Source organism: Pseudorasbora parva, chromosome 22 (genome assembly GCF_024679245.1).
Source record: "Pseudorasbora parva isolate DD20220531a chromosome 22, ASM2467924v1, whole genome shotgun sequence".
NCBI classification, from domain to species: Eukaryota; Metazoa; Chordata; class Actinopteri; order Cypriniformes; family Gobionidae; genus Pseudorasbora; species Pseudorasbora parva.
The window spans coordinates 11,490,279-11,632,114 of record NC_090193.1 but is presented as its reverse complement, the minus strand read 5'-3'; the positions used below and the strand labels follow the sequence as shown (position 1 = coordinate 11,632,114).

Sequence of the window (141,836 nt, the reverse complement as noted above, 5' to 3'; positions counted from 1 at the left end):
ACATGAGCCACGTCTGAAAGGTAAAGGGGGAGGTGTGGCTGTAATTTATAATAATATTTTCAGTATTACTCAGAAGTCTAGTTTCAAATATAATTCCTTTGAAGTTTTGGTGCTTTATGTAACACTGTGTAGTGTAAATGATAAATCCCTTCTGACATTTGTGTTGGCTACTGTATACAGGCCACCAGGGCACAATACAGACTTTATCAAAGAATTTGCTGGTTTTGTATCGGAGTTAGTATTAGCTGTAGATAAAGTACTAATTGTTGGGGATTTTAATATCCACGTAGACAATGAAAAAGACGCATTGGGATTGGCATTTAGAGACATTCTAAACTCTATTGGAGTTAGACAACACGTATCGGGACCCACTCATCGCCTTAATCATACTTTAGATCTAATAATGTCACATGGAATAAATGTTGATACTGTTAAAATTCTGCAGCAGAGCGATGACATCTCAGATCATTACCTAATATCATGTATACTTAATTTACCTAAGGCTGCAAAGCCATCCCCTCGCTTCAAATATGGCAGGACGATAACCGCTGCGACTAAAGATTGCTTTGTACATAATCTTCCTCATCAGTTCCATCTCCTCAGCATTACAGATAGCCAAGAGGAACTTGATGCTGCAACAGAAACTATTGACTCTCTCCTTACTAGCACTTTAGACATAGTTGCTCCCCGGCGCTTAAAGAAGATTAAAGCAAATAATCCAACGCCGTGGTACAACGAGCACACTCGGGCCCTTAAAACAGCAGCCAGAAAAATGGAGCGCAGCTGTAAGAAAACAAAACTAGAGGTTTTTCGCAATTTGTGGAAAGAGAGCATGATTGCATACAGAAAGGCCATAAAAACTGCTAGATCTGCTTATTTCTCATCTCTTTTAGAAGAAAACAAACACAACCCTAAGTATTTATTCGATACAGTGGCTAAATTATCAAAAAATAAAGCTTCAGCTTCTGATGTTTGTAAACAACACAGCAGTAATGACTTTATGAACTTCTTTACTAGTAAGATTGATAATATTAGGAATAAAATAATAACCATGCAGCCGTCTATTACAGTATCACTTCAGACAGAGCACTGCAGGGTCACTGAGGAAAAATTACACTCATTCACTGCTATAGGAGGAGAAGAACTGGCTAAACTTGTAAAATCATCAAAATCAACAACATGTATGCTTGACCCTATACCGACTAGGCTATTAAAAGAGATACTTCCAGAGGTCATAGATCCTCTGCTTAATATCATTAATTCATCTTTGACATTAGGATATGTACCGAAAACTTTTAAGTTGGCTATAATTAAACCACTTATTAAAAAAACGCAACTTGATCCTAAAGAATTAGTCAATTACAGGCCAATCTCGAATCTACCGTTTCTATCAAAAATACTAGAAAAGGCTGTGTCTTCACAATTATGTTCTTTTTTAGAAAGAAATGGTATATGTGAGGATTTCCAGTCAGGATTTAGACCGTATCATAGCACTGAGACTGCTCTAATTAGAGTTACAAATGATTTACTCTTATCATCTGATCGTGGTTGTATCTCTCTATTAGTGTTACTCGATCTTAGCGCTGCATTTGATACTATCGATCACAATATTCTTCTGAATAGAATCGAAAATTATGTTGGCGTTAGTGGAACTGCTTTGGCATGGTTTAAATCGTACTTATCTGACCGTTATCGGTTTGTAGCAGTAAATGAAGAGATGTCACACCGATCACAAGTTCAGTATGGGGTACCGCAAGGCTCAGTGTTAGGACCGTTGCTTTTCACCCTGTATATGCTACCACTGGGAGGTATCATTAAGAAGCATGGCGTTAGTTTTCATTGTTATGCTGACGATACTCAGCTCTATATTTCCTCACGCCCTGATGAAACCTACCAATTCACAAGATTAACAGAATGCATAGCTGATATAAAAAATTGGATGAATAGTAATTTTCTGCAACTTAATTCAGATAAAACTGAATTTTTAATTATTGGACAGAAAAGCTCCACAAGTAGTAACCGAGAATACTGTCTAACACTTGATGACTGCTCTGTCAAGCCCTCGTCGTCAGTGAGGAACCTGGGTGTGCTCTTTGATACCAATCTTTCATTTGAAAGCCACGTTTCTAGCATCTGTAAAACCGCATTCTATCATCTTAAAAATATATCTAAATTACGGCACATGCTTTCAATGCAAAATGCTGAACAGTTAGTACAAGCGTTCATGAGCTCAAGGCTAGATTATTGTAATGCTCTACTGGGTGGTTGCCCTGCTCGCTTAATAAGCAAACTCCAGCTAGTCCAAAATGCAGCAGCTAGAGTTCTTACTAGAACCAGGAAGTATGATCATATTAGTCCAGTTCTGTCAACACTGCACTGGCTCCCTATTAAACATCGCATACATTTTAAAATCTTGCTTATTACTTACAAAGCACTAAATAGTTTAGCTCCCCGGTACTTAAGCGAGCTCTTAACGCATTATACCCCATCATTGTTACAGGACTTTTTGGTTGTGTCACAGACACGCCAGGCTCCCACACAGACTCACAGCACACGCTCTCACCTGAGTATTGATCATCTACACCTGCAGCACATCATCACCACAATCACCAGGAGCACAAAAGTCACACACACAGTGACTGTCCGGTCTCATGTGCAATAGGTACATTCCCTGCTGAATTCTACTATTCTTACCTTAAGGACTCCCTTGATGATACTTACCCTTCTCCAGCGTCTTCCTCAAGTCTTCAGCGATCTCCTGTGTCCAGTGTGTGTGTTCCGTGTTTTCCAGTAGTCTCCATCATTGATCTCTAAGTGCACCCTGAAAAATCAAACCAAGACCAGTCACCGGCACATCTCCATTCAGTCAAGTTGCATATCTACTGGTTTCTCAATAAACTTGATTCCCTTACCATCTTGTCTCCGTAGCTCTGTACCGTAACAGGTTACTCCTATAAAGGGAAAATCTAGGTCTTTCGAAATAATCATTATTCAAAGTAGCTGAACATTTCGATTTTGAATTAGTTGTAATAAAAAGTTAAGAAAATAAAAATAAAAAGTGTCAGTAACACTTTACGGTAAGGGTACATGAATTATCATGAATTCATGCATTAATTCATGCATGACTTATGCATTACTACATGGACTGAAAAAGAAATGATAACAATCTTTTATTGCGCAACAGTATTATAATATGAAAGACTTCAATATAGAGCAGCACAAAGCACACATGCGCTAATGCTCATCCCATGTGCAGAATGATATGCTCGAAGCAACACGGAGTCATAGCGCACACATGCAGAGGCAACGCTTCACAACAAGCACAAAGGAAAGAGATATTGATGCATACTGTAGTCCTAATATAGCCTATGCAATAGTTTGTAAAGCCTTTTCTGTAAACTATTTTAAGTATAATAACAGGAATATTGAATCATCATCGTGTTGACTGTCATAACGCGACGCCACAGCAAAGGGAGGGAAGAGTTTATGTGAACTTGAATTTATCGACTTTAATATTCATCTGTACCTCACATTAAACTATGAAAAAGCTTACGATAACTGTGTGTAAAGTCTTGAACTTTCATGGACATATCCATGTCATTTCACAATGCCATCATTAATAACACATTATAATTGTTTCAAAGGACAATGTCACCACTTTAGTTGAGGGGCCACAAACATGATGAAGTCATGAGAAGCTAATGCTTAGTTAATGATGACTACTGTATTATAATGTCACCAGAATTCATGTGCTATGTGCTGAGCCTGTGGTCGTTTTGGGGTCTAACCATTTACCTGCAGGCTATTATGAAAAAGACATGAACATGTTTAACTCAGAGATCACAATTAATAAAACACTTTAGTTAATCACATTAATTGATATAATGTTACTGGTCTAGCCTGTGCATAAGGTAACATTGATTTCTGATTGTCTGAATGTGCTCCTCCCGATAAATATAAAACATAATTTAAAGTAGTCTTACATGCATGAATTAGATCAATGTTTGTTTTTTGTTAACACTGAAAACATCATGATCATGTGTAATAAACCATAATGTATGATGATTTCCTCACCTTAGTTAATGTTTTAATTAAGGCATTGTTCATGCATGAAGTCATGAGTCATGAATGAAGGACTTTGAATTCCTGTTAGTTCCTGATGATTCATGAGATATTAATGCATGTAGTAATGCATAAGTCATGCATGAATTAATGCATGAATTCGAGATAAATCATATACCGTTACCGTAAAGTGTTACCAAAATGTCTTTATACTCCTTAGTATTGTAAGGGTGGATCGCCTACAGTGGTTCTGACTGCAGGGTTGCCGAACGACTAAAGAAACGTTATCAGCGTGATGGTAGAAAACGGCTCGGGTTATGTATATAACCCTTGTTCCCTGAGAGGGAACGAGCACTGCGTCGGAACGACGAAATGGGGATGCTCCCTAAGCATCAGCAGCTCTGAAGTCTGAATAGAAACTAGACCAATCCGATTGGCGTGCGTGATGACGTCATTGTGACGGCGTACCCGGAAGTATAAAAGGGGAGCCGGCGCATAATGGCGGCAGTTTTTTGCTCTGAAGCATGCGCTCCAGGCGTGCCGAGGTGTGGCGGCGCGACGCAGTGCTCGTTCCCTCTCAGGGAACAAGGGTTATATACATAACCCGAGCCGTTCCCTTTATCGAGGGAACTTCACACTGCGTCGGAACGACGAAATGGGGATGAGTACCCACTAGGCCACACCGAGGGTAGCGCCTGGCCTAGTGTGAAGCCAGAGACCGGGCACAACTAGGACTGGAGCACCCTAGCGCCATGCGTCGCAGGGAGATCTAGGCTGTAAAATCTGATAAAAGTGTGCGGGGTGGCCCACCCAGCCGCCTCACAGATATCCTGCAAGGGGACCCCAGAAAGGAGGGCCACTGAAGAGGCCATGCCTCTGGTGGAATGAGCCCTCACGGCCAAGGGTGAAGGCAAACTGCGCACCCGATAGGCCATGGTTATTGCCTGGACAATCCAATTACTGATTGTCTGAGTAGAAGCAGGCAACCCTTTCTTAGGTGAACCGAAGCACACTAACAGCTGCTGAGATCTCCTCCATTGTGCAGACTTCTCCAAATAAACTCTAAGTGCCCGAACCAGGCAGAGTAGGTGAAGTCTCCCTTCTTCCGCCGTCACATTAGGCGGAGGATGAAATGCCTGTAGAACCAGTGACCTGACCACCCTTGATGGGACCTTAGGTACCAAAATTAACATTAAAGAGGTGTGTAAACTCGCAAGTACGATGTCAAAAGCTGTATATTTCTCTGGTCCTCTCCCCGCGAAAAGGAGTGATGAAATAGTTAGCAGATTATCATCACTCAATGGCTGGTTGTCTAAGTGGTGTCTGCAAAATAACATAGGGTTCATAGACAATTGGAAAGGTTTTTGGGGCAGACCTGACCTGTTGAAGATGGACGGCATTCATCCCTCCTGGGCTGGTGCTGCTCTTCTCTCTAGTAATTTGGCACATAGTCTTAGAGCTAAACCTTGACTCACTGGGGCCCAGGTCAGGAAGCAGACAAACTGGCTAAACCAACCGTCTGCTAGCTGTCTCACGTCACCAAAGTCAGCTAAATCCCAGCACATAGAGACTCTTTCACCTAGATATTATCACATAGAGACTGTGTCCGTTCCCCGAATTAGTAAATACAAAAAAACATCAAAACCATTCAACAGTAAAAATTTAATTGATGTCCAACAAATAAACAACAGATATAATACGGATGAACAATTGATAAAGCTTGGGTTGCTGAATATTCGATCCCTTTCGCCAAAAACGCTTGTTGTCAATGATATGATTATAGATCATAACTTAGATGTGCTGTGTTTGACAGAAACCTGGCTAAAACCTGATGATTACATTACTTTAAATGAGTGCACCCCCCGAGATTATTGTTACAAACATGAGCCACGTCTGAAAGGTAAAGGGGGAGGTGTGGCTGTAATTTATAATAATATTTTCAGTATTACTCAGAAGTCTAGTTTCAAATATAATTCCTTTGAAGTTTTGGTGCTTTATGTAACACTGTGTAGTGTAAATGATAAATCCCTTCTGACATTTGTGTTGGCTACTGTATACAGGCCACCAGGGCACAATACAGACTTTATCAAAGAATTTGCTGGTTTTGTATCGGAGTTAGTATTAGCTGTAGATAAAGTACTAATTGTTGGGGATTTTAATATCCACGTAGACAATGAAAAAGACGCATTGGGATTGGCATTTAGAGACATTCTAAACTCTATTGGAGTTAGACAACACGTATCGGGACCCACTCATCGCCTTAATCATACTTTAGATCTAATAATGTCACATGGAATAAATGTTGATACTGTTAAAATTCTGCAGCAGAGCGATGACATCTCAGATCATTACCTAATATCATGTATACTTAATTTACCTAAGGCTGCAAAGCCATCCCCTCGCTTCAAATATGGCAGGACGATAACCGCTGCGACTAAAGATTGCTTTGTACATAATCTTCCTCATCAGTTCCATCTCCTCAGCATTACAGATAGCCAAGAGGAACTTGATGCTGCAACAGAAACTATTGACTCTCTCCTTACTAGCACTTTAGACATAGTTGCTCCCCGGCGCTTAAAGAAGATTAAAGCAAATAATCCAACGCCGTGGTACAACGAGCACACTCGGGCCCTTAAAACAGCAGCCAGAAAAATGGAGCGCAGCTGTAAGAAAACAAAACTAGAGGTTTTTCGCAATTTGTGGAAAGAGAGCATGATTGCATACAGAAAGGCCATAAAAACTGCTAGATCTGCTTATTTCTCATCTCTTTTAGAAGAAAACAAACACAACCCTAAGTATTTATTCGATACAGTGGCTAAATTATCAAAAAATAAAGCTTCAGCTTCTGATGTTTGTAAACAACACAGCAGTAATGACTTTATGACCTTCTTTACTAGTAAGATTGATAATATTAGGAATAAAATAATAACCATGCAGCCGTCTATTACAGTATCACTTCAGACAGAGCACTGCAGGGTCACTGAGGAAAAATTACACTCATTCACTGCTATAGGAGGAGAAGAACTGGCTAAACTTGTAAAATCATCAAAATCAACAACATGTATGCTTGACCCTATACCGACTAGGCTATTAAAAGAGATACTTCCAGAGGTCATAGATCCTCTGCTTAATATCATTAATTCATCTTTGACATTAGGATATGTACCGAAAACTTTTAAGTTGGCTATAATTAAACCACTTATTAAAAAAACGCAACTTGATCCTAAAGAATTAGTCAATTACAGGCCAATCTCGAATCTACCGTTTCTATCAAAAATACTAGAAAAGGCTGTGTCTTCACAATTATGTTCTTTTTTAGAAAGAAATGGTATATGTGAGGATTTCCAGTCAGGATTTAGACCGTATCATAGCACTGAGACTGCTCTAATTAGAGTTACAAATGATTTACTCTTATCATCTGATCGTGGTTGTATCTCTCTATTAGTGTTACTCGATCTTAGCGCTGCATTTGATACTATCGATCACAATATTCTTCTGAATAGAATCGAAAATTATGTTGGCGTTAGTGGAACTGCTTTGGCATGGTTTAAATCGTACTTATCTGACCGTTATCGGTTTGTAGCAGTAAATGAAGAGATGTCACACCGATCACAAGTTCAGTATGGGGTACCGCAAGGCTCAGTGTTAGGACCGTTGCTTTTCACCCTGTATATGCTACCACTGGGAGGTATCATTAAGAAGCATGGCGTTAGTTTTCATTGTTATGCTGACGATACTCAGCTCTATATTTCCTCACGCCCTGATGAAACCTACCAATTCACAAGATTAACAGAATGCATAGCTGATATAAAAAATTGGATGAATAGTAATTTTCTGCAACTTAATTCAGATAAAACTGAATTTTTAATTATTGGACAGAAAAGCTCCACAAGTAGTAACCGAGAATACTGTCTAACACTTGATGACTGCTCTGTCAAGCCCTCGTCGTCAGTGAGGAACCTGGGTGTGCTCTTTGATACCAATCTTTCATTTGAAAGCCACGTTTCTAGCATCTGTAAAACCGCATTCTATCATCTTAAAAATATATCTAAATTACGGCACATGCTTTCAATGCAAAATGCTGAACAGTTAGTACAAGCGTTCATGAGCTCAAGGCTAGATTATTGTAATGCTCTACTGGGTGGTTGCCCTGCTCGCTTAATAAGCAAACTCCAGCTAGTCCAAAATGCAGCAGCTAGAGTTCTTACTAGAACCAGGAAGTATGATCATATTAGTCCAGTTCTGTCAACACTGCACTGGCTCCCTATTAAACATCGCATACATTTTAAAATCTTGCTTATTACTTACAAAGCACTAAATAGTTTAGCTCCCCGGTACTTAAGCGAGCTCTTAACGCATTATACCCCATCATTGTTACAGGACTTTTTGGTTGTGTCACAGACACGCCAGGCTCCCACACAGACTCACAGCACACGCTCTCACCTGAGTATTGATCATCTACACCTGCAGCACATCATCACCACAATCACCAGGAGCACAAAAGTCACACACACAGTGACTGTCCGGTCTCATGTGCAATAGGTACATTCCCTGCTGAATTCTACTATTCTTACCTTAAGGACTCCCTTGATGATACTTACCCTTCTCCAGCGTCTTCCTCAAGTCTTCAGCGATCTCCTGTGTCCAGTGTGTGTGTTCCGTGTTTTCCAGTAGTCTCCATCATTGATCTCTAAGTGCACCCTGAAAAATCAAACCAAGACCAGTCACCGGCACATCTCCATTCAGTCAAGTTGCATATCTACTGGTTTCTCAATAAACTTGATTCCCTTACCATCTTGTCTCCGTAGCTCTGTACCGTAACAGGTTACTCCTATAAAGGGAAAATCTAGGTCTTTCGAAATAATCATTATTCAAAGTAGCTGAACATTTCGATTTTGAATTAGTTGTAATAAAAAGTTAAGAAAATAAAAATAAAAAGTGTCAGTAACACTTTACGGTAAGGGTACATGAATTATCATGAATTCATGCATTAATTCATGCATGACTTATGCATTACTACATGGACTGAAAAAGAAATGATAACAATCTTTTATTGCGCAACAGTATTATAATATGAAAGACTTCAATATAGAGCAGCACAAAGCACACATGCGCTAATGCTCATCCCATGTGCAGAATGATATGCTCGAAGCAACACGGAGTCATAGCGCACACATGCAGAGGCAACGCTTCACAACAAGCACAAAGGAAAGAGATATTGATGCATACTGTAGTCCTAATATAGCCTATGCAATAGTTTGTAAAGCCTTTTCTGTAAACTATTTTAAGTATAATAACAGGAATATTGAATCATCATCGTGTTGACTGTCATAACGCGACGCCACAGCAAAGGGAGGGAAGAGTTTATGTGAACTTGAATTTATCGACTTTAATATTCATCTGTACCTCACATTAAACTATGAAAAAGCTTACGATAACTGTGTGTAAAGTCTTGAACTTTCATGGACATATCCATGTCATTTCACAATGCCATCATTAATAACACATTATAATTGTTTCAAAGGACAATGTCACCACTTTAGTTGAGGGGCCACAAACATGATGAAGTCATGAGAAGCTAATGCTTAGTTAATGATGACTACTGTATTATAATGTCACCAGAATTCATGTGCTATGTGCTGAGCCTGTGGTCGTTTTGGGGTCTAACCATTTACCTGCAGGCTATTATGAAAAAGACATGAACATGTTTAACTCAGAGATCACAATTAATAAAACACTTTAGTTAATCACATTAATTGATATAATGTTACTGGTCTAGCCTGTGCATAAGGTAACATTGATTTCTGATTGTCTGAATGTGCTCCTCCCGATAAATATAAAACATAATTTAAAGTAGTCTTACATGCATGAATTAGATCAATGTTTGTTTTTTGTTAACACTGAAAACATCATGATCATGTGTAATAAACCATAATGTATGATGATTTCCTCACCTTAGTTAATGTTTTAATTAAGGCATTGTTCATGCATGAAGTCATGAGTCATGAATGAAGGACTTTGAATTCCTGTTAGTTCCTGATGATTCATGAGATATTAATGCATGTAGTAATGCATAAGTCATGCATGAATTAATGCATGAATTCGAGATAAATCATATACCGTTACCGTAAAGTGTTACCAAAATGTCTTTATACTCCTTAGTATTGTAAGGGTGGATCGCCTACAGTGGTTCTGACTGCAGGGTTGCCGAACGACTAAAGAAATGTTATCAGCGTGATGGTAGAAAACGGCTCGGGTTATGTATATAACCCTTGTTCCCTGAGAGGGAACGAGCACTGCGTCGGAACGACGAAATGGGGATGCTCCCTAAGCATCAGCAGCTCTGAAGTCTGAATAGAAACTAGACCAATCCGATTGGCGTGCGTGATGACGTCATTGTGACGGCGTACCCGGAAGTATAAAAGGGGAGCCGGCGCATAATGGCGGCAGTTTTTTGCTCTGAAGCATGCGCTCCAGGCGTGCCGAGGTGTGGCGGCGCGACGCAGTGCTCGTTCCCTCTCAGGGAACAAGGGTTATATACATAACCCGAGCCGTTCCCTTTATCGAGGGAACTTCACACTGCGTCGGAACGACGAAATGGGGATGAGTACCCACTAGGCCACACCGAGGGTAGCGCCTGGCCTAGTGTGAAGCCAGAGACCGGGCACAACTAGGACTGGAGCACCCTAGCGCCATGCGTCGCAGGGAGATCTAGGCTGTAAAATCTGATAAAAGTGTGCGGGGTGGCCCACCCAGCCGCCTCACAGATATCCTGCAAGGGGACCCCAGAAAGGAGGGCCACTGAAGAGGCCATGCCTCTGGTGGAATGAGCCCTCACGGCCAAGGGTGAAGGCAAACTGCGCACCCGATAGGCCATGGTTATTGCCTGGACAATCCAATTACTGATTGTCTGAGTAGAAGCAGGCAACCCTTTCTTAGGTGAACCGAAGCACACTAACAGCTGCTGAGATCTCCTCCATTGTGCAGACTTCTCCAAATAAACTCTAAGTGCCCGAACCAGGCAGAGTAGGTGAAGTCTCCCTTCTTCCGCCGTCACATTAGGCGGAGGATGAAATGCCTGTAGAACCAGTGACCTGACCACCCTTGATGGGACCTTAGGTACCAAAATTAACATTAAAGAGGTGTGTAAACTCGCAAGTACGATGTCAAAAGCTGTATATTTCTCTGGTCCTCTCCCCGCGAAAAGGAGTGATGAAATAGTTAGCAGATTATCATCACTCAATGGCTGGTTGTCTAAGTGGTGTCTGCAAAATAACATAGGGTTCATAGACAATTGGAAAAGTTTTTGGGGCAGACCTGACCTGTTAAAGATGGACGGCATTCATCCCTCCTGGGCTGGTGCTGCTCTTCTCTCTAGTAATTTGGCACATAGTCTTAGAGCTAAACCTTGACTCACTGGGGCCCAGGTCAGGAAGCAGACAAACTGGCTAAACCAACCGTCTGCTAGCTGTCTCACGTCACCAAAGTCAGCTAAATCCCAGCACATAGAGACTCTTTCACCTAGATATTATCACATAGAGACTGTGTCCGTTCCCCGAATTAGTAAATACAAAAAAACATCAAAACCATTCAACAGTAAAAATTTAATTGATGTCCAACAAATAAACAACAGATATAATACGGATGAACAATTGATAAAGCTTGGGTTGCTGAATATTCGATCCCTTTCGCCAAAAACGCTTGTTGTCAATGATATGATTATAGATCATAACTTAGATGTGCTGTGTTTGACAGAAACCTGGCTAAAACCTGATGATTACATTACTTTAAATGAGTGCACCCCCCGAGATTATTGTTACAAACATGAGCCACGTCTGAAAGGTAAAGGGGGAGGTGTGGCTGTAATTTATAATAATATTTTCAGTATTACTCAGAAGTCTAGTTTCAAATATAATTCCTTTGAAGTTTTGGTGCTTTATGTAACACTGTGTAGTGTAAATGATAAATCCCTTCTGACATTTGTGTTGGCTACTGTATACAGGCCACCAGGGCACAATACAGACTTTATCAAAGAATTTGCTGGTTTTGTATCGGAGTTAGTATTAGCTGTAGATAAAGTACTAATTGTTGGGGATTTTAATATCCACGTAGACAATGAAAAAGACGCATTGGGATTGGCATTTAGAGACATTCTAAACTCTATTGGAGTTAGACAACACGTATCGGGACCCACTCATCGCCTTAATCATACTTTAGATCTAATAATGTCACATGGAATAAATGTTGATACTGTTAAAATTCTGCAGCAGAGCGATGACATCTCAGATCATTACCTAATATCATGTATACTTAATTTACCTAAGGCTGCAAAGCCATCCCCTCGCTTCAAATATGGCAGGACGATAACCGCTGCGACTAAAGATTGCTTTGTACATAATCTTCCTCATCAGTTCCATCTCCTCAGCATTACAGATAGCCAAGAGGAACTTGATGCTGCAACAGAAACTATTGACTCTCTCCTTACTAGCACTTTAGACATAGTTGCTCCCCGGCGCTTAAAGAAGATTAAAGCAAATAATCCAACGCCGTGGTACAACGAGCACACTCGGGCCCTTAAAACAGCAGCCAGAAAAATGGAGCGCAGCTGTAAGAAAACAAAACTAGAGGTTTTTCGCAATTTGTGGAAAGAGAGCATGATTGCATACAGAAAGGCCATAAAAACTGCTAGATCTGCTTATTTCTCATCTCTTTTAGAAGAAAACAAACACAACCCTAAGTATTTATTCGATACAGTGGCTAAATTATCAAAAAATAAAGCTTCAGCTTCTGATGTTTGTAAACAACACAGCAGTAATGACTTTATGAACTTCTTTACTAGTAAGATTGATAATATTAGGAATAAAATAATAACCATGCAGCCGTCTATTACAGTATCACTTCAGACAGAGCACTGCAGGGTCACTGAGGAAAAATTACACTCATTCACTGCTATAGGAGGAGAAGAACTGGCTAAACTTGTAAAATCATCAAAATCAACAACATGTATGCTTGACCCTATACCGACTAGGCTATTAAAAGAGATACTTCCAGAGGTCATAGATCCTCTGCTTAATATCATTAATTCATCTTTGACATTAGGATATGTACCGAAAACTTTTAAGTTGGCTATAATTAAACCACTTATTAAAAAAACGCAACTTGATCCTAAAGAATTAGTCAATTACAGGCCAATCTCGAATCTACCGTTTCTATCAAAAATACTAGAAAAGGCTGTGTCTTCACAATTATGTTCTTTTTTAGAAAGAAATGGTATATGTGAGGATTTCCAGTCAGGATTTAGACCGTATCATAGCACTGAGACTGCTCTAATTAGAGTTACAAATGATTTACTCTTATCATCTGATCGTGGTTGTATCTCTCTATTAGTGTTACTCGATCTTAGCGCTGCATTTGATACTATCGATCACAATATTCTTCTGAATAGAATCGAAAATTATGTTGGCGTTAGTGGAACTGCTTTGGCATGGTTTAAATCGTACTTATCTGACCGTTATCGGTTTGTAGCAGTAAATGAAGAGATGTCACACCGATCACAAGTTCAGTATGGGGTACCGCAAGGCTCAGTGTTAGGACCGTTGCTTTTCACCCTGTATATGCTACCACTGGGAGGTATCATTAAGAAGCATGGCGTTAGTTTTCATTGTTATGCTGACGATACTCAGCTCTATATTTCCTCACGCCCTGATGAAACCTACCAATTCACAAGATTAACAGAATGCATAGCTGATATAAAAAATTGGATGAATAGTAATTTTCTGCAACTTAATTCAGATAAAACTGAATTTTTAATTATTGGACAGAAAAGCTCCACAAGTAGTAACCGAGAATACTGTCTAACACTTGATGACTGCTCTGTCAAGCCCTCGTCGTCAGTGAGGAACCTGGGTGTGCTCTTTGATACCAATCTTTCATTTGAAAGCCACGTTTCTAGCATCTGTAAAACCGCATTCTATCATCTTAAAAATATATCTAAATTACGGCACATGCTTTCAATGCAAAATGCTGAACAGTTAGTACAAGCGTTCATGAGCTCAAGGCTAGATTATTGTAATGCTCTACTGGGTGGTTGCCCTGCTCGCTTAATAAGCAAACTCCAGCTAGTCCAAAATGCAGCAGCTAGAGTTCTTACTAGAACCAGGAAGTATGATCATATTAGTCCAGTTCTGTCAACACTGCACTGGCTCCCTATTAAACATCGCATACATTTTAAAATCTTGCTTATTACTTACAAAGCACTAAATAGTTTAGCTCCCCGGTACTTAAGCGAGCTCTTAACGCATTATACCCCATCACGTCGATTGCGGTCTCAAAACTCTGGCCAGTTGATAATACCTAGAATATCTAAATCAACTGCAGGCGGTCGATCATTTTCCTATTTAGCTCCTAAATTGTGGAATAGTCTTCCTAGCATTGTTCGGGAAGCAGACACACTCTGTCAGTTTAAATCTAGACTAAAAACACATCTCTTTACTATGGCATACACATAGAACATTTTTAACTTTCATTATTCAATTCAATTGACTGATTGTTAGGCTGCATTAATTAGGTCAGCCGGAACCGGGAACACTTCCCATAACACCTGATGTACTCGTTACATCATAAAAAGAGTGACATCTACGCTAATGTTAGTCTCTCTGTTTATCCCGAGGTTTATCCCGGATCTGGGCCCTGTCCGGATCGGATGGTGGACCTGCCTGGACATGACCAACGCATCCTGGAGTGTCTGCTGAGCCGTGTCAAATGGTGTCTCCTCCGAATTTGCCTCACTGGCACGACATGCTCAAAACCCGTCTTCGGCGCAATAATTCCGATCTTTCATGTATTCATACTCTTGTGTAATTGACGCCCCATCCTAAATAAATCTGTCTCTTCCGTGATACCCTGAAAATTTTGAATAATCCGATCTAATATGATTTCCGACCTGTAAGGTTGCCAGAATAATAATCTTACACGGTGTGTTAATAGGCCAGAGGAGAACTGGCACCCCGACTGAGTCTGGTTTCTCCCAAGGTTTATTTTTCTCCATCATGCCCCGATGGAGTTTTGGTTCCTTGCCACTGTCGCCTTTGGCTTGGCTTGCTCAGTTGGGGACACTAAAAATATGATTAAAGTTATTCAACTTATTATACAAATAAAATATATGAATTAGGTCTTATTTAATTCTATAAACTATAATACTGATCTGCCAACATTGTCGCTATATGATAAATTAAAATAAGCTGATAACATCACTGTTTTCTCCAGTACAACTGTACAGCCAAATCTAATTTTGTCGCAATATTATCCTGTTTGACACTGTGAAGCTGCTTTGACACAATCGTGATTGTAAAAGCGCTATATAAATAAAGTTGATTGATTGATTGATTGATACGTAACCCGGCCTAGGATGTAAAATAGCCTTTACTCCACCCGGGGCAAACTCCAGGCAAGTTGGCGTTACCGCCAAGGCTTGGAGATCTCCCACTCTCCTAAGAGAGTTAATAGCGAGGAGAAAAGCTTCTTTAAAGGTCAGGTGTTTTGGCTCCGCCAGCTCCAATGGCTCGAAGGGGGCCTCAGCCAAACCTCCGAGAACCACTGCCAAGTCCCAAGTAGGAACTCTGGACTGAGCCACAGGCCTCATCCTCCGAGCCCCACGGAGGAACTGTACAACCAGCTGGTGCCTACCCAAAGGCCCATCACCCAGAGGTGTGTGGAAAGCCGCAATGGCAGCCACGTACACCTTGTGTGTGGACGGGGTCAGACCCGCAGAGAAACGATCTTGGAGGAACTCTAGCACTGAAGCCACCGGGCAGTTAACTGGGTCCACCTCACGTTCCCCGCACCAAGTGGAAAAGACATTCCACTTGAGGCTGTACAGTCTCCTGGTAGATGGAGCCCTGGAGCTGAGTAAGGTCTCTACCACCCCTGCCGACAGGCCAGCCTCTAGGTACCTGGCCCCATCAGGGGCCAGACCCAAAGGTTCCAAATCTCTGGTCGGGGGTGAAATATCGTGCCCGCCGCCTGAGACAGGAGATCCCTCCTCAGAGGAATCTGCCATGGTTGACCTGCCAGCAGAGCTATGATATCTGAGAACCAAACTCGGGTCGGCCAACGGGGCGCCACTAGAAGTAGGCTGACCCCCTGTTGACGAACCCTCTCCAGGACTCCCGGGAGCAGAGCGATCGGGGGAAAGGCGTACAGACGCAGCCTCGGCCACGTCTGCACCATGGCATCCAACCCCAGCGGGGCTGGATGCGTGAGAGAAAACCACAGTGGACAGTGGGACGTCTCGCGAGACGCGAACAGGTCCACTTCCACTGGGCCGAACCTCTCGCATATGGCCTCCACCACCTGCGGGTGGAGCCGCCACTCCCCGAGCCTCAGCCCCTGCCTTGACAGGATGTCTGCTCCCTGATTTTGAACCCCTGGGACATACATTGCCCTGATGGACAACAGTTTCCCTTGGGACCATAGGAGAATCAGATGCGCCAGTCTGCATAGAGGGCGCAATCTCAACCCTCCCTGGTGATTGAGGTACGCTACGACAGCCGTATTGTCTGTCCGTACCAGGACATGTTGGCCGCGGAGGTCCGGGAAAAAGCTCCTGAGAGCTTTGTAGACCGCCATCATCTCCAGGCAGTTGATGTGCCAGGAGGAATGACGGCCCTCCCACGGGCCCCTCGCAAAGCGGCCGTCCATGACCGCGCCCCAACCAGTGAGGGAGGCGTCTGTTGAAACGGATCTCCGGCAACAGGACGCTCCCAACACTGGCCCTTGGGACAGAAACCAAGGTTTCTTCCATATGACTAGGGAACGAAGGCATCTGCGCGTTACCCTGATCATACGGAAGGGATTCCCTCTGGGGGAAAACCCCTTGGTTTTCAGCCACCACTGGAGGGGTCTCATGTGCAGCAGGCCGAACGGTATCACGTTGGACGCTGCCGCCATGTGCCCCAGCACTCTCTGAAAGCGCTTCACAGTGATGCTGTGGTGTAGCCTTATTCCCGAGACCATCGCCCGTACGGTCTCGACTCGCACGGGAGACAATTGTGCCCGCATCGTAGTCGAATCCCATACTATCCCTAGGAACGTAATCCTCTGGGATGGCGTCAACACGCTTTTCTTCGTGTTAAGTCTCAGCCCCAAGCACTTTATATGGGTCAGAACGACATCTCGATGCCGAACTGCCATATCGTACGACTGGGCCAATATGAGCCAGTCGTCGATGTAATTCAATACACGGATGCCCAGAAGCCTCATTGGAGCTAGAGCTGCATCCATGCATTTCGTGAAAGTGCGTGGGGAGAGGGCTAGGCCGAAGGGAAGTACTCGATATTGGTATGCTACGCCCCCGAAAGCGAACCTCAGATACTTCCTGTGACACGGAAGGATGGGGATATGAAAGTATGCGTCCTTCAAATCTATCGTGACGAACCAGTCCTCGGACTGGATCTGACTCACGATGGTGGGGATCGTGAGCATTTTGAATCTGAACCTCCTTAGAGATCGATTCAAATGCCGCAGATCTAGAATTGGACGTAACCCCCCATCATTTTTGGGAACTATAAAGTACCGGCTGTAGAACCCGGACTTCCTTTCCAGCGGAGGAACCTGTTCTATGGCTCCCTTCGCCAGTAAGGTTTTTACTTCTAGTTCCATTACCCGAGCCTGCTCTGGTACCACTGCAGTCCAGTTTAACCCCCTGAATTTCGGAGGAGGGTGACCGAACTGCAGTCTGTAACCTCTCTCTACAGTCTGCAGGACCCAAGTAGAAATACTCGGAAGGCATTTCCATGCGCCGAGATAATCTACTAAGGGAACCAGCTCTCGAGGCTGGCGTCGGGTGTTACATGAGGCTCGTCCCCAACCCCCTGAAGCGGCTGACCGGCAGGGAGAAGCTGGGAATGAGTCTCTATGTGCGGACGCGCGAGCTGTCCCACCGCAGGTCTTTCCAGAGGCGGATGGGACAGCGTGTGTTCGGAGGAAATCGATGTGGCCCGAAGCGTCATAGACGGCGGGATTACCACACTGATTTCCCCAGGGCGCCCCGAAGAGAACAACCTCGGTTGTCTCTTCGTGGGAGGGACCGCCCTTAGAAGCCCTGCCGTGGCTAGGACTTCTTCCCGGCAGCCTTCCGCGCCTGAAGGACGTTCCTTAGATCGCCCTTAGGAGCGGTTGGCTGCTGGTGAGAGCGCCGCTTCTGTTGCCAGGCTCCCGGAGGAGGGGCTCTAGAGGCGACGCTCTCTTTTTGCATCTGCCTTTGCGAGGAGCTGGCAGACGGCTGAGGCTGCCCGCTAGGGCCAGCCTTTCCTGGTTTAGAGCGGCGAGGGAGAAATTGCTGGAAGGCCGCTGACTGCTTCTTCGCCTCCTGGTGTCTGGAGACCACGGCGTTAACCGCGTCCCCAAACAATCCAGAAAGCGAGATCGGGGAGTCAAGGAGAAAAGATCTATCTTTCTCCTTTATCCCCGACAAATTCAGCCAGAGATGTCTCTCCACAGTTACCATTCCAGCTAAGGAGCGGCCAATGGCACGGGCCGTCTCCTTGGTAATGCGGAGAGACAAATCTGCGGCCTTCCGCAGCTCTAAAATGTCCTCCGGAGAGGGACCTTCCCCCTCGTCTAGCTCTTTCAGGAGGTCGGCCTGGTAGGCCTGCAGAATGGAAAGAGTGTGCAGGGAACTACCAGCCCGACCAGCCGCCATATAAGCCTTGCCCACCAAAGCCGAGGTGTCACGACATGGCTTGGTGGGCAGCACCGGAGCTTTCAGGGACGATGCCGATTCGGGCGAAAGATAGCTCGCGAGAGCATCTTCCACCCGCGGCATCGCCCCGTAGCCCACCTCGCGTGCCCCCAGGACATTGGAATAATCCAACACTGGGGGATTGGAAACACGCGAGGAGTAGGGCTTCTTCCACGATCTGCACACCTCAGCGTGCAGATCTGGGAAGAAAGGTAAGCCCCGGCGCGGTGTTTGGACCCGGTGCGAAAGAAACCGGTCGTCCAGCCTGCTGGGTGGCTGGACTTCCTGCGTTTCTTGTGGCCAATCGATCTTTAATTTGGCCACCGCCCGGGTCAACACCTCAACCAGCTCCTCATGGGCGGGTGGATGAAACGTGCAGAGTCCCGCTTCATCCCCCGCCTCGATGCCCGCGCCATCCGGCTCCTCAGAACCGGAGAGAACCAGCATCTGACCCTCCACCCCGGGGGAAGATGCCGCAGAGCGGGCTTCCACACGGGGAGGAAGATCATCAGAACTGTCAGAGGAGGATTGGGAAGGTGCCGCAGCAGGCCCAAAACCCTCTGACAAGTCCCGCTGTGAGCCCCATGATCTGCGACGCCGAGCCGCCTCAGCGACCGCGGGTCCAGAACCACGGGGCTCACGAGGCTGGCCGGTCTCATCGAACACGGCCAGCCGAGAGCGGAGCAGCCTGAGTGTCAGCCGCTCGCAATGCTCACAGGCGGCTCCCTCGAGAGCCGCCCGAGCGTGCTGAGCACCCAGACACTGCACACAAAGCATGTGTGTGTCCGAGCCCGAGATGTAACGAGGGCAAGGATGCACACACTGCTTGTACTCTCTTTCCATCATTCACACTTTTTAAACTAGTCACACACACAAACTCAATCGCAACTGGACAGAACAACAGTAAATAGACAGACAATGTAACAGAGAGCGCCTGCTGAAGAGCAAAGACTGCCGCCATTATTTGCCGGCTCCCCTTTTATACTTCCGGGCACGCCGTCACAATGACGTCATCACGCACGCCAATCGGATTGGTCTAGTTTCTATTCAGACTTCAGAGCCGCTGATGCTTAGGGAGCATCCCCATTTCGTCGCTCCGACGCAGTGTGAAGTTCCCTCGATAAAGGGAACTGTAAATTTCTTGTCTATAACCACCCACTGCAACTTATACCAACGACGGAAATAAGCGCAGTTACAATAGCAAAATATGTGGGAGAGCGTTGCTTTAATGTGACTATGTTGTATTGCAATAGGGAGCACTTCAAAGTGAATACCAAACCAAAACTAGTTAGCAAATCATTTATAATTGAAAGAATTTAATAACAAAATCCGGTTATGGTTACATTTAAAATAGTTACAAAATAGATGAATGAGATGATAAAACTTATACCATTAATCGTACCCAGCATGTATAGAATGTTACCTGAGAGATAGAGAGAGATAAAGAGAGATAGAAAGATAGAAAGAGAGAGAGCAAAGAGAAGAGCCAAAGAAGGCCCTAGAAGAGACAGCCAGAGAAAAAGACAGCGTCAGAGGAAAGAGACCCCCAGAGAAAAAGAGACCCCGAGCAAAAGGATAGACAACTCGAATTACAGAAATTAAAAATCCAAGAGCAAGAATGGGAACAACAGTTTGAAACGTTTAGAAAGCAAAAGGAAATGGATGAAGTGAAATTAACATAAAATTCTGAGCAGTTAAACAAATTGGACAGTATGTTTGGGCATTTATCTCCAGATAAGGGTGAAGAATTAAAGGGGTCATATAATGCCATTTTTAAACTAGTTAATATGATTCTTTAGTGTCTAAATGAAAACTTTGTAATATACTTTAATAAAAAATTCTCATTAGTATTGTAAGAAAACACTCATTTTACCTGGTCAAAAACAGTGCTATTTTCACCAAGCCATTTCAGTGTATATGGCTTTAAATGATGAATGACCGCACCCCTCGGTTCTGTGGGGCAGCACAAGGAGTGTTGCCACTGACAACAGAGGTGAAAGAATGACTACGAGTCTCTGACGGTCTCTGAGGAGATCTGTGCTGTGCAACTCAATTAGAATTACTGAATTTGAACCCGGACCCAGGACAAGACGACATCTGCAACGAAATTTGACATTTAAGGCTAAACAGGATGTTTCTAAATGGTTGGTTAACATAATGTCACTTTGATCTATCTTTATGTACTGTTGCTATGTGCTTTGTGTTTACTGATGTGTATGTTTGTTCTTTGACAGATTGATGTTACACCTAATGCCAATAAAAACTCTTTTTTTCTTTCTGTTAATGTCGGTTTGTCAGTGATGTGTAACGCTATCTATGCATTGTAATAACTGTTACAACACCATTTTTTTTTTTTTTACAGTAACACCGTTATAAACCATCTACATAATTAAGTTTAGTGTTACCACATCCACGTTAACTTTGAAACCAGCGTACACAGTTTGTAATCACAAAATAACCATAACATGTTCATTATAAACGTGGGATTATGTATTATATTGAGAATGTCATACATAGAAAGCATGCCATAATTTAACTTATCCTGTAAACTTTAGCTGCTGTTCACCGTGAAGCGTGGTGCCTGGTGGTACCGATCCTTTATTCAGGAGCAGGTTCTTAGCAAAACCTGTTTCATACTAACCCTCTGTAATAAAATAGTCTGGTGAGAAATGCGGTTCGCGCAGACATAAAAGCATTGACGAAAACAAAACTCAGCAACTCCCTCTTCAGCGGTTCGTATTTAGGAACATCAGAATGACTGCTGTGTTCATTATTAAACCCAAGAATAGAACACCACAATCGCTTAGACGCCATTCTGCTCCAGCGTGGTGGACTTTGGTGACAACAGCTTGAGCTCGCTCAGGGTGGGTCTAAGATGAAACGCTGCTGTCACTCAACAGTCGTGGGAGGGGCATCCGCCCGTGTGACGTCACACGATCGAACGGCTTGATTTGAGACAACACTTGATGGATTTTATCATTATAAGTGTTGTGTACATGCACTGCCAACACATATTTTCATACAATCAGCTTGTAAAAGTGCATGTACCATTATATGACCCCCGTAAGGCGGCTGATTACAGAGTTTTGAGTATTTTTTTCTGATATTCTTTCCTGTACTCATATGATTCAGCTTGATATTGATGTCGATGATTAAAAACCTATTTTACAAATATTTTATCGAGTGTCTCCCAAAACCCTTTTTTTAGCATGCGCAACCAATTAAATCTAATTAAACACAGGTGGAGCAGGCTCAGATAATTAACCCAATTGGAACACAAGAGGAGCACATTAAACTAATCAGTTAATCAATGATAGGAGGTGTATATAGACAGCCGATTTACCTTCCTGTCATTGACAGTTTCTCAGCATTGCCTTTGATTCAACACTTCTCAACTCGAGGCGTGTAAGCTTGGTAACACAGGGCTTGACTCAGTGAGTACTACCATCTTGCTAGTATTTTCAACTAAGGGCAATTTCACACCTGAAAGTCTGCCCCAACGTCCGAACCGAAGTTCACATTTGATTTGATACATTTGGTAAGTGTTTTGGTTTCACATTGCAATCATGCGAGCCGCTAGGCTAGCACACTAAAACATTTTACATGGATACTTGCGTCCTGTAAGTTATATTCATCTATCTGGGCTGCATTTTGACATTGATTGGCTTAACTGACATGCGTCCGATGTCAGCGTGTTGTCATTCGGCGGATAACTTTGACGAGAAACAATGACATAAACAGGAACTGCCTGTAAATGGTCTGAAAGTCACGTTCGTTCTTGAACGAATCTTCTAGGTGACTGAATCACTCATTCGTGTGGTCTATGGTCTCATTTAGTTCACCAAAAAAAAAAAAAAACTAAAAAAAAAAAAAATCCTCCCTCCACAAACAGTGTGGAGCCATTGGCAACGAGCGCATACGCAGCCCCTGACTCTTTCATTTCTGCCAAAGAATGACAAACCTCGAGCCATAGCATTCAAGTATGAGATGTGACGGATCATTTGTTCATTGATTCAACTAATCACATACTCCCTTTACTGTCTGAACAGGAGATCTTAGTAAACGAATTGAACAAACTGGTGCATGATGTCCGTGAAACGAGTGACTTAAATGAAGTGAACCGGTCGTTGAACATACCGATAGCGAAAAGGTGGAGCTCTGCTCGTGTAGGTAGCATATTGCAGCAAAGAGCGAAATATACACCTTACCATTGTAATTAAAACAGTGTAACAACAGACTGATGGTTAATGATTACCTCACAATTGAAGTGAGTCCGTATTATTCTATTTCAATGTTTTAACAGTTTTTTTCTTTTAAATTCAATGACCTCATTACGTTTGAGTCATGTCATGTCATGCATGTCATGCAGAAGATTTTATAGCCTGCACACTACAATGCTCAAGACTGTCTTAAGTTCAGAGCAGTGTGCGGTCAATGAATACCGTGCATTATTGACCCAAAAAGTCATCCCTTCTATCACAAAAACACAAACCGTTCTTGTGAGCAACTCGATAGTACACGAGCAAGACAGTCCAACTAACAAACATATTACAATCCATGTAATATGCATCTTGGAGCCGGTCAGGGAGGCAACCCATCGCGAGACCTGGGTAGAGGAACTTGTTTGGAGAGAGAAAGGGAGGGGGAAGAAGAAGAAGAAGAAGAAGAAGAAGAAGGGGGGAGAGAGAGAGAGAGAGAGAGAGAGAGAGAGAGAGAGAGAGAGAGAGACCGATGATAAGGGCTCGCCGACCCCTTAGCACGCCACCATTTCGTCCTCCACCAGTTTATGCGACTTTATGCGTATACGACTTTTCGCTTTTCATACTCCGGTCTATCGAGGCAGTATACACTGCTAATTTGGCAGTCATTCCTCCCTACGCAACTTTTCATAGCCCAGCTTATCGCAAAAGTATACATGGCTAAAGTAGTGTATACAGCCTAAGTTTATGTGTAGAACTAGAATGAGTGAGGCAGGTGAGTGAAAGGCAGGTAATACTGTGAACTGGATGATACTAGTCTTGTGTACTTGCAGGTTTACTCGGAAAAAGACGAAGGAGACAAGGAACACAGGAGATGCTGGAGACTTAACAGATGTGTTTTATTACCACCTAAACCTACCCCAACCCTAAACCTACCCTTACAATAATGCAAATACAGAAATTAAATGACGCAATATTGATGTGTGCATGTCCAGTGCCAGTAGTTGTATCCCTTTAGTATTTCACTGTAGCGGACGTAGTGTGATGACATCAACGTTTCACAAAATATACGGATTGGCTGTACACATGAAAACGCAAGATTGTCATTTTCAAATTTATCCACTCTGGGACGCAGTTTCAGAAAATATCGGATTCATGCATCCAAAATGCCAGATTCGTGTGGACGAAACGCTCATATGGAACAAAACGTATACGTATAGACCTAAACTCGTCTTCGTGTGGACGGGGCCTGAGTGTGAGCGTGGGGTTTAAGTGCTGGCTGTGATTAGGACCGATGATGTGCAAGTGTGTGTGATCAGAACTCCAGTGATTGAGTGCGCTGGCACTGAGAGGGGGTGAAGCCTGGCATGCTTGTGACAATCATGACGTAATAAAAAAAATGTATGATCACTTTTTCAGTAGTACAAATTAAATGTTTCATTAAAATGTCATTAAATGTCAATATTATGTCAAATTATTTTATAACAGTGCCATGAAAAAAAAAAAAAAAAAAAAAAAAAAAAAAATATATATATATATATATATATATATATATATATATATATATATATATATATATATATATATATTATTTTTTTTAATATATATTTTTTTAGTTACATGTTGAATTTGTCATTAACATGCAATTAAGTGTCAATACTCTGTCAAATTGTTTTATAACTGTCACAAATCAAGCCTCTGTGGCTCCCTCTGATTGCCACCAGAGAGCACTTCAACCCAAATACTAATCCTCACTTCGGACTTCATTACCCACAAATGCTCTGGTCATCAGCCATCATTGTTTACACCAGTAATTATTCTATCACCTCAGCCTATATACAGATCTGGAAAAAATAATAACAAAATCTATGACCTTATTCACTATTGTCTTCTCTTCCGCGTTTGTTTTCAAACCTCAAATAAAGATTCAAACGATCACAAATCAGTGGACTGATTCATGATTCAGATCGCGCGTCAAACTCAAGGGGGGTAATCTAGCACTCAGAAAGCGTTCAACCTATGGGTGGCTCTTGCTTACCAAGCCATCACCTGCTGTTAGCATCCCATTGACTCCCATTCATTTTTTCGGCGTGGGTATATCGTTCCCTGTAGCGTCAAGCTGACGCAGCTCGAGTTCCCTTTCGAAAGTTACGACTGTAACCTTGGTTCCCTGAGAACAGGGAACAAGACGCTGCGTCACTGTGCCATGCCTCGGGGCCTGCCTGCGCACAGTCCCTTCAGACGAATTGGATGCGGTTGTGTTTGCAAGGCGCCCATTTATACTTCCTGGTCGCACGTCGATGACGTCAGAGGCTGTGGCCGGTCAGTAGGACTGATGTGATTGGAAAGCGTTTCAGAAACCGGTCACGCTGGAGGCGTTCCCCATAGCGTCAAGCTGACGCAGCGTCTCGTTCCCTGTTCTCAGGGAACCAAGGTTCCCATTCAGTCGGTCACTCTCGACGCCACGTCGGAGTACCGACGAATAGGAATCTCGCTAGCGAGAGCCAATCTACTTCGAGTGTAACTAAACGAGCCAATGCACATTGGCATGCAATGATTGCACCAGCTGCCCATGCCACGCAGAGCGGGTATAAATGAGGCACAGGTGCTTGCATTAAATTAGCCTTTTGCTTCGGAGCCGAGTGGTGAATGGATCGTCCTGAAATCACTCTCTACAAGCGTGTGTTAACATTATAACGAGTCAAGCTCTTCGGGTGAATCTCTCCTCGTTTGGTGTTGGAGTGACGGCATTGCAGCGGGGTCGAATTTCTCTCTTTCACTTTCGATTGTTTTATTGAGCAAAAACAAAAGGCTGTTCTCACAGCTGGTTTGGTGCGCTGTTTTAGAGCGCTGAAAGGCCGTTTTCACGGCTGGGAATAAGAGACCGCCTTCTATGAGAAAGAGAGCGCGCATGACAGGCTGCACGAATTCCCTGTCTGTGTCGCCGCGACTATCCCCTGTGTGCTTCAGCACCCCAGAGAGCATTTTCCCTAAAAGAGCTACACAGGTAGAGCTTGCGTCTTTTTAAAGATGACAATTTACCTGTGTGTTTCTGGTTGCGGTTGTTCCCTGTCCTCACTGACGGCCACGAGCACTGTTTCACATGTCTGGGCTGCATGCTGAGACTGCGTTCGTGGGTGGTTCATGTTTTCAAATGGGAACATGACCACGTCGGCACGCCGGTCGCGACTCTTCTTTCTACGGGAAGCTTGAGTCCCCTTTGTTGTTGGCCAGCCGCGGCTCGTGTGTAAAAGCACAGCCGCGGGTCTGCTCGACACTCTGGGAGACCGTGGAGATCAGCGAGAGCTGCCGCCGGGGGAAACCCGGGCGGACCTCTCGCTTCTCTGCGTGTCGTGTGCCGTCGAGCGGCTAAGCTGCAGCGCGCGTTGTCACGGCAACCCAGCGCTCGCTCGCCGCTCTATGTGCGCTGTCCCCGGGCCGATTTCCCATTGTAGCGCCCTCCCTGGTGGCCACAGGAGAGGTCTACTTTGGTGTAATGGCTGGGGTGACCTGAGGTGGGTGGGGCTTCTTCGGGGATCCAACCCCCTGGGGCCCCTCCCCCTCAAGCGCACTGCAAGCTGTGCAGCTTCTGGATGGAGTTGCTGGTCCTTCTTAGGGGGGAACCTAGCATTTCATTCAGGGCTCCAGCTGAGGATCAGATGTCAATCGCTACATCGGAGAGAGGGCTGTTGTGCTCTGGAAAGGAAGATGATGCTGAGCCCACTGTAATGGTGTGTGCTTTGCTGAATCAGATTCAGAGTCAATAGCCATGCTTTCCTGGGATCAATCCCAGATGTGCATGTAAAACTTGGCAGTATGGAACTCCAGAGGGGCCAGCACTGCATAAGTTTTTCCTCCCTCACTACCCTCATTGGTGGGGTGGCTGTACGCAGACCACCTCCGCCCTGCATTCTTATGCACGAGGGTAGTTCTGAGTCGGGGTTGAGCTGCGCATGTTGACTAACCGTGATCAGGTCATGGCGCAGGCCCTCGGCCAGACGATGTCCACCTCTGTGGTCCAGAAACGCCCCCTGGCTTGCCTGGCTGAGATGCGAGTGGTCGTCAAAGTACGCTTCACGATGCTTCCATCTCACAAGGTGGCCATTTCGGCGACACTGTTGAGAACTGAGCCCAGCAGTTCTTTGCAGTCGGTAGCGGGCTGAGGAAATCAAGCTTCAGAGCGCCTTATGGGCCGCCCCTCAGTCTGCTTGTCGCCAGAGGCGTCGCCCCCTGCAAAAAAAAAAAAAAAAAAAGGGACCCTCGACACAGTCTGCTCTACTGTGTTCGCTGCAGGAGGACGACGCCACCCGTCTCTACTGCTGTTTAAGCGGTCGGTGAAACATCACCTCTGAGACGGGTGACCTGGAGATGGGCGGGGCTGCTTTTCCCCGGAAGAGGGCCGGGGAATGTTTTGAGTCTAAATTCTGTTCTGCCGCTGGTCACAACCAGTGGTACCCAAACTCTCAAAAAAAAAAAAAAAAAAGCAGTTCCTCTATCTCTGGGTCCTCAGGGGGCTTGGAGAGTTGTGGCTGGTCAAACGCCGGACCACACTCATCCTCCTCCTGTTTCGCCAGCAGGCAGCAGCGGATGACGCAGGGATGCACCACAGCCTCCTCGCGGACCCTCTGCCCTCCGTGGAATCAGGTATGTGTTGCACAGCACATTCACACCTCACTGCGGGCCACCTCCACGAGACAGCCGCCCCAGGCCGGTGCCTGTATTCCACCTCGCTGCCCCATGGTGGGTACGCCGGTGGTCCTGATGTTCCCGCTTGTTCGGTCTCTGCGAGCCTGGTTAGAGCTCCCCAGTCCGTCTCGCTGGCTCATTCAGACCATCAGGCTCGGCTATGCGATTCAGTTCGCCCGGCGTTCCCCCCCCAGGTTCATGGACGTCCGCTTCACTTCGGTGAAAGCTGCAGACGTCCGTGTCCTGCGTGCGGAAATCGCAGTCCTACTGGCGAAGGACGCGATAGAGCCGGTCCCTCCAGCCGATATGAGGACAGGCTTCTACAGCCCGTACTTCATTGTACCCAAGAAAACCGGTGGGTTACGGCCAATCTTGGACCTGCGAGTACTGAATCGGAGCCTTCACAAGCTACCGTTCAAGATGCTCACGCAGAAACGCATTTTCGAGTGCATCCGTCCCCAAGATTGGTTTGCAGCGATCGACCTGAAGGACGTGTACTTTCATGTCTCGTTTCTCCCCCGACACAGGCAATTCCTGCGCTTTGCGTTCGAGGGGCGAGCATATCAGTACAAAGTCCTACCCTTCGGGCTGGCCCTGTCCCCCCGTGTCTTTACGAAGGTCACGGAGAGGGCCCTTGTGCCCATGAGAGAACAGGGCGTTCGCATCCTAAACTTTCTCGACGACTGGCTCATCCTTGCACAGTCCCGGGAGCAGTTGTGCGAACACAGGGACTTGGTGCTCAGACACCTCAGCCAGTTGGGTCTTCAGGTCAACTGGGAAAAGAGCAAACTCGCCCCCGTGCAGAGGATCTCCTTTCTCGGTATGGAGTTGGATTCGGTCAAGCGGACTGCGCGTCTCACGAAGGAGCGCGTCCAGTCAATGCTGAACTGCCTGAACACGTTTCAGGGCAGGAAGGCGGTTCCACTGAAACATTTTCAGAGGCTCCTGGGGCATATGGCGGCTGCGGCGGCAGTAACGCCGCTCGGCCTGCTTCATATGAGACCGCTTCAGCATTGGCTTCACGGCCGAGTCCCGAGATGGACGTGGACACGCGGCATGTATCGGGTGAGCATCACTCCATCCTGCCGCAAAACCTTCAGCCCGTGGTCAGATCCCGGGTTCCTTCGGGCCGGAGTGCCGTTGGAACAGGTATCCAGGCATACTGTGGTCTTCACGGATGCCTCATCCATGGGCTGGGGTGCCACGTACAACGGGCATGCAGTGTCAGGGGTTTGGACGGGCCCGCACCTGCAGTGGCATATCAATTGCCTCGAGTTGCTAGCAGTACATCGTGCACTGAGCCGCCTCAAGGGCCGGTTACGGGGCAAAGATGTACTGGTCCGTACGGACAACACGGCAACCGTTGCGCACATCAACCGTCAAGGTGGTGTACGCTCACGTTGCATGTCGCAACTCGCCCGCCATCTCCTCCTCTGGAGTCAGAAGTGTCTGAGGTCGCTTCGGGCCGTTCATGTCCCTGGGGTGCGCAACCGGGCGGCCGACGAGCTGTCACGAGCTGCGCTTCCGGGAGAATGGCGGCTCCACCCCCAGGTGGTCCGGCTGATCTGGGTTCAGTTCGGGGTGGCACAGGTCGACCTGTTTGCCTCCCCAGAAACGTCCCACTGCCAGTGGTTCTATTCGCTGACCGAGGGCACACTCGGCACGGATGCACTTGCGCACAGCTGGCCCCAGGGCCTATGCAAATATGCATTTTCCCCCAGTGAGCCTACTTGCACAGATATTGTGCAAGGTCGGGGAGGACGAGGAGCAGGTCCTGTTGGTGGCCCCGTATTGGCCCCACCGGACTTCCCAGAACTCATGCTCCTCGCGACAGCCCCTCCTTGGCCGATTCCTCTGAGGGAGGATCTTCTAACTCAGAGACGGGGCACCCTCTGGCACCCGCGTCCAGACCTCTGGAAACTTCATGTCTGGTCCCTGGACGGGACGCGGAGGTTCTAGGTGATTTACCCCAAGAGGGAGTTAACACCATCACTTCGGCTAGAGCACCGTCTACGAGACAGGCCTATGCCTTGAAGTGGAACCTGTTCGTCGATTGGAGTTCTTCCCGCCGAGAAGACCCCCGAAGATGTTCGATCGCGTCAGTGCTTTCCTTCCTGCAGCAAGGGTTGGAGCATAGGCTGTCGCCCTCCACCATCAGTTTGCGTTGCTGCTATTTCTGCCATGTAGAGGTAAGTCGGTGGGGAAGCACGACCTGGTCGTCAGGTTCCTTAGGGGGGCGAGACGGTTAAATCCTCCTCGTCCTCCCTCCATACCCTCTTGGGATCTTGCTCTGGTGCTCCGAGCACTTCAGAATGCCCCATGTGAGCCCTTGCAGTCAGCAGAGTTTAAGATTCTGTCCATGAAGACTTTACTGTTGGCTGCATTGGCCTCCATCTAGAGGGTAGGGGACCTGCAGGCATTTTCGGTCGACGATTCGTGCCTGGAGTTCGGGCCGGGTGACGCCCACGTGGTACTGAGACCCCGGCCTGGCTTTGTGCCCAAGGTTCCCACCACTCCCTTCAGGGACTAGGTGGTGAACCTGCAAGCGCTGCCCCTGGAGGAGGCAGACCCAGCCCTAGCTTTGCTCTGTCCCATCCACTCAGGTACATGGACAGAACTCAAGCTTCAGGACCTCAGTTCAGCTCTTGGTCTGTCACGGAGGCCAGCAGAAGGGAAAGGCTGTCTCCAAGCAGAGGATGGCCCACTGGTTAGTGGATGCCATCACCTTGGCTTACCAAGCACAAGGTGTGCCCTGTCCACTCAGGGTACGAGCACACTCTACTAGATGTGGTGCATCCCCCTGGGCGCTGACACGTGGCGCCTCACTGCCAGACATCTGTAGAGCTGCGGGCTGGGCGACACCCAACACGTTCGTTAGGTTCTATAGCTTACGTGTGGAGCCGGTTTCCTCCTGTGTTCTCACCTCAAACAGGTAGAAGCACTGAGAGGCCCGGCTCCTGTCGGCTTGCTGCGCCTTGGCGCTTACTTTCTCCAGAAGCAAACTCTGTGAGTCCTCCACCGCCCTCGGTGCCGGGCGTGGCGGAGCGTCCGGCATCAGGCCTCCTACCGCTGAATCCTTGAGAACCGGTATTGGCTTGGGCCATGTGAGTGACCCTGCTGGGATCCCACATATTTTTCCATGGTTGCTCCTCTCGGAAGCCCGTGTCTTTCCCTTGGGAGAGCCCTCCTTTTTAGGGATGGGGCCCCCTCACGGCGGCGGGCTACGGCTCAGCTCTGTGTCCACATAACTCCCCTTGGTATGATGTGGTTCCGCAGCGGCCCCCCATTAGGGCACGCTTCCCAGTGTTATCCAATAGTCACTGAGCGGGTCATGCAGAACAGCAGTGATGGACTTCTCTGTGTGAGCCCCGTCTCGTCAGGTAAGAGAGCTCAGGAGGCTCACACAGGGCACTGGAAGGGGGCACAGGCCATGGCGCTTTGGTAGGGATTCCTATTCGTCGGTACTCCGACGTGGCGTCGAGAGTGACCGACTGAATGGGAACGTCTCGGTTACGTATGTAACCCTCATTCCCTGAAGGAGGGAACGGAGACGCCACGTCCCGTCGCCATGTCCTCTGTACCCTGCTGGGGTGCCATTTCACCTACTCGGCTCCTCAGCAAAAGACTAATTTAATGCAAGCACCTGTGCCTCATTTATACCCGCTCTGCGTGGCATGGGCAGCTGGTGCAATCATTGCATGCCAATGTGCATTGGCTCGTTTAGTTACACTCGAAGTAGATTGGCTCTCGCTAGCGAGATTCCTATTCGTCGGTACTCCGACGTGGCGTCTCCGTTCCCTCCTTCAGGGAACGAGGGTTACATACGTAACCGAGACGTTACAGTCGCAACCGGGGACGTTTCATGCATACTGAGCTTTTTACACTGTTAAAGACTTGGATTCCCATCCTAAACACAGACAAAGTTTCAAAAACTACTGTTGGACGTTTGATGAAGTATTTCTGTGTTAAAAATACTCCTTCCGGTTTCTCACAAGTTTCGGAGAGTTTTTTTCGAGTATGGCTCAACTTGACGTTAATAGACCGGAAGGTCCTTGTATGGCCGTTCGGGATCTTCTCCCGGTAGGGTGCGAGCACGCGTGACTAGAGCGAGAGAGGAAATGCACGCCCGTAAACACTCAGGTGCAGATCCAGTCGATCCAGGCGCCACGCTCCACTTTATTCCCATGGGTGACATCAAGCGACTTCAACGCTTCAGCACAGCAATCCGGGAAGGCAGCGCTGCATTTTGACCCGATTTGAACACAGAAATGACGGGAAGCTTCACAACGCTTCAGTCGCGTCGCAAAAGTGGATCTCTACCATTCACTGCTGTCAGGACTTCACCAAATCATACCAAAGAAGTGTGTTTTTGATGGAGCGGACGCAGCGATAAAGGTTCGGTCCTGCTTTGGAAGCAGCTGGTGAGTAAAACTGCTTCAAATGTGTGTGCTGTTGGCTCGTCGCGTGAGTAAACATCAGTAAATGACACGATCGCGTGCTTCGTCATTCAAATGCACTAACGCACTCTATTGTTGTTCTATGTACACTAGTCTGACGTGCAAAACCGTTTTGCTTGCTACTGCTAGGTTTAGTCGCATACAATAGTCCATAAACCGAATCATGTCCTCATACACTGCGAGTAAACACACACAAATATTGACAGGCCACTAAATACAGTACATACCACAGAGACGGACGTCCTGCTGTAGCCGTTTCTCCTGTTCAATTTATTTCAGCCTCCTAATGATTCTGGATCATTATCTGTATTAGCTGAGATCGATAGCGATGGGTTTCTCCACGCTTGAGGACGTCACCACTTTGCGCTCTCGTCATTCTTTAGCTCCGCCCACACGATACGCATCCAGGCGCTCGGTTTTTTCTGGAAAGACTCGGTACAGCCCATATTTCATTTATAAATATAATAAAACTAAAGACTTTTCGGGGATATGAAGGACGCAATACTACTCTATAGGTACTCAAGATTGACATGAGATTGACTGTAACTGAGTGTTTCACCCCCCCCCCCCCCCCCCTTTAAATGTGCTTATGACACTTGGTAGTGATAATGATTGTGTACAGTGAATGACAGAAAAGTGATAGTTTTAAATAATTTTTATTAAGACTGTATATAAAAAAGACTCTATATAGACTGTTTCATAGTGTTGGGGGTGAGTCTATTTGTCCTCTTAGACAGTAGTTCCCCATTTTTGTATTGTTTAAAGCACACGCACATTGGAAGCTATAAACTCAAAATGGTCCGAGATAGGGAAATGCCATTACTCTGTTTTTTTCCCCATTACTCTATATACAAACACCAACACCCTATCCCCTAACAAATCTCTCTGAACTGCTGTACTTATAATGTTTGAGCACAATGCTGTTCACTTGAATCTCTACACTGAATGAATACATTTAACTGTTCCACATTTGGCTGATCTTTTTTTTTTTTTTTTTCAAAGCATAGCTACTGTATATGCGGTTTTGTTCACATGTTCTTGCAGATACCTTGACCAGAGCATAATCGGTTACCTTTCGCCAAGAGACCTACTGTTGGACAATTGCTTTGGCTTTAAAGATAAATGCATTGTTTGTCACAATGTCGAGTTACTGGGGCAAAGGGAGAATAATATTGAAAGGAGTTGAGAGGGACAAACAGGAAATTGCAGCTGCAAACGATGTTCTACTTGGTGTTATTCCTGACTTTGACTAAGTAAATCCTCCTGTTAATGATCATTGAATTGCTACAACAAGCCATGGACAAACAGTAACCCCTGAAGCACAGGAAATAACTGCCAATGAGGTATATGAATCTGGTGAATTTTCCTCAAGCACAGAAGACAGTGAAGAGGACTGCTTAAGGACACAATTGGCAGGATGGGCTATTGACAACATGATCCCCCATGTGGTAAGCTTTTAACCATTTTATCCAAGGATCACCCAACCCTTCCTAAAGACCCGATAATCCTTCTGAAAACTGTGACTTGTGTTAAAACAACAGTACTCTCAGGTGGTGTATACCATCACTCTGGAATTGAAAGTGGAATACTATTGCAGTTGTTAGTCTCCTGAATTGCAGAAGTTGACGTCAGTTTCAATGCAAGTTAATGTTGACCACTTTTCAAAAGCTCAAATGCCATGTTCTGGCCAGTTCTTGGTTTAATTGAGCAATACGTGGGTAATTTCCAGCAAAACAAACTTCCATTTGCCATTAGTCTCATTTATGGGAAGAAGCCAACCAGCCTTCACTTTTTGAATCCTTTTGTAGAAGAGGCACAGCAACTTGAAACGGAATGAGTTCTGTTTGAAGGGAGAGCACTTCCTTTCAAAATATCATCATTCATCTGTGACGCCCCTGAAGGGAGCAGGTAAATGAGTCCGACTTGTGCATTTGTTTTTCCTGCATTTCATCTGTGTAATTTCTTTGTCTGTTTATGGTGGATAACTGACTCTTTCATTTATTATTCCCTGATCTATAATTTTGGCAAAAGTCCAGAGATATTTGGTGCACTTCCAAACAGATTCCAGCATTGAAACGACACACGATAACAAGAAGGGAAAGTAAAAGAGAATATCAAATTCCCAGTAACGACTCCAGGCCTCTTCTGATGAAGAGGAGTCTAGTCTTCCAGATGGACCAGCAATGCTGTCATTTCGACAACCGCTTTTGAGCTTTGAAAACATTGTTCTGAATAACGAGGTTTTAGTGCTGCCCGATGCTCCAGAAGTTGCATCGATTTCAGAAAACCAGGAAAATTTTGAGCCATCTGTAGACATCAGAGTTGTTATGTAATATGTTGCTGTGATGCTTGTTTTGAGATTCTGCCACTAAACTATATCCTTTGTTAGATATAGAATTTCTATTTCCTCTTTCTCAGAACCTGGTTTCTCCCCAGTTATCCAGACTCAACTTCACAGAGTTTGAGTTTAAGTACAAGTAAGTGATGTTTTTTGTCTTGGACACTATTGCTTGTATTTAAGATGAGTTCACAAGTTTGTGTGCCCATATATTCTTAGTGAAAGTGGTAAACAGATTTGGCTTGCTGTCTGCTATAATGGGGCTTGGAGAGGATATTCTACCCGAGCTCCGATTGCCCCCATATAACAGGCAAATTGAATGAATAAAATAATAAATGAATGAGTCATTTATGTAGCGCTTTCATATGTACTACTGTACACCCAAAGCGCTTTACACTCGTGTCAGGGATCTCTCCTCAACCACCACCAATGTGGTGTACAAAATTGTACAAAAGGAGGAGCAGGGGAGGAGGATGGATGCTTCAGGAACTAAAAAGGGGAAGAGGTAAGCTGCTGGTTTTATACCTTGGTATTAATTAAAAGATTAGATGGGCGTACTCCTCCCGAAATTACGTTTATTAACTTCACTTCACGAGTTTGTGTGCCCATATAATCTTAGTGAAAGTGGTAAACAGATATGGCTTGCTGTCTGCTATAGAGGGGCTCGGAGAGGATATTCTACCCGAGCTCCGATTGCCCCGCAAAAACAATGCAGAAATAGACAGCAACAGGGCACTGCAGCAACATTCTCAAACTGGCGGGGCACTGCAGCAGCATCAAGCAAAGCACTGCAGCAGCAGTCTCAAAATTGCGGGGCACTGCAGCAGCAAAGCAAATACTGCAACAGCAGTCTCAATTGGCGGGGCACTGCAGCAACATTCTCAAACTGACGGGGCACTGCAGCAGCATCAAGCAAAGCAGTGCAGCAGCAGTCTCAAAATGGCGGGGCACGGCAGCAACATTCTTAAACTGGTGGGGCACTGCAGCAGCATCAAGCAAAGCACTGCAGCAGCAGTCTCAAAATTGCGGGGCACTGCAGCAACATCTAGCAAAGTACTGCGGCAGCATTCTCAAACTGGCGGGACACTGCAGCAGCCTCCAGCATTCTCGAATTGGTGGGGCACTGCAGCAGCTTCAAGCAAAGCACTGCAGCAGCATTCTCAAACTGGTGGTGAACTGCAGCAGCCTCCAGCATTCTCAAATTGCGGAGCACTGCAGCATCAAATTGCGAAGCACAGCAGCGGTTGCATCAAATGGTGGAGCACTGCATTGGCAGCATCAAATAGGAGAAGCCCTGCAGTGACAGTGTCAAATTGTGGAGCTCTGGAGGGGCAGCATCAAAATGGAGGAGCAGTGCAGCGGCAGCATAAAATTGGAGGAGCATTGCAGCGGCAGTATCGAATTGCAGCTCACTGCAGCATCGAAAAAGGAGGAGCACTGCAGTGGCAGCATTAAATAGGAGGAGCACTGCAGCGGTAGTATTAAATAGGAGGTGCACTTCAGTGGCAGCATTAAACAGGAGGAGCACTGCAACATCAAATTGGTGGAGCACTGCAGCAGCAGCGTCAAATTGCGGAACACTGCAGTGGCAGCGTCAAATTGCGGAGCATGTAGCAGCAGTGTCAAAATGGCGGAGCACTGCAGCGGCAGCATTAAATAGGAGGAGCACTGCAGTGGCAGCATTAAGTAGGAGGAGAACTGCAGTGGCAGTGTAAAAATGGCGGAGCACTGCAGCGGCAGTATCAAAATGGCGGAGCACAGCAGCGGCAGCATTAAATAGGAAGAGCACTGCAGTGGCTGCATTAAATAGGAGGTGCACTGTAGTGGCAGCGTTAAATAGGATGTGCACTGCATCGGCAGCATCAAATTGGTGGAGCACTGCAGCAGCAGCGTTATATTGCGGAGCACTGCAGCGGTTGCGTCAAAATGGCGGAGCACTGCAGTGGCCGCATCAAATTGGAGGAGCACTGCAGCAGCAGCATTAAAAGGGGGGAGCCCTGCAAGTGGCAGCATTAAACTGGAGGAGCACTATAGCGGCAGCATCAAATAGAAGGAGCACTGCAGCGGCAGCATCAAAATAGGAGGAGCACTGCAGCGGCAGCATCAAACTGGAGGAGCACTGCAGCAGCAAAATGAGATATGAGATGAATGAAAAAAAAAATGAAAAAAGAGGGAGAATTTGGGAAAACAAGTTGGTTGTAGGAGTGAAATAGTTTGAAAGCTCTCCAAGTTGTCCAGTAGGATTGCAATGCTGGGTTTGGAACTGTGTCCACCTTCGGGCTAATGCTCTTAATATTTATGCCAAAATCTGGGAAATATAGGAATTAAGATAAAAAGTCCACTCTTCTCCTGAAAAAGTCTGCTGGTTCCTCAGTGGCAAATTTTATAGCATCAAACAACTAACTAAGCTAAACGTATTTAAAACAAACACTTGAAATAAAATCATAGTGATAAAACTGCCTTAAAAGACAGAAAACATCTTGGAAAATATAAAGTGTAATTTGATTGTTTAGTTTAACTCGTATCCATTAGAAACCCCGGAGGGGCGGGGCTTATGAGCTATACTGGGACCAACCCCCTGGGGCGATTGAGGCACGGAGGCTTGGTGGAGACAGGTGATGGATCCATAGTAACGATGTAGTAGGAACTGTAAGAGCAATGCAGTTGAGAAGGAGGCAAGGAACTGTAGAGGACGCAGAAGCTGGATGGAATAAGGTTGGAGAATAGAAAGCTTGGGGAGCAACCCCATGCTTGGATCGGCTCCTATGGCGGCGGAGAAAGGAAAGAGAGGGAGGGGCATGACCATCTGCAGAGGCAGCCTCACGCTTGGGTCTGCTCTGATAATAGAGGCAAAAATTAGTGGGGGTGGGGTGGGGTGGGGCAGGACCGTTTGCCGAAGCAGCCTTACTCTTGGGTCTGCGCTGATAGCAGAGGAGAAATTATAGGGGGTGGGGGGGGGCGTTTGCGGAGGCAGCCTCACGCTTGGGTCTGCACCTTGGGTCTGTGCCTATAGCAGAGAAGAAATTATGGGGGGGGGGGGGGGCTTTGGGCCTGCTCCAAAAGCAGAGGAGAAATGTATTATATAGCTTTTCTTGATTTAACAGAGAATAAAAGCCAGAAAGCACAGAAATATTGAAAGCGTGGAAAGAATAACAGAAGAAGCTATACTTACCTGTGGGAGGAGGAAAGGTAACAGTCACTGTCGAAGAGGCCGCGATAGTGCCGGCTGAATTAAGGGGCGGACGGGGCAGCTGCGGCTGCCTGCTCAAACTGAAACGGACCGTATAGCTTGTGCAGTTGTTTGTGTTGATGTTTGCATGTTGCTGCGAGAACGCTGAATGCGGCGTGAGAGTCAGAGTTTTTGGTTAAAACACACGAGCAGATCGTGAAGATGCGCTTCTGAATTCCTCTGGGTGAAATGGAAAACCCGTGCTGGATAACGCTTGCCTGAGCGTGTTGACGGACCATTTCTCAGCAGCAGGTATGAGGCTTAATGTTACTGCTGAAGAGGATGATGTTGATGATGATGAAGGCCTCGATGCATCACGATGAGGATCGACCGAGCCCCGTGATGATTCTAGATGGAAGAAGAGAGAGGTTTTCTTGAGTGAGGTGTTATGTGGAGCGGAGAGACCAGCGATCAACAGGTGAAATGAGCAGCGCAGCCAGTCAAGCAGAGTTAGGCAGGCCAAATGCTTCAGGAACTAAAAAGGGGAAGAGGTAAGCTGCTGGTTTTATACCTTGGTATTAATTGAAAGATTAGATGGGCGTACTCCTCCCGAAATTACGTTTATTAACTTCACAAATAATTTTATCCATAATCTATTTTTCATTAGGAAACTTGATGGTTTACTCACCAGCATCAGTTTCTGGATGAAAGGTGTCGACAGCTTTTTCCAGAGCTGTAAACCATGTTCACTCTGCCATTCACTGCAAAGTCTTGTTAAGTGCAATTGCAGTGTTAAGTGCAGCTTTCCCATGTTTCTTGTCTCTTAGTTTTGGACACCTGCCTCTTTCTGGACTACTCTCTTGCCCGTGTTTCTTGCCTTGTTGTGGTTGTTTGTTTTGACTGCCTACATGTATTGTGACCTTGCCTGTACTCTGGACTCTGATCAGTGGCTACGATGAGTTGTCCAAAGTTATGTTCTCTGATGAAAGTAAATTTTGCATTTCCTTTGGAAATCAGGGTCCCAGAGTCTGGAGAAGAGAGGAGAGGCAACAGAATTTGGCACCTGCACACAGTTCTAAATGAACCAGTACCTTGTTTAAGAACCATGATATCCCCGTTCTTAATTGGCCTGCAAACTTGCCTGACCTTAATCCCATAGAAAATATATGGGGTATTTTAAAGAGAAAGATGCAATATGCCAGACCGAACAATGCAGAAGAGCTAAAGGCCACTATCAGAGCAATCTGGGCTCTCATAACACCTGAGCAGTGCCACAGACTGATCGACTCCATGCCACACCGCATTGCTGCAGTAATTCAGGCAAAAGGAGCCCCAACTAAGTATTGAGTGCTGTACATACTTTTTATGGTCATACTTTTCAGTTTGCCAAGATTTCAAAAAATCCTTTCTTTGTACTGGTCAATTTTCTGAGTTACTGAATTTGTGATTTTCCTTAGTTGTCAGTTATAATAATAATAATAATAATAATAATATATATATATATATATATATATATATATATATATATATATATATATATATATATATATATATATATATATAACAGTCTGTGTGTAATGAATGAATATGATATTCAAGTTTCACTTTTTGAATGGAATTAGGGAAATATATACACTTTTTGATTATACGCTAATTATATGACCAGTGTGTGTATGTGTGTGTGTGTGTGTGTGTGTGTGTGTGTGTGTGTGTGTGTGTGTGTGTGTATTTTCTTGTTTGTTTTTTTTGTTTTGTTTTTACCCTGTTTACTGTGCTAGGCTAACTGAGACTTGCTACAGACTTCATGCTGTTACCACTTATTGGTCTGATTGCTTCTATTGCTCTTCTCATTTGTAAGCTGCTTTGGATAAAAGCATTTGCTAAATTATTAAATTTAAATGCAACTGATAACTCAATGCACTCACTGTTTTACTCATAGAATCTCTCAACCCCAAATACAGAACAGAGTTTTAAAATTCACCAAAAACAATTCCTTTGCCTGCTAACAATTCAGCTATCGTTTCATCAGAATTATCCGTCTGTCTCATACGTATGTATGGGCACACAGGAGCACATTGGCAAGTGGAACGCATCCTCTTGCGGGCCCAAAAAGTGTCTTCCTTGCTTCTTGCTTTCAGGTTTAAAATGAGCTACACGTCACAGGAGAGCAAATGATGCATTTGTCCACACTTCCTGCCCATGAGGCATGTGCAAATTCGCAAGAAAAGTGGTTCTCAAAATGGAAATACTGCCCTTAAACTGCAGGGAATATGGATTAGTTCAGTCAACTGTGGTGAATCTCAGGCAAAGACAGGCAAGACAAATATATTTATGAGCCTTTGAGGCAGGAGGGGCAGTGCTTTATAAGGACTGGTCTTTGAGTGCTTACTCATCTTGAAACTTCAGTCCCAGAGAAAATCGCAATATACAGTTTAATTTGTTTAGCGTTTCACAACCATCAATTTTATCCTCAAAGATAGTCCAGACTTGTGCCAGCAGACTATTTTTCCATGGCTGTATAATGTAGGCTCACGGCCCGAAGTTAAAAGGATCTAGGTGCAGCTTTATTTGTAAAGGCGAGATAGAGGACATGAACAAAGATGAGTACTGACTTACCAAACCAAACTAGCATAAAGGACAAAACAGTGAAATGTTTTATTTTACTCTTTATTTTTTTATGTTAAACATGCAAGAAACATATTTTGTAAAGGATTTTCCTAAATTAATATTTAAAGTTGCAGGTGAAAGTTGCTTTTAGTTAAAACTGTTCAAACATGACTAGATTAAGCTTTGTCTGTGAAACTGGGGCTTAAGGTGACATGCAAAAATGTTAAAAAAACAAAAACAAAAACAAAAACAGCTGTGGCAACCTGCCTGAATAAAAATGTCACAACTTGATCCAGCCTGAAAAAGGGTGTCTTGACAAAATTGTTCAACCTTCTGGTTAAAATCTACATTCATCATATAGTGTTGCTTAATTGCATTTACTTGTTACCCAGTTGCAAAAAATATGATGACTCTTGAACTGGAGCAAAATACAGAAAAAACGTAATATTGTGAAATATTATTACAAGTTAATAATAATAATAATATTAATATTACAACTGTTTTCTACTTGTTTTGTATGTAATGTATTTCTGTAATGGCATATCTGTATGTTCAATAATATTCATAGCATATTATTATCAATGCTGTAAAAAGCTGCTTAATATTTTGTGGAAACTATTCAATTTTTTTTAAGGATTTTTAAATTAATAGAAATAAAAGAACAGCCCCTCTCTCTCTCTCTCTCTCTCTCTCTCTCTCTCTCTCTCTCTCTCTCTCTCTCTCTCTCTCTCTCTCTCTCGCTCTCTCTCTCTCTCTGTGTGTGTGTGTGTGTGTGTGTGTGTGTGCGCGCAAATTCTTGAACTGCAGGTTTTAACCCTTTTTAACGAAGTGTGTTGCCTTATACAATATTAGCCACAGGAGGGAAGTCGAGAGTAGAAAGTGCTTGATGACTTATTCTGTGCTTACAGTAAACACCATCCCAGTATAGAGCGGAAGTGTTGGAGGCAGAAGGTCCCGTCTTATTGTTTGAGGGCAGAAGGAAAAGCCGCACCCTTGTCTTGCTGTCATGGGTCACACTGGTTCAGAAGTTACTAACAGACCCAGAACACTGTGAGGGATCAGTGTTGCAGTCATCTTTATTTAGTCTATCTATCTATTTTATAGTACTTCAAATAACTAAACTTTCAGAACTTAAAAATGTGTAATTGCGTGATACCTTGTGTGCTATTGTTGAGGTTATTTAACATGCAATAAATATTCTTCTGAGCCTCATCAACTCATGAGCACCGAAATTCTACAATTGACCTTTTCACACAAAAACTTTTTCAAGGAACACACTCTAAAGTGATGCATATAGTGAGAGAAAATTTGTAAAGGAATTTGTTTGCAGCTTTTGTTAATGCAATGATATTGATATTTAAGATTGTTTAAGGGTCCAAATATTTTTTGAGACCGCTGGCATTTTGTGTCCAAGAAAAAATGGGACAGTATTAAGCAATCCTAAAACAAAGGTCAAAGTTTGTCAAAAGTCATCTATGGTTCAGCCAGTCCTCAGTGGGTTTTGTTTCTTATCTTCAAACACACATTTCTTGCAGACGTCTACAACAAAGAGCTCTGTGGTTAAAAATATACCTCCACCCAACTCTGATACCTAGACTCTGTTGATAGAAATTTCAATTCAGTGTAAATGTTTTGGCTGCAAGAAGTGTGAGATGTTTTGTAACCAAATATACGCAATGAAACTTCAATGAGATCATCAAATAAGCAAATATGTGACACTGACCATGTGGATTTCTTTATACTTGCTCTCATTGAAGCACACAGATTGAAACATTCTTAAATCATACTGGATTACATGAATCTTCAGGTTTTGCACCCATGGAGACTATGCCAAAGCATTTAACTCTAGTGGTTCAAAACATTTATACTTCGGAGTGCTTGAATCATCAGTAAATTGTTAGTATTATTGTGTACAGTAGCATTGTGTGCGTGAGGATGAGCTGCGGTGTCCCTCTGTGTTTTTGTGCGTTGACTGAGCCGGACAGGAAGGGTCAGGATTAGAGAAACAGGAAGCTGACATAAGGAAGTATTGTGCGTCACACAGATATTCACTTACTGCTTAAAGACATTCCAGCCTCACCTCCGAAATGGAGTTTTTTCACAGCTCTCCAATGAAACTCTTGCTTTTTGCTGGTAAGTCACTTCTATGATCTAAATACACTTAAAATGTATTAATTAAATACACTTTCTTTATATCCATTGCTCAATTATGCTTTACTTTTTCATGTTGGAAATACACAGAGAATGATATGTATACATCGTCACTAGTTCTTACACTTTTACTATTTTTCAAAATATCTTTATTTTTGACAGTAAGATTCTGTATATTGATCAAATGTGGATGCCTGTAGTGGAGCATGTTGTCACGCTATATAGTATGTTGTCATAATGGGGACCGCAGTTTATTGACAGGTTTGAAAGATTTTTATATATATATATATATATATATATATATATATATATATATATATATATATATTAAAAATAATATTATTATATAAATGTAGTATAGGTTATACATTTGCTTTTCAGCTAAATGTAAACAGTAAAACAATTATGAACACACAAAAAATGTCAGCATTAATGTGACATCATGCCCAATGTCTTAACTTTTTTGATATTTATGAAAATTACCCTTGTACTCCTTACCAATACAGGAATTCCTTAAGCTAATGTCAGTGTGATTTTATTGTGTTCATTTGTTGTGTTCAATTGATTACACAACAGCTGTTGCAGAAATACAACAGTAATGGATTTTTTTTATCTAGATGACAGAATTGTTGAATAAAATAATATTTCAAGAAAGCATCAAACTTGGTGTTTGAAACCAAGATACAAAACCACAGATAATTTGTGTATCGTTTGTGTATTAGGATGTTTTATGGCAAATTTTATAGTTACCCATGTGACAAATAATGTCTCAAACATGTAATTCATGTGCATCCATCTTTGAAAATAATTTTATTTCCATTATATATGTACCTCTTTTTTATAGCTTGGTTTTCAAGTGTGCTGAATCCATGCAGATTTGCTGACAATTGCCAGACCTGTCACCTTAATGCCACCTGCAAGACTATTGATTCCAAAAAGGGCTGCTACTGCAATCATGGGTTCACTGGTGATGGAATCAACAATTGCCAGGGTTTGAGATTTATTTTATTACATTAAAACAAAATGGTAAAGACTGTTTGGCGCTTTCGTTGTAAGGGGAGCAAAGTAACAAATTCAAAATGAAAAGGCTGACTGTACTGTAGTTTATTAATCTTGTAACAAAATATGGTTAACAATATATGGCTTAATATCAGGTACTAACACTACAACTCTACTAACTGTCACGGTTCTGGTTACACAAAGCACATGCACTACTAGGATGATTAAGATAAATAGTCTATCCAAATAGTCTTTATTTAATTCACAGTATATTCCAAAACAAGAGGAATAATGACATTCAAAGTGTAGACACAAAGAATACCCGACAACTAAGGAGTGAAAAGCATGAACTAAAATACTGATGATATTGAGTTGCACCAAGCTGAACAGAACAACACATCAAATTAACAACCATGACAACAAACTAACTCTGGGAAATCATGCAAACTGAAAACAAAGCCCAACCGGTGTGTGAGTGTGACAGTAACATTTAAAGGTGTCATCAATTGGCTTTTTTATGCTGTTGTCTGAGGTCAACTAATGGCATTTGTGCATTTTTTTTTACATTCAAAAACATCATAACTAATAAGTAATAGGCTATTTTCTACTCTTGTTTTGAGGCTCTCTCCTCAATAATATTTCAGATTCAGCCACAGTCTTCCTCCGGGTCCGCACTTTTGTAACGTAATGCTGCTTTGACTGCCGAATAAAGTCCTCTGCGTAACTCGCAAACTTGTGGGCTCAGCTGAAGTGCGCATCGAGGGGGCATAACGGCCGCTATGGGGGTGCTCGCAAGCACCCTTCTGAAACCTAAAATGATGAATGGGACACCCCACCATGGACTTAACAGACACATGCACGCGGCAGCCACTTAAGTCCACATGACCGAAAGTGCATATGAACTGTGCCATTTGGGATTAGGACTATGATAAATGAAAACAATTCTACATTTCTATATGTGAAATAAGAAGCTAATAATATTGAATAGGCATATGTTTTGTGTGTGATTGATTTCCATGCGATTTCAGCAATTTTTATATCAATAATTTACATTTTAAATGCTAAACAGGTGTAGCAATTAGCTCTATATAAAATGCTAAATAAAACATATTTAAACATTCTTGTATGACTGTAATATAAATAAAATTGTGACCGTTAGATAATACAAACACTAGATGTTAATTAAAAAGTGAGTTTTTAGTTAAAATGTAATTTTATTCTTTTAAATTGTGTTATGTTGCTTTATGATAATTGTAGCTCTATTGCACCTGTTGCACCAGAAGCTATAGGGGAATGTGGGGCACAACCTAATGCTTTTTGACTTTCTTAGTTTGTGAAAATCCACTCATGGTTCAGACCGGTTTCACACTGAGCATGTTAGCAGAGTGTAAGCAGCGCATCATTTTTCCGGCAACCCGCTAACAGATTAGAGCATTCATACCGCACACACCAAACACGATCGTTTTGACTCCGAGTATATTTTTGCCTGTGCTGCTCACGCTTAATTATAGCCACAGTGCATTGTTCTTGATCAACTTGACCTGATTAACATTAAATCATGTAGTGAAGGGTTTTGTGTGTTTCAAAAGCACCATATGACATTCAGCACTGTGAAAAAATAAAAAAATAAATGACATGAAAACATGACACTACCAGAAGTTTTTGCCCAAACTTCAAAAGCCTGTTTAAAATATTTAAACTAGAGACATATCTTCACTTTAAGGTTACTTTTATCAATTTAGGTGCAATATTTCTCTAAATAATGCTGATGTGGCAACCAGTAAATACACTTAGTTTTGCCATCCTAGCATGTGTGGAAAGTTTTAAACCATTTGTGTTACAACTAAACCCATGTTAGGTAGTGCATCACACCTATCTATTTTATTACAAGAATTCACATAAAATTCCAAGAATATGCTTTTTTGTTTGTTACACTCAGAGCTGTAAAACCGTAAAACATTTGTTGACTGAGAACATTAGAGCATGAATTGAGCAGTTTTCCTCACCAGACATTAGACAAAAGACTGCAAATGTGTGTTTACATATTTGATTAACATTTGTCAGCCTTCTCTATAAAAACTCCTCTGACATGCTCTTGCTTTGTAGAATGCATCATTTTAGAGATATCCTCAGATTTTAACTTGACCAAACTTGTGGCCTCACTTTTGTTGTGGATACTACATTCACATAATATTTTTATTGTAGAAAATATTACTGTTTTTAATGTTTGAGCCTATATCTCCATATTAAAAAAAAAATAGTCTGAGTAATTCTGAGTCTTGAGCTGTAAATTCTCAAGTGTTGGCTTTCTAAATATATGTTGGTTATGTGTCTGTTCAGAATGACTCTTGAGCAGCAGCCTTTTTAAATTTGGTATGGCATTTATGCCTTACTTGCCAAAATGGAGGTGTCTGGTAAGGGGATTGCTAACCTGTCTTCCAAGACAAAATCTAGCATAGCAGCTTGCTTTCAAGCTTCAAATTCCCAAGTATACCAACTACATAAGACACTTGCAAAAAAGGCTGTGTGAATTTGACATTCAAATGGTCCTGAATTTCAAATTTAATTCTTCTTTAATTCTTTCATTTACTCTCTTTTGAATATTGCCATGTCTTGCTGAAACACTCAGGTAAAACACTTGGATGCATATAAATGCTGCTTCTTATTTATCTGAAAATCTGCTTATCTGACCACTCACAGATGACAACGAGTGTGAGAATGTAACTGGAATATGTGGCTCACATTCCAACTGCACCAACACCATTGGAAATTACTACTGTACCTGCTTGTCTGGATTTAAATCAAACGGAAAGCCAAAGTTTCAAACTAATGATGGAACCAACTGCACAGGTATGAGTGGCTCCAAAGGTTATTTTGGCACTTCATTGAAATGTATGAATGCTGAGAAGAGTATAAATATATAATGAATATGAACTCTTTTTGAAATTTTAGATATTGATGAGTGTGAGGACAATGCTGATAAATGTGGACCCTCTGCTAAATGCCACAACACAAAGGGCTCATTCATCTGTTCATGTCTGAGAGGTTATACGTCCCCAGCAGGGCCCTGGTTCAAGCCTAACAGTGGGATGGACTGCACAGGTGAGACAAGTTACACTCTGCTCTCAGTATAAGTGGAAAATATCACTGTAAACAATTTATTGTCTCCACATGCTTGTTTATTTAAAAACCTTTAACTTTGAATAAAATGTAAAAGGAAAACTTTTGTCTTTCTGTATTTGTATCAGAAAATAAAAAGAAGGACTGCCATCAGGACCACAAATGTATTAAAGAGGCTGTTAATAACACGCTGCAAAAAGTGAGTTACATTATTTACATTAAGTGTTGGATTCACAAAATAATATACCATATTAAAAAAGTATTATTATTATTATTATTATTATTATTATTATTATTATTATTAGGGGCCAAGCACCGAAGGTGCGGAGGCACCTATTGAAATCGTTATTAGGGGCCAAGCACCGAAGGTGCGGAGGCACCTATTGAAACCGTTAGCGTTCCTATTATTATTATTATTCTTCTTCCGCTCACAAGTCTATGGCAGCCCATAGAACCGCTTGCGGGAACATGATGAAATCTGGCACACATATAAAGGACAGGCACAACTGTCAATATAGCAAATTTTGAGTCTCTAACTCAATCCCTCTAGCGCCACCAACAGTCCAAAGTTGCACTCATGTTTATGCTAATAACTCCTGAACTAAAAGGGCTAGAAACAAAATCCAATTTTCTCTGACTCCTTGGCTCAAGCCGATTCGATTGCACCCTATGACGTCGTTTTGCGTCATAAAAATTACCCGCCATTTTTAATTTTCCAAAAAAACTACTTTTTCGAACTCGTCCTAGACGGTTCATCTGATTTGCACGAACATTGAACCAGATCATCTTCAGACCATGGTGACAAAAAGTTATGGAATTCATGTTGATTCTTCAAATCGTTTACGATAAATGTGCGAACAAATTTTACGTAGAGGTTGCAAAAACAACTAAAGGCCATATCTCTGCAACGCTTTATCGTATTCAAACCAAACTTGGCACATGTCATCACAAGCATGACCTGAGGCAACATGCAGTGTTTCAGCACAGTGCACCCTACTGGTCCGGAGATTCAAAAAAGGGCTATTTTGGCTTATAACTTCTAAACCATTTATCCAAAAATCATGAAATGTATCTCCTTAGATACGGGGAGTCATGTCGAGTCAACTGATATCCAAGTTTACTAGGTCTGCCTTTTTGGCTGTCGGCCATTTTGAATTATGTGCTAAAATGCTGTATTTTATGAACGCATGAACGGATTGTTACGAAACTTGGTATGGGTCATCAACACCATGCCCTGAAGTAGCCTGAGAAGTTTCGAAACAGCGCCACCTAGTGGAGAATTTTTTTTCCCAAAAGCTTATATCTTTGGGTGTGGTTGACATATTTGGATGGGAGTAACTTTTTTTGTCTCCTGAATCCTTGCCGAGTCCAACGATACCAGACTTGCCAGGTTTCGGCGTATGGTTTGCGCAGCATTGTAATTTAGTGCTTAAAAAACATTAGCTGATATCTTCAAAACCGCTAGTCCGATCGAGACGAAACCAGCCTCAGAAGTTCGGAAACATAGGTCGATAGCAATACGCTAATACCCAAATGTCAAAATATTCATAGTAAGGGGTAGTAAAATCCAATCAAAGTCAGGTGTCAGTCATTTTTTACGTGTTTTTTCATGTAAATGTTTATAACTCCAAAACAAAATGAGATATTTTCACCAAACTCGACACGTATATGTATGGGCTCATACTGAGGAAAAATTAAAAAAATGGTGGGATTGTGCCTCTTGGTGGCGCTATAATAGAACAAAACATGAAATACCCATTGACTTCAATGCAGTATTAGGGAATAAAATGCTAATGTTACACTTAACGAATGCATTAGCTTATCATTACAAAACTCAGTATGTGTCTTCTGCTCCATGCCCTGAAGGTACTCAAAAAGTTTTCGGGCAGCGCCACCTTGTGGTCAAAAGTTGTAATAAGGTGTACAAAATGCTAATAACTTTTGATTAAATTAGCCTATTGTAATGAGACTGGTCACATTCATTGGCTCCTGCCGAGAACATGGATACCAATTTTGTCCATATTTGGCAAACCTTTCTGCCCTCTATCTTGTTATTGGTCAAAAACATACTTTTTCAAACTCGTCCTAGACCGTTTGTTCAATTTTCACCAAAATTGAATCGTATCGTCTTCAGACCATGTGAACAAATAATTATGGATTTCGTGTTGATAAACAAAAGAGTTGTCATATACCACTGCAACAGAGTTGAGCTATGATGCAAAAATGACTCTTGAGGCTGTATCTCTGCAATGCTTTGACATATTGACACCAAACTTTGCATGTGTCATTTCCACCTCAGTTTGACTACGCCACATCAGTTTCGTAACAGTGCCACCTATTGGTCGAAAATGATAAACCATTAAATCATTATTATTGACTTTATTTAAAATTGTACTGCTTTTTTGCCTAAAATCAACTTAAGTCTTTAATGGCTCATTGTTGCAGTTGGTCTTACACTCCCAGCTAGCTATGCTGGCATGTCTTAGGGTCTTCTTTTCGCTTGGCCCCGACAATTGCTGCTTGCAGCTATATTGTTCCTATTATTATTCTGCTTCTTCTTCTTTTTCCGCCATAGGAGTCTCTGGCAGCCCATAGAACCGTATGGTAAAAAGTTGTGAAATTTGGCACACTCATAGAGGCCAGTCTGAGCTGTCACTATAGCAAATTTGGTGCCTCTAACTCAATCCCTCTAGCGCCACCACCTGTCCAAAGTTTCACTCATATTTATGCTTATAACTTTTGACCCCTAAGGGCTAGAAACAAAATTCTTTTTTCATCGGATTCCTTGGCTCAAGCCGATTCGATTTCACCCTATGATGTCATTTTCCGGTATGCAAATTTTCCCGCCATTTTGAATTTTCTGAAAAACCTACTTTTTCGAACTCCTCCTAGGCCGTTGCTCCGATTTTCACGAAAATTGAAACAGATCATCTTCAGAGCATGTTGACAAAAAGTTATGGAATTCAAGTTGATTCGTCCAATCGTTTTCAATAAACGCACAAACAAATTTTACGTGGAGGTTGCAAAAACACACTAAAGGCTATATCTCCGCAACGCTTTATCGTATTCAAACCAACCTTGGTACATGTCATCACAAGCATGACTTGAAGCAACATGCAGCGTTTCGGCGCAGCGCCACCTACCTGTCCGGAGATACGAAAAATGCCTATTTTGGCTTATAACTTCTGAACCGTTTATCCAAAAATCATAAAATTGGTCTCATTAGATTCAGGGCGTCATGCCGAGTCGACTGATATCCAATTTTACCATGTCGGCCATTTTGGATGTCGGCCATTTTGAATTATGTGCAAAAATGCTGTATTTTATGAACGCATGAACAGATTGTTATGAAACTTGGTATGGGTCATCACCACGATGCCCTGAAGTAGCCTGAGAAGTTTCGAAACAGCGCCACCTAGTGGAGAATTTTTTTTTTCAAACGCTTATAACTTTGGGTGTGGTTGACATATTTTGATGGGAGTGTGTTTTTTGGTCTCCTGAATCCTTGCCGACTCCAACGATACCAGACTTGCCAGGTTTCGGCATATGGTTTGCGCAGAGTTGTAATTTAGTGCTTAAAAAACATTTGCTGATATCTTCGAAACCGCTAGTCCGATCGAGACGAAACCAGCCTCAGAAGTTCGGAAACATAGGTCGATAGCTATACGCTAATGCCCAAATCTCAAAATATTGATAGTAAGGGGTAGTAAAATCCAATCAAAGTCAGGTGTCAGTCATTTTTTACGTGTTTTTTCATATAAATGTCTATAACTCCAAAACAAAATGAAATATTTTCACCAAACTTGACACACATATGTATGGGCTCACTACGAGGACACATAAAAAAATTGGTGGGATTGTGCCTCTTGGTGGCGCTATAATAAAACAAAACATGAAATTCCCATTGACTTCAATGCAGTATTACGGTTTAAAATGCTAATGCTATAATTTAAGAATGCACTAGTGTATCATTACAAAACTCGGTATGTGTCTTCCGCTCTATGTCCCGAACATATTCAAAAAGTTTCGGGGCAGCGCCACCTTGTGGTCAAAAGTTGTAATAAAATGTACAAAAATGCTAATAACTTTTGATTAAATTAGCCTATTGTAATGAGACTGGTCATAATACATTCATTGGCTCATGCCGAGAAGATAGATACCAATTTTGCCATATTTTGCAAACATATCTGTGCTCCATCTTGTTATTTGTTAAAAATCTACTTTTTCAAACTCATCCTAGACCGTTTGTCCGATTTTCACCAAAATTGATCCGTATCGTCTTCAGACCATGCTGACAAATAGTTATGGATTTCGGATTGATAGACAAAACAGTTTTCATATACCACTGCAACAGAGTTGAGCCATGATGCAAAAATTACTCTTGAGGCTGTATCTCTGCAATGCTTTGACATATTGACACCAAACTTTGCATGTGTCATTGTCATCTCAATCTGACTAAACCACATCAGTTTCGTAACAGTGACACCTATTGGTCGAAAGTGATAAACCATTAAACCATTATTATTGACTGTATTTAAAATTTGACTGCTATTTTGCCTAAAATCAACTTAATAGGTCCTTAATGGCTCATTGTTGCAGTTGGCTTGAGACTTCCAGCCATGCTGGCATGTCTTGTCTTCTTCTTTGCGCTTGGCCCCGATAATGGCTGCTTGCAGCTATATTTATTATTATTATTATTATTAATTATTATATCGCTAGCCTTTTGCAATTATATAGCAAATTATAGAGATAAATAATATATAGAAAATGGTTCCTATTTTATATTAAGTGTCTTTAACTACTAAATATTAACATTTAAATTAATTATTTGACACAGTGCACTTATTGTGTATATACACTACAATTCAACCGATTTAGATTGGTAAGTTTTTTTTTTTTTTAAATTTTTTTAATGTTTTTAAAAGAAGTCTCTTGTGCTCACCAATGCTTCATTTGATCAAAAATAAATTTTGAAATATTTGTGTAAAATATTTATTATTATTATTATTATTATTATTATTATTATTATTATTATTATTATTATTATTATTATTATTATTAATGCTGAAAACAGTTAAAAAATAAACTTTGTAACATGATATATTTATGTACTGTCACTTTTAATCAATTTATTGCATCCTTGGTGAATAAAAGTATTAATTTACTTAAATAAAAAGCATACTGACCCCAAACTAATGTTACAAAAGCTTTCTATTTTAGATAAACACCATTCTTTTCAACTTTTAAGCTTTGCCAACACAAAGTTTTCAAATAGAAAATAGTTATTGTACAATATTACTTTTTTGCTGTGTTTTGGATCAGCCTTGGCTAGAAGAAGAGACTTCTGTTAATAGAAAGTTTTTGTTTAATATAACAATGTCCAGAATGTGAGTTCTGTCTTATTTTTTTATAGTTGTATGTGTGTAATAGGTCAGTGCTTGTATACTCAGTGATAACTGGAAGTCTTGTGACTAGAATCCAGTCACGTCTCTCTGATGTGATTTTCCCTTTACCTTGCTGAGAACAGCTCTTGTTCAGGAAACAGCTGTTCTGAAGGTTTTGTCATGACATTTGTGTCATATAACAATAAGGATGGACAGATTATTATAGGAAATGTCATCAATATTTCAGGAATGGGTTGAGACAGAAACATTTTATTTTATTATTGTATTGTAAAGGGCTACATAAAAATATATGTATATATATTGTACTTCACATTCAGGAAATGTATGAATATATTAAAAATAACAAAGACAAACACAGACATGTTTGTCTTTGTAACAATGATGCGAAGCGGAGGGTGGTTGCCTCTAGGTCGTGCATTAAAATCCTTTAATGCATGGCTAGCCATGGATTATCCCTTACGTATAATATCGCATGCATGCACGCACGCACGCACACTAAGATGATAACACCTGTGTCGAGGACCAGCCTGCCACATCACAAACATCCTGGAGGGAAACTTTGGAGGCTTTGGAAGCAGCTCTTAATAGTGTGGGTCCGTAAACCCAAGTGTGAAGGTTAACCAGCTGACTAATATGCAAGTGAGATGGCCTTCTTGTCTGACGTCTGGAAGGGATGTGGACAGAAGGCCTGCAGTATATAGCCTGTAATATAGCCAGGAATATAGCCTGGCCTAGGATGAAGGAAGGCCTTAATCATTCCGGGTGCAAATTCCAATTATGAGGGTAAAACCGAGAGATCTTGAATGTCTCCAATTCTAAGAGAAATGAAATAGCAAGCAGAAAGATAGTTTTAAGTGAGAGAAGCTTCTCAGGAACTTCTTCAATAGGATCAAAGGGCTCCTCCGTTGGCACTCTCATGCGAACAGGTCTCAAACTCCAAGTTCCACGATGGAAACAGAAAACCAGAGGGTGTCTCACCAATGAAACACCACACAAAGGAGTGTGGTTAGCAGCTAAAGCCATCACAAACACCCTTATTTTGGAGGGGATAACCCTGCATATATATATTTTTTTTTCTGCAGGAAATACAGCATGGCACCCACCAGGCAGTTAATTGGCTCCCACGAGTGATTTCCGCACAATGAAGTGAATAATCTTCACTTCAAGGCATAACGTTTGCTCGTGGAGGGAGCTCTAGAGTGGAGGATGGTCTAAACAATCTTGTTTGAGAGACTAACTTATGAGCTGAGCCCCCTTAAAGGCCAAGAGCACAGTTTCCACTATGCTGGGCGGAGGTGAAGAATTCACTCACCTGAGAGAGAAGATCTCTCCTGATCTGAATCTCCAGGAGAGAGCAGAGAGCCTGAGAACCATACTTGGGCCAGCCAGTACAGGGCTACTAATAACAGATGGGCTCTGTCCCGGCAAACTCTCTCCAGAACTCCCGGAAGCAGAGCAACTGGGGCAAAGGCGTAGCGGGGTAGCCTTGGCCACTCATGTACCATGGCATACAGGCATAACGTTTGCTTGTGGAGGGAGCTCTGGAGTTGAGGATGGTCTAAACAATCTTGTTTGAGAGAATTTAACTTATGAGCTGGGCCCCCTTAAAGGCCAAGACCACAGTTTCCACCATACTGTGGACGGAGGTGATGGATTCACTCGCCTGAGAGAGAAGATCTCTCCTGATCTGAATCTCCAGGAGAGAGCAGAGAGCCTGAGAACCATACTTGGGCCAGCCAGTACGGGGCTACTAATAACAGATGGGCTCTGTGCTGGCAAACTCTCTCCAGAACTCCCGGAAGCTCTTGGGTGCGTGTTGTATGTAGGTTGGGGCGGAGCCTGGGATTGGCTCATCACGCACCTGTGGCTGGTCGCCTGTGCCAGCTGCAACTCATCACCTTCAACCTATTTGGTCTCTCTGTTTCTCTCTTGTCTTTGTCAGAGTGTTGTTGGATGTATCCTCTTGTGTCTCCCCGTCGGTTGTTGTTTCCCCTCACCTGGAAACAGTGGATCCCTTTCCGGATTTCCCTCGCCGATCTCCCGAGTCTCTGCTGCTCACAGCCTGCCCCTGCTGCCAAAGGGAATTCTCTCACGGCCCCGTCTTATCCGGATTTCGTCGTCGTTCTGAGTTTTGTCTTTCTGTGACTTTGAGTCAATAAAGACTGAGTTACTTGCTATTGAATCCTGCCTCTGTGATTACGTTACAGACGACTTGCGGCATCAGGCTCTCGATGGTAGCTACGGTGGCTACGGAGAGAGACCCGTGATTGTCTCGAGAGGCTGATCCCTTTAGTAGATTATCTGGTGGCATTGAAAGCCCTTCAAACATGTCTCAGTGGGTCCTGCGAACAGTGCCTGAGGGTACGGAATCCTGTTTGGGTGTCATCCACCCAGGTTAAATGAAAAAGGATGGCAGGTTGCATAGATTCAATATATGTCACTCAAACTGTTCTCCTTAAAGTGGAGAGTGTCTTCACTTTATGGTGTGGAGAATGACAGCTGGACAGCCTGTCCACGATTAAGGCCTACGTGGCAGCCATAGCTGCCTTCCATGCACTGCTAGGTGGAGTATCACTGTAGAAGCACCACTTGGTAACTCGGTTCATCCATGGCACCTTGAATATGAGGCCATGCTGCCCTGGTTAGAGTTAGCTGTAACCAGGGGCGTAGCACCAAATTTTGGGCCCTGGGTACAAACCATCTTGCTGGGCCCCCGTACCATGTATCTGTATGTATAGAAAACTGACTTCTAAGGCCCCTCCCCTGCCTCGGGCCCTGGTTACTCAGTACCCTTTATCCCCCCAGTCCCACGCCCCTGGCTGTAACATTAGAAGAATGTCTCAGGTTAAGCATGTAACCATCTCAGGGAGCCATGGTTAACCTGAGACATTATTCTGGAGCTTCTGGTTGCCCAAAGTGTTTGACAGTAGCATACCAAGCAAGCTTCTGCATCTGCTCAGCCCCAGCCCAAGGCGGAACCATTTATGAAGCAGCGCTTTTACCCAGCTAAGCGCTACCCATTCATTTCCCAAGTGCCAGGGACCCCACCCTGTTCAGTTCTGGGTGTTGGAGGTCCTTTGTTTGTTGTCAGTACAAGCACATAAAAAAACGAGCATTGCTCCTCTTCAAAACTCCCATTGCCCAATGTTTTTTTCTCAAAGGAAAAATATACATTAGCCTACAAGTTACCCCTTTTGTGTGTTTTTGTCTTCACTCCAAAAGCGCTGCTCTTTCAGGTTAGGGAGGAGAGACTGGCCCCAACCCAAGATGTGTAACCTCCACCTATGGCTGCTTGGCAGGAGCCTTCACGTCTTTCCCAGGAGATCATTAACATGATCTCTGAGGGATGGGCTCTTTCTACTAGGCATTTTTTATGGCTGTTGTTCAACCCAGAATATCCAGTGGGTATGGAAAGTATTCAGACCCCCTTAAATGTTTCACTCTTTGTTATTTTGCAGCCATTTGCTAAAATCATTTAAGTTATTTTTTTCTCATTAATGTACACACAGCAACCCATACTGACAGAAAAACACAGAATTGTTGACATTTTTGCAGATTTATTAAAAAATAAAAACTGAAATATCACATGGTCCTAATTATTCAGACCCTTTGCTCAGTATTTAGTAGAAGCACACTTTTGATCTAATAGAGCATTTTTAAAGAGTCTTTTTGGGAATGATGCAACAAGTTTGTTACACCTGGATTTGGGGATCATCTGCCATTTCTCCTTGCAGATCCTCTCCAGTTCTGTCAGGTTGGATGGTAAATGTTGGTGGACAGCCATTTTCAGGTCTCTCTAGAGATGCTTAAATGGGTTTAGGTCAGGGCTCTAGTTGGGCTATTCAAGAACAGTCACAGAGTTGTTGTGAAGCCACTCCTTCATTATTTTAGCTGTAAGCTTAGGGTCATTGTCTTTTTGGAAGGTGAACCTTCAGCCCAGTCTGAGGTCTTGAGCACTCTGGAGAAGGTTTTCGTCCTTTCGTCTAGGAAGAGTTCTGGTCGTCCCAAAGGTCTTTCATTTAAGGATTATGGAGGCCACTGTGCTTTTAGGAACCTTAACTGCGGTAGATTTTTTTGTAAACCTTGGCCATATCTGTGCCTTGCCACAATTATGTCTCTGAGCTCTTCAGGCAGTTCCTTTGACCTCATGATTCTCGTTTGCTCTGACATGCACTGTGAGCTGTAAGGTCTTATAGAGACAGGTGTGTGGCTTTCCTAATCAAGTCCAATCAGTATAATCAAACACAGCTGGACTCAAGTGAAGGTTTAGAACCATCTCAAGGATGATCAGAAGAAATGGGCAGCACCTGAGTTAAATATATGAGTGTCACAGCAAAGGGTCTGAATACTGAATACTAAAATCTGCAAAAATGGCAATAATTCTGTGGTTATACGGGGTCAATATGCGGTGCTGTGTGTACATTAATGAGAAAAAAAAGAACTTAAATTATTTTAGCAAATAGCTGCAATATAACAAAGAGTGAAAAATTTAAGTGGGGTCTAAATACTTTCTGTACCCAGTGTAGACTCTCTATCTTGATACTTTCATTCTTGCAGGAGCTATTGGGCGGAGATGCACCCTGTCCATGCTCAAGGTATATGTGGCAGCTATTGCAGCATACCGTGCTCCTATAACTGGCCAAATGATTGGGAAAAACATATTTGTTATTCAAGTTTCTCAGAGAGGACAGGAGGCTAAATCCACCTCACCCCTCACGTTCCCTTTTTGGGAGAACTCTGTCCAGAGTTCTGAGGGCACTCAGAGGACCTCATTTGAGCCACTCACAATAGCCGACATTTGGCCTATTTCACTAAAGACTGCCCTTCTGCTTGCTTTGGCATCAGTCAAGTAAATTGGCGAATTACAGGCTCTTTCAGTGGATGCACCTTGCCTTGAGTTTTGGCCTAATGACAGTAGGTTGTCCTAAAGTTATTTTCACACCCTTCAGGATGGCATTCCATTCTGCACTAGTAGCACAGTGCTATTGAATTGCGTTACCAATGCAAGTGTACCTTATTAAAAGTAACCTTTCAGTTATATCCATAGATAATGTCCAGCATCGCTTCTAATTCATCCTGAACCACTTTTTTTATGTTCCGGTAAGCGATAAGGCCGGCTTCGAAGGACCACACCCGGCTCCGTCTCAATGTGGTGCTAGATGAGGTCAGTCCAACCAGGCAGGGGCAAGAACCCGTCAGCAAACTCTGCTTATAAACGTTTTAAATCAGTGAGCTGCGAGGTTGAGAGGTGGTCTCCTCCAGAGGCCAGAGCAAGAGAATTAGGCTTTTGGACCGCCTCTGGGCCAAGATCCTCCTCCCCACTCACAACCATCTCTAGCATCACTGACAGAGTGTTTTTAACAGGTTGAGGTGGTAAACTTGACGTGCCCCGTCCCTATCTGATCGTATCACCTCATAGTTGAGATCTCCGACTCGCCACATGACCACAAAGGGTCCTTGCCACTTTGTGTAATTTAGAGCTAGACTTAGGGAGTAATACAATCACTTCATCCCCCGGTGCAAATTGGCGCAGCCTAGTTACCTCTGTTGTAGGGCTGTTTTTGTCTGTCTTGAGCCTGGAGCAAATTCTCCATTGATAGCCGCCCCAAAGTGTGCAGTTTTGCTCTCAGGTCCATGACATACTGAATTTCGTTCTTACTCGCGGAAGGTCCGTCCTCCCAAGCCTCTCTAAGGACATCCAGCACCCCTCGTGGCTGGCGCCCATAGAGCAGCTCAAAGGGGGAAAACCCTGTGGTGGCTTGGGGGACCTCGTGAACAGCAAACAACAGAGGTTCAAGCCATTTATCCCAATTGTTGGCGTCCTCGTGAATGAACTTTCGAATCATGGTTTTTAACGTGCAATTAAAATGTTCCACCAGCCCGTCTTTTTGTGGATGATAGACGCTCGTACGGATCGCCTTCATGGCCAATAATTTGTAAAGTTTGCGGATTATCCATGACATAAATGCCATACCTTGGTCTGTGAGAATCTCTTTCGGGACACCCGGGAGATTAACGAAAACAGCGTGCTTGCCACATTTTCGCTGAAATAGTACGGAGAGGGACTGCTTCGGCCCCACGGAACTGCTCCCAGAGTTTCCGAATCCACCTCGCCCTCCTATTTCCCCTTTTCCCCCAAGAGGAATCCACACATAAGTGCCGTAACAATTTGTTAAACGCTGGCCAATTCGTCCCCAGAATTATTGGATGCCGGAGGTGCGGGTTTACTGCAACCTCAACACTATCCGTTTGTCTGCTAAATCGAATAACCACGGGCACCAACAGATAGTTCACCACTTCCCCGTGTACACACCTCACCTTAACCATGCGGCTTTTATCCCAATGCCTTAGGCGAAATCAGGCTTTGGTGGATGGAGGTCTGGTTACACCCCGAAACCACCAAAGCCTGATAAGTACTCCCCTTGATACTCACAGGTATCTGGTACAGGCCAGCTTGATCAGGGGCAGCTTGCGGCGTGTTAGGGACCCGGACCAGCGTCCCCACGTCCATCATGGGACACTGATCAATGAGTGTCCGGGGTCCCCACAGCGCCAACAAGTCGGCCCAGGTCCCCCCGCTGCCCTAGTGGCTGGTAGTAAGTCAGGGAATTGCCGTGGAAAGAGGGACAGCGATAACGAGGCAGGAAGTGGGTTGGGGTTCCCTCCCCCTCCCCTGGGTGCCGGTCTGGGTGTCGCTGGTGCTTCGGGCAGGCCGCCCATCCTCCACCTCGGCGCTGGTCATGGGAGGGGGAACAGGTTTAGGGAGAGAAGGGGCAGGGAGAGGAAAGGGGAGAGAGAGAGAGAGAGAGAGAGAGAGAGAGAGAGAGAGAGAGAGAGAGAGAGAGAGAGAGAGAGAGAGAGAGAGAAGCCGCTGGAAGAGGCTCGCTGACCCCGTGACATGCCACCATCTGGTCCTCCGCCAACTGGTTGGCCTGGTTCAGCGACATTGGGCGGTGGCACTGGAGCGACGAACACCCAGCACCACGCGATCGATGACTTCTTCGACGTCGATGCCAGTCTCTTGCGGCACGAGTCCCGGAGCTGCTCCACAAATATGAAGCGATGCTGTTCCGGGGTCCGACCGACCCGCTGAAAGATGGCACCCCATACGGAAATGTAATAAATGTGTATATATGAAATATCAATATATGCGATATATGTGATATAAAAGGTAAAAACATATATGAAACATATTAGAAATTGGAACAATTCCATATATTGACATATAAATGTATCCCATATATTATATATGTTTATGTATGTATAATACATATTTTGACATATAGGTCTCATATATGAGATATCCGAATATGCTCATATACAGTAAAAACATAAATGCACATATATGCACAGCATCAGATATTCCATATGTTGACATATATATTTAGTCCACATATTATATATGTTTACATTATATATGTGACAAATCACTATCACTGTCAAATGTCGTAGAGTCTTAAAATATATACTATGTATAAAACAAATGACATTTAAAATATTTATAATGTTACTTATTGTCAGGTGAGGCAAGAGATAAAGGACTCAAGGGTGCAAAGCTTAATGGGCTTTTTATTAGACTTCAAAATAAACAATTGAAACAAACAAACCCCTTCATGCATGTAACTGGCTTGCCTCTTTATACAACCTTTTTATACAACAAGAAAGCCTAAAAAAAAACGGGAATTCACTTTTGCTCAAACTAACTGTAAGATTCTCAATGAGGGAGTGAAAATAATTTGTAGTTATTTAACCACTGAATTAGATAACATAGTAGCAATTAGCACATGGATGGAAATCCAAGACAGTATTGTGAATATCAAAGCTCAACACTATAAGTAAACAAATAAACAGTAAATCAATTCCAAACCCAAAATACTAGTGATACACAAAAATACTAGTGATACACAAACAAAAAACAGTACAAAACAATTCAAAATGCAGTAGAGGGAAAAGGATATATAGTCTGCAATGTAAGTCTCTTATGTGAGTGTTGTAGAAATCCCAGTCCCAGCAGGCAATGAAGATATATAATCCTAAATCCTAGATTAGGCACTGGCACAATCCAACACAGGTAAGAAGTAGGTATCAGTGCACTCAAGCTCCATAAAAGAGTCCTCTGCAAGTTTCTCTGCAAACTTCCAAACACTATGTATTAACATTTTAATGGGTACATCAAAATGTGCATTTGAATAAGATTGTAAAGCATTAGAATGTACAATTCACTTAACTCTTGCGTTCTGCGAGTGAGCGGCGTCTCGTGGTTCCATCCCAAAGAGGCATGAAATCGCTCTCACAGACATTTTCCTGGACCGTTCCCACCTGAACTCAATTCGTGCTGCCGAGTCTGTAGCCATTCTTAAAAAACATCTTAAGACACATCTTTTCCATTTGCACTTGACCAATACAGAATAGCACTTACTGATCACCACAGCAACGACCAAAAGCGCACACTCCTGGATCATATCTACGTCTCTCATCCGGATTTGTGCCTTCAGGCGGGTATGTTACATAGTTATCATAACTATCAGAATCCAGTGTTCTGTATATTGCGTACGTGAGTTTTTGTTGTAGATGGCTATTGCTGCGCGTTTAGCTAGAATACAAAACCAACCCATTGGGCCACTGTATCTGCATTAACGACAACAGCTGGGGCAACAGCCTTAGTCCTAATGGGTTGTTATCATAGCTATCCAGTGTTCGGCACTTTGCATACGTGAGTTTTTGTTGTAGATGTCTGTCTTTAAAAAAAAAAAAAAAATTGTTGTGTATTGTGCTAATTAATTGAGATTTCTTGCAGCTCTTACAGGTTTTTGGCCTTGTCTGTTCCGTTGCTTCTATTACTCTCCCCTTTTTTGTAAGTCGCTTTGGATAAAAGCGTCTGCTAAATGATTAAATGTAAATGTAAATGTAAATGTAAAACACTCAAAACACTTAAAACTCTGTCGTTCAATTTTCACTCGGAATCAGCTTGGTCTCTCCAGCTCTGTAGGCGCATACGCAGTCCCAGTCCAGATCTCTCTCTCTCTACTCTCTCCAGGCCGCGGGTTTATGCAGTCTCTCCACCCCTATTACTCAAATACTTGGTCAGCATTTGCCTTATCAGTGCAGTGTGCCTTTAGAAACCCTCACCTCCATCCAGCTCCTGCTGTATAGATCGGCTCTGGGTAATTATTGTATTCTAGTAATGGGTAGTATGAACGTTATGCAATAAACAATACCTACAAATACAATAAAATTGACCTACGATAGAGATTTTAATTCTATTGCTATTATGTGTGTTGATGATGCAATCTACCCGCAAAATTTAGAGCCACGACCTGCAGCACATCATCGTATTCATCTACAGTAAACACAGCTGAAAGCGAAATGGGGGAGCTGGTGCAACAATCCTCATTTGGATTTAAGCTGTCCGATGAGCAACAGCAAACTATAGTGTTGTAGGCAACAGTTCCGTCTAAGAGAAAAAACACGACTAATCTGTTCTACCACCTCACAGCATTCACTTCAGGAGGTTTACCTTATTGGTATTTTTGTATTATTTATTATCATATTCCTTGTAGAAAAGACGAGAGTCAGGTTTGTTTGATTGATTGAACCTGATTTCTCAAAATAGTGTGTGTGTGTGTGTGTGTGGGTGTGCATTTATCTTGGGTGCCATGACAACAGAGCAAGTTATAGTAATGCTGCCTTCACATGCTTTCTGAATTAATATAAACGCAACCGTTTATCCCATCCCTCGGATTGAACCCTGTCAATGGTGAGTTTCCAGACCAAACATCTTGATGTGGGTCTGGGCTTGTCAAGTTGTCAGGCTAGCACGTGAAGGCAGCATGAGCATGAGTGCCGGCTGGCTTTCCATATATGCAGGGGTGGTAAGTAATCAAGTAAAAATACTTTGATACTTTACTTAAGTATTTTTTTCGGGGATCTGTACTTTACTTGAGTATATTTTTTTTTGCATCTACTTTTACTCTTACTCCACTACAATATTAAAGCCAAAGTGTACTTTTTACTCCAATACATTTCCCCATGCCCGCTCCAAGTATTGAGTATTTATTACACTTGATTTCCAAACCGGTCTGGTCTGTCATGGATGATCCAGTCGGGTATAGACTTGGAAAAGCTGAGAAGTCAGGTTTGCCACACTAACGTTAGCTCAGTGTTTCCCCAACTTTTTTATTTTGCGGCACACTATTTACTATGAAAACATCAGTAACATTTTACAATACAGGTGCACTATTATAATTAATGCCTAACTAAAGCACAGATAATCATGAGTTAATGTATTACAAATGAAGAACTAAACCATTTATTAATGATTAATGCCTCAGCAACTAATGAACATTCTCTATAATTAATAGATTAAGTAATATATGAATTGCTATTAATTAAATATGACATCATTAATTCCCTAATAACAGATTACATTAACTAATAATGTAAATTCATGTATTCAAAGCCATGCATTCTGACTCTCAGTTGTCTGTTTAATTAATCATTAATCATAACAATTGGCAAAATTATAATATAACTTTACTTGTTGAGGCACATGACTATTAACTAATTGTTACGTAATATGTCATTGTGGTTATGGCTTTTGAATTAATTTTGAATTAGTTAATAGTATCTTGCTCCTCATCTGTTTTATGGAGCTAATGTTATGGAACATGTCTATTTTAAGTTTAACCCCTATACTGCCTTAAGGTGCTTCATTGTCTCCTATTAATTGCAAATCTAACAAATTCTTAATTGCAGTATCTAATCTTATCATTTGTTCAATTAAAGCATTGCATATCAGTCCCAAAAGATTTTATTTGCTTATTGATATTTACAGTTAATTTGAATATTTACTTTTTACTTTCGGTACTTGAGTACGTTTTAAATCTGATACTTTTGTACTTTTACTCAAGTGATGTTGGAATGGAGGACTTTCTACTTTTACTGGAGTATTTTTTTATTTAGGTATATATACTTTCACTCGAGTATAACTTTTGAGTACTTTTACCACCTCTGCATATATGGCTCACTGTATCATTATATCATGCTCAGTGTATCATTGCATGATTTTTTTGTCTTTTTTTAAATTAGTTTAAGCTTTTTCTTTGTTAAAGTCTCTGCAGCAAGTGTACTTGAATTGTATTTATCTGCAACATTATGTTGGATAAGTACAATTTTGCATAATAAATGTTCTTCAAACTACAAAAATGTTTATTTCCTTCGTTTGTTTGTTTGTTTATTTATTTATTTATTTATTTATTTATTAGCAGTTTGGCTTTCCTTAGGGTCTATAAAACCTGTTCTCAAATGGTTCTATTATAATTTAAATATTGTGAATTATATTGTCATCGCAAGGTGCAACGTATATCACAATATGGATTTTAGGCCATTCCTTCCCTAATGCTATATTGTACAGGAGTAGCATGTCTTACTTTCTCACAACAGCGCTGTGTATATAGCTACTATTGGCGCTGCAACGTGATCTCATGAAAATACGTGAGTATTTTTACATAAAGTGTGATTCTACTACACGTACATTTACTAACGTTTTCACACACAATAAAACGTACAATACTGACTTATCAACAGCACTAAAATGTACAATATTGACGTATTGACAGCACTAAAATGTAAATTATCGACGTATCTGTTAACGTGTAAGCAGCCAGCCACCGGCTCCCATAAATCGTGGCATTAATATTGTTTATTTTATATCCAATAGTCACACCAATACATGTTTTTACTAAGTTAATCAACCTAATATATAATAACAGAAATATAAAATAACATTTTGCTCTCGTGACATTACTTCAAACTCATTTCGGGTGACTAGATAATGTTTAAAGAAGACTGAATTTTAAAACCGTCAGATGAATAACATTCTTGCCAACCATTTTGTAGTATTTAGCTTGTTGTTTGCTGTGAGACATAAAAAGGCATTTTCTCCTATTCAGCAACTGGCGATCACAATATACACCAAAACACAACATCAATTCACAAAACGCAACACTTTATTCGTTTGCTGTAATCCAAATCGTTAGAATCCATATGTTTGCGAGAAACAAATCTAAAATTGAGCCCGGTGATCTTCATCTCCATTAGTCTTCATCTCCTCTCAGTAGCGCGACGGCAAACATCAAATCTCGCGCTCGTAAATTTAAATTTAAAAAACGCGCCCTCATGAAGCGTTACGACATGATTTACGGCAGTGAAATTCGAACGCTCATTGGCTCTCGCCTGCTTCGTCACAGATTTTGACATGTCGTGTTTCAGTCGATTTCTATTTGAAATGGGAAACGCGCAACTTCACGGAGAGAAGCCGGATTAATATTTCCATTGATTAATAGCTAACATTCTGCTCTGTACCTCATACAAAACTATTAACGTTATATACCACCAGAGAGGACTGTGACTGCAACACATCTTCATTTGAACTACTTTTGGTACCGCTTTTGCAATAAATAAATTATTGTGAGTACACTGGTCTGTCTGTTATGCTTTGATTTATAACAGTACGTTATTTTAATAAATGCTAATGGGTAGGTTTAGGGGTAATTGTAGGATTAGCCGTTCAAAATATTTGTTTTAATGCTATATTGTTACCAAAATCGTCATTTTCCAACGTTTTAGCTTTTATTTTCTTTATATTCTGTATTAAATTGGTAGGTTTAGGTTTGGGGTAGTGTTAAGGGATCGTAGATTAATCAATAAAATGGTCAAAGGGAAATTATATAGATATCTTTATGATATAACAAAACAAAAAAAAAAATGTTTTTACCAGAATAAAGTTTTGTATTCTTAAAAAAAAAATTTCATGATGGATTCGTAAATATTTTACGTTTTTTAGCTGTAAAAATGTAATAATACTACGTTTAAATGTTGCAAATACGTCTATATTTTACATTTTAGCACTTCTCCAAACGTACTAAGACGTACGTTTAGTCTCTTTGAAAGTAACGTATTAATACCTACGTATTAAGGATGAGACCAGGCTGGGCAGTAGCATGCCCCCTACTTTCTTTAGCAGCAGCAGCTGCAGCAACAATAACCTATGCAGCAACAGTAATAAAAGCAGCACCAGCATTGCAGATATATTCCTCCAAGACCAAACATATCAACATTGTCATACCATTACCGTGCTAAACACTCCAATAATTGTCATGACAGAAAACATGATGTTAACATTAGTTAGCCATGTTTAAAATAAAAAAAAACATTATAATAAAAAAAAAAACAATACAAATAAATGTCCTCGTGTGGCCTCTCACACCCTTCCTGATATACTGATGACATTTCCTCAAATCAATCCTGATTGCATTGTGGCAAAAATCACATGACAAAACACAGCTGCTCTTTAGCTTCTTATGTTCAGTCATTAATTGTAATGTAAGTGTGAGAGAATGGCACCCTCTGCTGACAAAGTTGCAGATCTGCAGTCAAAAGTTTTAGAACGGTAAGGTTTTTTAATGTTTTTTTAAAGTCTCTTCTGCTCACCAAGGCTACATTTATGTTATTAGAAATAAAAAATAAAATAAAAAAAAAACTGTAACATTGTGAAATAATATTAAAATATAAAATACTTGTTTTCTATTTGAATATATTTTAAAATATCATATATTCTCTGATGCAAAGCTGTGATGCAAAGCTGAATTTTGAGCATCATTACTCCAGTCTTCAGTGTCACATGATTCTTCAGAAATAATTATAATATGATGAAGAAAAATGTATGATTATTATCAATGTTTTTTTTTTCTTTTTTTTTTTCTTTGATGAATGGAAAGTTTAAAAGAACAGTATGTATCTAAAATAAAAGCTTGTGTAAAATTTTACTAGAATTTAAATGTTTTGGGTCTGTAAGAATTGTATTTTTTTTTTTGGGGGGGGGGGGGGGGGGGCTTAAATAAATGAATTCATTTATTTAGCAGAGATGCATCCAATTTATCAAGTGACAGTGTAGACATTTATAATGTTGCAAAAGCTTTATATTTCCAATAAATGCAGTTCTTTTGAACTTTCTATTCATCAAAGCATCATAAAAAAAATGTACACAACTGTTTCAACATTGATAATAATCATACATTTTCTTGAGCAGTTAATCATTATATTATGATTATTTCTAAAGGATCATGTGACACTGAAGACTGGAGTAATGATGCTCAAAATTTAACTTTGCATCACAGGAATAAATTACATTTTAAAATATATTCAAATAGAAAACAGTTATTTTATATTTTAATAATATTTCACAATATTACATTTTTTATTATTATTATTACATAAATGCAGCCTTAATGAGCATAAGAGACATCTTTAAAGACATAATATATATTACTGTTATAAGATACATATACATACATACATACATACATACATACATACTACCGGTCAAAAGTTAGAACAGTAAGATTTTTTTTATGTTTTTAAAGATGTCCCTTATGCTCTCGTCTCTCGTCTTATGTCTCTTATATATATAATAATTTCTGCTTATTCTCTGATTGGTATCCTTGTTAGAACGTTATAAAATACAAAAGTCTAACCATGCTATAAACAAATTTGTCTGAGGAAGTTTATACAGTTTATACCCAAAATTATTCAGACTCCAGATATATTTTTTTTACTAGTGGGTGCAGGACACTATAGTTCATTTATGTGAGGATAGTAAAATAAAATAAAATCTGACATATTATACCCAAACATTCTTCATACAGTGGACTTCCAGTAAAATGTATACACATTTGGGACGAAAATGACCATGTTTTGCTTAAGTGTTTTTTCTTTTTCATTTACTTATACAACATTTTACACCACAGACTGAACAAAATTAAGCATTGCTTGGTAATTGGTTGTCCTAAATTGGTATTATCTAATTGTGTACTTAAATCTAACAGCTGATTGGTTGATTGTAATCCATTACATAACTTTCTATCAACGGTATCTGACATTATCAAGATGAATTGGTTCTGAAACTCTCTGACACTCAGTTTAATCGTATTTTATTACTATATTTAGGGCGAATAAACGGTGAAAATGTGTGAAATGTTGAAGGTGTCTGAAAACATTTTGGTTTGACTGTACATGTGCAGAAAAATTTTAATGTGCTTTTTATTAAGGCCTTTTATATAAGAATATTGTGTGTATTGTCTGCATTTTCCCTGTAATGTATTGTTTCATTTATGATCTTTAATCGTATATGTTCTTTAAGTGAATATTAAAAACATTTTCTTCTCTCTGGGTTGTAGATGATTAATCTATCAACTCCAGAGCGTCTGAAAGAGATTCGACATCAAACATCAGCTGAACTTTCCCCTCTTCTACTCATATCATACATTGAGGCCATAGCCAGTCATAAAGGCGCTGAAGATGAGGCTGAACATCCTGAGGAACACATCAATGAAACCATCACGGTAATTTATGTACCATTCCACATACAGGACATGATGTAAGAGAGTTACACACCTGTCAGTTTTAATATGACTGAATGGTTGAGAGACTGATTCTTTTGGAAGACTATTTAGGAGCTTGAAAACTTGTGCCAAATTTCTCATTGGGTCCTGTGTTAATAGAAAGGGATGCATATTCCATTTCAATTCTGTACCAAGATTTAATGGGATGTTATCTACATTAGTGGGCCCCGAGGAGCTGGAACAGGAAGTTCAGTCACTCTTGGCAAAGAAGGGAGATGGTCCTCACTGCAGAGCTTGAGATCCAGAATCCAGATCCAGGATCCAGATCCAGATCCAGCTCATCCTACTTTATATACAGTACTTTGCTATTAAACTGCAAAAATGGACCTGCAAATTTCACATACTTTTGAAAGTGCAGTGTTTAGTTGATCCTGGTAAGCGCTCATTGTCACAGTTGTAAACAGGGAGTTTGGTGTCACAGCATTTGTTTACAGTTGGACCGTTAAAGAACGCAAAACACACATCTCCTAGACATCCTGTAGAATTCAAACAACCAGAAGACTTCAAAAGTGTTTCCAGTTAAGTGTGTCATATGCATAAGACGTTCATCCGACAGTCCGTGGGCATGACGTCTGTGGCTGAGACTAGACATACCCTAACCCTAAACCTACCCAACTCTATCTGGATCCAACCCCGTCCCTGGATCTCATGTTCTGCAGTGATGAGCTACTTAAAGGAGGCCATAGAGTGAGTTCCTCCACCCGAGATGTTGAGGTACTTCATAGTTACAAAGAGCATCCCATTATAGATCTGCATCAGTTAAACAGCTAATACAGATGATTCCATCATATCATTACCCAAATCAGACCCAAGGACCTTTTTAAGGATCTAAAGGACACACACTTTTATTACTCCATTGTTCCTCAACACAGTAGGTCCCTCAGGTTTTCTTTATGCATGCATAAATCAGCAGGGGGTCTAAGGTTGCACCCTCTTTGCAAACTGGCAAAATCCTCCTGTGGGCTCGGGGCAAGCTCTCCCTGAGAGCAGCCTAAATCCCTAGGTACCCGAATCAGGGAGCAGATATCCTGTTGAGGCAGGGATTGAGGCCCAGGGAATGTACACTCTACCCAAAGATGGTGGAGTTGACTTTGGTCAGAAGTGGGTCTGTTTGTTCTAAAGAAATCACACTGTCCACTCTGGTTCTCCCTCACACATACAGCTCCTCAGAGGGTATATCTGTATGCTTTTCTAGAGAGTGTTTGCCAGGATGGGCTCAGCCTACTCCTAGCAGCCCCATTAAGGCTGTCCTGAGTTTGGTTTTCGGACCTGATATCTCTCTTGGATGGCTCCTTTGGAGATTCCTGGCATGAAGGGGCACAACCTATCACACCTGGTTGGAAACAGTGAGTTTGGCCTCTGAGAGGAATCAAACCTTAAACTGTGGTCTCTTAGATGAGGTTGTTGAGACCATCCTAAACTCTAGAGCTTTCTCCACAAGGAAACTTTAACGTGCAAAGTCTTCACTTTATGGTTCAGAGAACAGCAGTTGGACGCAGTTAACAGTGGCTTCAGTGCTGGAGTTCCTTCAGGACCGTTTTTCTGCCTGTCTTTCTCCCTCCAAACTTAAAGCCTATGTGTCGGCCATAGCTGCTTTCCACAAACCATTAGGCGATGTGTCTATGAGAAGACATAACTTGATAACCCATTTCTTTCGTGGCACTTTGAGGTTAAGGCCTACAGCCCATGTAAGATTTCCTGGGATTTGGCCATGGTGGTGGAAGATTTGTCTCTGGTACCCTTCAAGCCTCTGGACTCGATTTCAGAGAAGTTACTAACTTGATGGCTTTTCTGTTGGCTATTGCATCCCTTAAAGGGTTAGTTCACCCAAAAATGAAATTTTTGTAATTAATGACTTTTGTTCCACACCCGTAAGACCTCCATTCATCTTCGGAACACAGTTTAAGATATTTTATATTTAGTCTGACAGCGTATCTGTATGCACACTTTACTGTCCATGCCCAGAAAGGGAATAAAAACATCATCAAAGTAGTCCATATGTGACATTAGTAAGTTAGTTAGAATCTCTTGAAGCATCAAAAATACATTTAGATCCTAAAATAACAAAAACTACGACTTTATTCAGCATTGTCTTCTCTTCCGCGTTTGTTTTCAAACCTCAAATAAAGATTGAAAAAAAAGAAAACGGTCATGAATCAGCATATTGATTCATGATTTGGACTGCGTTTCAAACTGCGAAACTGCTGAAATCACGTGACATTAGCTATCCGAATTCTGAATGGATACGCTGATTTATGACCCTTTAAATCTTTATTTGTGGTTTGAAAACAAACATGGAAGAGAAGACTATGCTAAATAAAGTCGTAGTTTTTGTTATTTTTGGACCAAAATGTATTTTCGATGCTTCAAGAGATTCTAACTAACTAACTAACTGAGGTCACATATGGACTACTTTGATGATGTTTTTATTCCCTTTGTGGACATGAACAGTATAGTGTGCATGCAGATACGCTGTCGGACTAAATATAAAGTATCTTAAACTGTGTTCCGTAGATCAATGGAGTCTTACGGGTGTGGAACGGATGAGTCATTATTGACATTTTTGGGTAAACTAACCTGTAGGAAATTGTTCCTGTGTCTTTGTGTGTCTCAGTCTCTGCTCAGCAATCAGTTACAGCTTCAGGATCCTGGGAGAGTGCAAGTCAATGAACCACACGAGTAGAGTCAATATGGTTTATTCAGAATGCAGCTCTCGAAGTACAACAGGAAAACAGTGATATTTATACCATTAATCCACGCCCTAATAGTTGGACGCACCCTACATAGGAAACAGAAAGATAACTCCATATATGTCAATAATATGATAGAAATGAACCAGGAACAGATAGCTCTGCAGTTGATGATAACAGCTGGGTGGGTGTGCGCTCTACATACACACGACAAAACAGGAAACAAACACCAGTTCCCCTTTTATGTTATCAGAAGGACAGTTTGCAGAAAACACATACACAGAATATATATGCACATATAATCTTTCAATCCCCTCTTTTAAGCTGAAAGCTTAACGTTTTGAAATTGGTTCATAGTGATGTGGCGGTGTCATGCTAGAGATCGTAGCATATACTCTATTCATCAAACATTGCATTAAGCATGGCCCAAAGATACACACGACCAATAAAATCAGCAGTATTGGAATCAACATTGTCACAAAGGGTGTTACCCAACCAAACAAAGAATGCATCAGCCCCCAACCCCAATCCTTCTCTTTGGTTTCATCCCCATACAGCTTATGTGCCATCTTTCTCAGCTCTTCCACAGCATGGCCCACGGCTCCTTCAGCTTCATCCTCGGCAGGAACAAAGGTGCAGCACTGATCCCCCACCATGGCACAGACGCCCCCCTTATCAGCCAGGAGCATGTCCAATGCCAGGCGGTTTTGCGTGGTCATCAGGCGCAGGGCACCTAGTTTTCTTCTCACCCCTGTCATACCATCAGTGGTGTCATTGACAAACTTTGCCAGTCGATAGTTTAATATATATTCTAATTTCAATATATTCAAGTAAAAAAGGGTGTTGGGTCCTGGAGCCATTCTGACGATGGTCAACGCAGCGGGCTCTGGGCAGCCATGCATAGTCTCTTCCTCCAGGCCACTCATACAGAAACGTACAGGAATGATCATAAGCAGACTGGTCTAATACGGGCATGGAGATGCTGACAACAGATGACATTATTTGTTGACATACATAACAGGAGTCATTGGTGACATCCCGAGCAGTAGAGTTGGCATATTGCCAAAACAGATTATCAGTCGGCCTTACAGCCAAGGTACAGGTCATACAGACAGTAATTACACTCACATAATACAGCTGCATTCTAAAAATATGCATAATATCAATACAACAATAATAACAATGATAGTAATAATGGTTTCAAAGCAAATAAAATCAAAAGGATATTGGTGCTGATGAGTGTTATGTCATGAGCAGCGCTGCGTGTTCAGCTCCTCTGCTATGCAATAACAGACAGTCAGCCAAGCAAAGAATCGTGGTCAGTCCCAGTCAGTCCAGGTCACGCACCGCCCCAGCCTCTCCGTCCCCTGACGCAGTAGTGGTCTTCTTGGAAACCCTACCTAAGTGGCCCCTTGTTCCAGCCTCTCCGCCCCCTGACGCAGTAGTGGTCTTTTTGGAAAACCCTACCTAAGTGGCTTGTTAAGGTATCGGACAGCTCCAGTACCTAGACAGACATAGTTACTTCTCTACAATTATTGCCATTGCATTTCCATCAATGCACACGTCCTGGGACACCTGTAACACACAATTATAGTTAGCAGTTTGTCCAGGGATTTTCTTCAGTACTGATAGCGTGGATCCACTGTGGAAAAGATTCCGTTAGTGCTGCAGTTCGAGTTACCGCCACGATTTTTGTTGGGGAGCTATATTTTGTAGCTTCAAAAGAATCCCCCATCTTTAAAAATTGTTTGACCATCACCTCGTCCCCAATTTTGAACGAGTGTGTCGGGTCTAACGGCAGTGGTGCAGAACTCGAATGCAGCTTCCTCCAGTTTTCATGGAGGGCCTCACATAATAACTTATATAGCATATTAGAGCAGGGGCACGTCACATCCAACGCCACATCTTTTAAGACCCTTATGGGGTGCCATTCTCATCTCGGCTAGGACAACGGGCAACAATTTTGGCCAGTCACTGTGGCCTACTGTATGCATTGCTTTTCTTAATTTGTCCTTAATGGTTCTGTTGGCCCTGCCCAAAAGCAGGGCCTTTGTCTGAGTCAATGGCGAGTGGTATACCATATCTGGGTATAATTTCCCTCATTAGATGTGTTACAACTGTCTTTGCATCTTCCTTAGCGCACGGGAAAGCCTCAATCCATCTTGAAAACGTATCAATAAATACCAATAAGTATTTATATGGACCTTTTTTAGGTAAATGCGTAAAATCTACTTGCCATTGTTGTAACGGGCTATCCGGTAGCGGTAAAGTCTGATGCTTTGCTACTGGTTTTGTGGTATTATTCATTGCACATGTCACACATCTCCCTAACGTATCTTGTATTCTTGCTTGCTTAATCTTGTATGCATAAGAATTTAGACATATCCTCATATACCCCTCTTTGGCCGCGGTGTGTGACACCATGAAATTCCCAAATGAGGAACTAAGCGCACGAGGCTGGCACACAAACGCGGCCATTATTATCAATAACAACGCCCATCCCGTTCTTAGCACATCCAATTGTGCAATCAGCAATCCACTGCCGGCAATAATTAATCAAACCAAGGAATGCCATTAACTCATGCTTAGTGGCTGTTCGTTTTCGGTCAACAATTATTTTTATTCGCTCTGGTAAAAAGCAGCTTTTGGCCCTTTGAAAGCACATGGCCTAAATAGTTGACTTCTGATAAGCAGAACTACATCTTCTTTTTTGACACCTTCAAACCACAGTCAGCTAGTCACTGCAAAAGGCAGACAGTAGCCTCCCTACAGTCTGCAGCGGTTTCACCATTAACCATGATGTCATCTTCATACTGCAACATGCATGAATTTGTGGGCAATTTAAAATCAGACAAGCAGTCCCTGATTACCTTTGTGAAGACTGCTGGTGAATCAACAAACCCTTGTGTCATTCTTATGTGTTGCCCATAAATGATCAGGTAGCCCAAGGTCGTCTGACATTTGATCCCCTGTTTGTGACATGCAAGCAAAATTATGGGGAACTACAGACCCATGAATTGCCATCAAACAACTATTTTTCTGTTGCATAGCTATTGACAGTTAGCTTAGAGCCAGAGAAACATAAACTTAAACACAGCTTTGACATTAAATCCCTTCCTAAAAGGTTGAAAGGGGACCCTTCCATAAACACAAAACGATGTCTTAATCGAGTGTCAGGGTCATCAGCTCAAAATACTAGAAAAGGAGGAGTTAAGTGACTTTGAAAGGGGACCCCATCAATTCCCACAGAGCTAATGGTTTGTCCAGAGACAGGTCCCTCATAGGTAGACCCCAGCGAGGACATTGTAGCCCCTGTGTCCAAAATGAAGCTATATATGGAGCCATTCACATTCAAATCGACAGTTGGCACGTCACTATTGAGTGGCGAGTCAAAATTGACAGACAATAAAGCTTCGTTGCAGGAGCGGTCGCTGGGGTGCGTGCTCTGTGGGCGGCCCTAGTGATGGTAATATGGGTTGGGCCCCCCTCTTCCTGTATCTTGAGGAGGGGGGGGGGGCGTAAGCAGGCCCAGTACTGCGCTGGGGGCCATATTTGCTATGCCCTGCTTGCTCATATTGCTGAGGACCCGGAAAACCAGGTCCAGCACCATACATGGGCACAGACAGTGTGCTCTTCCCCATTTTTAGGACAGCGCCGGTTTGTTCGTCCGATATGCGCTTCCTGCACTCCCTATACCAATGTCCTGGCTTCTGACAATAATTACATTTACCTGGCTTCCTACCCTTATTCTGGCCCTGCCCCTGATTCTGGGGTCGGACTGCAACACAGACAAAATTTTTCTTGACACCCTGGGTCTGAAACAACCCGTCAGACTCTAACGTTCGAATTTTGGCTGTGGCATCTTTAATTTTCAGCGTACTTCTATCACTGAGGTGATGTTTTATTGTATCCTGATGGGCGGGAGTACAATTAGCCATGAAAGTAGACAAGAACATAGGGTGTTCCTTGTTAACATCTAAATCCAGCCCACCAACATTCATCAACATCGATAAATCGCTTCATGAACTGCGCTGGCGGTTCATCCTTTTCTTGTTTACAATTAGTGACCTGTGATAAGTCACGGTTGGTTCGCTGCCTTTAGATTTAGCAAGTATTTTTTCAACGTTTTCTCCAATTCTGTGATCATTTCGGGCGCCTGATCACGCCACTTGAAGGTAATAAGCGTCTTTTTTGTCTTCCTAGTCTCATCTTTCTCTTCTTCTTTTACTGTCTCTATCTTATCAGTTTCTGGTGCTAACACTGGCACTGCATCTATCAATGCTTCCTCATTGTACGAGTCTCCCAATTTGCACTGTAAAATGAATCTATAATCCGCACCCACTAACTGGCAGTGACGAGAAGTCCTGATCAACATATCTACAAACGGTATAGGTTTCGACGGACTTGGTAGCAGATCGATTATGTCTTTTAGGGCGCTTGGAGATGGAGGCTGAATATCAATTCCCCCCCTTTTCTCCATCCACACGGCCACCACATTCTGCACTTTAGGAGGATCGATGACGAACCCTGAATCAGGTCCTGCATCGTCCACGCATTCGTTATCATCACACTCAGAATTGTCCGAATTGGTCCCTTCACTTGTAGGATACATTTTGGTTATTTCTCTTATTTTTTGTTCTTTTTTGTTTTCGCGAGGTTTCTTCTGAAACCTGGAGGGGTGCAGGCGAAGTTTTCGAAACGCACGCCAAATTAGACGGTGGAACATAAGGTGGATGATTTTCCCGTGGCAAAGTACAATGTTCTGACACGGCAGTCGTGGATTTTTTCTTTTTGAGTTTTTCTGGATTAGGAACAGTTTTTAAGACGGCTCTTGGCACGTATGCCCGAGTTTTGTCTCTCCATACATCAGTCATAATACCACACGTCATATCCTTTCATATAATCATAATCCCAGTTTGGATCACCCTGTTTACCATAAATTAGGTCAAATGCACTACGGAGAAACCCAGGGTCAAATGTTCCTTCCCTAGGATAACTACGCCATTGTGTACCCTCTGTCCAGCCGGCTAAATTATCCAAATATATACTTTAGGAGTTTCACTTGGTTCTGGCTTTGGATATATTTGCCCCATTTTCAAAGATTAACTGGCCAGGCACTGACACACACAGTTCAATCAATCTATGTATTTCTTTATACAAAAGTAGTATAAATTTTTCCCCTAAGTTTCTCGAGATACAACCAGAACAGGTAGTGAATCAAATTCATCTCTTACCTGTCTGGATGAATCACGTCGGGGTCACCAAACACTGTAGGAAATTGTTCCTGTGTCTTTGTGTGTCTCAGTCTCTGCTCAGCAATCAGTTACAGCTTCAGGATCCTGGGAGAGCTGCATTCTGAATAAACCATATTGACTCTACTCGTGTGGTTCATTGACTTGCACTCTCCCAGGATCCTGAAGCTGTAACTGATTGCTGAGCAGAGACTGAGACACACAAAGACACAGGAACAATTTCCTACATAACCCTTTAAGAGGGTAGAAGACTTGCAGGCCCTGTCTTTTGCTTATTCTACCTGTTACAGTCGTAACCTGAGATGTTCTCTGTTTTCTGTATTTTTCTCATAGAATTTGTTTTTTAGTGTAAATAACTTAGTCGAGAAGGATGAAATGGTGGAATGGGACACCTTAAATGAGGATTTGAGGAAGTATTACATCACCACACTCCTTCACGCAGTAGAGATGGAAACACTGGCCCTTTCTGCTGGATACACACATACTACGCAGATGCACGTGAACACCGATGAAGTTGGTGAGATTTTTGTGGATAAAATATAACCCACCACGCTCTAAGAAATAGGGTCTTATGTTAATATGAGGGGATTTTCCGATTTTATTTTTAATGAGTGTTTAAGCCATAATTTAAAATCTGTCTTTCAATGTGTTAAAAATAAATTTTAAACCTTTAAAGGTCCCAGCATTTTTTTTTTTTTTAAATGTATATTTTTATTATTTATTTGTTTGTTTGCTTGTACCTGCTTTTGATGTAAAGGTGCTAATCATTGTGTTTTATGATTTCTAGAAATGAAACTTTACGCATTTGAACCCCACCAAGCACATACGCATTCAGTTTCAACCAACATCCAAGGAAACTCGATTTCATTGAACCCTAATAATGCAAAAAACAGAAGCAATAACGGTTTGTAAACGTTTTTCCTTAAACCTCCTAAAACTGTATAAATGCACTATATGATTTATAATGCATGTCTTTGATCTGTCTCCGCTGTAGGCAGCACATCCATTGTATTTATAATCTATAACAGTATTGGGGATCTTTTGAAGCCAACTGATGACCCTGGTGTGGCCGATTACTCTCGCTATGCGGCAGCAGGTGAAATTATGGTTAATTCACCAGTAATAGCAGCTGCCATCAACAACCCAAAGACATTTGCACTGAACAACGTGACCTTCACTCTCAAACACACACAGGTGCAGTGTGACTGATTGATTCATTGACTTGAAATAGTTATGGCTTTCAATGTAATTTCAATATCCATTGAACAAGTTTTGCTTTTTCATAAAGGAGATAGATCCTGCCCATGATGAGACTAAGTGTGCATTCTGGGAGTATTCCCAGAGCATGATGGGACATTGGGGTTTGGATGGTTGTATACGCACTCATGTGAATTCCACTCATACTTCATGTTCCTGTAATCACCTGACACACTTTGCTATACTCATGTCCTCTGCTCAAGCCAATGTAAGTAAACTAATGCTGCCCCCTACTGGTTTCCTCACAAAATACAGTGGCTCAGTCATTTCTGCCCGATCTGAACCTTTAAAACAATTTTACATTTACATTCAAAGGTTTGGGGTCAGTGTAATGGTTGAAATTCATCCTCGAAAGTCATTTGAAATTGTAATCATATTTCACAATATTACTGTTCTACTCTATTTTAATAAAAATAAATGTAGCCTTGGTGAGCACACTGCAAGAGATTTCTTTCAAAAATATTAAAAACTCTTACCAACCCCAACATTTTGAACGGCAGTGTATAATTATGTTTATGGTTGATTAAGTTAAATAATAATGAAAAATATTTTTTTTATTGGGTAAGACTTAAATATTTCTTCTAAATTTAGTGAAAACATTTATTAGACTGATGTTATCTTTAAATTACACCGTTATCCCCCCCGGTTTCACAGACAAAGCTTAAGCTAGTCCAGGACTAAAATTAATATTTGAGCTGTTTTAAATGAAAGCAGCTTGCAATGACATTTCTTAAAATATATCCGTGCCATTGTTTTGTCTCAAGATGCATACCAGTAAAGACATTTTAAGATTATAAAAGAGAGCTTAAAAAAGATACTTAAATGCCCTAATTGAACTAAGGGTTACACTTCATTTTGATAGTCCACTTTAGACATTCTACTAACTATAAGTAACTTTGCAACTACATGTCAGCTAACTCTCATTAGAGTATTAGTAGACTGTCAGTAGACTGGTAGGTTACGGTTAGGTGTTAGGGTTCGGGTTAGTAGAATAAGTTGAATTGTAGTTGCCAATTTACTTATAGTCAGTAGAATGTCTGTTGGGGGACCGACAAAATAAAGTTTTAGTAAATATAATCAGACAGTCTACAAAAACTCTAATGACAGTTAGCTGACATGTAGTTGCAAAGTTACTTATGGTTAGTAGAATGTCTAAAGTGGACTATCAAAATAAAGTGTTACCGAACTAAGGACTAATCCTAGCTAAATCTAAGCCTTGTCTGTGAAGCCAGGCTGTAAATTTACTATGAAGTTAAATTACTAGAAATACAGTATATAGTTTAGATTGATCTCTTTGTTCAGTCTAGTAGATCGTATTAGTGGTGACTGTCATAATCCTATGCTCCCTCATGCTTGATAGGAATTTGAACAAACATCAGCATGTGATGCATCACATATTGTTTGAGCTACAATGATTTATGATACCTTTAATAATGAATTGAAGTAGGTACCCAAAATATATATAGGAATCTAAAATATCATAGTCACATAGTCACACATAACAATATGTTATAAAACCACAAAAAACACCTTAGCAACATGACACATGTGATCGTTACTCACCTTTTCTTCAGTGTATGCTATTATTATAAATTGTAAATCCAAATGACTCAGCTGTCCATGAATTTGAAATTCAATTAGAGCATAATTCACAATTTGGTTTTACACAATTCTAAATGTGTGTTTTTTTGTTTTGTTTTTTTGCTCTGTTTTATTTAGTTGCTTGCACATTATAATGTTCTGACAAGGATAACACAGCTGGGAATGGTGATCTCCCTAATATGCCTGTCCCTGTGTATCTTCACATTCTGGTTCTTTCGAGACATTCAGAACACCAGAACCACGATCCACAAGAACCTGTGCTGCAGCCTTTTCATGGCCCAGTTCATCTTCCTCATCGGGATTAACAAGATTGCACATAAGGTTTACTCCTTTATTAATATGTCAGAGGGCAACATTATCCCTGTTCGAAGTACTTTACATTAAGTAATGCAATGTAATGTTGATTCATGTTTGTTCATTGTGTATTTCAGTGGTTCTGTTCTGTTATTGCTGGCCTGCTGCACTATTTCTTCTTGGCTGCATTTGCCTGGATGTGTATAGAGGGGATCCATTTGTATCTCATCGTTGTTGGTGTCATCTATAACAAAGGTTTCCTCCATCGAAACTTCTATGTCTTTGGTTATGGGAGCCCTGCAGTGGTCGTCACAATTTCTGCAACACTTGGATATAAATATTATGGCACCAGTACTGTGTAAGTTATTATAATTCAAATGTAGTGGTATTTGTTAAAGAAAGCATCACTATTACTATAAGCAATCCACCTTTTTACATATTATTTTTGTTTACTTTTACGTAATCATAAACACACAGGTTTGTAGCTTAAATAATTACCAGTTATTGAACTTTAATATTATTCTAGTTATACAGTATGATGTACCTCTAGATCCATGTTGCAAAATAAGGTGGATAGGACCAATCCCATTTTCTTCTTCTTCTTCTTCTTCTTCTTCTTCTTCTTCTTCTTCTTCTTCTTCTTCTTCTTCTTCTTCTTCTTCAAAAAACAAACAAACAAACAAACAAACAAATAAACAACAACAATTTATAATAATAATATTTATGCCATTTTATGAATATATTGTTAAGGTGTTGGCTGAGCACTGACAATAACTTCATCTGGAGTTTCATTGGACCAGCCTGTCTGATTATTCTGGTGAGCATCTCCTCTTGTGTTACTCTAACATCCAGTAACAACACTGTAACTTATCAAGCAAAATGTAATTGCTTTAGAGCTGTCAATAAATAAATAAATAAATAAATAAAAAAATAAAAAAACTTTTGATTTGATAACATGAAATTAATTCAATGAAAACACTATTGTGTAAACTGCATTTTATATATATATATATATATATATATATATATATATATATATATATATATATATATATATATATATATATATATATATATATATATATATATAAACGCTTTGAGTTGTATAAATATTACATTGAAGCCAATTATTCCCTCCCAGGTTAATCTGCTGGCATTTGCTGTGATCATCTTTAAGGTGTATCGTCACACTGCAGTAAAGATACCTGAAATCAGTCACTATGAAAATATCAGGTAAAGAAACCTTTCATCATTTGCATATAGTGCGAATAAATGAAAATTATGAAAATGAAAAAAAAAATTATTTTCTGTAATGTGTGTCTTTGTGTCTGCAAGAAACTTTGACTCCATCCTTTATATCCTAATTTTCAGGTATTTAGTAAAATTGTGTTTTCTTCTTAGATAGCTAAATACTAGGGGTGACCCCGAATAGTCGAAGATTCGATGCATCGATATGCAGAGCCTGATTTGACCACCGATCTCACGGTCGAATCTTCACGGGTGTTATGAAATGTGGATCATACCATTTTGGCAATATGGGGGTGCTCAATATTTTAAAGACGTGGCACGGCACGGAGATCCTGTGTGCGACCACTTTAAGGGCACTGACCTTTGCACCGTGAAGCCCTTTAAAATTCGAACACATTCAATGAGTGTACACACACCAGTGCCGGCATTCGGTGCCTGTCCGCGGCCACTCAGAAAGTTGTCTAAAATCCTGCCATTTCAAGGTTTATATTAAATTTATATTATATTTCCCTCAAATCGTCAATGTACATACTGATTTGACCCTGTGCTAAAAGATACACTCATCGTGCAGCTCTTCTGTCAGTCAATTCAAAATTGAGCTTGCACACCAGGTAGTGGTGTGAGATCCAGAGACGCGACGCTTAGCTTCGCGTCCGTTGTCCTTTGCATCCTTCACCCTCTTAGGCACAATCAGCTTAAGAACGTGCATGTAAACGCACTCAAAGTGTTCTTTTCCTCTTTAGGCAGGTATTTTTTTAAGTTTTATTTATCAAAATGTTCTTTTATATATTTGTGTGACGTTCTGTATTTCGATCGCGGCCTTAACACGTTATAAGAAAACAGTTTATGAATGTTTATCCACCACATTACCTTTAATTTAAACCTAAATAAAAAAAAAGCCATTGTCGGTTTGTCTGTCAGTTGACAGGTAGTTTTGGTCGCTTTTTTAAAAGTTGTTGCTGTGTGCAGCATGGAAAGGAAAATAAAAATAGTTTTACCCTCCTGCTGACTAGTCTTGTGCTCCTCCCAACCCATTCACACACACACACACATAGATGATTCGACTATCTGTCGACCATAGAAAGATTCGACAATTCTGATTCAAATGTCTAAATCCTTAGTCGCGGACACCTATACTATATATTATAGTTAATAATCAAACTGCAACCTGAAGAATATCACAAACATTTTTTTAATTTGCTATTCAATTATTATTCCTCAGGTCTTGTGCAAGAGGAGCTATTGCTCTTCTGTTTGTTCTGGGAGTTACCTGGATATTTGGTGTAATGCACATCTTATATGAGACCACCCTGACAGCATATCTCTTTACCTTCGCCAATGTGTTCCAAGGGATGTTCATTTTCATATTCCTTTGCGTTCTATCCAGAAGGGTAAGGTGCACACAATTCTACAGTTCACTTTTTCAGTATGGTGATGTGAGTGTTAACATTCACATAGCACCATCATCAGTGGAAATTTCCCTCAAAAGTGAACATCTCTGGTAACCAATATAACTCGGTTCCCTTAGAAGGGAACGAGACACTGTGCCGCTTTTCCATACTTAATGCATTCTTCTTTCAGACAGTTAGAATCTGATTCCTCTTATGTCAGGTGCCTATTTATAGTCTTGATGATGTGGTTATGCTATGTATCCTGACCTCACCTTTGGCTAATTAAAATTATTTGTTTCCACACATGCTTTATGACTTTCCCTTGGTGGCAACATCATAACATGGTGTCTAATCTCCCTTATCAGGGAACTGGGTTACATACGTACCAGAGATGTGTATTATTTTCTTATTATTCTTATTCAGTATTATTGTTTACAATTTTAGACCTTTAATTGCAAATGTTTTCACTTTTATCATCAGATTCAAGAGGAGTACTACAGATTATTCAAGAATGTTCCGTGCTGTTTTGAATGTCTGCGATAAACTTTATCAAGAGAGATTAACTTCAGCGCCAGTCTACAAATGCTTTTAAATCTAAGCACTATAAAGATGTACTTATGAAAATGTGTGTGAAAATTCCAAAATATTTATTTTTTGAGAGAAATGTATTAAAATGTAATAAAAACTAAAATGTTTCTGAAATCTATTATATATAGAAGTTGTGTAACCAATTGCATTCAGATCTAAAAGTTTTACAGTCAATAGCAAAATATGTCTTTCTTTCTGACAATTGATTTTGTAAGATGATTTTTTTATGTACTGTGTTCTGGACTAATAAAAACATTTTCCTTCTTTTGATGTTTTCATGTCGACCCAAGTGCAGAGTTAATAAAACTGAAACTATATTTAAAATACAGTAACATCAAAGCAAATAGCTAGGGCAAAGAACAGAACAGGACTAGAAAAAACACTTAAAAAGAGCAACACAACCACTAGAGCAAAGGGCAAAATCCACTCCTTCCATTTGACACAAAACAAAATAAAATAGAAAAACACAGAATGTAACCTAGACTAGTTGGGTAGGCAAAGGGGAGCACATGTCAGACACAAAAAAGGTTGCATTCGAAAGATTAGGCAGCTGGCTTTTTGCCCCACTGCCCTATCAGGCAATGACTTTGCAGGCAATGTTTGCTCATGAAACTGATACGGACAGACTTCTGAAGAGCATAATAGCTTAAGCATCTACAACAAAAGAAAGGCAAAATCGGTGATGACCAAGCAGATATGTAATTACTATAATAGTAATATATTGCTAGACATAAAATTAAAGGGTTACATCAGCGATTAGCATATGGCTTTATATCAATAGAAACTGGAGTATATTCAAATGATTGTGCTCATTTTTACCTTTACGTTTACCTCAGGTCTCATCACAAGATCATTCAGCTCATCACGATTGTATGTAATTTGACTCCTGCAGCATCTATGCTGTGTGACACTCCCTCAGCAGCTTAATCATATATTGAACAGACACTTGTCTGTTCTCTAACTGAAATGATTTTATGAAAATGAACGCAGCCGCGGTGGGAAATAGAAAGTGATCCAGTCACAGTGATTCATGCTGCCTTCACGTGCTATCGGAATGATCGTAAATACGAGTTTCCTAGGTAAAAATTGCACATGAACGTCCTCTGATGTCGTGTTTACCACTGGGAAGTTCAGAAAAAAATTTGATACCCAAGTTCTCGAGATGGGCATGGCAAAACCATCAAAAATGCCGGATAGGAGATGAATTTCTGCTGTGGCACGTTTTATTAGGTTTTTTTTCCTGCAACAGTTTCATTGTCTTGTCTTGTCGTTAGTAGTACATATTTACATAAATTAATAATCATTTGAAGCATATTGTGAATTTAAAACACATCGAAAATTGTGTGTAGTTGACCATCATTCCAGAATAGTAAGCAAGCTAACTATCTAGATAGTGTGGTAAATACAATAGGATGTATGGCTCAAAACTATTATAATTTTAGTCTTTAAGCAGCCTTACCTTGTCTATATTATGCCTTTATTGTAAATGTGATTATAAACAATATGCTTTTGTGTTGTGCTGCTAGTGTTTGCCAGTGATTGTATGATTTTATGGGACCAGGAAATGACTGAAATGGTTATAGTGTTAAAATAACATTTTCCCAAGACGCACAATAGTATGAACCTAGCGTCCTCCATTCTTTCCAAAAACAAAGCACCTGAACACAACAAGCTCGTAATCACGACTTCTGAAGTAATATGTAGGAAACATCCGATAGCACATGAAGGCAGCATCAGTAGCGGTGGCTTTGGGAGTGGCCTTGTGGCCAGTGATTCATTCTGGGAAATGTTGTCTTTCATCCCCATGAGACAAAAATACATTTTCTGTCTTTTCTCAGTCTAGAAAGCACCATATATATATATATATATATATATATATATATATATATATATATATATATATATATATATATATATATATATATATATATTTTTTTTTTTTTTTTTACATTTCTAATACATTAATGACCTAGTTTATATACAGATTCATCTTCCCAGCGCTGAAGTACCCCTTTAAAAGTGGAACATTTTGGTCAAAATTAATAAAGTTTACACACAAAAAAAAAACATTTGAGTCAAATGTACAGGATATTGGGACATCATATAGTCACTCACACCCTTCACTCATGCACCTTCACCTGTTCATTTACAATTACCGGAGTTCTTATCACCCGCACCCACACATGATCCTCATCACCATCACATTATATTAAGCCTGCACTCACAACGCTTCACTGTCTGATCTCGTCAATGACCCACAGACCCACCATGCTTACATGAGTTCCTGTTCTTTCGTTTTCTGCTCATGATCTGCCATCCTGGAAACCTGGTTACCTGTTGTACTCACCTTGTCTATGAGTCTAAGTTGAAGATCATCCATTCTCTGCCAGTCCTTCACCTGTTATGTTTACGTGTCTCAGCTCTGTCAATAAACTTTTAATTATATTTTAATTCACCACCAGTTCCCTTCTATTTCATGACAGAAGATCAGATCACAACATGCAGAGCACCGTGAGCATGAGCACGGATCTGCTAGCCAATTAGGTTCATGCCATTCAGCAATCACTTTCACCACCTGCTTCAATTGCTGCCTCTGCCAGTACCATGGCCCGACCAGCGAAATTCACTGGAGAGGTGGAGGATTGCAGTGGGTTTCTCCTTCAATGTGCATTATACTTTGAAATGCAACCTCAACTGTTTCTCGTAGATCGTGCTGGAGTGGCCTTCATGGTCTCCTTGCTTTCCGGACACATGCTACACTGGGCACAGTTGTTGTGGCAATTTAATTCTGCAGTGGCAGGCTAGATGACAACATCGCTCAACTGATGCCAGAGGAATATACCGGCTGGATTCTGGCTCCGTATATTGACCTCGCTCTGTAACTGGTTGGATCTCCCTTAACTGTGGGGGAAGTGGAGGAGGATCCCCATTTTAAAGTTTTTTTTGGGGGGAGGGCTATACAGTCCAAGCTCCAAGGACCACGGAGCTTGGCCCACTGTGGACATCACCATCTGCCAGCACCATTCTGTCCACTGGACCCATCTCATGGGAGAGAGGACTGGTTTCCAGTGTGGCAAATCCACCAATGACATTGGTGCAAACTGCAAGTATCCAAAAGCCTTTGCCAGCAGCTACACACTTAAGCCCGTCTGTCTCCACGCTCGCTAGCTCGTCGGCTGCAGTGTTGCTTGATTCAGTCTAGAGAGGACATCTGTTCCCATCCCTTGTCCAGAGAGGACGTCTGTTCCCATCCCTTGTCCGGAGAGGACGTCTGTTCCCGTCCTGTGTCTGGATGGCACGTCTTTTCCCGTCCCGTGTCTGTTCCAGTCCCATGTCCAGAGAGGACATCTGTTCCCGTCCCGTGTCCAGAGAGGATGTCTGTTCCCGTCCCGTGTCCGGAGAAGACGTCTGTTCATGTCCCGTTTCCAGAGAGGACGTCTGTTCCAGTCCAGAGAGGGCTCCAGCCCCTGACCAGTGTCCTGAAAGAGCTCCAGCCCCTGCCCAGTGTCCAGAGAAGGCTCCAACCCCTGTCCAGAGTCCGGAGAGGACGCCTGTCCCTGTCCAGAGTCTGGAGAGGACACCTGTCCCTGTCCAGTGACCAGAGAAGTCTCCGGAGCTTCCGGCGCCTCCGTGGTCTCCTGAGCTGCCTGCACCATAATGGTCCCATGATCTGCCCATGCTCTATGTCCAGGTCCTCCCATGCACCTTGATCCAGGTCTGCCCACGCTCCAAGTTCCACAGCCAAGTCCACCCATGCTCCAAGTTCCATACCCAAGTCCACCCATGCTCCAAGGTCCCCTGCATGGAACTACCTGGCCCACCATCCCTTCCCCTTTTCTACCTCCACTCAACCGCCCAATGTAACTCTTTGTTTAGACAATTTCTTGTGAGCATCTAAAAGCTGCTCTTAAGTGGGGGCTCTATCATAAATTCCCTGTGTGTTTGTGGACACTTTTTATTCCCTGTGTTGTAGTGCTTTGTAGGTTTTCATGTTAAATAGTTTTCCCAGGTGTTTCCCATTTACCATGTCCCCTTGTTGTCTTCTTAAGCTATCCTACCTTGCATGTATAAATGGTGCTCGTGTTACACTTGTTTTGTTAGTTGTTGTGGATGTTATGTGTGGCTTTTCCATGTTTTATTAAAATATTTATTAGATCCTCTGCCCTGCCTGATCATTTGAACCCGCATTACAGCCTACCCAAATTTTTAGGTGAAAATGGGAGAATGACTATTTCATGTTAATAAACTTCCCAGTTATTAATTTTGTCTCAGAATGTCTACCATAAAGACTCAGTAGGCAGGTGAACATTTAAGTGGTATTTATTCCACAAAGTATAAACAGATGGTTGTAAGCTACATTGAATCGTGTTTAGTTTTATAGATATTTTATTAGGCATAGGCCCAATCCTTAGTCCAAATGAAGGCACGGGCAGACCCTACCAACGATGGATGGACCCTACCAACTGATGGTGGTGGTAAGGAGGATGGACGGAAATGTCAGTGTCATCAATTGCAAACGTGTAACAGAGAATTCTGTGCTTATATACCTCAGGTGTCAAGCACTGATTGGCCAGACCTATTATTATGAATGAATGAAGTCGTATTATATTCTTCCTGGTAGAATTTACACTGGAGCTATCATTTCTAGATAAAAGGCCATGATAGGCCAGGTTTCATAAATGACAATAATCAGTCTTAATGGCTCACTCACATGTTATTGAACAGACACGTTAAGCGTTAAGTTTTTTTATTGTAGTGTCTGTTCTCTAACTGAACTGATTTTATGAAATTAATCTGGTGGGAAAGTGATCCAGTAATCCAGCGGTGGCTTTGGGAGTGGCCTCGTAGGGCAGCGTAGTGAGTGCATTCTGGGTAGTCTTTCATTTCTATGAGACAAATATTTTTTCTGTCTTTTCTCAGTCTAGAAGGCACCAAATAAAAATAAAAATATTTCACATTTCTACTACATTAATGACCCAGTTTAAAAACATTGCTTAATGCTAAATAACTGAAGTAACCCTTTAAGACCATGATATGTGAAGGCCAGTTCCCTTTTGAAAGGGAACTCACACTGCACCCTAGAGCGCTTTGGGGAGTGCCAATGACAGCATATGACATCATCATAGTGTCATCCTCTGTTTATCTTCAGGGACAATTTGTTTGTAACTCTGAATTACTGGTAAGTGACAAATGTTTCAGGAGGTGTGTGGATCTGTGTCCCAGCTTTTTGACACCAGATGCCATACACATATTGTGTGTTTAGTGTCTTGGTGAAGAGCACACACGGGCAGTTCTTTAGCGATTTGCTTGGGTTGACTGTGGGCTTTTCTATTAAAGAAGGTCTGTTCTCATTTTTGTCCTCTTCTCGAGGGAAGAGAAACAGGCCCAGTGGTTCAGGTCCCGTCTGTGCTGAGGAAGAGCAGGTATACGGATTGTGGGTTTTTGCCAGATGAAGCCTGCTGCAGTGTTTGGGAGGGATGTAAACAGGTTTGGACCAGCAGCTGAATGTGCTGGGGAGGATTTGGATACATTGTCTATAGCAGCATCAGATTCTTTGCTCGCTGATGAGCAAGATCGTTATATGCTCTTGGAGGAGGATTCTGCTGGACATACTCAGTCTCAGCACTCTCATAGTGATGGGAGCTCAAGCGTTCAAGGTGCTGGTTCTTCAGTGGCTTTTTCATTGCAATATGCAGTAAAGATGGCCCTTGCTAAGTTGAATTTGGACCTACCTTCTCCGATACTGGGGCCTTCGAACCTCTTGCGTCGTCCGGTTGTTTGACCAGGGGATTTTCTGATATCTGGCTGTCCAGACTTTACTGAGGTTGTTTTCTCAGCATTTTGTTCTGCCACTACTTCCAGACCGGATCGTGTAGCACACACTTTAGCGGCACTGGCTGAAGCCCAGGAAAAAGGGCTCGGTAACATGCCTCCTGTAGAGCCGTGTATTTCTTCTTTAGTGATATCTCCGGATGAGGCCCTTAAGCAGCAGTTACGCTGCCCCAACCCGGAATGCAGATGTACTGATGATTTATTGGTTTGTGTATATAACGCTGTGTCAGGATTGACTTGTGTGGGGAATTTGATGACTTCGGTGATCTTTTACTGGCACTTCATTCGACCTTGTCTACAGAAACACCAGATAATACTGCATTGGAACTGCTTGACGCTACTCTGCAGGCTCAGTCCAAGCTTCCGGAGGTATGTCGCAATAATCTTCATCAGATACCTCTGGTACCTGGTTAGGTCTTCGGCCCTGCTGCTCAAGAGGCTCTTGAGCGCAGGGCACGGGCTGCGGAATCCCAACATATTGGGCGCAGTCTGAGTTATCCGGCACTGGCTGCACAGCGGGTCCCTGTTCGTCATTCCAGTCCACAGCAGCATAGACATGGGTATTCTTACAAGCCACCGCAGCAGGATTATCGGCCTGGGTTGTTGAGAAGGGAACCACCCCGATCTCAGTTCAGGCCACCTGCTCACCCTACATCTACTCACTGGCTGCCCCCCGCCACCGCTATGGGTTCAGGGTCTGTGACGTGACTGTTTTCAACCTCTCAGTTACATCATTGGAGAGGCATTACAGACAACAAGTGGCTTCTCGACACACTCGAGAACGGATATTGTCTTCAGTTCCGTCACAGACCCCCAGTGAGCACCCAGGTTCGTCCAAAGTTGGTCCGGGATCCTTGTCAGGCCCTGACTCTTTCAACAGAGATTCAGAACTTGTTAGACAAGGGTGCAATAGAATTAAAGAATCTGCAATGGAAAAAAAATATTCGCCGGAAGAAAGATGGGAGCTTCAGGTTCATTTTGGACCTCAGGCGCTTAAACAAGTCTCAAGCGTCTTCCTTTCTGCATGTTACGGATTGTAGATGTCCGTCATGCAATCGAACCCGGAATGTAGTTAACCTTGGTGCACCTGAAGGATGCGTATTTTCATGTGCCCATTGCCCCGCACCACAGAAGGTTTCTTCAGTTCACTTTTCAGAGCAGGACGCATCGGTTCAAGATTCTTCGATTTGGCCTCTCTCTGTCTCCCTGGGTATTCACACGCATCATTCAGGTGGCACTGGAACCACTTCAGCGGGAGGGCATGCTGATCCTTCCATATCTGGACGATACGCTGGTGTGCGCCTGCTCACCTCAGCATGCTCACCTCAGAACACCCCGTCTGTTGTCTCATGTCGCTGCTTTAGATATGAAAGTAAATTTTCTGAAAAGTTGCTTAACTCCAAATCAGTCAGTGTGCTTTCTGGGCATGCAGCTGGATTCCAGGGTAATGAGAGCTACCCTCGCAGAAGGCAGGAGGCAGGTGTTACGAGAACCTTGGCAAAGTTCCAAGTCCGTTGCAAGCTGCCATTTATCAGCTTTTTTAAGACTAGCAGGCCTTCTCACAGCGCTGGCATCTGTCATTCAGCTGGGCCTATTGCATCTTCTTCCGTACCAATGCTGGCTAATAGCCAAACATTTGTCACCAGTTCACAATCGATGCACACTGGTTCAAGTCACGACCAGTTGTGCTGCCTCTCTGAGACTTTGGAGGGGGGAAGAATTTCTTCGGAGGGGAGTGCCGATTGGGCAGCCCCCAGCACACAGGGAGGTGTTAACCATGGAGGCCTTTGGCAGCACCGAGGTATGTGGGGCAGGTGGGGCCCACATTTGAGGACTTTTCATATCCATCTTCTGGCGCTGTGGGCTGTATTTTTCACACTAACATATTTCAAGCTGGAACTGTCAGGGAGACACATTCTAGTGAAGACAGACAATACAACAGTTGTATTTTTAATCAATCACAAAGGGGGGATCAGGTCCCTATCATGTCTCCAGTTGGCAAGGAGGCTTCTGTTGTGGGCAGACAAGCACTTCCTTTCAGTCAGAGCAACTCACATTCCGGGTTGCTACAACAGTGTGGCGGATTCCCTCTCCCGTGCAGAACCAAGGCCGGGGGAATGGTGTCTGCACAAAGAAGTTGTTCTGTCAATTTGGAGGAGTTACGGGATGGCAGCCAGAGACCTTTTCACCAGCAGAACAACGAGTCATTGCCCGCTATGGTTTTCTGCGCAGGAGAAAGGAGGCCCATTGGGCCAGGATGCTCTGGCCCACGAATGGCCGGAGGTTCTCCTCTATGCCTTTCCCCCAATTCCGCTCTTTTGGTCCGTCCTATGACGGTTGTAGGAGAGATGTCACAGGCTTATTCTAGTGGCTCCTTGTTGGCCAGCAATAACTTGGTTCAGCCTCTTATCATCTCTAACGGGGCCACCTCAACCCCTGCCACCGTGGAAGGATCTGTTGTCACAGATGAAGGGCGCACTGTGGCATCCTTTTCCGGACAGGCTGAAGCTGTGCGTATGGCCCCTAGGGTTGAGTAGGTGCTCTCTCAATGTTCAGCGGCAGTAAATTATACACTTATGAGTGGTAGAGCACCTTCGACACGTTGCACTTACGCCAGTAAGTGGAAGATGTTTGTCTCTTGGTGCATGGAGCATGCTTTCAACCCAGTTGATTGTCCTATTATTGTGGTGTTGGACTTCCTGCAGTACTTGTTGGATGCTGGACGGGCTCCAGCCACGCTTAAAGTATTTGTGGTTGCCCTGTCAGCTTACCGGGATCTTACGGAACAAGGGTCAATTGGTACAAATAGGCTAGTGGTGGCTTTTCTTAAGGGAGCTGTGCATCTTAAGCCACCAGTAAGGGCAGTGTGTACCCAGTGGGAATTACATGTTGTGTTAAACAGTTTGTGTTCAACACCCTATGAACCTCTGGAGCAGGCAGATATTAGAAGCCTCTCTATAAAGACAGCATTTTTGTTAGCCATAACATCAGCCAGAAGGGTCAGTCAGTTACATGCTCTGTCAGTGAGTCTGCAGTGTCTCAGATAGGGGCCAGAGGGCAATCAGGTTACACGTTGGCCAAACCCAGCATTTCAGCCCAAGGTACTGTCGCCTCAGTTCACAAATCAACCTCTTCGGCTGGCTGCGTTTATATAGGAAGACAAGGCAGCTCTATGTCCAGTCCGTATGTTGAGGCTATATGTTTGGGAAACCGCCTCATGGCGTACCACAGACCAGCTTTTTGTCTGTTTTGGGCCCGTGCATCTTTGTCATAACAAAGGCTTGCTCACTGGTGAGGCCTATCGTTCAGCAGGCCATGAATTACCTGCATCTGTTAAGTGTCATTCAACTCGGGCAGTGGCCACTTCTTGGGCAGCCCTTTGTGGTGTGCCTCTCTCAGAAATATGTGCAGCTGCCACATGGGCATCACCTTGCACGTTCACAAGGTTTTATAGACTTAATGTTTTAGTTCAGCTGAATTGCCAGGGAAGGTTTGAGCTATCCTCGTGACTTGGTTACATTTGTCTTCCACCATGTTTGAACATATCTGGCAGTGTGGAATAAGTGAAATAGAACACTGGTTACTGACGTAACCGTGGTTCTATGAATGGTGGAAGACAGCCCGAGTCTCTGGTCACTCGGATTGAGAATGACAAGAGACCGACCGTGACGTAGTCGGAAGCTGATAGCGCTTCTGACATGTTATCGGGGAAGTCATGTGTGACTGAATAAATACGAGATTCTCGATGCACACGCGAGACGCTACCTTTTCCACAATGTTTGATCGTCTCTGGCGGTCTTGCACCATTCATAGAACCACGGTTATGTCAGAAACAAATTCTGATGGGACGAGAGGAGGAGTTGGGGATGGAGGAGGGTAAATGAGTTCTGGAGAACATGATATTTGCTTATAGTACTGAAGGAGTTTATATATAAGCTGTGAGCTTATATATAAGGTGTGATAGACATTGTATTCCTATAGGTAGAAATGATCAGCTGGCAGTCTGCTGATTTGAGCTTGACTAACGTGACCTGCCAGAACTGATGCTATATGCTTGTTTTTTTATAACACAAGGTACAACATAATGTAAAGAAACAATGCTTCATACAATATCTTTCATGTGGCATCTTATTGTTATGTAAGACCTTTCAGACATATTTGCATTAAACTATCTCATTCACCAGTAGTGCAAATATTAAAAACTGAAGACTACAGTAATCAGCCTCAAATGGCCGTATGTGCTCTTTTAACACCGACATTTAAAGGACAGAAGGATGGATTTTTGCTTTTTGTTAGGCTAGGTGAGATAAATTATATTTATATTGCCATATTGTATGAGTTGTTTTCATTAAATATTCTGTCTAAATGTGAGCAAAAAAAAACATTTTAAAGCAGAACCAGGCAAACCTTGGGTGGGGAGCCGACCACTAAAATGTTGAATGCCTCCTCTATTTTAAAACCCACAAGCCACTAATGTTTAAATTAATATTTGGTGATGATATGTTTCTGTTCTTGTTATTTGTTTAGCAGGTCACATGCTCTCCTAACAGGTTGTGATGACACTGTCTGTGATCACACTGACCTGTCTAACACCTTTGTCCTTTAGTTCTGAGTACTCAAATTATTTCTACAAACCAAACCAGTGTTTCATTCTCATAAACTAGCATTTAAGGAATAATTTTCCATTACATACCATTTTATAATAAATTATAGGTTATATATAGCAATGAACTCAACATACATATGTGCACACTACGAATGTGATGAACAATTTCTACTTTTTATTTTGGAAATAGTCTGATTTTACTTATACAGTTGCACAAACTGCTTGCTGACCAGGAGTTTGGAGTTTACATTATATATATATATATATATATATATATATATATATATATATATATATATATATATATATATATATATATATATATATATATATATATATGTGTGTGTGTGTGTGTGTGTATTTTTGTTTTTGTTTTTTTTTAATACAGGACAAATGTGGTGCCACAGGGTTGCTTTACTGCACCAACTGCATCAGATAAGGGAGTAGGAGGGGAAGACAGCTCCCTGCTATAAAAGATGATGTCCAAGTAACTAATAACACATCTGGACATAATCATGTGGCAGTTGTATCTCTGTCTCCTGGTCGCCATGGCTGGTGAGTACATAAAAAAAAAAAAAAAAAAAAAAAGGTAGATTCAACTGCATGGTGTGCATGGTCATATTAATTATTGCTTACATATTATTTATACATGAGAATTTGACCATATAACATGTGCTTTAATGATTAAAGGAGAATAGTAATGTTTTTTCTTTCCCCTCCATTAGCCAGCGAGACTGTCAATTATGGTATGTAAACTCAATAATGTTCATCATAAACCTACATTGCCTCTTTATTCTAAGATTTACTATAATGATGTATGTATTATTATATGTGATACATATGTCAATTATATCCTTTTAAAAAACAAATTTAGAACTTTGATACATACTTTTTCATTGTTTCTCAATGGGCAACATTTTAGAGCCTTTCTTGGACTCTAAAAAAACGTACGAGTATAAATATGAGGGATTGGTACGAATGGGCCGGGAACTGCCAGACCTGGTCGAGTCAGCGCTGAAGCTGAGATGCACTTTTAAAATCACTGGTGAATCACCACAAACCTTTGTCCTTCAGGTACTAACACTGTTTCTCCAATTCCATCACATATTATTATATTCATAATACAATACCTTTAATAGCCTCATACTATAAAATGTGCTTTTGCTTTCAAGATTTCAAATGTAGACTTTGAAGACTTTAATGGCATCCCTGGGAAAAGTGACTTTAGCCCTTCCCAGAAGCTTACTAAGCGTCTATCTGCTGAGTTCAGCAAGCCAATCGTTTTTGAATTCGCCAAAGGACAAATTACTGACATTCGGACAGCACCTGGGGTCTCAAACACAGCTGTAAATATTGTGAGGGGGATCCTTGGATTTCTACAAGTCACGGTCAAAACCACACAAAGTTTTTACGAACTGGTGGAGGTACAGTATGAAATCAGCATGAAGAGTTCATGTGCAAAAACCTCTAGGTCTGTCTGACATGTTTTCTTTTAAATTAGAGATGATAAGGTAGTACCTTACCTTATCCCGATTCACAACAGTATGCTTGTAATAATGTGTTATAATTTAAGTGGTACTGGTGGATTTCCACTGAAGCATTTTGATGACGGATTGTAATTCAGAAAGGTCCAAATGACAACTGGAGATTCATTTGTAGTCAAAAGCAAAACATTAGACTGTTAAATACATTGAAGACAAAGTATAACAATAATAATAATTTTCACAGTTTGGTGTGATATGAGCTAAGTAATCGATACATTTAAAGGGTTAGTTCATCCAAAAATGTAAATTCTGTCATTAATTACTTACCCTAACGTCGTTCGACACCTGTTAGACCTCTGTTTATCTTCGGAACACAATATTGAACACAATATATAACACAATATAATGAAGATTTTTTTTTTTGTTGAAATCCGATGGCTCAGACAGGCTTTCATTGACACCAATTTAATTGCCTCTCTCAAGACCCATAAAAGGCATTAAAGATATCGTTACGAAGTCCATCTCACTACAGTGGTTCTATAATATTTTTATGAAGCGACGAGAATAGTTTTTGTGTGCAAAAAAAAATAAATAACGACTTATATAGAGATGGGCCGATTTCAAAAAAAGTTTTGAACCATTATGAATCAGTGTATCGATTCATGATTCCGATCACGTGTCAAACTTCCAAACTGCTGAAATCATGTGACATTGGCGTGAATCGTGAATCGATACACTGATTCATAACCATTCAAATCTTTTTTTTGAAATTGGCCCATCACTATATAAGTCGCTATTTATTTATTTATTTATTTATTTATTTATTTATTTATTTATTTATTTATTTATTTATTTATTTATTTATTTGTTTATTTGTTTATTTATTTATTTATTTTTCCGCACAAAAACTATTCTCATCGCTTCATAAAATTATTGTAGAACCACTGTAGTTGAAATGACATTGGTGTCAATGAAAGCCTTTCTGAGCCATCTGATTTCCACAAAAATATCTTCATTTATGTTCCAAAGATGAATGGAGGTCTTACGGGTGTATAACAACATTAGGTTAAGTAATTACTGACAGAATCTTTTTTTTTTTTTGGGGGGGGGGGGGGGGTGAACTAACCCTTTAATCATCGTTGGTAGCATTATTTATTGTAATGCTTTTTTTCTCAGTCAGTCAGAACAAAAGTGGCAGACATGTTGCTTAATTGTTCAGATGATATTTTCTGGTAAAATGTATTATACTTCAAATTCGTAGTATCTGTAAATCTGAAAGTATTTGCTGAACATATACTATACTGTATGTGGAGAATATCATCTCATTTTTGACAGAGGTGGTGTTTAGCGGCTTTTGCATCTGAACTCTTCAAATATTAATAGATAAAAAACAGCCAATAATAAGATAATGACTCTATGGAAAATAACATAAAACTATGATTTTTGTTTGACAATAATTTAGTTGGGAATTCATGGTGTATGTCAGAACAGTTACACTGTTGATGAAGACTCCAACACCAAAGAGTTGATAGTGACCCGAATGGTTGATATCGCCAACTGTCAACAGCCAGCTGCTTTGTACAGCGGTATGGCTCTCGCTCCAGAAGACAAACTCAGCAAGACGGTTTGTGTTTCATTATATTTCAGTTAAAATCTTGAAAAGGAAAAGTCTGAAATTTCCCCCTTGAGCTTATCAAAATGCTGTTCCAACTTACAGAGGGGTGAGAGTGTTGTGTCCACAGTAAAACACACCTACACAGTGAAGTCCACAGCAGATGGCGGTCTGATCACTAAAGCATTTACTCAGGAGCGCCAATATTTCTCTCCATTCAATGTAAAGGGAGGAAACTCTCAAATGTTTGCATTGTAAGTGCTTTAAATAGTTACCAGCTAACAAATTGTTGCACGATTGCTGATTTTGCAAGACATTTGATGTGTTCCTGTTTGCAGACGGGACGTTGAGCTTCTCAAAGTTTCATACACAGTTGACAAAATAGAGGCCGGAGAGGTGCAAAGCAGAGGTAATCTGATGTACGATATAAAGAAGGACCTTAAACCAATTCCTGTTGTGATGATCGACTTGAATGACCCAGTGCCGAAGGTAAACCACCAAGACCATATACTCATAAATATTCAAACATATACAGACATATTTTAATTGTTCTGTACTCCACAGATTTTAGGTTTAATTAAGCGCTTGGCTATAGCTAACATATATCACGTGGACAGCGCTAGCAGTACGGATATTCTTGATCTAATTCAGTTGCTACGTGTGGCAACAATTGAAAATCTAGAGCAGTTATGGAAGCAGGTCTCAGGAAATGATGAGCACAGGTATTTTCTATACACTTGTCTAAATACTATGCAGTCCGATTTGCAGTTAGATTTTCTCCTACTGAATCTTATTTTTTTGGTCTTCAGGAGGTGGTTCCTGGACATGGTTGTGGGGATAACAGATGAGAGGATCCTCAAATTCCTTGAGACCAGATTCAAAGTAGGAGACATTACAGCGAATGAGGCAGGACAGGCACTTGTAGTGGCATTTAACCACTTGTCTGCTGAGTCTGTGTCAGTGGCATTAGCTCAGGTTAGTCAGTGACCTAGTTAAACAGGTTACAATCATTAATGGCATTTTCCTGGCCTTCTGATGTAATGTTCCGCTTTTCAGGAGTTCCTGACAATTCCTTTCAGTAAATCCCCACCTCTCCTGTGGAACACTGTGGTTTTGGCATATGGCTCTCTTCTATACAGATACTGTGTGTATACTGATCCCTGCCCCGTCACTGTGGTGCAGGTACCTGTGGTCTCCCACTTCTGTATTCCAGATGATTCATAAAAAATACCATATTTAATAATCTACTACTTTCATGTATAACTTGTTTCTCTGATATTTACCTTTTTCCTGTCCTTTGTAAACAATGTTGTCCAGCCATTACTGGATATAGCTGTAAGTAGCCTAAACAAAAACTCAGAGGAGGAAATGGTCCTTGCACTAAAGGCCTTGGGAAATGCAGCTCATCCCTCCAGCATCAAGACTCTCCTAAAGTTCCTTCCAGGCTACTCAGCTGGAGCTGGAAAACTTCCAACTAGAGTACAGGGTGCTGCAGTCCAGGCATTCAGACTGCTTGCATTCAGGGACCCTCACAGTGTAAGTACTCAAGTTAAGTCTCTATTTATACAGCCCTTTATACAAGAAATTCTTTCAAAATAGCTTTACAGGTATAAACAGAGAACAGAGAAATAATTATGCAAACAATGTTCAAATTCACCATAAAGCAGCTCTAAAAAGAAAATAGTGTCATTGTTTAACTGAGGTCAGTTCAGTGTTGATGCATTTCCCTTTCGAAGGGAGCCCACACAGCGTACTATAATGCGTTGGGGAATGCAGCTTGTCAGGTGTCTGAAGCAACTATTGAATCACGGCAATCCTACTGACAGGCAACAGCCCATGACATCATCGTTATGTGACCTGGAAGTATATAAGGGCGCTTTGCAAACATGACATTCACCTTTTTCGTCTTCAGGGACTGTTCTGTTTGAAGCGCTACTTGAAGAAGTAACAAACTTATGAAGTACACAGAGAAGGTCAAGTGCTTTCAGAAGTGTGCCAACCTGTTTCCAAAATATTTGACACCAAAGGTCACATACGAGCTGTGCGTTTACTGCCTGGGGTAAGAGCATGCACAGGCAGTTCGTGAGGGAGTGAATTGTGAGCATTTTCCCTTGAGAACACTCCGCTCACGTTTGACTGTCGTCTCGAACAAGGAGGGTTCAGCATACAAAGGTGATTTCAGACAGAGCTTTCCACCATCCCAGCAGCGAATGCTCTTCCGGACTAGCAACAGATGGTGGATGAGGGTGGTGAAAGTTGGTTAAATCCTGAATACTCTCAGCCCCCCTGTCTCATGTATGCAGAGGTGCTGGAGGTTATGGAACGCTTGTGGGCAGACTGCAGTTGTCATAGCAGTGCATTAGGGGAGAGATTGCTCTTTGTTGGCTTGACAGTCAATTTTTCTCAGACCATAATCCTCCAGCTCTGGTGAGCCTTCCATTCCTCTCCGATCTGCATACTGAGATCGAGAAGAAATGGACGAGCCCGTATTCAGCCCATATTCACCAATATCAGCAGGCTAACTTTGCTGATATCAAGGGGATAGGGGAATATGGGTATGTCTTGATGGCATCGATTGACCAAATGTTTGCATCTCGCATCTGGGCAGGCATGGACACTGAGAGCTCCGACCCTGCCATCAAAGTCTCTCAAAATAACATCTTCCTTAAATTACAGGGCATACACGACAGCAGGTCATGCTGGTGCTGTCTTGCACACCATGGTGGTGTTGCAAGCATACCAGGTGGACTTGCTGAAGGATCTCAATGAGGGGTGCATTTGTCCCCTGATGCAGTAGTCAAAATGCTCTGCAGTTTTACATTATTTTACAAGCGTTTTACATTATTTTTCCTGAAAACTTTTTGGCTTTCATACATGTTGAACATTTTGCCTCCTTTCATGTGAGAGTCTTTCTATTGAGCCTCCTCTGTGCCTCAGGCAGATCTATTCTTGCAGGCTGGTCCTCACCAGGCCCACCTCGGTAGCTGGCCTAGGCTATACTAGAGATAGTGGAGGCGTTTTGTTATAGCATTTCTGCCTCTGGCCCTTCGCTTTGTGAATGTAGGCTTCTAGCATCCCTTATGACAGCCTTCTCTCATGGTAAGAGTCGATCGGCCGAGGCCCGCCCCCCTTTCTATATTCTGGGGTGATAAGAGTAATTCAGGCTGGTGCAAAGGCAGAATTTGTTAGCGACCTAAGTTTAGACCTTCAAGAGGCCCTCCCCAGTACAGTGGTCTTTGTGCAGGGTTAGGCTGTATTTTGCTTCAATGCTGGCAAGTATTTACAAGAGCAATATTTTTCATCACCACTCAAAAAATAAAAAGAAGAAAAGCACGTACACATTCGAAATGTGCTGTTATTATGGCAGCAATTATATTATGTTAAAATAATCAACCAGCATTATTTTTACCTCATGTAAATAAGAGGCTGTAATTAACATATTTCTGCTCATTTCCATGTGGTATAAACATGGAACTCAAAATGACATCCTTTATTTTGAGATAAAATACAAGACAGAACAATAGGGCTATTATTGCTTTGAAATTCCAAGAAAGAAACAATGTTTTTAATAATTAACGAAAAACTAACACCGGGCTATTCAAATCTTTCCCTGGAGGGCCAATGTGGTGCAGAGTTTAGCTCCAACCCTGATCAAACATACCCACCTGTGATTTTCTAATGATCTTGAAGACATTGATTTGCAAGTTCAGGTGTGTTTGATTAGGGTTGGAGCTAAACTCTGCACCGCATTGGCCCTCCAGGGTAAGATTTGAATAGCCCTGCACTAACACATGGCTTCACTACTTTCGAGGCAGTGAAATTACATCTAAATTGTTGTCAAGTTTTTGACATTTTCACATATGAGTATTTGAATGTGTGTGAAGTTTAAGATAATTTGCCAACAAAAATAGTTTACCCTAATAGAACAAAGGCAGTTATAAATGACGAAAACCTAAAAAGGTCAAATTGGACAAATATTATTTTAGTCTTAAATGAAGATCCCAAGAGATAAATGTAATTTATGTGAATCCTTTATTAGTCCCATAGAAGGTTACGTTTATCAATCACTTAATGTCAACTTCAATAAAATATGTTCAACAACAATTATCCACATACAGTATAATCTGTTTAACAATATTGATGAAATGCACCAATAATTGAAATGAAACACAAGACTTTTTATTTATTTTACATTAAATGCAACAACAGAATCCAAAAAAGTAATGCAATGTACTTATAGTCTTGATGCTGTGGTAAGGACTTTTTAGCATATAGAGCACATTGCAAGTAGTACAGGGGATACAATATTTAATTTCGGAGCTTTTTTGTTATTTGACATATAAATTGATAAAAAATGTATCAAATTCTGGAAAAACAGGAAACGTCTCAGGTTACGTATGTAACCATGGTTCCCTGAGAGGGAACGAGACGCTGTGTCGAAACACTAGTCGAAACGCTAGGGGAACGCCTCTGCGTGATGCATCATGAAGCACTCGTGAAATCAGTCCAATAACGGGGAGATACGTCATGGGCGGGTGACGTCATCGACCAGAAAGCTATAAAGCACACCCGGACCAAACTTCTGGAAAAAGCCGAACAAAACGATCACAGGCATGCCGGGAGTATGGCATAACGACGCAGCGTCTCGTTCCCTCTCAGGGAACCATGGTTACATACGTAACCTGAGACGTTCCCTATCTCGAGGGAACTTCGAGCTGCGTCGAAACGCTAGGGGAACTCAATACCCACGCCGCCAGAGTCCCAAATGTCTGTATGTGTGCATTCAACCCAGAAACACCCGGGACCCCGGGGTAGAGGCCACGTCTAGATTGTAGAACCTCACAAAAGTGTGTGGAGAGGACCACCCTGCCGCATCACACACCTCTTGAAGTGAAACTCCTGATATGAGAGCCACAGAGGCCGCCATACTCCTAGTCGAGTGGGCACGGACCCTTAGCGGTGAAGGCTGTCCGGCCGACTCGTAAGCAAGTGAGATAGCCTCGACTACCCTCTTACTCAGTGTCTGCTTTGACGCCGGTTTTCCCTTACTCGGGGACCCAAGTCACACGAACCGTGGTTCTGACTTGCGCCACAGGGCGGCTCTGTGGATATAAGCGTCTAGGGCCCTGACCGGACAGAGCAGATTTAGCTTATCTTGGTCTTGATCAAGAAGTGGAGGAGGACAGAAAGCCTGCAGCATCACTGGCCGCGCTATGTTAGTCTGGACCTTAGGCACATACTCTTCCCTTGGGAAAAGGAACACCTTCACCATTCCAGGTGCAAGCGCAGGCCTCAGCCTCATAGCACCACAAAGGAAAAGCGTGACCCAAGGGTATTCCCTAATGATGCATTATCTAATGGAATATGATAAGCAAATATCGCCGACACATACACTTTCAGTGTCAAAGGGGATAACCCTGCGGAGAATTTTTATTTAGGAATAAATTTTAATAGGAACTCAAGTACTGAACCGACCGGCCAGTTAACAGAATCCAAAGCCTGGCTCGTACACCAGGCGACAAAAACTCCATTTGAGTGCGTAAAGTCTCCTTGTGGATGGTGCTCTGGAGTGCAACCTGGTCTCTATCACCTCGGTAGATAGACCCGTGTTCATGAGCTGGGCCCCCTCAGGGGCCAAGCCCACAGTTTCCACAGCTCCAGACGGGGGTGCAGTACTGACCCCCCGGCCTGCGAGAGAAGATCCCTCCTGACTGGGATTTCCCAGGGAGGACCTTCGAGGAGAGACATAATGTCGGCGAGCCATTCTCAGCCCGGCCAGAGCGGGGCTACCAATAAAAGCTGAGCCCTGTCCCGGCGGACTCTCTCCAGCACTCCTGGGAGCAACACCAGAGGGGGAAAGGCGTACAGTCGCAGCCTCGGCCACGTCTGTACCATTGCGTCCAGCCCCAGCAGGGCTGGATGTGTGAGGGAGAAAAATGCTGGACAATGTGTCCACCTGGGCTCGCCTGAAGCAGATCCACAGCTCCTCCACCACCTCGGGGTGGAGTCTCCATTCTCCCAGCACCACTCCCTGCCTCGACAGGGAGTCTGCCGCTACATTCAGGTCCCCCGGGATGTACATCACCCTGAGCGAGAGCATATTGCCTTGTTGTTAGCATGTTAGCATATGATGCGTCATCTTCCACAACCGACGCGATCTCAACCCCTCCTGGTGATTTTTGTATGAGACCACCGAAGTGTTGTCTGACCGAACTAACACATGGTGGCCCCGCAGGTCTGGGAGGAAGTGTTTGAGTGATTGAAACACAGCCATCAGCTCCAGCTTGTTTATGTGCCAGGAGAGCTGACGGCCGCTCCACAGACCTTGGGCCGAGCGGCCACTCATGACCGCTCCCCAGCCAGTTAGGGAGGCATCCGTCGTTAGCGTTACGCGACGAAAAGGAGCCCCCAGAACTGGACCTTGGGACAGGAACCAAGGATCTTTCCACTTCACTAAGGCACGTAGGCAGCGCCGCGTGACCTTGATAAAGCGAAAAGGGTTTCCCCTCGGGGAGAACCCCTTGGTCCTGAGCCACCACTGTAAGGGTCTCATGTACAGCAGGCCAAAAGGTATCACATTGGACGCTGCTGCCATAAGACCCAACACTCTTTGAAAGTGTTTGACAGTGAGTGACTGGCCTAGCTTTATCTGGTTGACGGTATTTAGGATCGTTTTTATCCTGGGCGGAGATAGCCGAGCCGACATCTTTTTTCGTGTCCCAAACTACCCCCAGAAAAGTAATGCTCTGCTAAGGTGCCAACACACTTTTCTTTTCATCCAGCCTTAGCCCCAACACTCTCATGTGGGCTAGAGAGCATATCGATGCTGATCTGCCAGCTGTTTCGACTGCGCTAACACCAGCCAATCGTTGATGTAATTGAGCACGCGGATGCCCTGGAGTCGCAACGGAGCCAGAGCTGCATCCACGCACTTCGTGAAAGTGCGGGTCAATAAAGCTAGACCGAATGGTTGCACTCGATATTGGTACGCTTTTCCCCCAAAAGCGAACCTGCCCCATCCTCCTTTGGAACTATGAAGTACCGGCTGTAAAACCCTGACTCTCTGCAGTGGGGAGGGACCCGTTCTATAGCCTCTTCTCGCAGGAGACTCTGTACCTCTTGTTCCATGACCAGAGCCTGCTCGGGGCTTACTACCGTAGTAGTGACCCCGCTGAACACGGGCGGGTGTAACCCGAATTGAATTCTGTACCCTTTTTCTATTGTACGCAGGACCCATTCTGAGATATTCGGCAGAAGTTTCCACGCTGCCAGAAAATCTACTAAGGGAACCAGCCTCTCGAGGCTGGTCTCTGGATTCTCCTGGGTGGTCAGCACTGTGTCCTGTAATGGATAACCGGCAGGTAGCAAGCGAACTGGCCGCCCAAGGGCCCTCCTGAGAGGGTGCGAACATCCCCACGCCACTACGTTTCCGGGCGGACATGGAGATATGTGTTCGCCGGGGGCCGCCGCGCCCTGAAGCACCAGTGGTGGCAGGGTTGGCAGACCGGCCCCCCTGAAGGCACCGGGAGAAGGCGGGCGCCTCGGCGACCCGCACTTTCCTGGAGGAGACTGCCATTGGAAGTCCTGAGCTTCTGGCGTCAGGACTTCTTAGCCGAGGCCTTCCTAGACATAATGACAGCCCTCAGGTCTGCCCTACTTCGGGAAGGTCTCGGCTGAGCACGTCGCCCAGACCCCCGATCTCTCTGCGGGGGGGCCCGAGCGGCCATGCTCTCTCTTTGTTTTACTCGGTGTAGGTTTGAGAAGGACGTATTCGGCTGAGGCTGCCCCGCCCGACAGCCCCAGAGGGATATTTTTATTTATTTATTTATTTTTTATTTTTTTAAATTTTCCACGCTCATCATCAATATCCCCCAGCAGGTCTGCTTGTTTTATACGCTTGCAGGACAACCACCGTATACAACAGGCGGCTGCCTGACCTGCTGCCGAATATGCCCCACCCACCAAAGCCGAAGTTGTTCTGACCGGCTTGCTGTGGGCAGCTGTGGGGCTCTCCGCGACGATGCTGACTCGGGGGAGAGATAGCTCGCAAGCGTCTCTTCCCCCCAAGACATCGCCGTTTTCCTCTGAATGATAGATGCAGACCCATACTATACGCGATGCCTCGGCAAACTCGCGATCTGAGCCACTAGACTCAACCCCGTAATCTACACGCTGCCTCGGCAAACGCGAGATCCGCGATCGAGTCATAGAATCTATATTGCAGACCCGTGATCTACACGATGCCTCGGCAAACGCGAGATCCGAGCCACTAGATTCAACCCCGTAATCTCAAACATGCTGTCTGCTCGCCATTATATTGTACTTTCTCTTTCTTATTTTATTTATTTATTTTTTGGCGAACTTCTTGACACTCGGCCAGCCAGTCTAAACTTAACCTGGACACAGCGCGAGTTACACCAATAGCTCCTCTTTTTATGAGTGTGTGTGTGTCGTTTTCTTTTGGCATGGGGAGATCATCATCAGCGCTAACAACATCCAGTTCCTCGGAACTGGAGTGCTGCTGCGTTTGTGCCTCAGTGCGAGCGGAAGAAAACCGCAGAGCGTGCTTCCAACTTGCTAACTGAGGCATGAGATCCAGTGGGTAAGGGCAGAGATAGGGGATCACCCGTCTCTAACCCCGCCACTAGATCCAACTGCGATCCCCAGGGCACGAGCCTTTGCTGCGCCTCGGCAACAGCAGGACCCGAGCCCTCAGGACCTCGAGCCAAAGCACTCTCCTCGAAGAGTGCCCGGCGTGATCTTAATATGCGCATTGGGAGTCTCTCGCAATTCTCGCAGCCAACCCCCTGGAGAGCTGACTGGGCATGCTCGAGCCCCAAACACATCACACATAGGTTGTGTGTATCCCCACCCGTGATGTAACATGGGCAGGGAGGAACACAACGGCTATACTGACTTGCCATATTTCTTTTTTGAACACACACAATAAATGGACATACAATTCACACAAAGCGCTTGTGAAGGCACAGAAGCTAATGAATGTTTGGTCCGGGTATGCTTTATAGCTTCCTGGTCGATGACGTCACACGCCCATGACATATCTCCCCGTTATTGGACTGATTTCACGAGTGCTTCATGACGCATCACGCAGAGGCGTTCCCCTAGCATTTCGACTAGCATTTCGACGCAGCTCGAAGTTCCCTCGAGATAGGGAACAGCCTTGTATATAAGCAGACTTTTTTCTAACAACATTCGGATTTGTCAACATATAAAAGATAAAAAGGTTCATATGGAAATAAGGATTTATGAAATGATAGTATATGCCAATGTTATCAATAATTTGGCCCCACTTTATATTAGGTGGCCTTAAAGGGTTAGTTCACCCAAAAATGAAATTTCTTTCATTAATGACTCACCCCAACACCCGTAAGACCTCTGTTCATCCTCGGAACACAGTTTTAGATATTTTAGATTTAGTCCGAGGCATTTCTGTCTTTTGAATTTAAGTGTATGCCCACTTGCTTTCTACATCCAGTAGGTAATGAAAACATCAAAGTAGTCCATATGTGACATTAGTTGGTTGGTTAGACTCTTTTGAAGCGTCGACAATACATTTTGGTCCAAAAATAAAAAAATATAATACTTTATTCAGCTTTGTTTTCTCTTCCGTGTTCCTCAAATAAAGAATCGAACAGTCATGATTCAAGATTCGTATCCCGTGTCAAAATGGCAAACTGCTGAAATCTCGTGACATTGGCGATATGAATCACGAATCAATCTGCTGATTCATGACCATTTGATTCTTTATTTGAGGTTTGAAAACAAATGTATTGTCGATGCTTCAAAAGAGTCTAACTAACCAACTGATGTCACATATGGACTACTTTAATGATGTTTTCATTACCTTCTGGACGTGGGTATTTGTATCAAATTAATAACTAAAATGTTAGTACATAGTAGTTAAGGACACCTAATATAAAGTGGGTCCAATAATTTATTTACTTATATTGCTGTTTTGTTAAATGTGCAGTTTAAAGACTTTTTTATATCCACTTTAACTAGTAGCCTAGCCAGTTACCAGACCTAAACCCAATCAAACATCTCTGGACATACCTGAAAATGGCTTCCCACAGATGGTCCCCATCCAACCTCACATAGCTTAAAGGCCTGGTGAAGTTCCATGAAACATGCCACATTATTCAATGTGTTGACGTGATTTTCCATGAAACGGCTCCAGCTGTTAACAGCTCCTCCCCTTTTTTGAAACAGCCAATAGTGTTTCGTTAATACACAGTTTCAGTTTGACTAGAGCTTTTCTGTTTGGTAAAGCCAGTTTCCTCTAACCGTGTATCACCATAATCTCCCCCATATCGTTTTGAAATACAGCATTCTGTGAAGAATTCAAATGTGTCCAATATGTTTGTTGTCTGCGCCGACTCGCGCATATGATACGTGCTGCACTCTCGTGTCTCTAATCAACGCCTCTGGTCTAGACTATGTGTGTGTGCTGCTGCGGTGGGTGAAACTAACATGAAAACAGACTTCAGTCACCTCAACTGAAAGCGTAGTTACACTGAATCATTTCATATCGCATATATAGTGTGCTATGTGCTGTTCACTATGTAGAAATTAAATTAGTAAATGTGTTAACAACTGACCAATTTCAGCAGTGTAGGGGGCAGGCGTTAGATTCTAGAGAGCATTGGATTGGACAGAAGATTTGATGAGAAGGTGAAGTCTGTGATGATGTCATAAAAATCTGTAATTCATTTTAACGGAAGTGAGGGACTGTATGTTTTGAATGCTTATATCTCCTAAATGCGAATTTGGTCATTTTTTTGGAACACACCAGCTTATTCATAACTTTAAGGCCGACATAGTCATACTAAAAGCTAAAAAACGTAACTTTTGATTTCAGTGGGGCTTTAACTCTTTCCCCAACAATGACAAGATTTTATGTTATTTATGTTAAAATACTTTCCTGCCATTGATGTTTTTTTTGTTTCTTTTTTCAGCAATCCATATTTTGATTTTCCATAGGGGCACTGTTACAAATAGTCTGAAATAGGACTGCATCTCTGGATCAAAAAACAAATTAAGAAGAAAATCTGCATAAATCAGAAGGAGCAGATAGAAGTTGTTTATACATGTTAGCTAATGTAATAACATATAACTCAACATATAACATATAAATCAAAACTGTCTAATGTTAAAAATAACAAAAATTAATCCACAAAGAGGCATACAACTATGCAAGCTGTATTGATGGTTGATGATCACGCACAATGGACCCTTGTGTATGCTTAAAATTGCAACGTTCTCCAATAACATGGACTACTTTCAGCAGATGCAGAACATCTTTCTATTTCTTTTATGTTTGCAGGTACAGAATATTGTCTTGGACCTATTTGTACAGAAGACTCTTCCTGCTGAAATCCGCATGCTGGCCTGCATGGTGTTTCTAGAAACCAAGCCATCCATAGCTCTGGTCTCAGTAATAACAGAAGCTCTCTTAGAGGAGACTGACCTGCAGGTTGCCAGCTTCTCCTACTCACTGCTCAAGGGCATTGCCAAGTCCCGCACCCCTGATAATCAAAACCTGTAAGCAAGCTACATTGACAGCTGTGTTCTCCCCATCTCCTTTCAGAGCATATTAATTGTCCTTATTCTTCTTTACTTGTTCTAAAAAGATCTACTGCCTGTAATATTGCCATGAAGATTCTTACCCGCAAACTTGGCCACCTGAGTTATCGCTACAGCAAAAGCATGCATTTTGACTGGTTCCATGGTGGGTTTACATCTTGTCAATTGTTAGCTTTGTAGTACAGCCTTTTAGTGGTGCTAGGATGGTCTGATGCTGTTTCTTGTCTCCTCAGATGACTTTTTATTTGGGACATCCACTGATGTTTATATGCTGCAAAATGAAAGTCTCATACCCTCACAACTTATGCTAAAGGGAAAAATCCATTTCATTGGGAGAATATTGCAATTTCTTGAGGTAATCGAAACAAAGCTATAATGTTCAGTTTAATTTGATGTATACCATGTTTATATATATATATATATATATATATATATATATATATATATATATATAATATTTAAATTTTTCCAGCTTGGTGTCCATGCAGATGGAATCAAAGATCTGTTTGCAGGAAAAGTCCCTCAACTCACAGATTTTGCAACTATAATGAAAATTGTGAGCATCTTCAGACTTCAGCAATTCAGACGGATTTAATTAATATGCAACTTGGGTCATTATTTTAATTGTTATGCTCTGATCTTTTAAAGCTCTCTGACTGGCAGAACCTACCAAAAGACAGACCTCTACTGACAGCATATGCACGCTTGTTTGGACAGGAGGCTTTTTTAATGGATTTAACCGGAGAATCCATTCAGAGCATCATACAGGTATTTCGCCATCTGCCTTTTTTCACAGGAGAAGGAGACTTATTTTTATTTCTGATTCTTTATTTGTGTAAATTTAATTGAAACATTAAGGTTTATTTTCTGCTCCCCAGTCATTTAGTCCATCTGCAGGGAAGGAGAGTAAACTTTGGGAAAAGATTCTGGATATTCAAAAGGGGACTTCTTGGCACTGGACCAAGCCGCACCTTGTGTATGAAGCTCGATTCATACAGCCAACTTGTTTAGGTCTCCCAGTTGAAATCAGCAAATATTATTCCATAGTAAATGGTGTTACAATGAAAGGTAATATTTTTTTCTTTCTTTCTTTTTTCTTCAATTTATTGACCGTTTCCCATTAAATTTATTTGAAGCTAAATACAAAATTATAACATATTCTATATCTACAGCTAAAGCTGAAATTACTCCTCCTCCCAAGGAACATCTGGGTGAGCTGCTAAGCTCAGACATTTCCCTGCTGACAGAAGGCTTTGTTGGGTAATAATACAAAAATTTCAACTATGATTCTTTAAAGGGTTAGCTAACCCCAAAATGAAAATTCAGTAATTAATTACATACCCGTATGCCATTTCAAACCCGGAAGACCTCCGTTCATCTTCAGAACACAAATGAAGATATTTTGTTGAAATCCGATGGCTCAGAAAGGCCTCAATTGGCAGCAATGTCATTTCCTCTCTAAAAACCCATAAAAGGTACTAAAAAAGTCCATCTCACTACAGTGGTTCTACAATAATTTTATAAAGTGACAATAATTTTTTTTTTTTGTGTGCAAAAAACAACAACTAAATAATGACTTATATAGTGATGACCGATTTCAAAACACTGCTTTCTGAAGCTTCGAAGCTTTATGAATCAGCATATCGATTCATGATTTGGATTGCGTGTCAAACCACCAAACTGCTGAAATCATGTGACTTTGGCAATCCAAACTGCTGATTCAATTCACTGATTCATAACTGATTCAGGAAGCAGTATTTTGTCTCTGCCATCACTATATAAGTCATTATTAAGTTTTTTTTGCACACAAAAACTATTTTTGTCACTTCCTAAATTTATTGTAGAACCACTGTAATAAGATGGACTTTGTAATAACATCTTTAAGTGCCTTTATGGGTCTTGAGAGAGGAAATGTCATTGCTGCCACTGGAGGCCTTTCTGAGCTATTGGATTTCAACAAAAATATCTTATGTTGTGTTCTGAAGATGAACAATGGTTTTACGGGTGTCGAACGGCATGAGGGTAAGTAATTAATGACAGAATTTAAATTTTTGGGTGAACTAACCCTTTAAAGGAGCCCTCAGTAGTTTTTGGTTTATGTTAGGCAGGTTTGAAATTTGACACTGACACCCAGTGGATGCATGTATTCATTTCAATAAATAGCTCTCTTTTGAGGGAACTCACCTTTGTGTCAGTTGTTGATGCTATGGGAACGAGTCCTCATGGAACCTGATGTCTGGGGCACAACAAGAATACCTTAGGTTGACGATGTTGTTGTGTCTGGGGCACAACAACAATACATTAGGCTGAAGCAGTGCAATGATGTCACACACAGTGCCCAAATGTATAAATAAGGTGCCTGCAAACGTGGAGGGGCTATGCAAGCAGGGATATGGGAGCATAGCAGATGCCTCCGTCACCACCATCAAGAAGCCAATAGTTCAGCCTGCTTGCTTTGGGGAATAGAGTGCTAATCTGTGTCCATGAACATTGGAATGGTAAGCTTGCACCACTGCCATGGGCTCCACCAGCCAGACCTGCTACCACATATGCTTTATTTACCAGCCTCTATGTATTCTGGCAAGGATGACCATGTGGAGAGATAACTGGCAAAATTCTCTTCAACCCGATACATCCTCCCGTAATCCTGCTTGCACAGCCCTTCCACGTTTGAATAGAGGGAACTATATCGGTTGAATGTGGGTTTTTCAACTAATCTGACACTTAAGTGTGCAGATCCTGGAGAAAAGGAAGGCTCACCAGAGCTGACCTGACAGGAATTGTTCATCTAGACGATCATGAGTGATTTACTCATTCGGACTTGATCAGTCTAGCCTTATTGATTAGCATGTCATAGTGGGTATAAATGTCCCCATATAATCAGCAACTGCGTTAAGTATAATTCCAGTTTCCCAAGAAAGGAACAAACGCTGCATCCCATTGCCATGCTTCAGGCATGCTTGTGCATCTTCCTTTAGAAAATTTGAATTAAATACGTTTTTTAATTCAAAGGTATACTTTTCATTTTGTGGGTGAACTATTTCTTTATTCTTTATGGTTTCTCTGCCTACAGTGTGACAAAGGATCATTTTGTCTTCCATGGAATCAACACAGATCTTTTCCAGTGTGGTGTTGAGATAAAGAGTAAGATGGTGATTGACCTGCCATGGGCATTTGACTTGAAAATAAACGTGAAAGAGCAAAAGTATGAAATGAACTTGACTCCGAGGAAAACAGTCACTGAGTTAATTTCAGCCACGTAGGTTTCCAGCATTTCTACCCATTGTGATGTGCAATAAAGTGCCACCAAATATCCTAATGATTTCTTACCTTTCATCAAACAGTTCGAATGTGTTTGCTGTTTTGAGAAACATTGAGGATCCATCCTTAATCAAAAGTACTCCCATGATGCCTGAGACAGAGTACTCCAAGCAGGATTTGCCACTGGCCAGAAGAATTTTTCCCACTTCAAGGGATGAAAAGGTACAGCAACCCTTACAACACTAGAACAAAATAGAAATGTTTGGCAATTCACACAATCTAAACAGCTGTTTTGCTCTGCGGCAGACTGAGGACTCTGAGGTTAAATTCAGGCAATGTGCTGAGGCCAAGATTTACGGAACTGATATCTGTATTGAGGCAGAATCCAAACGATCACACTACCTTCATGAATATCCTCTGTATTACTTGCTGGGACATACTCGCTTTTCATTTAAACTAGAACCAGGTATCAGAACCTTAAATTAATTATTTATACAACAACAAAAATAATACTATTTAAGGATTCCTATCAATAACATGTTGCTTTTTTCAAAGCAAAGGGTGCAAAACCCATTGAAAAGATTCAGATTCAGGTCACTGCGAACAGAAAGCACCCTCCAGGAGTCAGTGAACTGATAGATCTCAGCCGCAGAGTATTCAAGGTATGTAGACCATAACCTTAATCATGGCTGAATCATTCCTAGTAGTGAACTCAGAATATATGTGTGACCATTTTGTTTTACATGCTCCCTCTATGTAGGACACCAGAGATGAGATCCCCACCTGTGGAGAACACAATCTATCCAGTTCCTTCCTTGCATATCAGGTGCAATAGAAACATTTGTTAAATCATTGGTTCAAATATAGATATTTAAAAAGGAGAACTTAATCTCCTTAATCCTCCCAAATTCTTAATCATGATTTGTGTTATGTATACTTAAGGAGACAATTGAAGACCAGCTTGATCACGACTACACATACTGTAAATGTGCTGCATGATATACAGTGTGTGGGAAAGCTTTCATTTAGTCCACCCAGATATTTAGGTTTTAAAACTCCTGGTAAATGAATTTAGATTTGATTGATTCCAAAGAATCCAAATAAACTCCTTATTTGTAGTAGAAAAAAATGAGCAGCGGTGATATTGCTGTGCAAAAGTAATGTATCATGAATGTAGGAACAGGATATCTAGATAGTAACTATTAACTTATTTAAGCTCTGCCACTCTCTTCATGCTCTAGGATCTTGATTCCACTCCAGAGCCTGCAATCACAGTAAAAGCACTTGGTCTAAGTCCGCCAGCAAAACCACTGGGCTATGAAGGTGTAGCATTTTATCTGCCAACAGCTCAAAGAGACAACATTGAAATTATAGTCTCCGAAGTTGGTGAACAAGCAAACTGGAAAATGTGTGTCAATACAAACGTAGATAAGAGTCATTCATCAGCAAAGGTAAAGTACTTTTTTTCTGGTGCAACTTATTCTGGTTGGTTTGCATATTGCCTCACTGATTTTTGTCCTGTGTTTTTAGGCCCATCTCAGATGGGGTGCAGAGTGTCAGACATATGATGTATCTATGAGGGTCTCCACAGGGTGCCATCCAGAGTCTAAACCTTCCATATACACCAAAATTAACTGGGGAGCTCTGCCCTCAGTGTTCACAACGATTGGTCAAAGGTACATTTCCTGAAATACCAATGCACAGCTTGAGATTACTATTTGTTATAAGATTTCAAATGTCATGCCTTGTTATCTTTTTTATTTTCACATGAATTTCTCCTCAGAATTCAAGAGTATGTGCCTGGTATATCTTATATTATGGGTTTCTACCAGAAATATGAGAAAAATCCAGAACGCCAGGCAGCTTTCACTGTTGTAGCACCTTCACCACAGTCCTTTGACATGAGAGTGAAAATTCCAGAGGTTGTTGTCATATGAGCACATTTCATATGTTTTCACATGTCTTTTCTATTTAAAATATGTCTTATTGCCTTTCTGCCTCTGTAGGCTGAAAATGTATTATTTGTTTGTCCTCTCTAGCGAACTCTCTACAAAAAGGCAATTCCCTCACCAATCGAACTTGTGGGGTTTGAAGCTGTGAACCTCACCATGTCTACCTAACAGGTTAATTTATAAACTACAGATGAGAAAATGTCTGTTCTTGTGTATTTGTGTAAATTCAGTATCTTAATCTTTTTCATTTAACAGGCTGATGTCAAAGAGCACTTCTGGAAGACCAAAACGAGAACATGGAAAAATGGACATTAGATTACTCATTTGGATATTCAAATATATATGCTAAAATCAATACTTTCGAATTATGCATCAATGCATACATTGTGCCTCAATGTCAATTTGTTACATTAATTCATTATCTTCTGATCAATCATTGTATTCCAGCATAGAGTAGATTATATTTACCTGTAAAGCATCAGCAACATCGCATTTATGTTAAGAATGTCATAGCATTGGATTAGACTGGCAATATATGCAGAATGAATCATACATTGGAAGACAGTATAGCTGGGGGTTTATCGGTTGCTTCCAGGGAAACCTTGGCTAAAGAATGAAGAGGACAGCTTGTGAATAGGTCAAGCAAGTGAGCTATTGCTGTTTAGCAGGCAACTGTTGGTATTGATGATAATGATACAATGAATGCAAACAAACTGTATTAGCTTAGTCAATATTTCAATTAAAGTGCAATTAACATGCTTGTGTAGCAAAAAAAGTTTTACTTACTTAATATTTTGTCAAGTTTTAAGTTTGTGTCATAATACCCAACTCTTGTTGATGTTATAGTCATAGTTATAGTTTTGTTTTTTGTTTTTTATAGTTCAAGTTTAAATATAGACAAGTATAGTTATAGTTTTTTTTTTTTTTTTTTTTTTTTTTTTTTACAGTGTGAGAAATCTTTTCAGGTATACATTATTTTATTTTGTTTTATCCTAATGACTTTTAGTAAGAAAGCAGTCCAAATGAATGCAAGTGGATTCAGAAAGTTTTGTAAACACATTTGGCCAATTCATAATATAAAACATAATTTAAGCATTAAAAATATATGTGCTGTTCAGTTACACAGCTGTTAAACTGAAAGTATGAAGTGAAGCAAACTCTTGTATTAAATATCCACAACACAAAAATCTCAGTTGCGTATGGTAACCTTCATACCCTGAAGGAGGGAACAGAGACCTATGTCAGAGATGATCAATAATATCAAATAGGGATGTGCCTGAAGCCAAATACCTTATTCGAAAAGACATGGATAGTGGCTTCAAAACGAATTACTAATAATGAATAAGTGCTAAATAATGGAAAATATATTAGCTTGACAGCCACTCCAAGTTTGCTGGATAACAGCTGAGCCAAAGGATAGCATGAACTTATACATAAACAACTAAAATCACTACACAATAATGAGTGTATGAAGTCAATGGGTGAATTGAGCACAGATAAAAAAAACATTTTGTCATCTCTAAAATCTGAGATTGGCAAGATTAATATCAACTAAATACTACATCATACACACATTCTACTATTTGATATGTCTATTTTAAATGTTGTAAGATATAATACACAAATTAATGGAATAAGCACAGCATGATCGCAAATTAAATAGACCCGTTGTTTGTCTCTCAGAAACCAAACAAGCTCTTTGTGTTTATTGGTATAATCAACTGAGATCATACACATTTTCTATACTTGATATGTATAAAAAAAAATGTTTAAACCTAGTACGATATAGGCTTCTCTCTCTCTCTCTCTCTCTCTCTCTCTCTCTCTCTCTCTCTCTCTCTCTCTCTCTCTCTCTCTCTCTCTCTCTCTCTCTCTCTCTCTCTCTCTCTAGGAGACAGCATGTAGCCTATTCTTTACAATTTGTTCAAATTTTCATTTGCATGCATAGTAACAGTTGTTTAGCAATTTTCAACCACTGAATCCATGTTCTCTAAACAGCTATTTACACATTCCGACCCCTCTTAATTTAGGTTGTGAATGATAGTCCTGACATGCACAAGGGATTTTTGTTTTACTTTTAGTTTTATTTGAAGTACAAATAAAGTTTTATTTGAATACAGATTCAGATACAAATAATCTTGAGATTATTACAGATACATATATTTGCTCTGCTACATACACCTAATATCATACAGGTTTGAAAATATTCCAGTGTCTGTTACTGCTCCAGACTTACTGCTCCAGATCATGTTGCTTACTTGCTCATACTTAACAAGCACAACGAGCACCAGTTTGGCTTTTCACTGGAACCAGGCTGGAACCAGGAAAAATTGGCAAGAGAAAATATCTGAGTGACTTTGACAAGGGCCATATAGTGAGAGAGTCTTTTTTAAACCTGTCCAGGGGAACCACTGCACATGTTGGAGAACTCCCTCACAAAGCACACCTAATTTAATTCACCAATTCATTAGTCGAAAATTACAAGACTTTAACTGGGCATGTCTGATGAGTGAGACATACAAAATGTGCAGTAGTGGAGTTGAGTTTGAGAAGAAATTAGATAGAAAAGTGGGTTAGAGTATTTGCAAAAGGGCAAGTATTGTGGGGTTTTCCCCGTTTGTACTGGTTAGTACCTACCAAAAGAGGTGCATGGAAGGACAACCAGTAAACCAGTGACAGGTTCATGGGCACCCAATGCTCACTGATGCATACTATATGTGGAAAGTGACGGTTAGCCTGTCTCGATCAAATTGTTGAAAAGTTTAAGGCTGCCTATGAAATAAGGTGTCAGAACACACAGTGCCCCACAGTTTGCTGCTAATGGGGCTGTTCAATGTAGATCGATCAGAGTGCCACTGAATCTGCATTAACAACAACAGTTGGGGCAACAGCCTTAGTCCTAATGGGTTGTTATCATCGCTATCAAAATCCAGTGTTCTGTATTTTGCGTACGTGAGTTTTTGTTGTAGGTGGCTATTGTAGATGGCTATAAAAAAAAAAAAAAATGTGTACTGTGCTAATTAATTGAGACTTCTTACAGATCTTACAGGTTGTTGGCCTTGTTTGTTTCGTTGCTTCTATTGCTCTCCCCTTTTGTGTAAGTTGCTTTGGATAAAAGCGTCTGCTAAATGATTAAATGTAAATGTAAATGTGCCCATGCTACTGACTTTATGTCAGGCTGTGACAAGCAAATAATGGAAACGCCACCCAGAGGAAGTCAAAAGATGTGGGGAAATTATTATGGCATAAAAGTGGACCTCTTCCCTTTACATGAGACAGCATTGGGTCTGGACACCATGGTCCATGTGTGGCCATAACTGTGTCTTTATGCATGTCCAACAAACACTCAAGTCCTGGCAAAGCTCTGTCAGCAATGGTCTTGCCCCTTATTGATGACATCAATCTATGGAGCAAGGCTGCTGAGGCCTCTCGTTAAAGCAACGATCCCTAGTCGGGGCTAGTCGAGACCCCTTTTTGAACCACTGCGTCTGACAAGCATCTGACAACCTTCTGACTCTAGAGATGTTTTTTTTTTTTCTTACGGTCATTACTTTGCTAAAGAGGACTTCACCTACTGTGTCCAGTTTGTGCTCTGCACACTGGGTGAAGGATGATATAACTCTAGCCTATGAGGCAAGTGGTCAAGCTCCGCCTCTGTGAGTTATCTGGGGCTCATTCCACCAGAGGGGTTGCATCCTCCAGGGCTTTGTTAAGAGGTGGTTCTCTCCGCACATTTATTTGTGTTTGTGTTTGTGTGCACTAACTACACAACCTTAAGATGTCCAGACATTGTAATATTGTCATTCTCATAGTGCTAAGTCAGCACATCATTAAGAGTAGCTTTTGATAATGAAGGTCTCTTGTTACTTGACTGTAACCCTTTTCCCTGAAAGCAGGAATGAGATTTAGAGCCTATAACTAGATGTGTAACAGGTGTGCTTTCAGGTCACTTTGCATGAAGAGATGTTCCTGAGCATGACCCCACTGTGGCAATGCAGCGCTGCATCTCGTTCCTGCTTTTTCAGATGCTGAGATGAGATGCTGAGTAGGCTTAATGCTAATGGAAATCATCTTTGTTTGACCGGTTTGCAAAACAAAGATGATTTCCCATAGCATTAAGCCTACTCAGCATCTCATTCCCACTTTTTTTAGGGAACAGGGTAACAGTCAAGTAACCCAAGATCTGAGACTTCACATTTGCTAACCATAGGCCTAGTCTTTTAAATCCCTATCAGCCTCATTTGGCCCCAAAATGCTAACTTCAGATGAATTCACATTTAACTGGAGACTATTTTGCTCCAGCCAGAATTTCACCTCGTCAAGACATAAGACATTAAAAGGACTGAGTTTGCCACCTTCTAGTGGTTCTGTTCTGTCCAGCCGGAGTGTGGTTTGTGGACCTAGAGTCTCTCCTGGACGGCCTCCAATGGGAGATCTCAATCCGGAGAGTTCTTCTATCTAATTATCTATTATTAATGTCTATATTTAATTTCTGACCAGATTTCTGGAAGCTTTGGGTCTGGCCCCTGAGGAGTACCAGCTCATAGATTCTGTTTTTTTGGCCAATGTCACAGACACAATCCTCAACGCTAGAGCTCCTTCTACTAGATAGTTGATGCATTTACATTACATTTACATTTAATCATTTAGCAAACGCTTTTATCCAAAGCGACTTACAAAAAAGGGGGAGAGCAATAGAAGCAACGAAACAAACAAGGCCAACAACCTGTAAGAGCTGTAAGAAGTCTCAACACAGTACACAATTTTTTTTTTTTTTTTTTTTGGACAAACAAACAAAATTTAAATGGATATTTAAGTTATATTCTTTATTGGTCAGGTGCAATTGGAAAAGATGTGTCTTAAGATGTTTTTTTAAAAATGGCTACAGACTCAGCAGCACAAATTGAGATTGGCAGTTCATTCCACCAGGTGGGAACGGTCCAGGAAAATGCCCGTGAGAGTGATTTCATGCCTCTTTGGGATGGAACCACGAGGCGTCGCTCACTCGCAGAAGACAAGCTTCTGGAGGGTGTAAGTCTGAACAAGCGCGTTTAGGTATATTGGTGCAGAGCCAGTGGTTGCTTTGTAGGCGAGAACCAGTGCCTTGAATTTGATGCGAGCAGCCATTGGCAATCAGTGCAGTCTGATGAAGAGAGGCGTGACATGCGCTCTCTTCGGCTCATTAAAGACCACTCTCGCCACTGCATTTTGGATCAGCTGCAAGGGTTTGATAGTGCATGCTGGAAGGCCAGCGAGAAGAGCATCCTGCTGTGCAAAGGCAAAAGGCCGTAACTTTGTTTTTGGTCAAAAATGAGTTATTGACATTTTTGGGACATTCAAGACCTCCTTTATCATGTGGATAAATATCGTTAGTCAATTCTGTTGTTTTTTTTGAGAAAATTATGGATTGTCTTAACAGTAACTTCTGGACATAGTCAAGTCTGGAGAGAACAAGAGCTTGAACCAGGAGTTGTGCAGCCTGTTCTGATAGGAAGGGTCTAATCTTTCTAATGTTGTATAAGGCAAATCTGCAGGACCGGGCTGTTGCAGTAATTTGGTCAGTGAAGTTTAAATGGTCATCAATCACAACTCCAAGGTTCCTGGCTGTCCTGGATGGAGTTATGGTTGATGATCCGAGCTGAATGGAGAAATTTTGATGAAGTGCTGGGTTGGTTGAGACAACAAGTAATTCTGTCTTTGTAAGATTGAGTTGAAGGTGATGGTCTTTCATCCAGTCAGAAATGTCTGTCAGACAGGCAGCGATATGAATACCAACTGTAGGATCATCTGTTTGAAATAAGAAGTAGAGTTGAGTTTCATCAGCATAGCTGGTAGGAGAAGCCGTGTTTCTGAATGAGAGAGCCTAATGATAACATGTAGATGGTGAGGAGAAGTGGTCCAAGCACTGAGCCCTGGGGAACCCCAGTAGCTAGATGATGTAACTTAGACACTTTACCTCTCCATGACACCCTGTAGGACCTACCAGAGAGGTAAGACCTGAACCACTGGAGAGCAGTTCCTGAGATATCCATCTTCTTAAGTGTTGACAGGAGGATCTGGTGATTAACTGTGTCAAAAGCAGCAGACAGATCCAGCAGGATGAGCACTGAGTTTTTGGAAGCTGCTTTTGCCCGTCTCAGTGCCTCAGTTACAGAGAGCAAGGCAGTCTCAGTCGAGTGGCCACTTTTGAAGCCGGATTGGTTGTTGTCCAGGAGGTTGTTCTGTTCAAGAAACATAGAGAGTTGATTGAACACAACTCGCTCAAGTGTCTTTGTAATGAAAGGCAGAAGGGATACCGAAAGGGAGAAGGGTTGGGAAGGGAAAACTACTACTCGCTGTAATTTTTTTCTAAAAGTGCCGGATTCAGAGAGGGTTTATTAAGCAGTGGGGTTAGCCGAGCCTGCTTAAATGCTGTGGGAAAGTTTCCCGTATGAAGAGAAGTGTTGACATTAGCCGCGTTTCCATTACCCTTCAAAATGCGCAAATTGAAATTGCGAATTGAAAATACACCGAATTGAAAGGCAGCAATTTCGCAAAAACTCCCATATATCGCAAAAATTATATTTTCCACTCAATTGTGTCGTAATAACAACTTAAATGTCCCGTTCTTCATGATTCACTTTAGTTAGTGTGAAATGTTGCTGTTAGAGCATAAATAATACCTGTAAAATTATAACACTCAAAGTTCAATGCCAAGCGAGATATTTTATTTAATAGAAGTTCCCTTTTAAAGCGTACAGCGAAGTTTGGACTACACCCCTGCACTTCCTTGCATGAATGACGTCACTAGAACCGTTTGTTGACTAACCCTCCGCCCAAAAGTACACCCAAAATAGGGGGCGTGGTCTTGTTGCTCTCCCACGTGGAGAAGAGCATGCATTCAGCACTTGCATCTCCCCGTTATGGTAAGAGGCGGGAACTTTCTGGGCAAAGTGCGCTAAGCTGCTGTCCAATCACAAAACGGGAAGCGCTGGCCCAATCAGAACTCGTTACGTATTTCTGAAGGAGGGACTTCATAGAACAAGGAAATCATCAGGCCGTTTTTAGGACAGAGAAAACAGCGGTGTACAGATAAGTAAATTGTGTGAAAAATACTGGGTTTTTTTACACACGAAACATATAACTCATGTTATATTGCACACTGTAAACATAATCAAAGCTTCAAAAACACGCAAAGGACGGGACCTTTAACAAGATATAATGTAGTTAAAATGACATATATTTTCTCTTAATAAGGACAGTGGCGTAACTTTAACCTAGTAATGACGGACCCCGGTGCAGCCACAAATAATATAACTAGACTATATATAGTCCTACTATTTAGACATATTCAAGAAATGTATTAAAACAGAAAGAGCTATAAGGTGTGTTCGACATCGGCTGTGGCTGGATGCATGCGATCGGCGAGAGTAGCCGAGTGCAGGCGGGGAGGAGCTGCAAACGGAGACGTGAAGTCGGACACTTTCTGCTTCCCGTGGTGACGCTTGCACTGCGTTTGCAAACTTTATCACAGCTGAAGTTAAATAAATGCAATATTTCTCAAATACACAGATGTTTCAAATGATATTTTCATTCAATACTTTATGTACTGTTTAATAAAGCGTCTATTTGGACAAGATTAATGTTCAACATATAAACATACACTATCAATGAAGTGTTGTCAACGGTTTTTATCAGTTTTAGTTTGATAAACATGATGATATAACATCGCGGCTACACGAAAAGAGGTTTTACTGTTATAAATAAATAATTTTTGAGCATTAGCATAACGTAAGGTTTTAGAATAAACACGAAACGCACGTGTTCGCTGTCATGCAGTGAATCAGCCAATCGTGGATCAGCTGTGTCGTCATCACAGCTCTTGCATCCACCTGCAGTCCCCCTTGAGAACAGGCCAGCTACGCACGTCATTCCAGACGATCTTGGTTTGTTTCTTATTTAATATACAGGCAATTAATTGATAAAAAATCGATTAAAATAAAAATACAATTTATACAAAACTAAATCATTTTTTTTTTAAAAAAATACTTTCTAGAAAATAAAACTCGAAGTGGTCAAAATCATGTGACTCCCAATCTCAAACATATTGCTAATCTTATGTCTTACTCATGCTGCTCACTTTTCATAATCAACATAATTTAAATAATAATATTACAAGCTAATGTTTAGGCCTGATTGTAGCCTATTTAGTTTCGTAGTTAGGCTGTTTTCTTTAACCCACCGCCGATAAAAGCGCCGGCGTTTTCTCATTTTTTCCTTCTTCCTTTAAGACAGCCGAAACAACTCGCAATACTCTGTCATTTTTAGCTATACAGATAAGTTCAAGACATAATTATAAACTATAAACTGTCTACTTTTATTTGTGGACTCAGGGAACTAATAATTTTTCTTGCACTCACTCCAAACGCTGTCTTCATTTAAAAAAAAAAAAAAAAAAAAATAGTTTATTAAATGCCGTTTTTTTCTTTTCCAAAGCATTTCTTAATTCAGTTCATATGTCCAACAAATGAAATGTTTAGCTAAAATAATGAAAGTAGTAAAAAACAAAAATAAAAAAAAATAAAAAAAACATTTGAGTTACCATGCAAATTCAAACATTTCGCTCTTCTCTATTGCGTCAACCTGGCGCGCATAAAAGTCGATCATTCTTTACAGATGATGGTTTGTTTGGAGAGAAGACGAGATAGAATTCTTGATTAAACTAAAAGACAATAGAATTGCAGGAATATTGGATTCTAAACACAGAATTGCCACATTATCAAGAAGACCTTGAAGCAGATCTGACACAAACACACACACACACCTCCGTGCCGCTTAAGTAATAAGGGGCTTTATTTGCCATTAATGCTTGGATAACACACACGTCTCCTTCCAAAAAAAATAATGGCTAGTGGAGTGGATGGGATATACAAACCTACCAAGTAGCATCATTTTAGAATGACATATCGCGAGAGGAAAATAATACGTTTTAGTCGCATAACTGCAGCTATGGAAACGCTGTCATTTCGCAATAGTTTTTTATCGACATTTAAGAAATATCGCAAAAGTTTTTTTGCAAATCTGTAATGGAAACGCAGCTAATGTGAGTGAGTGCAGGAGTGATTGAAGAAGAAATGGCCTGAAGGAGGTGAGTGGGTATAGGATCAAGTGGACAGGTAGTAGGGTGATTGGAAAGGATGAGTTTAGAAATAGCTGCCTCGGAGAGCAGAGAGAAGGATGGAAGCGTGTTCGTGTTAGTTGTTGAGATGTGTGTGTCAGTTTTTGGTGAGGAGTTGCTGGTTGCTGATGAGAGATGTTTTGTTTGTGAAAAATGAAGCAAAGTCATCAGCTGTAAGAGTTGATGAAGGAGGGGGAGGAGGTGGACAAAGAAGAGAGGAGAATGTTTTGAAGAGTGTGCGAGAATCAGAGCAATTATTGATTGTGTTGTGGTAGTATGTTGTTTTAGCAGTGGAGACATTTGTAGAGAAAGAAGAGAAAAGAGACTGATACAAGGTAAGGTCAGTATAGTTTTTAGATTTCCGCCATTTCCTCTCTGCTGCCCTGAGTCAAGAGTGATGTTCACGGAGAACATCAGACAGCCAGGGGGCAGATGGGGTGGGGCGGGCTGGTCTGGATGAAAGGGGGCAAAAACTGTCTAAGGAGGATGTTAGGGTGGATTGTCAGTAGTACTGTTAGTGTCCAGTACTGAGAACTGAGCAGGTGGAGGGAGTGAAGATGAAACCATAGTGGATAGGCAAGAGGAAGACAGTGAGTGTAGATTACGCCGAAAGCTAATCTGTGTACACAGTTAAATTCGTCTGAGTAAAATTTACTCAAATTGAAGAGAATTTTACTCTATACCAGATAACATTTGGTCCCTCTCTAAAAAGAGTATAAGTTACTCTATTGATAGAGCTGTTTTTCCAGAGTTAATTATGCTCAATTTAGTGATAATATTTTACTCTTTCCTGTGATATTTGACTCTATTTAGTGTTTTTTAAAATCAACTCTCGTACTATTTTACTCAGTTCAGAGCCACCAGAAATTGACTCTTCTACATTTTAACTCTTTTCAGAGGAACTTCAAATTTACTCTGCCACAATTTACTTCCCCTCAAGAGTTGTTTATCATCAATTATGAGGGAACAATCAAGAATAACTAACTCTATTCCGAGTTACTCCATTCATGTTTTACCCTTAAAAACCCCAAAATATAAAATAAAAACTTGCTTTTTAGTCTGAAAATAAAACCAACAAACTGTATACTTAAGTCTCACTATTTTATTTGTCATGCACCTGTTTAAACAATCTTACATAAACACTTAATTCACTTATGATCGTAAAAGAAATAATAGATAGAATATCCGATGACTCTTTGGGTCGTGCAGCATCTTCTGGTGATAGGCCAGTGTTAACCTCATCTTTTCCTTTACCACTGCCTCGTCAGCTGTATGCTTCATCAGGGCAATTGCTTCTTGACACTGACATTCATCGTTCAACCAGCTCTCTTCTTTGTAGGGATCCCGGTCAGCAGTTGGCCCACCTGAAAGTGTTTAAGACAATATGAAAACCACATTTGTAGTTCCCTTTCTTTCCAAAGCACAACACATTCATACCAAAACTAGATACATGACATGGGCCTGGGAAAAAGTTTTTATTTTATTTTATTTGCTCTAGAATAGTCTGGCAAAGAGCCCATTCAAACCCATTTCCAATCCGTCGAAATCGCAGCACCAATCCGAAACTTTGGGGCGAGCCTTACATGATGACAACAGCACAGTGACGGTGAAGGAAGCAGATTTTGTACATTACAAAGATCAATGCCGCCACTTGTTCGAATCAGCTATCGCGTCTGTTTTAAGCAATTTAAACTTTTCCTTTTTGTTAACCCGAGCAAAGAACAACACTCGGCTACCAGATGTGGATTAACGTTACACCGGATACTTTGATGAGGAGGATGTAGAGTGTGATAACACCACACAGATGTGCTAACACCACACAGCGGCTCTGGATCTGACCTTTCTGTGCTTTTCCTCACACTAGATCTAGTAAAAATTGTAAAAAAATAACTAGCGTAACTATGCTCAAGTCTGAAAATGTTCTAACACATCTGAAATGACTGAATTTGAATAAAGTTTGTGAGACACAATTTTCTTAAGACTCATCAATATTATATTTTCAAAATATTGCAAATCGCATTCAAATCGCAATACAAAGGCCTCACAAGGGGGGCAAATGCGGTCAGAGCTTGATGTTTTCTGTTCGACTGTCAATCCGAGATGTTTCAGTTGGTCTGAGATGCTGTTAGTTTCCAAATTTTGCAAAAGCGTGGCGTGAGCATGGCGTTTCTGTTGGGTGTCAGCCACAGGGCAGCTGCGTGGTATTTTCTATGCCTTTGCACACCAAGAAGCATGTCTTGCATGGCGCTGCTGCTAGTTCACGTACAGGGAAGGCCTAGTATTCATGTATACTTCAAGTTAAACATAAACATACAGCAAAGACAATGTCGGCAGTATTGACCATACTATGGTATTGACGGCAAAATAGGCTGCAGAATATTTTGTTTTGTATTGATGTGCAATATTTGAAAATAGATAATTAGTATTCTTTATTTAAATCAGTTATCTGCATTTATGTCAAATCCTAAAGACTTTCAAACATCAAAATATAATTTATTAATATGTATTCATGTCAAAATGACAAACATCTTTTCCTATTGTATTTTGCCTGGAAACGCTTCCAACACACTTGTGTCGCGTGAAAAATAGGCGTCGGTTCTAATTCTAGCATGCATGCATTTTCGGCGTGGCTGGAGAGGGCAGTGTGCAAGCTCTAACCTGTTAACATGGGACACAAAATAAAAACATGCCACGCTTGCAGTGTGTTGCCGGCCTTAACATCAAATTTTGTACCTGTTTGTGGTTGCCGTGGGTGTTTCATCCGTCCCCCTGATGCTTCTTTCTGCAGAGAGTGTATTCTCCACGACAAATATCCACTTCCATCTTCTGCACTCTGATAATGCTCCTATGACCACAACAATACACAGACCTGGTAGTTATACATTATACGACTAAGGAAATAAATGCCATATCAATTATAATGCAGATAATCTTTACAAAACACTTGAGAGTCAACAGCTACTTACATAACCAAGCTTGATCCTGGGGTCAGCCAAGTATGGGAATAGGGAGATGATTCCCTTTGGATATTCTTCCTTCAAACGTCGGGAAGGACACACACAAACCAATTACAACCCATAACATCATAAATATAATTTACAAATTACTGTATGAACAACCTACCCATGTTCACTTGTCAAATGTGCTACTAAGATTTTTACCATGTCATGTCTTTTGCAGTCTGACAGACTTTTAGTGCAAGCGTATTTACATTAACAGTAACCTGTACACAGTAGTTCTTAGTAGTTCTCTGAGAGGTATGAAAAAAAATAGCTGATTAGCTATCAAGTTCAACTGAGCGCTGTTAAATCATTAATCATACTTTCTTTTGTTAAATAATACTAGTTTACTATAATGTTAATAATGCATTACTCGTTTGTTCCTGCGCAGAACATAAATGACGTGTGACGGTGGCAGTTTACCACTGCGGTGGTCTAGGGCTGTGCCGGTGAACATGACAACCGAACCACCGGCGGTGGTCGGCCCCAAATTTTTTTTGGTATGTGAATGCTGTTTTACGTGAATATTACACGAATGAAGCACAATGCTTTTTTACATGTTTCCATGGCTGCGAGGTAACATTTAATTGCAAACTTATTATTTATTTTGTGAATAAAGCGTTGTGCTTCACTCGTGTCATTATATCAAGTTAATAAAAATTGGCCGACCACCATCGGTGCTACTCAGCAACCGCGGTGGCGCTCTGGCTGGTGCGGTTCACGTTCACGCTAGACCTCCGCGGTGGTAAAAAACTAAACAAAAAAACCTGCCACCGTCACAGCCCTAGACAGAACAGTATTCTTAAGTGTTACCGAACAGGAATTAATGCACTACAAAACATGAATTATCTTTGTTCACTAGTTTAAGGCATGGCGCATGGCACTCATCCACATCATCAAAATGGCCAACCGTTTACTCTATACAGAGTCAAATACATGTGGTGCACAACTTCAGCATTCGTCACGAATTTGATAGACAGCTAGCAAGTTTCATTGGTGTCATTTTATGTTTGTGTAATCTATATGTTAGTTATTTACTTTTAACGATAACTTTGCATAACTAAATTCTATCTTGAGGCCAGAATGTGATCGCTATACGGCTGTGTTTGCCTCCGCGGCGAAGTACATTAAATTAAGCTTAAAGGCTGGTAAGATGAACATTTCGGTGTAAGATTACCACAAGTGATTAAGTTAGTGATGTTCCCTATTTAAGTTAACGTTAGCTAACAAAACAGTTCGGTCGAGCACCAAGCAACTTCGCATCAACGTTAACTTGAGAATGTTATCTCTGTAATTCAACTTGACAAAATGATCTAAACACAAAACAGAGGCGAATATTATGAAATGAATACTAAGACTTTAAAACTTTACTTACTTTGATATTCAGTAGAAGTGCGCCTTCTCGTCGAAACCCACAGCAGCGATGACCGAGACAAATCGTAATGGCGGATAACAGTTCAATGAAACTTTGCAAGAAGGGGAGGAGTCACCGTTACTCTGTAATTTAGCTCCCACTCTACTGACACATTTTACTCTGTACACTCAAAACCGAGCAAAAACTATATTTGAGGGAAAAAAAAATTAACTCTGGAAAAACTACTCCACCATTTTTCCTGTGTAGGAGTGTGTGTTGTGTCAGGAGTCCGTATGAGGTTAAGAGTGATGAGAAAGTGGTCTGATGTGTGTAATGAAGTAACTAAAGTGTTGTCTGTGGAGCAGTTGCGTGTGTAGAGTGCTCCAGTGCTGGAGTTCCTTCAAGAAAATCTCTCAATGGGGCTTGCTTCATCTGTCTTAAAGGTATGTGGCCGCTATTTCCATCAGCCACGTGCCTTTGAACAGAACCTTCGTTGGAAGGCATACCTTGATGTTTCTGTTCTTGCAGAGTGCCAGACAGCTGAGTCCATTCTGCCCATCGGAAGTTCTCTCCTTGGGCCTAGCATTGGTCCTAGCAGACTTGAGAGAAGCCCCATTTGAGCCATTGGATTCAGTCTCAGAGAAAATGCAGAAAATGACTCTTAAAGTGGCATTGTTATTTGCACTGACATCACTAATTAGAGTAGGGGACCTCCAGGAACTTTCAATTGCCTCATCCTGCTTAGACTTTGCTCCAGGTAATGTTAGAATTCTTTTGCACACCAGACTGCACTCCATTTCTAAAGTGCCTATGCAGGCTTACTTTCCTCTGCCTCATGAGATGCTGGAGCAAGAGAGCCTTTACCTGTCACACTTTGCATATGAGGTAAGGTTATTAACTTTTATATAATAAACAGTGCTGCTTCACCACCTGGGGTCAGGGCCCACTTCACTAAGAGTGTAGCAAAGCTCTTACGAAAGATGCTCCTTTACAGGTTGTTTGTGCTGACTCAGGTTCATCTTCTCCGCTGTGTCATTTTGCCACACCATGGCTATGCCTTTGTATCTTCTTCAGACAAATTGAATCTGTTGAAGTGCACTGCTGCCATCTATTTATGGACGCCGTAATGCACTATGCTACGTCACAACATCCATATGTTAAGCCAATTCAGATTTAGTTTAGACACGTGCTTCATACACCAATTCAGGGGGAAGCTTTCCCATAGTGTCAACGCCATGACGCATCATATTTAACCTGATATGCTTTCAAATAAGCCTGAAGGACTTACTTAGCTGGATCAGGTGTATTTAATTAAAGGTCCACTGAAACTAAAGTTTTTTAGCTTTTAGTATGACTGTGTAAGCCTTAAAGTTATGAATAAGCTGGTATGTTCCAAAACTATGACAAAATTTGCATTTAGGAAATATAAAGCATTCAAAATGTACAGTCTCCCACTTCCGTTAAAACGAATCTCAGATTTTGGTGACATCATCGCAGACTTCACTTTCTCGTCAAATCTTCTGTCCAATCAAAATGCTCTCTAGAATCTAAAGCCTGCCCCCTACACTACCTGAAATCGGTCAGCAATTGTTAAAGGGGGGGTGAAACACTCAGTTTCAGTCAATCTCATGTCAATTTTGAGTTCCTATAGAGTAGTATCGCATCCTTCATATCTCTGAAAAGTCTTTAGTTTTATTATATTTATAAAAGAAATATAGGCTGTACCGAGTCTTTCAAAAAAAAAAAAAAACGAGCGCCTGGAGGCGTATCGTGTGGCCGGAGCTAAAGAATGATGATCGCGCACAAAGCGGTGACGTCCTCAAGCGTGGAGAAGAAAACGCTAAGTCACACCCTCACATCCATCAGACAGTGCCACACCCACTCGTTCCCAATCACCGGCATTCTGATCACCAGTGCACCATCACCAGCCACACTACTTAAGTACTCCTCACCTTCACACTCACCGTCTGGTCTTGCACCGATCCACCCGTGACTACCTGACCCTCTTTGAAGCCTTTACCTGTAACCCTCCTCCTCCTCCTCCTCCTCTTCTTCTTCTTCAACATCATCGTCTCCTCCGTCATCTTCGTCTTCACCATCATCATCGTCTTCACCTTCATCGTCCTTCGTCTGAGTGTCACCACCCATCTAAGTATCACCTGTGTCCGTTACCTCTGATAATAAACTTTGCACTTGCACTAATCCATCTGTCTTTGTGAATTTTTGACACAGATTGTTGTGAATAAATATTAAAAATATATATATATATTGCACTGAATGAATAGTATTTGTAATTCTAGTTGAATTAAATTTAACACAAATATTAAGTATATCTTTAAAATAATGTTTGTCAAATAATCTGTTAGTAAAATACTATTTTGGACAAATGAACTGTGGGAGGTTTAGCCAATTATTTTGGTATTATTTAAATGATATTCAGATATTTTATTTAGATAGTAGTTTAGTTATTTATTATTGCAATATTTACAAAGCCACATCACTGAGTCCTCTTTGCTCACTGAGCAGCTTCTCGTTGCTGATCTGAGGTCAGTGAGTATTGTGTATGTTCAGATGCAGCTGCTCAGATGATTGGATCGCTGAGTCTTTTTTGATGGGAGGAGAGTGCAAACAAGCTCTCATACTGCTCAGGGACTCTCTGAATACATACAAAATGAACACTCTGATGCTGTGTGTGTTTCATGTCATATTCCTCAGAGTTTATGAAATCCAGTGTAAATCTCATCCAAAGCCTTCATGTGGATACCCTCCATCCCAGTGGTGCAGGTCTCTGGAGATTGCCATAGAATGTGGGGTAAGTCTGTTCAAGAGGTTGATTTAAGTCTTGAATTTATTTTATTTTTTTGTATTTTTTATTTTATTTTTTGTGCCAGTTTTTAATGACAAACAATTCTGTAGCCCGATAAAATGTCTGGCCTGTTAATTATTATAATTTTACTTAATATAATGTTGAAGCATCTCTAGGCATAGTAATCTTTTTACTTAAAAATGTATAAAGTGCCTTGAAATACAAAATTATTAATCTGTTTTAACTTCATATGTGTGTTGTTGGTTATTTTAGAATATTGACTTTTATGGCACAGATCTTAAAAACTTGACTTATAAAGAACATGTGTTCAGCATCATTTTCAAAGACTTCTTTGTGCCTGTAAATTACTGTCATGCTTTTGACCACAAACAGCTTCCAATTAAACAGGCCACGAGTTTTCCCTGTTTGCATCATTTGATGAACCTCCTTATCTCTACAATTGTATCTTCCTACTCGGTGTGTTGTCAGAAGTTCATCCTGTAAATAATTAGTCTAATTGTGGCCTTAACAGAATACATACAGGTATATGACAGGCTATGGCCATAAATGGTGACTTTAAAGCAGTTGACATTTTAATTTGGCCCTTATGCATAAAACATTCAACTGTTTCCCACCTTTGCAATCCTACATTTAGTGTAATTACTAAATCAATTTATGATTCATGCAAAATATATATATTTTAATATAATTTAATTATTAATGACCTTTTTATAAACTGACAAGTTTGTGCTATCGCGGGTTTAACTGACAAAATGTATGCCTTGTTATAGCTAGTTTTATGACTATTAGTTATATGTCTCCTAATGTAATCCTAATTATTGCTCGGATCCGATCACGTCTAGTGATGGAAATACACAAACTCTTTTCTCTATCATGAAAGACAGTTTAAAGCCTCCTGATTTGCTACCATCACATGTGCAGTTATGTGATGCCTTCTTGACTTGTTTTAATGCAAAAATATAAAATATTCATCAGTCTCTATTAGTCTCAGAATTAGCCTGTTGTTCATATGTACAGTCACATACTTTAACTCTACTCTTTCTACAGTAGATGCATGTTTCAGTTATTTGGGTATCTAAATCTGTCAATTAGACCCCCTTCCAACTTAACTAGTTAAGTTTGTCTTTCAGTTCTTTTGCCTTATGTTAGTTTGGTAAATCTTTCTTTTCTTAGTTTAGGCATTTGTCCTTATGGCATAGTTAAGAAGCCAGGTGCATATTCAAATAATTTTGATAACTGCTGTCCAATCTCCAATGTTACATTTTTATCTAAAATTGTGGCTCAGGTACAAAATCACCTCTCATTGAACAACCTATATGAACAATTTCAATCAGTTTTCCTGTCCAATCAGTAATTAATTCCAATCACGATCCCACCATAGTACTGAGACTGCCCTTTTAAAAATGTGAATGACTTATTGGTAGCAGTTGACTCAGGACTCTTATCTATATTAATCCTTATTGATTTAGTTTAAGCTTTTGACACTATTTCTCATATAATTCTATTTAAAAGACTGCTGTTCAGTGGAATTGTAGTTACTTCTCTGGTTTAGTTTACATGTTATCCCTTTTGCTGCACTCAATTTGTCCAGTTGGGACAGTTTAAATCTAAATCTTCTCATATTACTACAGGCGTCCTACAGGAATCAGTTTTGGGGACTTTACTATTTATCATTTATTTATTGCCACTTGGATGCATTTTCGTGGAATATGGTATACTTATACTATGGAATATGGTATACTTATATTTAACTTATCAGTTAAGCAGATGACACCCAGCTAACCTATAAAACCTATACTTCTGCATTTCCTCCATCCTCTCTTTCTAACTGTTTGTCTAAAGTTAAAGATTGGTTTTCAAATAATTTTCTTAAGCTTAACTGTGGTAAAGCAGAAATACTTTTTTTAGGTACAAAGACTGGTAGTTTCTCTATGTGCTTTGATGGCTCTCCAATTTCTTCTTCAATGCAGGTTAGGAGCTTGGGTGTCATCCTCGATAATACTCTCTTTCGAAGCACATATTAACAAGATTACCCAGACAGCTTATTATCATAAATGTAACATCAATCGCCCAGTTCTATCAACAAGGAGAACTGCCATTATGGTTTATGCTCTTGTAATGTCACATTGACTACTGCAATTCTCTTTTCTACTGTCTTCCCTTAAACTTTTATGCAAGTCACAAGCAAGTCTCAAGTCTTAACCTTCAAGTCGCAAGCAAGTCCAATGCTGCGTTCCACTCCACTTTAAGACACACACTTGCAAACTTCCCTAAGCACTTCCCCTTGGGGGAATCCCTGCCGCCATTTTGAAGTGCGTTCCACTTCGTGAAGTTGACAAGGGAAGTTTGTATGGACAGACCCTTGCTCCCTCGATTTTTACCGAGTGAGCGAGTCTACTTCATATGTACACTTCAGACAGCTTCATATCCCACAATGCAACGCGATTGTGACGTCACCACATATCACGTTTAATTTACCCCACCACAAACAACTATAACTAGTTTTAAAAACATTTAAAACAACCCAAACACATCCATATACATATAGAATGCTGCATTAAACAATTTCGTAAAGGTAAAAAATAAATAATATATCAACTCCATAGTGGATTCCAAGTGATCAAGGGCTTAGGGCGTTCCAGTTCAGTCCATATGCAAAGTTTCCGCCAGTAGTGGGCACTCATGCAACGTAGGCATGACGCACATCCGAGTGAACGAGACGGAGGGAAGTTTGCGAGTGAAGGGCATGATAAAAACCAACTGGAACGCAGCACAAGTCATTTGTTGTGACAATCAAGTCAAGTCAAGTCACTGCTTTATGCAAGCAAGTCACTGGCAAGTCATACAAATGTTCGATGATTTAACTGAATTTATATATTAAAATTAGCTACAACTACAGTAGTTATATGGACTATGGGAGTTTTATTTGCAACAAAAAATGCAATATGCATTTCTACCCAAAAAAGGTGTCCACATACAGCTGAGTTGTTAAAGGGTTAGTTCACCCAAAAATGAAATTTGTTATTAATGACTCACCCTAATGTCGTTCCACGCCCGTAAGACCTCCGTTCATCTTCACACACAGTTTAAGATATTTTATATTTAGTCCAAGAGCGTATGCAAGTGTATGCACACTATACTGTCCATGTCAAGAAAGGGAATAAAAACATCATCAAAATAGTCCATATGTGACATCAGTGGGTTAGTTAGAATCTCTTGAAGCATCGAAAATACATTTTGGTCCAAAAATAACAATACCTATGACTTTATTCAGCATTGTCTTCCATTCTGGGTTTGTTTTCAAACCTCAAATAAAGATTCAAATGGTCATGAATCAGCGTATTGGTTCATGATTCGGATCGCGTGTCAAACTGCTGTGAAGATGAACGGAGGTCTTACGGGTGTGGAACGACATTAGGGTCGTCATTAATTGAGTCATTAATTACTTAAATTTCATTTTTGGGTGGACTAACCCTTTAATACAATAAAAATCTAAAAAATGTAATTTTAATTTTTAAATAATTAATCTGAAATTAGGCCAATATATTGGGTGAGATACATTCTCTTTGTATTATTTGATGGTCCTCCTCCTAGTCCTGTAAAGCGTGACCAGAATATGATTAATATTATAATTAATAAACTTAATGAACTCAGATTGTGTTTGTGGCTCACACCCTGACGAAACCTCATTAGCCACAATGCGTATAGGTGTCCAGTATTGTCACCTGTTTTTAAAGTATTAAAGCCATGTTGAAATAAAGGCTTTTTACATTTCTTCAATAATATTTGAGTGCTTCCGATTATTGATTTTTATCAACTCCTAACATGTCCAGACAGGGGCGTAGCCATCATTTCAAAAGTGAGGGGGACAGAATGTCAAGTGTTAGGCCTATACCAGTTTTTGACCTGTGACTAACTTATGGTTTTATCTTCAATTGAATTTATATTTTTGCTTAATTGTCTTAAAAGGTTATTTATGTAAGCTATCTGGGTCTTTTTGACCCCAAATGAAATTGCTGGAAAAATAAAATAAATAAAAAATAGTTGAAAATGTAGCTAATATTACTCACTTAAATCATGTTTTACTAAAATGTTTTACATGTGTGCAGTTGGCTGGATTTCAGCTATGTATTTATATAATGTCAGTCAATGGGAGAGTATAAAAATGACTTTTTGTTGCATAATTTGTCAAAAATCAGCTCCAATGCAGAACACAGAAATGGTGGAGTGACTTTAAGCGTCTAATCACAAACACAACACAACACTGTCACTGACCATTGACCAACCATCACATTTTGCTTATATACAATGTCAACAGTTTACAACAAGAAGCATACAAAATTGTTTCATGTGTTTTATCTGTACGTAATGTGTCATTGAGTGTCGCGCAACACTCAAAAAAAAAAAAAAATATTCTAGCTGTTTGCTAAGTTTATTTTAATAAAATAAGCTGAAATGACACAAATCTTTAGTGTTTTACTGAATTGCCATTTTACTCAATTTTATTATGTTAAATTAACTAAAAATTGTTAAATGTTAAGTTAACCTAAACCATTTGTGTTGGGACTACATTTATCATTTATGTTGCGCTGACTGAACTGGGCAGTGTATTTCTATTTCCCAGCATGCTTTGCATAGGGATGGATCAGGGGAGTAAATGTTGAGATTAAGTGCTGTTTAATGTGTTTTCTTTTTTAGTAAAGGGAAAGACCTTTTAACGTTTGATGTTATATTTGACATTTAAAAGTTGTTTCATGTAGTGTTGATTTTTTTTGAGGTTACCATTATTGTGAAGTGTAGACCTAGTCATTAGGCTGTGCTGTTCTCAATGAGGTGTAACTGTGTTAATGCCAGTTATGAGAAATGCTTTACTTAATCATTACTTGATCTATTTCAAACCAATTACATTTTGCTGGAATAGCATAATTTCATTTTGTGGAAAAGCTTTCATTAATTTAATTATGTTCGTTCAACAGATTAATTTTTTGAGTGTACATTTTACTTTTTTATTTTGTTCTACTGAAATGTAGAATGCACTCAATGTAATCTCACTAAATTACCTAAGAATGAACATTTAACTCAAAAAAAGATGCAAATGAGTTTAATGGGAATGTTAATATAATGTCACCAACACATCTATTTTGTGTTCAAATAACATGATAAAGGTTGGTTGACTTAATTGGTTTGTTTAGATTGAATATAGGCGTTATGATTAAATCATATTCATCCAATGAATTACTTTTTTGAGTGAAGGTGTCCATAAATAAAACATTATTATTATTATTTGATTGCTCACAATGAACTTACATTGTATGAGTGTAGCTTTGCCATACTGTGGCAATGTGAAGATTTATTTTTTCTTTGTTACTGCTACACTTTTTTTTTTTTTTTTTCATTCTTTCCATAATTTGCAATGCATTGTTTGTGGTAGGTGCAGAAACAATGTATGGAACTGAGTGTGACCAGGCCAGATCCATTGGTTCCTCCCGTAGAGATATCTCTCTACTACGAGAGCCTGTGTCCAGGCTGCAGAGCATTCCTAACAGAACAACTCTTTCCAACCTGGACTTTACTGAAAGATATAATGAAAGTCAACCTGGTTCCTTTCGGCAATGCTAAGGTACATTTTTGATCTTTTTCATAAGCGATTGCTACAACTTAAATTTATTTATGATGTTAACTTGACATTTTAGGAGCTTCCTGAAGAGAATTCATTCTCATGTCAACATGGAGAACCAGAGTGCTATGCTAATATGGTTGAGGTGAGTTTGTGAGATAAATAATACAAACCTTTACACACCTTGTGAGCTGCAACAAGCTACATAAAAAACTCAATTAGGTTTTGTGTTTACTAATTGGCTCCAAGTAAAGTTAACTCAAATACTTGTGTTCATTGAATAAGCAACAGATGAATAACTCTTTATATTACGGCCCGGAAAGTCCTGTGTAATAAAGCAAATTTACATCATAACTGTTGGTAATTGTAGTGTAACTATTAAGTAAGTACATTTAGGTAGTTGGGAAGAACATGAAATATTTGGGGAATAAAGGGGAAATTATCATGAAAATTAACCAATTATTTATACTGTAAGTATTATTTTTTAATTAAGGGGTAATTATTTATGTACGTATTTATGTAAAATGTAATAAGTTGACTTTACTTACACTGTAAAAAAATATTTAGAAAAAAAGTTACCTGGTTGCCTTAATTTTGAGTTCATTGAAATTAAAATTGAGTTAATACAATGAATTTTTTTTTGAGCTTTGACAACCTTTATTAAAATATTAAAAGATTTTGTAAGCATATTGGGTAATTGTGTGTTTTATTTGTAATGACACAGTGAAACATGCCAAATTGGGCTATTTTCATGTTTTATCACATTTTTTATGTGGTTCAGATACAATAATATTTTGAGTTTCTATTTATTAAACAAATTTCCTTCATTGTATCAACTCAAATTTTTAATTTCAATAAAATCAAAAATTTTAGGCAACCAGGTTACTCACTTTTTTAAGTTAAACCAAAAAAAAAAAAAAACATTTTTTTTTACAGTGAAGAGAAAGTGAGGAAACTGATTGCCTTAAAATTTTCAAGTAAAGTAGCATGTTATTTTTTTGTTGGCAAAACTTAACATTTGTACAGAAAACTTGTTAATGATGTATACTTAACTCAAAATTATTAGTTGTGAAACCGATTGCCTTAATATTTTCAAGTAAGCTGAACTTAACACTCAATTAACACTAAGCTTAATTGCATCAAGTTGTTCTTACTTAAACCATTCAAGTTGTGTCAAAATAATTATATCTGTGAGCTGAGGAAGTGTACTCCCAGAATGCATTGCAGCACGAATAAATTGATCACAGGGCAATCGTAACTCCGTTTTATTATTTTTGGCTTTATTTTACCATTTTATTTGCTGTCTTTTGTCAGTATAAATGACAGAAAATTAACTTGTAATGGTCTCAAATTGTCACAAATAGAGGCATTATATCAAGACAATTAAAAGTTTCTCATAAGTGTTAGCAATAAAATGTTAAAAGATCATTAATTTGCATTACATTTTTATATATGTGTAGATGTGTTTATACAACCTGATCTCACAGATTTCCGTGAAATGAACACGGACCCTTAACTCAAAAATCCGTGGTAGTTTCACGGAATCACCGGAAAATCTGTGATGGGTTCACTGAAGTGATGCCTATGTAAGTCAATGACAGGCAGCATCCGTGATCCACACACAGATTCCGTGTCCCAACACCTTATATTCGTCAGTTTGATTCAATCAGCATAATTTATTTACATTTATTTTTCTTTTTATTCAGACACGTTTTGAACACTTAACTCAATCCCTTCCCTAAACCTACCCATTTGTGTATTATAAAAAATATATAACAGGCAGATGCACAGATACTGCAGGCACAATTTATTCAGAAACTACAAATATTCCAAATGTTCCGAGGCCAAACGATTGATTTGTGTAAAGAAAATCCCCAAAAATGATCAGTAACGTCGAGTCCATCCAGCGAATATTAATACATTAATACATCAATAACAAATATTGCCGCAGGAAGAAACGTCAGGCCAGGTTTGACAGCATTGGCTTTTGTATGTCCCGTGACCAATTACGTCATTACGTCAGCTTTGATTGTAAAATGCCATTGGCTCTCGTGTGTCTCGTGACCACTCGCGTCATGCTGAAGAGTCAGTCGTCTCTCGTCTGTATCATTTGAATCATGAGAAATATGAACGAGTGCATGTGTGGAGCGTGCATCATCATTTCAACGATTAAAACATTTTTAATGTTTCTGTTGCATACTGTTTCTGGTCAGTTTTTGCAATAAATAACTGTGACTGTACATTTATTTGCCTGTTATGTGTTTTATATTGTTTAGTGGGTAGGTTTAGGGCAGGAGTGGAGTTAGTTGCTCCAAAAGTAGGCTATAAATATTCATAAAATCATGTCTACTTTTACAAATGCAAATAATTAAATGTGTGTTGGGAATCCGTGTGTGGACCACGGATGCTGACTGTCATTGACTTACATAGGCATAACTTCCATGAACCCATCACGGAATTTTCGGCGATTCTGTGAAACTACCACAGATTTTTGAGTTAAGGGTCCGTGTTCATCTCACGGAATTCTGTGAGACGAGGTTGGTTTATATAAGCATATATATATATATATATATATATATATATATATATATATATATATATATATATATATATATATATATATATATATATATATATATATATATATATATATATATATATATATATATATATATACTTATTACTTCCCTTCTTTTGTAATCAGATAACTGTGATTTAGTGTTGCATTGCTGCATCAATAGGAAGAAATTTACAGTAATATCAATTCAGTTCCAAGTGCCCAACCAAAGGGAACACTGATCACCATAATGGTGAGAAGTTTTAGGAAATCAACATAAATTTATGAAGTCAGCTTATGCGACGCTCTCCCAAAGTATCTAGTTGTATTTTCAATAACATTTAAGATGACTGGAAAATGAGTGAATGCAACTAAGAAGAACGATGACTGCAGAAGTGGAGGAAATTATTGAAAAGTCTATTAAGAATTGCCTCAAACTTTTGCCCGCCCACCTGTTTTTTTGTTTTTGTTTGTTTGTTTGTTTTTTTCCATTGGCAAAATGGTAACCAGTCAAATAATGTTTACTTGGGTTTTCTAAGGGTGCTTTCACACCTGCATCATTTAGTTCTGTTGAATCGTACTAAAGTTAGTTTCCCTCTTTTGGTGCGGTTCGTTTGGCCAGTTCAGAAAGCAGCAATCGCACTCAGGTGTGCACTAAAAGCGGACCAAACAAGCATACGCTTTTAAACGAACTCTGGAGCGGTTTGTTTGTGGCGAAAACGTGATCCGACCACGAACAGAACCAACTGCAAAAGTACTAATCATTTCTGGACTTAACCATCTGCCGTAGTTAGCTGTGCTGACATTGTGCATGACATTATTACCTGATAGATCGTTGGCAATATTTTCGGAAGATGAGCATGTCAGAGTTAAGAATAATTAATGCACGCCTCTGCTTGAAGTGACGAGTGATGCGCGCTAGCCAATTGCAGTGCATTAGATTGTTGTTTTCAAGTTGCATCCGCCCTTCATTATAGAAACCTATTGTTTGCATACTGTGGTAAATACACACAATGTAGTAGATTATGGCCAGGGACAAAACTAGCCTGTGCAGTCGTCTCTCCATTGTTATTATAGTTTGCTGGTGTTGCCTCTTCTGTTGGAATTTTACCACACGTCAATTCTGACCCATTGAAAAGCAGTTTAGGAAATACGCCATGGCCAATGAGTGATGTGGATGTTGTCACGTGCCTGCGTTTTGGTTCGTTTCAAATGGTTCGGACCAAAGCAATCAGTGTGGAACTGAAAAAGCTGAAAAAAGCAACAATGTATAATTGTTTGCCCTTGGTTCGGACCAAATTAACCGAACTAGAGATGTGAAAGCACCCTAAGTAACAAAGGCATAGCATGTAAATAGTTCAGATTACTAAAAAGTTCAACGAATTGCTGGACAATAAGTAAAGTTTACTAAAAAGTCTTCTGCAGGCTGTAAATTAAAGTGGTGTTTGTTCCCCTATTGTTTCATGTAGTTACAGGGTAAGTACAATAAAAACACATATACAGCCTGATATCACTCAGAAATATTAGTTTGAAAAACAACTTAATTCAAAACAGATTTATGACTCTTCTTATTGATTTTTTAAATAATCTTTTAAGTTCAAATAATAACATCCGGACAAAAAGAGGCACGTTTGGTCTTTTTTTTTTGTCTTCCTTTTTTGTTCCTCTTCTTCTTTTAGGCATCCAATGACTTAATATTTTGTATTATTATTTGTTAAAGGAGGGGTGAAATGCTGTTTCATGCATTCTGAGCTTTTTACACTGTTAAAGACTTGGATTCCCATCCTAAACATAGACAAAGTTTCAAAAGCTAATGTTGGACGTTTGATGGAGTATTTCTTTGTCAAAAGTACTCCTTCCGGTTTCTCACAAGTTTCTGAGAGTTTTTTTCGAGTATGGCTCGGCTTGACGTTACTAGAGCGGAAGGTCCTTGTATGGGCCGTACGGGCTCTTCTCCCGGTAGGGTGCGTGCGCGCGTGACTAGAGCGAGAGAGGAAATGCACGCCCATAAACACTCCGCGCCGCGCTCCACTTTATTCCTGTGAGTGACATCAAGCGACTTCAATGCTTCAAGCACAGCCAGTCACTGCTGTCAGGACTTCACCAAATCATACCAAAGAAGTGTGTTTTTGACGGAGCGGTCCCAGCAATAAAGGTTCGGTCCTGCTTTGGAAGCAGCCGGTGAGTAAAACTGCTTCAAATGTCTGTGCTGTTGGCTATCGTCGCGTGAGTAAACATCAGTAAATGACACGATCACGTGCTTCGTCATTCAAAAGCGCTAACGGACGCCATTGTTGTTCTATGTATAACGTTACACTAGTCTGACGCGCAAAACCGTTTTGCTTACTACTGCTAAGGTTTAGTCGCATACAATAGTCCATAAACCGAATCATGTTCTCATAAACTGCGAATAAAGACACAAATGTTGACAGGCCACTAAATACAGTACATACCACAGAGACGGACGTCCTGCTGTTGCTGTTTCTCCTGTTCAATTTATTTCAGCCTCCGAATGATTCTGGATCATATATCTATTAGCTGAGATAGCCATGGGTTTCTCCACGCTTGAGGACGTCACCGCTTAGCGCGATCGTCATTCTTTAGCTCCGCCCACAGGATACGCCCCCAGGCGCTCGTTTTTTTCCGGAAAGACTCGGTACAGCCTATATTTCTTTTATAAATCTAATAAAACTAAAGACTTTTCAGAGATATGAAGGATCAATACTACTCTATAGGTACTCAAGATTGATGTGAGATTGACTGAAACTGAGTGAACCCCCCCCCAAAAGAAAAAGTACACCAAGAAAGGCTCTCATAATTAACTAATCTTTTCGCATCCAACCAACTGTTACCAGCGTTCATATGTTCATATGAAGAACTATTATCAATCTCAGATGGCATGAAGGTAAAAGACGAGTAAACGGTAAACACATTTCTGCGTGCACTGTATTTTCAGTGTAACAGTTACATAATACAGACTAGCTAGAGACATGGGATGGGATTCCTTCCTAAGATTCATCTCTTGCAGGGATGAAAAAGAGGAGCAAGAGGAGGATGAAGCCAAGCAAGAGAAAATATGTGTTGTAAATCTGTTGTTTTAAATTAAGTTGTTTTTCAAATAAATATTTCCGAGTGAAATCAGGTTGTATACATGTTTTATATTGTACTTACCCTGTAACTACATGAAACAAGAGAACAAACACCACTTTAATTTACGCCCAGAGATTTATACATACCCTGTAACGGCAGGGATAATTTCCCTTTAATTAAAAAATATTTAAAGAATAAATAATTTGTTCATTTTCCTGATAGTTACCCATTTATCCCCCAAATATTACATATTGTTCCCTTACACGTACTTTCTTTATAGTCACACTATATTTACCGAAAGTTACACTGTAAATTCACTTTAATTACGCACTACATTCCGGGCCGTAATCAAAAGCATTACCAACAATTCTGTGAAAGTAGCAGAGACAGCAAGGCTAGGTTTTGTTAATAAAGATTTCAAAATTTCTTCAATTTTTCACAGGTATGTGTTTTATACGCAGCCAGTCATGCAGCATTTCCTGTTATTTACTGCATGGAGTCATCTGCTGATGTACTAAAATCTGCTAAGCCTGTAAGGATTTCTGAGCCAACATTACTGTCCCTCATTACAGCATTCTCTTTCAACATTGAAGGGCCATTTTATAATGTACTTTTTTTTTATTTACCTTTCTTTGCCAGTGTTTACAGCTCTATGCGCCATTTGTTAAATGGGGGACCATAGAGTCCTGTATCAGAGGAGAGCTTGGACACAGTTTGATGCATCAGAATGCAGTGAAGACGCAAGCGCTCAAACCCGCACATACTCATGTGCCCTGGATTACCTTCAATGGGGTGAGGCCTTCTAGAGCAGAGTATTTTCACTATTCTGTGTCTGGCACGTAAAAATAAAGACAGTAATATGTTAAGAGTTTTGTTCTAAATGTGTTTTGTTCCTAAGGTATACACCAGTGAATTGGAAGATAAGGCTATGTCCACTCTTTTCAACCTTGTATGCCGCTTGTACAAAGTAAGCTAATGTGTCTTTTCCCAATTACCATTTCTGATTGCTGAAATACTGCACATGCACACCAACAGGGCTTAATTAAAATCCTTGTGTACTCCTCTTACAGGGAATCACGCCACCCGTCTGCACTGGAGCTCTGAAAAAACTGGACAGAAGCTTTTGCTAACGGAAGGGAGGAGTGTTACACAATACAGATTTATATATGATGCTGTTTGTGTGTTTGAGGTCAAATACAATATTATAATGTTGACAGTCTTAACCATATTTGAAGTCACGCTTTTTTTCATATTTTTGACTTATTTAACTCTGAAGATGAATTTCACTAAGAGCCAAATTCCCAATACATATAGACAATAATAGTAATTTAAAAAAATAATAATAATAATAAAAAAAGATCTCAAAAAAGTTGGATCTTACTAAATAGTCTGTATTGATGTCAACGGCACCGTTCCTTATGGGCCATTCTTTTCCAATATTTCCAATTATTGCTTCTCTTCTCACCAGCAGAGGGCAGTGTCAGAGCATTTTTAATGCCTTCAAAACCCTGTGTCCAGAAAAACGAAATGAAGTGAAGGCTTAGCATTTTATTTATTTTACAAAAATAATAAAATTATTCTTGGTTAACAGACATTAGTTATGTGTTTTTAGTGCTGCAGAAACGTATTCATAAATTTGTTTTTAAATATATACACACATTTTCATTTTACATCATGCCGATCATTGACATATCTGGGGGTCTTGATGTATCAAATTGTAGTCTTCCTCAAACAAAAGAAAGATTTAGCTGTCAACAATTACATTTATTTCTAAATGGTGTATACTATTAAATAAATACTATAAAATAAAATGTATGAATTAGGTATTATTTAATTCTATAAACTTAAATACTGATCTGCCAACATTGTTGCTATATGATAAATTAAAATAAGCTGATAACATCACTGTTTTCTCCAGTACGACTGTACAGCCAAATCTAATTTTGTCGCAATATTATCCTGTTTGTCACTGTGAAGCTGCTTTGACACAATCATGATTGTAAAAGCGCTATATAAATAAAGTTGATTGATTGATTGATTGATATTATTATTTTTTACCAATTAAATGTTCTCTCTATAGAATGATTTCCATCTCAATAAAACTAAACCTGTAACCCATCTGCAAGCAAATTATAATGTGTAGAGAATGAGAAGAGGGGATGTATTTT

At 41.0% G+C, this 141,836-nt stretch overlaps 4 protein-coding genes and 1 long non-coding RNA gene across 5 annotated transcripts; 3 read left to right on the top strand and 2 right to left on the bottom strand.

Moving 5' to 3' along the window:
* Positions 1-34,705: 34,705 nt before the first annotated feature.
* vtg3 (vitellogenin 3, phosvitinless) lies at positions 34,706-112,842 on the top strand. Its single transcript, XM_067431043.1, has 29 exons — positions 34,706-34,987; positions 92,543-92,709; positions 92,880-92,900; positions 93,077-93,228; positions 93,327-93,578; positions 95,101-95,262; positions 95,356-95,504; positions 95,589-95,739; positions 95,815-95,972; positions 96,060-96,225; positions 96,307-96,432; positions 96,568-96,786; positions 106,595-106,812; positions 106,902-106,999; positions 107,088-107,209; positions 107,327-107,410; positions 107,503-107,622; positions 107,733-107,922; positions 108,027-108,114; positions 109,928-110,113; positions 110,199-110,337; positions 110,422-110,581; positions 110,671-110,777; positions 110,876-110,941; positions 111,357-111,566; positions 111,646-111,791; positions 111,899-112,037; positions 112,155-112,238; positions 112,323-112,842. The coding sequence occupies exons 2-28, from the start codon at positions 92,670-92,672 to the stop codon at positions 112,233-112,235; spliced, it is 3,750 nt and encodes a 1,249-aa protein (XP_067287144.1). The 5' UTR covers positions 34,706-34,987; positions 92,543-92,669; the 3' UTR covers positions 112,236-112,238; positions 112,323-112,842.
* adgrl4 (adhesion G protein-coupled receptor L4) lies at positions 42,306-81,900 on the top strand. Its single transcript, XM_067432323.1, has 16 exons — positions 42,306-42,391; positions 43,254-43,400; positions 46,109-46,258; positions 46,361-46,510; positions 46,657-46,727; positions 67,170-67,334; positions 75,670-75,853; positions 76,124-76,240; positions 76,331-76,530; positions 76,625-76,801; positions 78,313-78,516; positions 78,627-78,847; positions 79,240-79,306; positions 79,631-79,722; positions 80,960-81,128; positions 81,609-81,900. The coding sequence occupies exons 1-16, from the start codon at positions 42,346-42,348 to the stop codon at positions 81,669-81,671; spliced, it is 2,223 nt and encodes a 740-aa protein (XP_067288424.1). The 5' UTR covers positions 42,306-42,345; the 3' UTR covers positions 81,672-81,900.
* Positions 70,075-75,563, bottom strand: LOC137058824 (uncharacterized). Its single transcript, XR_010900860.1, has 2 exons — positions 71,552-75,563; positions 70,075-71,484 (listed from the first exon to the last, which is right to left on the bottom strand). It is a non-coding gene; the product is annotated as an uncharacterized lncRNA (long non-coding RNA).
* A 9,511-nt stretch (positions 112,843-122,353) lies between the features above and the next one.
* Positions 122,354-127,725, bottom strand: LOC137058887 (uncharacterized). The gene is made up of 5 exons (XM_067432384.1): positions 127,598-127,725; positions 125,599-125,689; positions 124,191-124,259; positions 123,958-124,069; positions 122,354-122,588 (listed from the first exon to the last, which is right to left on the bottom strand). The coding sequence occupies exons 1-5, from the start codon at positions 127,723-127,725 to the stop codon at positions 122,377-122,379; spliced, it is 612 nt and encodes a 203-aa protein (XP_067288485.1). The 3' UTR covers positions 122,354-122,376.
* A 523-nt stretch (positions 127,726-128,248) lies between these two features.
* ifi30b (IFI30 lysosomal thiol reductase b) lies at positions 128,249-141,273 on the top strand. Its single transcript, XM_067431400.1, has 7 exons — positions 128,249-128,389; positions 133,836-134,024; positions 134,098-134,166; positions 140,111-140,200; positions 140,308-140,460; positions 140,567-140,635; positions 140,739-141,273. Exons 1-7 carry the CDS (start codon positions 128,249-128,251, stop codon positions 140,796-140,798), a joined length of 771 nt encoding a protein of 256 aa, XP_067287501.1. The 3' UTR covers positions 140,799-141,273.
* Positions 141,274-141,836: the final 563 nt, after the last annotated feature.

Excerpts from the sequence above, each read along its gene's own strand:
- ifi30b (XM_067431400.1), top strand. The coding sequence starts at position 128,249 with ATGAACACTCTGATGCTGTGTGTGTTTCATGTCATATTCCTCAGAGTT. Across the intron at positions 140,201-140,307 it reads TACTAAAATCTGCTAAGCCT|TGTTTACAGCTCTATGCGCC; the intron begins GTAAGGATTTCT and ends TTTCTTTGCCAG. Across the intron at positions 140,461-140,566 it reads CCTGGATTACCTTCAATGGG|GTATACACCAGTGAATTGGA; the intron begins GTGAGGCCTTCT and ends TTTGTTCCTAAG.
- LOC137058887 (XM_067432384.1), bottom strand. The coding sequence starts at position 127,725 with ATGGGTGGTGACACTCAGACGAAGGACGATGAAGGTGAAGACGATGAT. Across the intron at positions 124,260-125,598 it reads CACTTCTACTGAATATCAAA|GAAGAATATCCAAAGGGAAT; the intron begins GTAAGTAAAGTT and ends CGACGTTTGAAG. Across the intron at positions 122,589-123,957 it reads CCCACGGCAACCACAAACAG|GTGGGCCAACTGCTGACCGG; the intron begins GTACAAAATTTG and ends AAACACTTTCAG.
- adgrl4 (XM_067432323.1), top strand. The coding sequence starts at position 42,346 with ATGGAGTTTTTTCACAGCTCTCCAATGAAACTCTTGCTTTTTGCTG. Across the intron at positions 76,241-76,330 it reads AAAAAACAGAAGCAATAACG|GCAGCACATCCATTGTATTT; the intron begins GTTTGTAAACGT and ends TCTCCGCTGTAG. Across the intron at positions 81,129-81,608 it reads TTTGCGTTCTATCCAGAAGG|ATTCAAGAGGAGTACTACAG; the intron begins GTAAGGTGCACA and ends TTTTATCATCAG.
- vtg3 (XM_067431043.1), top strand. The coding sequence starts at position 92,670 with ATGTGGCAGTTGTATCTCTGTCTCCTGGTCGCCATGGCTG. Across the intron at positions 92,901-93,076 it reads CAGCGAGACTGTCAATTATG|AGCCTTTCTTGGACTCTAAA; the intron begins GTATGTAAACTC and ends GCAACATTTTAG. Across the intron at positions 110,338-110,421 it reads CCACTTCAAGGGATGAAAAG|ACTGAGGACTCTGAGGTTAA; the intron begins GTACAGCAACCC and ends GCTCTGCGGCAG.